The sequence below is a fragment of the Labrus bergylta genome, chromosome 19 (genome assembly GCF_963930695.1).
Source record: "Labrus bergylta chromosome 19, fLabBer1.1, whole genome shotgun sequence".
In the NCBI taxonomy this organism is placed as follows: domain Eukaryota; kingdom Metazoa; phylum Chordata; class Actinopteri; order Labriformes; family Labridae; genus Labrus; species Labrus bergylta.
Genome location: NC_089213.1, coordinates 6,842,353 through 6,986,205, shown reverse-complemented (window position 1 = coordinate 6,986,205; position 143,853 = coordinate 6,842,353). Strand labels below are relative to the sequence as shown.

At 43.2% G+C, this 143,853-nt stretch overlaps 4 protein-coding genes across 14 annotated transcripts; 2 read left to right on the top strand and 2 right to left on the bottom strand.

Annotated features, from left to right (window-relative positions):
* Positions 1-38,584: 38,584 nt before the first annotated feature.
* On the top strand, positions 38,585-42,529 carry LOC136177098 (galactose-specific lectin nattectin-like). The gene is made up of 7 exons (XM_065948190.1): positions 38,585-38,651; positions 38,763-38,828; positions 40,779-40,797; positions 41,291-41,385; positions 41,510-41,644; positions 42,046-42,157; positions 42,342-42,529. Exons 2-7 carry the CDS (start codon positions 38,763-38,765, stop codon positions 42,422-42,424), a joined length of 510 nt encoding a protein of 169 aa, XP_065804262.1. The 5' UTR covers positions 38,585-38,651; the 3' UTR covers positions 42,425-42,529.
* Positions 42,530-46,728: 4,199 nt separating this feature from the next.
* Positions 46,729-50,879, top strand: LOC109998930 (galactose-specific lectin nattectin). The gene is made up of 7 exons (XM_020653866.2): positions 46,729-46,813; positions 47,262-47,327; positions 48,207-48,225; positions 49,565-49,659; positions 49,784-49,918; positions 50,405-50,516; positions 50,691-50,879. Exons 2-7 carry the CDS (start codon positions 47,262-47,264, stop codon positions 50,771-50,773), a joined length of 510 nt encoding a protein of 169 aa, XP_020509522.1. The 5' UTR covers positions 46,729-46,813; the 3' UTR covers positions 50,774-50,879.
* Positions 50,880-54,827: 3,948 nt separating this feature from the next.
* On the bottom strand, positions 54,828-103,629 carry epb41a (erythrocyte membrane protein band 4.1a). Of its 11 annotated transcripts, none has more exons than XM_065947969.1 (21): positions 103,469-103,629; positions 93,894-94,219; positions 92,358-92,687; positions 91,189-91,293; positions 91,062-91,104; positions 90,892-90,967; positions 89,952-90,170; positions 88,878-88,965; positions 87,792-87,944; positions 87,370-87,467; positions 87,103-87,278; positions 82,914-83,161; positions 81,660-81,734; positions 81,337-81,384; positions 80,296-80,358; positions 76,932-77,102; positions 66,073-66,201; positions 64,514-64,630; positions 63,679-63,759; positions 63,326-63,443; positions 54,828-56,537 (listed from the first exon to the last, which is right to left on the bottom strand). In XM_065947969.1, exons 2-20 carry the CDS (start codon positions 94,209-94,211, stop codon positions 63,345-63,347), a joined length of 2,637 nt encoding a protein of 878 aa, XP_065804041.1. In that variant the 5' UTR covers positions 94,212-94,219; positions 103,469-103,629; the 3' UTR covers positions 54,828-56,537; positions 63,326-63,344. The 11 variants fall into 11 exon arrangements, with proteins under 11 accessions (XP_065804041.1, XP_065804042.1, XP_065804045.1 ...); XM_065947970.1 differs by having other exon boundaries at positions 64,514-64,615; XM_065947973.1 differs by lacking the exon at positions 80,296-80,358.
* Positions 103,630-117,332: 13,703 nt separating this feature from the next.
* Positions 117,333-123,329, bottom strand: ccn2b (cellular communication network factor 2b). Its single transcript, XM_065948467.1, has 5 exons — positions 123,145-123,329; positions 120,335-120,551; positions 119,953-120,204; positions 119,596-119,852; positions 117,333-119,461 (listed from the first exon to the last, which is right to left on the bottom strand). Exons 1-5 carry the CDS (start codon positions 123,190-123,192, stop codon positions 119,156-119,158), a joined length of 1,080 nt encoding a protein of 359 aa, XP_065804539.1. The 5' UTR covers positions 123,193-123,329; the 3' UTR covers positions 117,333-119,155.
* Between the last annotated feature and the right edge of the window lie 20,524 nt (positions 123,330-143,853).

Below are 143,853 nucleotides of genomic sequence, written 5' to 3'. Positions count from 1 at the left end.
CAAAATCCTGCAGTTCATCGAGTGTCCACTAGAGGCTGGCTGCAGGAACAAGGGAAGTCACACCACAGGCAGAAAAGCCGTTTTTACAGCATAAATAAACATGTTTACAGCCTGGTACAAAAAAAGCTGAGACAGCATTTCCAGCATGGCGGCTGCTGCAGATGAGCCTCCAGAGCCCCCTGCAGGAACAGATGGCTGACGTCACTCAGGCTTAATATTTACAGTCTATGGGACTAACAGACAGACACAAGGGGGGGTGGGGAAACACAAGAAAACACAGGGGTTGTGTCCAAGGCCGTAACATAATAGCCGTTTTGTAAGTTCTTCCAGACTTCAGTTTGATGAATGTAAAATATTTAGCTCAGTTATTGTCCTTTGAACTCGAAACTAAAGCCTAAATTTTTGTTATTGGTAATGTGTTTGTATTTTACCTGTAGATGTTACTAATAAGTAAAAATGCAGGCAATAAAACCATAATTTTCTGGATATCTCATTATAATTCATTATTTTTCCTTTTTCAGGACAGCTGTTTAACATAGTTTGACGTCCAAATCACTAAGTCGGTGTTTCCAGCGCCGTTTTCCAGTGAGGTGTAATAAGGATTTGAAAAATGGCACTACATGAAGGATAAACCTTTTGATATTTTCTGCTGTTATAATCTGATGAGCGCTGACTGCAGCGCTACATGAACGTTTCGGAGAATATGAAAGGTAACTGGTCCTGACTGATTGCTGCAGAGGCTCGTCTGTCAGCGCGTCTTCACTGCTCCGCTTCATTCATAATGTGAGCTTCAAGGAGCATTAGTTCATCCCTGTAGTGAGAAAGGATGAGATGTCACCCAACTGAGCGATGCAATTAATATATGAGAGGCAATAAGAGGAGGATAAATGTAGCTTTGAGCTGGAGTCATAGTTGTGACTGCGCTCTCTCCCTCTGGCTCAGAGACAGATTAGTGACAGCTCCTTAATGTGTGACAGGAGATAACATTGTCCATCATGCTGACAGGCGTGACCACTGAAAGTTATCACTCAACTGTTATTAATGAAATATTGATATCTATCAGGTTGTTAAAAGTGCTGTTTCAATTAAATAAACATCTGAAAACCTCCAAAAAATCTTTCCGTTGTTATCAAACATGAACATTCATACGAGCCTTAAACCTGCATTCTTTCTGATGTCCAGCAGGGGGCCGCTCCACAGACTGCAAAAAGAAGTCATAGGGCCTTATTCACAAAAGGAATGCGCAGCTTTTGAGTTTAAAAAACATTGTCTAATTCACAAATTCACAAATGCACATGCACGGTTACTTGCACTTCTAACTGAGCTGCAGAGCAAACAGCGTCTCTGTGCGCGGTGAATATTTAAATGAACAATAAGGGCCCGTGTCCACAGAGAGGACTTTTTGCGCCGGCATTTTTCTTCTTTACAGTCTATGCTCCCCTCCTTTTCAGAGCGCTTCTCACCAGCGCTCGTTGTTGCTGCTAGGTTAAGAAAGTTGACTTCTGCTTCCCTCGGGTGTCTGCTAGGTGTGTTTTAGATCAGTGTGCAAAATATTTGCCCCTTCTGGATTTTGATTTGTTGTGAGAGAGAAGTGACATCAACGATTGTGGCACTGTTCTAAAAGTTCAACTGAGAGCGCTGTGAGAGCGGCGACAAAAAAACGGCGAGGGCGTTTTAGCCATCAGGCTAAAAAGGCTGAACTACTTGGTTTAACAGGTGCTGCCAGTGCAAAAAACGCTGGCCTCTCTTCAAATTCAGACACAAAACAAGAGCAAACTGCACAAAGCAGGAAAATGTTATGAGCGTGTTTGCTTATGAATATCATTAACGCTGCATGCTTTGTTATTTACACCAGATCAGATATCGGCAGCAAATGATGCACATTTACTGGAGCTATTAGTGGCAGCACTTTCTGAGTAACTTGAAGGGTCACTATTTACAGACTACCGCTAGCTTCTGGCTCAGATTATTTCTGATCACACTCCTGTTGGAAATTTACAAGAAAAAAAAAAAGGAACAATGGAGCTGAAACAGGAGCAGGTTTTATCCACAGCTGCCCTTGTGTGTATGTTATTGTTAGCTGAATTAACATTACAAGCTAGCAGGCCTTTTAAAGGGCATTTCCTTTTTTCTGAGGTTACTGTTATTGTCTCACTATGAGCGTCTCACTGTTACCACATTCTGTTCTGACATGGTGACAGCAGCCTATATGTTTACTGATAACCTACAGGTTTACTGCTTAATGTTTGCTTCTGGAGCGAGTGCTCCTATTGGCTGTTGACACTTTCATCACACTGAACTTCACTTTTTACATGAGCAAAGACTTCAAACTCCCCAAAAAATATTAAACTTTTGATTTTATCCGACTCTCCAGACGAGGAAAAGACCGACTTAAAGTCAAAGTTGTATGACCATCTTGCAGCAGACCATCAAGCTCACTCCAACAGTGATTTATTTATTGGAAAGTTGCCTGTGACAGGGCCACTGATTGCTATAAATTGATGAATGACAGTGTTTTTCTTGTTGGCTTGCAGACGTCTCTCAGCGGTCTCAGGTGTTAGAGACAGAATGAGCAGTGAGAGTTTCACTCGTTGAGGTGATTTTTCTTTTTATACTTATTTGAATGTTTGACCTTCACTCTGTAGAAGGATGAATGTTCGCTAGAAAGCTGCACATGAAATAAAGTTTCTCTGTTACCGAATTTCTTCTTGGTTTCATACGTGGATGTGACATCACAACTAGTCTTTGGGCCAATCACAGTCCAGTATGCATCCTAAGAAATGGTAAATGGGCTTGAGTTTGTAGCCCAGTTTGTAGTCTGGTCTTCTGACTACTCAAAGCTCTTTCACACTGCAGGTCACACCTACACATTCACACACTGATGGTAGAGGCTGCTGAGTAAAGAGTCCATCAGGAGTAACTAATCCCTCAGATTAGTCTTGCCCAAGGACAGCTGGGGATTGAATCTCCGACCTTCCAGTTGAGAGACGACCAACTCTACCAACTGAGCCACAGTCGCCCCTAAGAAAGTGTTTAGTGGAAACTTGAAACGTATGCAGAGGATAATCTTTGTAGTAAATAATAAAAATTGCCTTTTTTTTTTTAACCTTTTTGCATGTGGCAAGAGGAGTTAATATCATGAATGCTTTTGACAAAGACTCAGTACACATTTTTGAATCGAATGGGATAAAATAATTTAGTAAACATGTACCTCAAAAATGTTGCAGTATCATAATTTCTTAGCCCCGCAGGAGAGTATTTTCAAATGTTTTATAACATCCCAAGAAAGAGGAATAAAACTTAGTTATTATGACATTCATCCAAAGACTTGACAAAATTAATCTGACATGCATTTCAAGGTTTGCGCTGTCTCTGCATCATGTGGTTAGCCTGCAGGGCTAAAAACACTGATGATATGTGATGCCTCTATGATTCATGCAAGTCACTCTTTGCAGGGAACAGAGAGCGGGTTGTGTTTTTGAAGGTGAATCTTATCTCTGCCCGACAGCTGCAGTTAAACTTCTCACATGTGTTCAATCTACTGAAGTTACTGTGTGGACGGCTGCGGGGGACGTCTTCTCTGTAATCCTCTGGATGTTTGGGTTCATCAGTCAGAGGGAGAGGGAGAGGGGTAGACATCTGGGTTCATCAAGACTACTCAGGCAGAACCACAAACAGAACCACAGACGGGCAGATGGACCGAGGATGAAAGGCTCTGTGGAAGCGTCTGTCGGCTGCAGTCAGGTTGCAGCACTGCAGACATCCAGCTTTCTCAGGCTGGTTCAGCACTCTGCAGAGTTTACAGAGCCAGGAATCCATCCTCAAAGCTAGAGTCCTAAAAGAAGAGGGTTTTGTTTCTCCTAAAGTTTTCTGAGAGATAATTTGATCTCAATTAGAGGAGTGATTCAGCCATGGCTGTGCAGCCTGCGGGTCTGAGCTGCACTCAAACACCCACCCAGCTCTGTGCTACACTTTGTTCAGTACATTTGGATCCATTTGACATCTTCAGTTTGTTTTCTGATGATTTGACAGATTTCTATGTTGATCAGGTCTCCTTTTATCTTCATTCCAAACTGTCTTTGAGCTCAAACCTGCACAAGGTCAGACTGATGAAATCTCAGTTGCAATAACACTGAGGTGTTTTTAAGGTTTAGTGAATCTCTAAACTCTTTACAGATATGACTGACTGCTCCGGTCCTCCTCCTGCAGCAATAACAGAGAACTGTTTTTTGTAATAATGGATTTCAAAGAGAACGTGTGGGCTGATTAATGTCTGACTGACAGGAGGAGTTAAATAATTATCAAAGTTCTCAAAGTTTTTGTTTTTATTTTCTGAAGCTGAGTCAGAAAACTTGGACTGTCTCATCGTCAGCTCACAGCGATTAGTCATTCTTATAAATTTAGTTATATAATCAGGGATACAACCTCTGCTCCAGTATTCAAATGTGTTGTTGTGGTGGTGAGGGGGGGAGGGGGGAGGGGGGGGGGGGGGGATCTGACAGCCTGATTTTTGTTTCTGTCAGTTGCATTCATCAATGCAGCTGTGTGATTATGTGTTCAACTTCTTCATATTTTGTACATCATGGTTTGCTCGGAGTTTGTGGAATATGACGATCTGCTGACTGTCGTGTGCTGCTGACTCCGCCCCTTTCCCATGAACTTCATAGCTTGTGTGCGACCGCTTCGTGCGATCTTATTTGTCAGGGTTAGTGAAGTCAGATCACCAAAAGATAACGTGATGTTTAACTCCCCTCAGGCCTCGAAAATCTGATCCATGTAATCCAGAAGTAAAACAGACTTCTGTATCAACAGTGCACTCATAAGTCCTGACCTTTTTCCCACAATCCCCTGTGGTTCAGCTCCTCCTCAGCACTCATGATGACCACAGGACACCATCCCTGTCACTCATCTGCTGATTCAGCAGACTGAAGCTTTACTCCGGAGAGAAACGGCAACAGTTGTTTCAGCACATAACCTTTCACTTTGTTTTTATGATGCACATACAGCGCCGCTTGGAGCTGTATTTATCTACAAGCGTGCTGCCGCCGCTGCAGCCTCTCCCCTAGCAAGCTGCTATTTCAATTTCCTAAATCCTTTAGCGCCACCTACAGGTGAGTCAATTTTATTCATTTATAGCCGTGTCTCACTGAACTGAGAAAGTTTGGTCTATCGAAGGATTTCCTTCTCGTGTCAACACCTGTCCCCGCCCTTACCCTGACGTTCCTAAGCACTACCGCTGTCGCCTAGCAACCTCAGTAGCTGCACTGGAACTACATACCGCGATAATTATGACTACTGTTTTTAATTTTCGTGAATGAGCATTTCAATGCACACTCCGATTGGTGCAGCCCCTGAATCAGAACATAGCCCTAGACTATATAAAAAGATGGTCGATGGTGGCGCAGTGGTTAGTGCACACGTCCCATGTATGGAGGCTGTGGTCCTCCAAGTGGGCGGCCCAGGATCGAATCCAACCTGTGGCTCCCTTCCTGCATGTCAATCCCCACTCTCTCTCTCTCCCTGCTTTCCATCTATATCCGCTGTCCTATCTCTCCAATAAATGCACAAAAAGCCCAAAAATAAATCTTAAAAAAGATGGACGACGTTACAGCTACCTAAAAGTGAAGGAAACACATTTAGAGCTCCCCCTACTGACTCATAGCGGTATAGGTCATATGCCCCCCACTCCATGTTAACAGATCGGACATGGGTCAAGCTTTAAAATCAAAATATACTACAAATTATTTTTCTATAGTTCTTTCCTTATAGTTACATTTTATCATGCAGATTAATGTACAAGTGTTCGTTTTCTCTGAGACATTTATTTTAAATTATGTATTTGATGCTTTAAAAAACTTGGATTGGGAACTGGAGGGTTGCCGGTTGAAATTGTTGGTCAGGAAGTTGGATGGTTGCTGGAGAGATGCCAGGTCACCCCTGAGTAATGCTGAGGTGCCCTTGAGCAAGGCACCAAACCCCCAACAACTCTGGCGCTCTAACAGTCCCACTTTCATCTCTCCTTCATTGCATGTCCTTAGATCCTGTTTGTTTATGTGTGTATTACGGGCCTATGTGTGTAAAAACCAGAATTTCTTCGGGGATGAATAAAGTTTGTACAAATTAAAACTAAATGAAAGTGATTTTGACAGCACCGTTGGCACATGAGACGCCTGCAGCGCTGTAAGCACCGGATTAGAGTAGAGGAGGAACGGTGAGAAGAAACGTCAGCAACACAAACACAAGAGTCATTGAAAGGTATAGTATGTAGAATTGTATGACAGTGTTTACTAAATTAATAAAAAAAATGTACTAAAACTTGTGTTTTATTTATTTTTTTGTTGAGTACTTACATTACCTCAAATATCTCCAAGAGTTATCAAAGCCAGAGAAATCCATCATTTTATAGTTGTAACGGTATGTAACAAAATGTTTATCGTTGCCGTGGAAACACCCAATGTAACGTCAAAGACCGCTGCATAAGGAAGCGTGAGCTGCTACTGAAAGCTGCCGTACTGTTGCTGTATGAGCTGCTGTGATAGAAAAGTCATGAATATTATACTTGGATACATCGTCGGTAAACATATTCTCTTCCTCAGGTCGGTTTCACCCGTTCGTACCGACTACGGTTAACACAGAGTGTTCACCGCGAGGGGGGAGGGAGGGAGTAGCAGAGAGAGCTCCCATGATTCCCCGCCAGCCTCAACGTCATCTTTTGTTATTGTTTCGATTGAGAGCCCCCTGGCGACGGATTTTATAAACTGTGCGTTTCCAAGTGTTTGCTCCACTGCCACGAGAATCTGTTCTACCACCCTGAGGGATGTTTAAAGATTCATCAATAATTTAAACGTATGTTTAGTTAAGAGGAAGAGGCTCCACCAGCCGATCTTTACTCCTCAGACTCTGACTCCACATGTGCAATAAAGCTTCACTTTTATACGACAGGAGGTGGAGCTGCATCGTTCATCTTTATATACCGTCATTGATTTGAATTCAAAGTGGTGTGGAGATGTTTTTGTAAAGAAAAACTTTCAGATTTGACTTTGCACTTTTGTCATTTTATCTCTTAAACTGCGTCCAAGGCTTAGCTCCCTTCCCAGCTTTGTGTTTCCAGTAAATACTTTACAATTCCTGAATTCCTCTCTATCTTATCAGCAGAGTTGTTGTGCACAGAGCAGATTTCTGCTATCGTCCCCGTGCCCTCTCTGGCTGATAGTGGAGCCTCGGGTCGGCCGAGCTCTCTCAGTCTGCAGATAACAGCGTGAAACACTGTCCTTGTTTCCACATTGTCTGGATCCACACCGCTGCCCTCTTCCTGGCGGATCTCCTGATGAAAAGCTTTTAATCTTCCCGATCAATAACGTGGAGAGCTCTCTGAGGAGCAGTTTGGTTCTGCTCGCTGAGATGACACTGTGTCCTGTATTTGAATAAGCTCTCTCCGAGGAGCGAGGCTGTCACAGATCTGTAGGAATCTCTCTGTCACAGTTTTCTCTGCATGATGATCCTGTTGCAGTGTGTGTGTGTGTGTGTGTGTGTGTGTGTGTGTGTGTGTGTGCTGAGAGAAAAGAGAGTTTAATATTCATCGGCTCAGAATGCACACCAAGAGAAAACTGTCAGATGTTGTTCACTGTAATGCTGGAATCCCCGAAACACTTATTCTGTCTGTTTGACTTCCTCCATGTCTGCTCAGCTTATCCCGAAGACCAGAGACAGACTGAGATCAAAGGCTGGCCCGTGCATTTTCAACAAACTCCACCCAACACAAACCCACATGTAAACTTTAAAAGCTATTATTGCTGCAGTCACTGACTCATGCCAACAACTATTCAGCACAATCTGAGAGCAGTTTGGTGCAACAAAAGGACTTTAGGCTAGCATTAAGGCAACCTTTAGTAATATTAAAAATGACTCCACGCAGCCACAGTTCATGGTACAATCAATAATAAACATTGCGCTTTGAACAGGCAGTCTGAAGAGGACCAGCGACACTAGAAGTGTGTAAGCCTGAGCGGTGTCTCTGTCTGCTAAAGACCCTGACACACCAAGCAGTAACTACTAATGGAGAATAATGTCTGATAAAAAGTTGAAAATGCCGCTGGCGTTGTCAGCCTTTGGTCTTTTAGTGGAAAAAGAAAAGAAGAGGCGGAGGAGACAAATAAGGAGAAACCACACTAACGGGTGAAAGCATGGAGACTACAGCGACATGCTCAAAGGGCTTTCCTGAACCTGTGTCGAGGTATAGTGGTGCTATCAAAACAACGACTGCCAGCTGTGACTGGAAAACAAAAAGAATATCTGGAGAGCTGAGGGGAACGACACGGCTGATATTCTTTGAAGATTCATCTCAAGGTGTGACACCTTTAATAAGGCATGAAGAGACAAGTTAATCCCTTATCTCATTGATTTTTTTTTTTACCTTTGGCAAAAAAGGCAGATATCTGATGTTATCAGACTTCTTCTAAGATTTATTTTTGGCCTTAATATGTCTTTACTGGAGAGACAGGAAAGTGGATAGAGGTGGAAATCAGGCAGAGAGAGAGAGAGAGAGAGAGAGAGAGTGGGGAATGACTTGCAGGAAAGGAGCCAGAGGTCGGAATCGAACCCGGGCAACCCCATCGAGGACTGCAGCTTCTGCACATGGGGCAAGCGAACGGACCACTAGGCCACTGGCACCCTCAATGATGTACGCAGGCTTCAACAGTATCATGAAAATAAATTCCTAAGAAGATTTCTCACAGGGAGTAACAGGAACACTTCTTCTGCAGAAACAACTCTCTTTGGTTTTACTTAGCTCCAGCTCCAGCAACACTTGTCGTACAAAGATCAACTTTATTAACAAATTACACGGCTTGTGGCCTTCATCAGGGATCAGGGAGCAGGGACCCTGATGAACGCCAACCACAAGTGTTGCTGGAGCATTTTGACCTCTCCTAAGCCTTTCACTCTTCATGCACCTTGGTAGTTGGTGAAGATCCTCTGCTTCTTTAGACTTTTTACTTAGTAGGAGGCAGGAATCTCAAAACCTGGTTGAATAAAATCAGAACTCCTTCTATGGTCAGATACCATTATAATTTTATGAACTGACCCTTTAACATTCTGCAACTCTCTGTTAGGAATTGGCTGTGTCCCTGTGTGTGTGTGTGTGTGTGTGTGTGTGTGTGTGTGTGTGTGTGTGTGTGTGTGTGTCTCTGGTCAGCCTGAGGAAGTCTTCCTCCTGAACTCGTCCTTCATTCATTTATTCATACAGCAGCTCCTCTATAAGAGCTCAATGAGAGCAGGTCCACGGGATGCTGCAGCGCGCACACAGACGTTTTATTAACGTGAAGATGATCTGCTCCTCGTTGTTTATGTGTGCAGCTGTGGAGCTGGATTAGATGTTTACAGCTGAGCATATCTGTCCATTTATAGGAACAGTTTGTGTTTGGTTAGTGTTGTGTGTGTGGCCGGCGGTTTGAAGGCTGGAGCTCCTCTCGCTTGTTTACCGGCCGTCTCCAGGCTGCAGTCATGAATCTGCTCCACGGCTGCCAAGGCAGGACGGAGGGGAGGCCAGTCTCTCTGTACTATTCAAACAGAATAATCAAGCTGGATTCCTCTACACTTTGCCCTACAAGCCACACTCTTCTCTCTGCACTCGCTCCTTCAGACACCTTATATAAGGCCATCAGTTTTGGATGGATAACAGAAAGAAAGTAAGAAAATTCATCGGTTTCTATTAAGACTCTTTCACAGTTCAAATTAGCCTCTGACTTAAAATAACTCAGAGTACGGCGAGCAAAGGAAACTACATACTGTGACTTACAGCAGCAGAAAATCAGCTCATTGAACGGCTGTTATCGTTTGTCTTTAGGAGATATTAGACACAACATCAGACCTTGGTCTCCTTGTTGGATGAGTCGACTGTTATCAGCTACTTGTTGCACACTTGGACGCTAAGAGGGCCTTTCAGGCGTGCATGGATTTAACCACAGGGCCCTCTCTCCTGCTTGTGTTTTGACGGTGTTTTCCTCTTCGTCATGGAGAAACTGTTGTCGACAAACTTTCATCGCCATATTTGTCGTTAAAGAGGACATATTTTAATGCCCTTCTCCACCTTTTCAAACAGTCCCCCTGTGGTCTAAATGAAACATCTGTGCTGAGCTTTGGTCAAAATATAACATGAATCAAGCACCAGAGGAGGTTTGTGACCCTGTATAAACCAGCTCTCTCAGAACGCTCTGTTTTGGTGTGTGTGTCTCTTTAAATGCAATGAGCCCCTCCCTGAGTTTTCCCGGTAAACATCAATCCTCTGCAAGAGAATAACAATGGCGGACCTGCACAAAAGTTTTGCTCTCGGCTGGGGGTGGAGTCCATAGGTGGAGATACCAGCGGAGGGGAGGGTATTTACTTTACCAGAATCCCACTGTGACATCACAAGGAGAGCATGTACGAGTGGTAGAGCTCCCTGGAACTAACTCACAAGAAATATTATATCGTTTTAATGCACCATTTATGGTCTGTGATAAAAACAAATAATTTTCCATATAAATTCCCTTGAAATATTGTATGAATAAAAGTTAAGCTATAGGAAAAACTGTGCAAACCCCAGAGGCATGCACACAACAAAGATAGAATTAAAAAGCTGAAGTGGTGGTGCATTTGATCTATTAAGAAAAGTATCACACACACACACACACACACACACACACACACACACACACACACACACACACACACACACACACACATTAATTGTGGTCTGGCTGAAATGGAAACCATCTCTTAGCAGAGCTGTCACTGCGGCCCCAGGACGACACTATCAGTAATCCCCACATGTACCACTTTGTACTTCAGGCTGTGTTCAGCTTCTCTCTGCAGCCTCAATTTAATCCCCCACAAACCGGAAACAAGTCTGCATTGTTGTTCTCAGAGAACCGCTGCACCTCACTGCATGAACTTTGAGATTTATATAAAACGTTTTGAATGTTCACAGGTTCTGTTCTCTGTCTTCCACCTGCTCGGGGCATCAGGTCCTGGAACGAGATAACGGCTTTACTCAGGAGCTGATACGAATCCAAATGTAATGTCTTTCAGGGGACGCCAGTATTTCTGCAGATCGTGACAAGTGATGGTCATCAAACGTATGAGCCTAACAAGAAAAACTTTAACACAAAAACAAACTAAAACATCATAAAAGAAAAAGAGTTGAGAATCCCTGTTGGTAGAACCGACCTGTTAGAGGGAGCTGCAGTTGTGCAGTCAGCAGAAGAAAAAAAAAATCCTTCAGTTTCTGGCAGCAATAAGACCAAAGCACAGAGCCGGGGAGAGAGGGGGAAACATGGGAAGAAAAGAAATAGCAAGCTTCTGAAGATATAGCCTAAAGGTCACAGTGGTTGTACAGTTTTCCGGTAGACTGTAAAGAACATGGACGTCGTCTCAGTGATGTCACCCACTGGTTTCTGAAGACGAGTTGTTTTGCACAATGATGGCAGTTATTGTTAGAAATGCGTTCTCTACCTAACTTACGCTTGGTCTAGAAACAGACAGAGCTGGAGCTGAGGCGGGCCTTAAGACTCAATCAGCTACAACATATCAGTCAGTCAAATATGCCACGCCCATTTCCCCCTTTTTTCGCACAGCACAAAAAGAGTTATTCTGTCCTGAAATAGCTCATCAAAAAACTAAAATATTAGGCCAGATGAGCAAAAACCTGAACAGCTGTTTAAGTTTGATGTGCTAAAGCTTGTTAGTTATAAGGTTTGGAAAAGAAGGCAGGATATTTATGAAATTATTTCAGTTTTCCCCTCTGACGTCCTCGAGCTGCGAGGTCTGAACTCTCTTACTTGGAGTTTTTTTGTCAACTTTTGTGCAGCTAACGAGAGAAGAAGTTTGTGTTTGAGTGCAGTCACACAGGATCAGAACTTAACCTGAATGCAGATTGAAGACGCTCGAATGAGAACTCTGAATTGATTTTCCTGCCAAGTAAGAACTCATAGATCCTCCTCTCGTCGTGCAATAACAGACTCAACTCTAAAGAATCTTTAAGGAGCTCCTGCAGCCGCAGCAAACTCTGCAGACGGAGCTAAAAATACACAAATAAAAGTGCTGAACAGGAGGAAATACTAACTCAACCACTTCACTTACTTTAATAAATAGCAGAGAGAAGCTTAAAGTCGAGGAGGATTTAGTGCCAAGTTACGTTAATACTCGTTCATGTTTGCACATCAGCAGGAGGAATATAAGCTTTCTTTTCAGGAGTATCAGCAGCGGTGCAATCTTCACGAGTAACCTTTAATTGACCGAGTGTGTGATGTGTTCATATATTGTCTTCTACTCACACTCAGTTTACTCAGGCCATGACAATAATCCTTACACGCCTCATTGTGTCTGAGTGAGCTTAAGGAGAAAAACGTCCATGGAGTCCACCCGCACACCGACCTGCAGTCAGCCGAGATGATGTGCACAGAGAGAGAGAGAGAGAGAGAGAGAGAGAGAGAGAGAGAGCTGCACGCTGGAGGAGTGTGTGCATCATTAGTGGGTCGTCTGTGTGCAAACTGAAGAGCGAGCTCTCAGAGGGGCCCGAGCACTCGGTGGCAGAACAATCAGCAGTTAAAATAAAGGACAACACTTAAGATACGCTCTCCCTCTGACGTTACACAGACGCCCAGGAAGTCTGACAGTATTTTTAGCTCCTATACAACACAGCATCGCTATGCTACAAAAACAAGTAATATCTCCATTAGCCTGGGCTCTGATACACATAATCTCCTCTCCTCTCCTTCTGAAGTTGTCTTTATCTCGCTGAGAGCGACCTGTTTCCCGCTCAGAGAGGGAAACAGAAGTCTGAGTGTCCTCTTTCTGAAAAAAGGCCCCCGGATGAAAGAGACGAGCTAAATCCTCCAAACCCATCCGAGGAGACGTGCAGAGAGTCAAAGCTGATTGGACTGTTATATAAGTGACAGTCTGTAAATTTACGCTCATAAATAACGAAGCAACAACTTCAAATGGAATTAGCATTTCATCATTCAGAGGATTTTTTTTTTTTTATCACTAAACACTTTCAGCTGGAGAATTTTTTCTCCACCTTTGAAAACCTGTGCACGCTGAAGCGGTTTGCAGTTGCTGCTAACTTGAAACAGAATCAGTGGGTTGCTTCTCTTTGGTTTGGAGTGAGTCGCTGTGTGAATTAAAGGAGTTCAAGTGTCTTAGGCCACCTAGCGTTTTTCCCGTGCAGTAAAGCGCTGGCTGTGCGTTCTGGAGCTCTTGCATGAAGCGTTTCTGCTCTGTGAAGAAAAGCGCTGCACGCCCGTCCTGTCGCTATGACAACAGTCTGTTGACAACGACCGCTGTATGACCGACACTGCTCCGTTACTTTTTACTGCATGTTTCAAAGACGATGTGGGTACGAGACACAATCTGTAGGCGGGAAAAACACGAGGAATATAAATACATTTGGAAAGAGAGCGACTTTCTGAAGAGCTGAAACATTTTCAACTTGAGTGCTCGTAAAAAAGACACTTGGCACTGCACTTTTTCTCCAGGCGGCCGCTTTCTGCTTGCGAACGCTCTCTACTCGTTGAAAAAAATTGAAAAAAGACGCTGACGCTCAGAAAAAAAGAACGCTACGTTGACACGGGGCCTTCAGCTGTTTTCACACCTGCACAAAACTCCTGGAAATTTCAGGGTGAGCTGCAAGTGTGAACGCAAACGGCCACATTTTTCACCCTACTTTACACAAACTTTTCCCTGCTAGCCCTTGAGTAAAATGTTCGCAAGAAGTTGAAAAGAACTGATGTTTCCAAAAACAAAAAAAGAATTCACCACGGTAAGGCAAGAGGGCGTGAAGATGTTAATATCATGCTACCAGTGGATGAACTTTGCAATCTTTCTGCACGTGCTTACTGAAAAAATAACAAAGATCAATTTTTTTTTGACACCAAGCTCCTCCTCTCAGAACTTCCAATATCTGAATAGCTGTGCCTCAAAGGGGCCAGAACAGTAACAGCTTTTGACTTGTTATTGTTGTTACAGTAGAAGACTCAAGACTCTGTTTGAAGTTTACAAAGACAGGATTGTGTTTACTGGGTGATATTGACTTCTTTTGTGTGCAGGCGAGCAGCACAGTCGCATCAATCAACAGAACTTAGTTTCACATGTAAGTGAGCGACGCAGAGCCGCCGTGAGGCTGCAGGCCCGAGACCTGATCAAAGTAATTGAATGACTTTGTGATGCTGCGAACGGAGCAACTTCCCAGCGGGGATGGATCAGAGGAAGCTCAGCCGAGGTTATTGTTCTAAAATCCCTCTGCTGCTCACAGCACGCCCTTCATACATCCCAATTTCTCCCCCCAGCATCACCGCCGTGCTGCTGACTGCAGAGAGGAGTGCAGAGGAGTGTGAGTAAGCAGCACAACCTCTGCAAATCGCAAGGTCGTATAACTACCTTCTCTTAATCCACAAACAAAGTGAAACGTAGAGGAAGGATTTTGGGCTGAGTTTCCTCGCTGACTGCACAGGCTCGTCATTAAGACCGAGCACTGCAGCCGCTCTGAGCTCTCTGACAGTAAACCTGCTGCAGCTCTCACACAGCTACTTCCCCAACACATGTTGAAGTCTCTGCTGCTGTCAGAGAGCCTCCACCAGTATAATCCCAGTGTCAGAGAAATGCTAAGCTAATGGTCGTTATCGGGGTGTGGAGCAGTGAGCGTGCAGAGCGGCTCGGCTCTCACATCCGTGCGTGTGTGACGGGGAGAGGAGCTGCTGCACAGCCGAGACGATGAGTCAGAGGAGACGACAGACTCTGTCGACTCACCCTCACTTATTCACATCAACATCAAATCCTGACTCCGGCTTCAACGGCACAGAGTTATCCTCAGAGACACAGCATGGGGCACAGGCACATCTCGGCAGCACAGTTAGCATGCACAGGAACGAAGGCACACAAATACAGAAACATGAAATATTACATTTTCATTTGGCAAAGATTTAATACGACCTGCTGGAGTTCAATCTGGATATTTGAGGGATTCTCCTTAAGAAGATATCTCCTTAAGCTGGAAGAATAAAAATGACATACTTATTGTCCATCTATGATTTGCGTGATGATGCTTCAAACATTCTGTAATGTTTATTTCAATCAGTGTAATTTCCTGCAGAGGATTATTCATGTATCTCTCTATCTCTAGGTATCAGTAAAGATACTCACACCATATCGATCTTTTTACATCTCTGCAGCATCGACTTTGCAGAGCAGTTGTGAGTCAGTGTTTCTTCTCTCTATCTCTTTATGCAGTTGCTTAGACATTTTGTGAAACATAAATCTGGTGTTCTAACAGACAGGTTGCAGAAATATGTGCAAAATACGATATAAATATCTGTGAGTAATAATCCAACCCGACTCGGCCACAACCTCTCTCCACCAATCATCCTGCCGCGGTCAGATTTTAAAATCTGTTCTCTCTCGTCCAGTCGGTTTGTCATTTCAGTGCGATCGCTGCGACCGTCCTCCGCCTCGGTCACCTCCATTCCAGCTCAGCAGAGTTCAGATCCAGCCTCAGAAACCCACTCCTCATCACACCCAGTGTTCTTCTATCACCACCACCACCAGGGTCTAGACTCTGTATCCTATCCTCCGTAATCTATCCTTGCTGTCGGCCTCATTACTCCTCTGAGTGCATGAAGTCGTCATGATGGAGTCTAAGATTTTGCACATTTATTTCCTAAATTGTTAAATAAATAATAGTTCATTCTTAATGAAGTCTAAATGTGTAGTGTAAGGGTCCAAAGGCGGCTTCTTAAGCGACATTAATCAGCGTAACTCACATGAAATGAATGCTCCATCTATAAGGTCTAATTCGGGGGGCTCCAAAACTGAATATACAGTTTACATGCTCTGCTTTATTGCTGACCATATTTGTGCTCTGCTTACTGTAGGTGACCTGCTTTTCATCAGGGTTACTGCTTTAAACCTGTTTATTGATTTTACATCTTTGGTATCCTATCAACCATGCAGCCTCCTGGGATGTTCATACTATAAAACACAGTGTCAGTGGGAAAACGCTTCATGATAAAGACTCCAGGCAAAACCACAGATCACTCACATTTATTATCATCGTTATTCATTCCTTGCTATTAAATCAAATTATTCAGCGGGTTTAAAAAACACATCAAATGTATTCTAAATGCCTTTATGGTCCTTTCTGCACTTAAAGCAACAACATGTAGGAATTTGACTTGAGGCTCTTTGGCTCCGACCGAAGGACGCTGAGTGCCACTACACTTTTGTAAAACACTCACTGCTGTATGTCTCCTCCCCTTCTCCGCCTCACAGACAACCTGCAATCATTGACAAGGAGAGGAGCGCTGTTGTGGGAAGCCAAAGTCGACTGACATGCTGCAGCAGTCTTACAGGATTTTGTGCAAATATGACTCTGCTAGCGTCAACAGCCCGTCGTGGAGCCCCATATGTCTGCAAACCTGAGACAAATCTGGGTTAGACAACTTTCTGCACCAGGAAGAAGCTGCTTAACATGAGACATCAGCGGCGACGATATCTGTTCAGTATAATATCACCAGAGATAAACACTGTACTTCTTACTCGAGCACTCTCTCTTTGTGTCATCTTAGCGTCATCTATCAACATCCACTTCTTCTCAGCCTCAGCCGTTGTATCAAACAGTACAATGACAAGCTAACTGGCTATTGCCTTAAAGTCGTACACACTTCCTGCAGGAGAGCTGTGGCCCACTACCAAACATAGTGATATAAGCAGACGACCGCGCGATCTGTAGACACGAGAGAGACGCTGATCTCACTGTTTAAAGTTCTTGTACTATTAGATTGACTTTAAAACTATTATTTTAGGGTGGGGACGTTAGATGTTGTTGCTTTAACACTGTTCAGCCTTCAATCAAGATATTCAACTGTAAACTATTACAGAGGTCAGAGAGTGTTTTGAAGGAAACATGCGGCGTATTTTTCTTCATTTGTTCTGTTTGCTGTCGTTAAAATGGCTGTTAGAAAGGTGCAGACGCTGTGTTATAATCGCTCATAAATGTTTAATTAAGATAATATCTGGTATTTAAATCAGCCCACAAACATCATGGAAAATTCTTCATGAAATTGGTCTCTGCAGGAGATGTAAGACCAGCAATGATTATGATGAGGATTTGTCTAATCCTCTGAAGGATTGTGTAATGTTAGAAACCCTCCGGAGCAGAGCGGGACCGCAGGAGTCCTTCTCCGTGGGATGTTAGCTTCTCGTCTCCCTAATCTCAGCCGTACTTTATAACGTCTTTATAACTCTGTTGCCCTGGCAGAGCTGCTCTCTGGCCGAGGAATCCTGCACGAGCCCGGAGACTGCACGAGGAAAGTGGGAGAGCAAACAGCCCGAAGGCAAGGCAACATACCAATTTATGTGTCAGAGCTGCACGGATGATCTAAGACACACTCCCAGAACAGCAAACAAACGCACACACACACACACACACACACACACACACACACACACACACACACACACACACACACAATCATTTCATAACAGAAAGGCACGTGTGCTGCTAGTAAAGAAAGGCTTTCTGATGATTTGAACAGTTCTTCATAAAAGGGTAAATATGACAACACACCAACAGACGAGATAGCAAAATGATACAATTCAGAGGCGCTGGTAGCCTATTGGATCGAGCGAGCGCCCTGTGTACAGAGGCTAAGGTTCTTGAGAGCGGGCGGCCAGGGTTGGAAACCGACCTGTGGCCGTTCAAAGGCAAGTATGTGAACATTTGCATTCACAGCGCAGCCAGTAGTGTACCTGCATGCTTGGTTCAAAAGCAAGTATTTTGGACTTTAAGGCCCTGACACACACACACAGGAGAACGCTCTGACAGTCGGCAACATGCAGTCAGACATCTTTGTGTGAGAAGACGACGGATCAGCATTCAGTCCACGTAGTGAGCCGGGACCCCAGCTGAAACCCTGCTCTCGCTCCACAGCTGCACACAGACCATCAGAGGAAACACACACACTAAGCTCCTCTCAAAAACAGCTCGATAAGACTTTCCAAAAAGTCAGAGGGGTTCTCTCTGCTCGACTGTATCCTCACCCCTGCACCTTTCTGACAGAGAGAATAAAGAAATAACAAGAGAGCGGAGGATTACGCTCCTCCTGTGGAGACTCAAACATCCCCTTTCAGACGCTCTCCATGTAAGTTATTCCTCTGTGCAGCTGTTTCCTCACAATAATGAGATTATTCTTCCATAAGTTCTGCAGCAGATGCAAAAGTTATTCAATCTTATCTTCCAAAGGGGATATTAATGCTTCGCTGGCAAGCTAAGTCTGAAACTTAGTTGTGCATTAAGTGATTTAGTTTTGCTGTCTGAACAGGTGTACTGTAACCTGACATAATGCTTAAACAACAGATTTGGATGTCAGTGTGTGTCTGACATGATTTATCCTGACACTGACAGAGCCCTGGGACTGTTACTCACACACTGCCGGAGGAAATAAAAGTGAGTAACACTCAGCCCCTGAAAGTGCTGCTTCAGACATCGCACTGTAAAACATTATTTAGAGCAACAAGAAATAAGGATTTCATTTTGCCAGGTTCAAAAGAAACGAAACGCTAACTAGATATTAAAAATAAAGCTTGACATAAATATGTAAATGTTTTCAGATAAATAAAAATAATTCTAAAAGAACGTACATTGCAATAACAAATGCCTGTAGTGATTTAAAAATGGTGTCATTACTTTGTTTGACTGTATAGTTTAGAATCCTCTCAGCACTGTCTGCAACACATGAAGAAGCGTCATAAAGTAATTTACATGCAGTTAGAAATTCGATTTATGGTTAGAATCCAACCAAGACCATTTCCTAGTGGCTAGTGCGCGCAACACATTGCACAGAAGTCCTCAAAAGCGGGTGACCTGGGTTCCAATCCAACCTTGTGGATCCTCCTAAAACACAATTAAAAATGTCTATTTTTCGCTCAGCTCATGATGTCGGAGAATGGGCTGACGTAGCTTTATTTCTTCTTCTCTAAAATCAGAACTGGTCTGGTAAAACCCCCACAGATCTACCTCTAGCAGAAAGGCTCATTTGAACAATTTCATTTGAGGGTCTCAAAGGAGTCTGTCTGTGAGGGAGGACGGCCACAGTCTTAGCTGCTCACCTCAGGGTCCTGGAGTCTCAGGGTCCAATGCTTTAAACGAACAGCACAGACAGTCTAAACAGTAACTGTATTTAAACAACACGCTGGAGATCCTCCCAGAGAAGAGCTGCACACTCATCACAGAAAGTCTCTGTTCTTAATGTGATTGTAATGACCGTCAAAGAGCCACCAGACTCCTCGTCTCTGCAGCAGAGAATCATGGATTAGCAGCCTCACATCTCCGTCCCTGCGACTCTGAGCGCTGATAAACCAGTGTTTCCCCTGACTGCCCACATCACACACGGTTAAGATCACGCCGCTTCAGTTTTTAAACATGCCGGGAGAAGAGTTTTTGCAGAAATTGGGGAACTACTTGTCCTTTAACTTGATACAGAAACGTATTAATTATGTAAAGTGACTCAACAAACCCTGACTTGCATGAATTCAGAGCAACTTTAACTATAAGATAATTAACTCGCTCCGCTTCATCCATCCATTATCTTTGCCACTTTTCCTGCTCGAAAATCAATTACAGGGCTCGCTCAGCTTCAGTAAAAAATAATTGAATATTCCTTTAAATTGTTCCCTTTTACACGCAAAAGAGAACATTTTGTCTAGGTAGGGCAGCAGCGTACAGAGCAACAACGGGTGTGTTTCATCAGCGCTGCAGACATCAAGCCGAGCAGTGTTCAAGTGATTTGAGAAGTCAGAAGAAGAGAAACAAACTATACAAGCTCAGTCCTTTTACCATTTACATGAAACAGTTGTGTGTGTGTGTGTGTCACTCTAAAAAGCATGAACAACAGATTTAAACGTTATCCCCCTCACTGTGTTTCCTCATGTTTTCAGGCAGCAGCCTGGACGCCTACTTTCTTTCCTGATACCTGAAGATATTTAAACTCAGGGTAACGTGGGAGAGGTCTTCTGCTCTGAGGTGATAATAACTGACTTGAACCTGATCTGCTTCCTGTTTGTCACAGCTGTCAGAGCAGCTCCACGCTGAGATGCTCTATGACTCATCAGCGTGGCATCAAGCTGAACTCCACATTTTAACACACACACACACTTCTAACGGCAGCATTCATAAAGATTTAAAAAGGATCAAACTTCAGATTAAACTGCTTTTTATTCTTTTCTGTTCACACTTAGCTTCCCTGTTTCATTTTTATGTAGTTTAATTCTATAATTGGACAGTAAGGCCGACATTACAAGCACATCAGGGAGATTTTTGTATGTGCAGACGGAATAGCGGCCTCTAAGCCTGTTCCTGCAGGGGGCTTTGGAGTCCCACCGATGGCGGTCTCCATGCTGGAAACGCTGTCTCACCCTAATGGCAGGCTGAGAGCTGGAGCTGAGGCGGGTGTTAAGCCTCTTGGCAAAATCGTTACATAACGCCTGCCTGTCAATCAGGTGGGGGCCTAATTGTGAACAACACTTATCCTTCATCAAATCAAAACGGATGCGTTGTAAAAACACCACCCCCACCATAAAGTTTTTGCCGGTGGAGACATGAGCTAATCAGACCTATTTGTTTATTTGTACCAGGCTGTAAAAAATGTTAACCTCAGCTGTACAAATTGGAATTTTTGAATGGGTGTGTATGTGACTTCCTGTGCTTCTGTCGCAAGCCTCTAGTGGACACTTGAGGAACTGCAGGATTTTGCACTTCTGCTTCGGCTTCATTTTTCAACACCGGAGGTTGCTGCCTCATTTGGAGAAGCAGCGTTTCCTGCACATCAACTTCCTGTTAGAGTACCCTGTTTCTATAAAGCTCGGAAACTCCAACAACCGAAATCCAGTTAAACCATCAGAGTGACTCTCTGACAGGACTAAACATGTTCTTATCTAATATTTGAACGTAGAATATCATGTCAGACGACGACTCAAAGTAGGTCAAGTTGAATGATTAAATATGGCAGTTTCTCCTTCTGAAACTTAACAGGCTGATATCCTAAAGGGAAAACATTTAAATCTTGTTTTTAATTTTTAAGTCATTAAAATTAAAATTGCATTAAGGTGAATTTGCACACAAATAAGAAAAGGAAGCAGATTTAGGATGATAGTGTTGTGTGATTGGAGGTAAATTACAGCCATGAAGACTCTCTCACTCAGCTGAATCTGTTATTAAAATGCATCTCTGTGTTTGTACATGAAAAGCCTGTAGCTGTTTCCTGATGGAGCAGTGAGACATTTCATTACTAAAGACATTAAAAGTCACCCTGCGGGATCCGTTAGATGTTCAGAAGAGCAGAGGACACGCCAGGGTGAAGATCAAAAATAGAAAAGCTGAAGGGGGCTGCATGGTTGTTGTGTTTTTGTGACTGATGATGAATGATGAATTTTAAACTCAGGCCACGGTGACGGGGCAAAGTGTTCACAGTGGCGCTCAGGCAGATGTTTTAATTTCCCTCCAGGTGTGGCTGAGATATCACGTTCATGAGAATGTGTCACACGGATAATACGTCTGTCAGAGAGGACTGCAGACATCGAACAGGTTTTTCTGATGTGGAGAACACAACAGGGGTAATCGGTCTTCATACTCTGCAGCATATGGACACACGTAAAGCATGCAGTTTGATGATAAAGCGGATTCATCAGAACCGTAAACCTGATAACTTGGGACAGTGCAGAGCGATCTCACAGTCAGCTCAACGCACAACAAAGGCTATACGCTTGTGAGTGTACAGATTTCCTTTGGCTGATTCGACATGTTGAATCTGCGTCAGCTGTCGGTGAGAGGAATCTCTCTGATTGGCTTTTGGGAAGTTTCATTTATCTCCAGTTCTCGACACAGGTTCAGGAAAGCCCCTTGAGCATGTCGCTGTAGTATCCATGCTTTCACCCATTAGTGCGGTTTCTCCTTATTTGTCTCCTCCGCCTCTTCTTTTCTTTTTACACTAAAAGACCAAGGGCTGACCTGTGTAATGACCTGAGTGCAGCCGCCACCATCATCCGCTGCACACAACCTGTGAATCTTCAGAGGCTGCTTCGCCTTGTAAAGGATCCGAGGATACATATTTAAGTGGACCAGGCTGGCGGCGCTGCTTTTAACAGCTTTACTCCCTCATGAGGTCATCATCCTGCACTTAGGGAAAATTATGGTGTACTAATAGGTTCATGAAGCTTCTGGAGACTGAAAAGAGTCCTCAATCATCAAAGACAACAAGTGACCAGAGGAGGGGGGCAGAGCGAGCTGAGGGTCTGTACTTCACAGGTCCACTGATCGCCCCAATCATTGGATGTGTCGAGAGTTGTTGGACTATTAGATCAACTCTGAAAAGACTATTTTAAGATGGAAAAGTTACATGTTGATGCTTGAATGAATCGGGTACTCCTACCACCCGACTTCCCTGACGCCCAGCCGCCTCCATCGGATTGTGTCATCCCAACAACCTCTGCCGTCCTCATTCATGCACGGTCTGCTCCGACCGCCACCTCAGCAGAGAGGAAGTGTGGACAACAGGAACGCAAGAAAACCTTCCTGCATCTTATCCCATCTACCCCCATCCCATTATTCTTTTGTAACATATCAAGGAGTAAGGTGTTTTACCTGCTCTTGAGATAAACAAATTATGAATTGGCGCTCTACAAATAAGATTGATTGATTATTATCTTTGTATTATTTTAAACTCTCTCTCTTTTTTTTAAGTAGTTTGTGAGGTACTGGATAACTTTGTTAAAAAGTTAAGTTCAGTCACTGAGTTAGCTGAGGTGACGCCTAGAAGACAGTTGGCAGCTCCTAGCTGTCACTCAAAGAGGCCACGCCCCCTAAATATACACACCTTTAAGCCTTAATATAATTTAGTTATAGTCAAAGTTCGACAGTTGTTATGAATCCAGAATTAAGGTAAAGAGAGATACAAATTGTTATTTTTGTACCAGGCTGTAAACATGTTTATTTCTTGCTTTAAATTGGACATTTTAACATGCAGCTCTATGGGGGTTGACTCACGTTTGAAGCTAGCCTCTAGTGGACACTTGATGAACTGCAGCTTGTTGTACTTAAGAAACAGATTTATTTCCCAGCCCTGCAGGTTTGCTGCAGCTGAACAAAAGACTTTCATTCTGCCTGCAATGTGAATGCACAGCGTGTGCGTTTGTGTGTGTGTCTGTGTGTGCGTGTGTGTGTGCGCGTGTGTGTGCGCGTGTGTGTGCGCGCGTGCGTGTGTGCGCGTGTGTGTGTGTGCACGCTTGTGTTTTGAATAAATCAATTTGAGCTGAAGAATAGAAGTTCACACACTGTTCTCATCTATAACGCTCTGACAGCTTGATGCTTTCATGTGTCAACACTCCGGAGAATAAATCAGCCGGTGACTCTGTGAGAGCCAGAACTCGGAGTCACTTAAGCTTCAAACTTCAAAGTGTGCGTCTGAGCCGTCTCAGTGTTTAGTTTTTAAATGGATCTCAGAGGAACAGATGGAGGACGACGAAGACACCGACACTGTGTGTGATGAAATAAGACAGGCAGGTGATCCATCTTCATACGGACTGAACTCCATCTGAAATGTGATGAGAAACCAAAACCTGAGGGGGCCATCCAGATGTTTAGCGCATCACACAGAGGAGTCCTCCAGGCCTGCTGCAGGAAACATCTGTCCCAGAATGCACCTGAAAACCTGAGCCATTCACAGGGCTCAGAAATATTACGACATGATTGTGATTCAGCAGAAAGGCCGAGTGGGTTGATTTAAGGCCGCGCAGAGTCAATAAAATACCGACAGAGAGAGCAGGAGACATTTGAATCAGCAGATTGCAAAAGAAGAAAGAGTCCCACAGCCAGCAGGACAAAGAGCACAGCGTTACACTCAGTGAAATAAAATATGTCTTTGATTCATTGCAGCAAAGTGAATTACTTGGAGTGGACTTCAGTGTGCAATGAGGCCTGATACAGTCTGTGTTTAGTCTGCAGAAACAGAGGGATAAGGAGCTCATTAAAAGTCTTTTTCATCAGCGATATAAGTTCACAAAACAGCCTGAGGATGATGAAACAAAAAGAAAGAACATATGGCTGCCAAAAGCTCCATTAATGTCGAATATATTTAGGTATATTACACAAATGTGTGTTTGCTCTGCACGTTATTGTAATGCTGAGCACAGGAGAGAGTAAATAAAAGAGCAGACTGCAGACGGAGCTGAACCTTCTGCAGTGAAGCAGTCGAATATAAAAACAGAGGAGGGTTGAAACGATGTGCACAACAAACACTCTTATCTCATATTCAGAATATTGTACATTTTCAAAGCCCGTTCTCTATCAGTACAACTGTCATGTCATCAAACATTATGTCCACACTGCATCTTGCCTCTAAGGCTCAAACTTTCCTTCTTTATTCCCTCAGAGCTTCTGTCAGGCTTTAAATACATCAGACGTAAACGCTGAAATGGACGATACTTCTCACTAACAGACTGTAATCTGGTTTGTTTCTCTTCTTGCTCCTTCTCTCTTTATTCTCTTTTATAAAGAAGTTTCTGTATTTTTGTATCTAAAGTTGCATTTTAAATTCAGCAGTTGAAGGTTCAGTCTGTGTAGTCAGCTTTGGGGGCGGCAGTAGTTCAGTCTGAAGGGAACTGGAGGGTCACCTGCTCTAGTCCCGGTGCGGGTGTGACATGTTAAAAGGGAATGCGCTTGCAGTTAAGAGTGGAGCACGGAGTTCATGATCTGTTGCAGGGTTAGGTGGTTGATTGTGGATGGGGGCATTGCATAGTCACAGGAAGTTGTGTGGAGAGTGATTAAAAAGTATGGATGGGTTGGGGTGCTTGGATGTCAGTTTTATGTTGGGGGAAGGGGTTGAAGATGCTGAAATGTTTGATAGACATGATTTGGTTCATTCTTTGTTGTTGAAGGTGGGATTTGTTGATGTGTATCTGTGATCTACTGACTTGTCCGAGTTAGATTATCTGGGAGCGATTGCTTTTGTCTCCGCCCACATATCAGGAAAAATCGCGATGATTTCCTCATTGAACTAAACGCTCTTGATAAAGAAACACAACTGTATCACTCTCGTGATTATTTCTCTCCTTATTCAGGTATGTTTATGGTCATAAACACAGCTAACATGTCCGAAATAACTTACTAACAAGTAAAGAGTTTCATGACTAAGTCATTTCGATGTTTGAGTAAGTTTAGAGTTAAGTTTCAGAACAGTAAGTTTGCTAGCATACGAGCCCGTGCTCAGAGCCACAGCACAACCTGTAGCTGCACCGCAGCGTCTTCTGTGTAGTCTTCTGTTTCACAGGAGTGAGGATGTGTTTAAGTTGTTTCATTGTCTTATGTAGTTGGACTCATGCACTTTTATTAGCTCAATACGAGTTTAAGACATATATTTGATGCTTAAAAGAAATGTGAGGAAAAGCTTTATTGCAGGAAAATACTGTTTGTTATTGTTTGTAAAAGGAAAAGGTGTATATCCTACCTCCACCTCTATTCATTCTGAAATGTGAAAGATGTTGTAAATGTGTACTTTTGTACATTGTTATATTTCTGTAAACAATTCATTACACTAAACGCTCTTGATGAGGAAACACAACTGAATCACTCTTGTGATTATTTCTCTCCTTATTCAGGGGTGTAACACGGGCCAAGACTGGAAATTGGTCTTGAGCAAGGCACCAAGGCGTAAACAGTAGGCGGGTATTTTTGAAAACTTAGCCCGGGAGAACAGAGTTTTGTTCTTGTAACGTCACGCTGTGCGCCGGTTTCTCCTCCGTTTCGACGTCATTGTGCGACGCTGTCACTTCCATGAGATTAGTGCGATGGCAGACGTAACCGAACTAGCGCTTCCGATTACACGCTCACACATACACACACAGTTACTCTCCCACTATGTCGACGAGCAGAGGCGCCTGACTAGACGACTTTGTGAATGAAACAGTCGTTGCGGAGGAATAGCGAGAACATGTTAGAATGTCAAAGACGTCGTTGTTGACTTGGCGTGCTCATGACAGCCGTGTGTTTTGCATTTCATGTGGACGTAGATGTTTTTGAGGACTCAGCCTGTGTGGGCGGGATTATGAGGAATACCATCATTTAAAAAATACCCGCCTACATGTGGACTCGGCCTCAGATGAGAAGAAAGGGTTTGAAACACTCGCTGTTTCATCAGCCTCTTCAAACACACACTCATACTCAGAGACAAACGTCTCGTGAAAACTCGCTTTTGGGGCAGTTATACTTTTGTTTAGACTCTAAAACACCCCCTGCTGCTACTCCAGCTCTGAAGTGAAACCACACAGGAGAGGACTGAACATTAACACAGAAACCTCAAACTGAATGCTGAGAAAAAACGATGACTATTAAAAAGTCCATGAAGCTAAAGAGGCGACACAATCGAGAGTAAATCCCTCTGTGGACTACGTCGTAGATACAGAGTCACACTGTTTCTCTAGAGCAGCTTTTGTCCTGACATTTAACTAATAACCTCTCCAAACTCGTACATCAGTGTTGCTGGGAGGTCATTAAACAGAAGATTTATTGCATCTTTGACTGCTCGGTTTAATTTCCCAGAGGGCTGTGCAAACGGATTGCTTTTCATTTATTCATGTCAGGAGGCGGGCTCATAATAAGACTAAATACGACGGATGTTTTTGTCAGGTACTGCATGCATTAAAAACACCAAGCAGGCCTCGTGTCGGTGCAGAAATTGAGCAAACAGCTGCAGAAATTGAAATATTCGAGATTATTCAGACTAAACAGGAGACCCTTCAAACAGACTCAAAGCCTCGCTGGCAGCCCTCCAGGCGCTCTGAAGTTCACAGAATCAAAATGTTGGACAGAAAACAAATTTGTTCTGTTGAAATCTTTACCAGTTAGGGAATAAAAATCCAAAGGATGGGCTCAGATGAATTCAAACCAGTCTTAAAACAACACAAACATGCACACTTGTCCAACCCTCAGTCTGCCCAGAGGCTGTCTCTTACCTCTGGGCTGCAGTGGTGCCATTAAGCAGGAAATAACTTTCTCTCTTTCTGTGATTGTTGGGGCCTAAAAAGGGTGATTCCACCTACTTTTGTTTGGTAACATCCACTGTGAGGAACTCAGATTCTGCAGAAGACGTTAAGGAGCTTCAAGTGCCATGTTATAGAAAACCTGAAGGCGTTGGTTGCATTCTTTTTGATTTGCTCTTTCTTAACTGTGAGAAGATTCCCTCTGAACTTCAGCCCCTTACCTTACACAATCAGAATCAGATTTGTTGCAAGGTTTGTTTTCTGAATCAAGGAATGTGTCCTGGTGTTTTCAGTGAAACAATAAAAGAACACAGAAGGATAAACGTAGAAAGCGAGTGGACAGCAGTCCTCTTGCTCTTAGTGGACTTGAATAAGATAAAAAACACAATAAAAATCAAACGTGGAGAAATAGAACACTAAATATATACATAAAGAGTAATAGTGTGAATGTGAAGACTGAGCACTTTGGATACCTGCTTTTTAATTAAAAAAGTGATGAGCTGCGACCAAATGCGGCCATGACCTCGAGTGCACTGACATGCAGCCACTGCATGCGACCTGACGTGATTGGCCGATTCTTTGTGCGTCGTAAGCAACCGCCTCACTGCACAGATGGTAAAAGCATTTCACCCTGTATAGCGCTTTTTACACAACATGTCACAACCCCCCCAAATCACACCACGCACACTGATGGCAGAGGATGTCCATCAGTGTGAACTAATTCCATACAGTTTAAATCCATTGTCTCCTCTGCAAGACCGCCAAAACAGACCGCCTCTTCTGTACTGGTGCGACTTTTATTAACCATTCTATGGTCAGTAGGTCGTGTCCCGGCAGCAGAGGTCGGCCTCTCGAGTAGATGGAGCTCCCCAAACCGTCAGCGAGTTGATCTGGTACTACCACCACCCGACGTCCCTGACGCTCAGCCTCCACCATCGGACTGTGTCATCCTCACAACCACCGCCGTCCTCATTCATGCGCGGCCTGCTCCGACCTCCACCTCAGCAGCCAGGAACACAAGGAGCACAAAGGAGTAATCCTTCCCTGCATCTTATCCTATCCCATTTTTCTTAACGAGTAAAGTCTTTTGTAAAGCGTCTCGGGATAACACTCTTTATGAATTGGCGCTTTACAAATAAAGAATGATTGATGGTAAATAACAGGAAGAAAAGCCGCCATCAGCTTTTTTTGTTCCATCCATTCCAGCTTATTTTTTCTCACCCTTTGTCAAAATACTGGATCCCTTTTGAGCTATTGTTTGTCTCAAGTCATTTAAACCCCAAAATATTACCAAGGTTTAAGAACACCTGAATTTTCCTCTCACATATCTGCATTGTGTGGATTCACACATTTGAGAAAGTCGATTTAAAGAAGCTTAACGTCTGTGAAAAGTGAGTTCTATTTCTCAAGAGTGTGAGTTGCATTACTACCACTTAGGACCTGAATACATCTTCTACCACAGGACTTCCATATGATTAAATGTTTATGACCTTGCAGTAGTGGAAGGATTCACATGGCTATTGAAGGGTTACATGTCCACACCATGAAAGGCGAATTAGAGTGGAACGACCAAAATGTTAAGCTTTAGAGAGAACCGTGACCATGAAGTCATTATTACAGCTCAGTGTGTATCCATACCTCCACCTCCTGCCAATTTTTATCTATAATTCAGAGCATGTTTTCTTTTTTCTTTTTTGTCCGAAGCGTGCATTTTTCCTTCACGGGTGTCGTGTTGGGCTCTGCTTACATCATGAGATCTGCAGAGCCACACGGTCTGTTCTGCTGCTGATAAAAATACATACTGCAAGTGCTGCATTATCCGAGCGGGATGCAAACCTGACAATCTGTTCGACTGCACTGCCAGTGGGCACGGAGGGACTGAAACACCAGGCGGTGCACACACACACACACACACACACACACACACACACACACAGGGCACTTTCTATACTGTGTTTATTCTCTGTACATTCAGTGTAATGAGGAGCGGCTCTGCAGGAGGCCAGAGGTTTGCCACAGCTCTGTGTATCTGTGAGCTGCAGCTTCTTGTTGCATTAGATGAGGGTGACTTCTTCATATCTGCTGTGGCTAAATGTAGCAGAGAAGTGGAGTTTTTTTACAGTAAATGCAGTGTGCTCTTCTTGCGGCACATAAACCCTGAGTGTCCTTAACTGTCTCTGTTGTTTCCTCCGTGTTGGTAAAAATGTGGCGTCACCCACTGAGCAGACAGGTGCAGCGAGTGACGGCGCTGCCAGGAATAGACGGAGTGTGTGTTTCAGAGTGTTTGTAGGCTCAGCGAGAGACGGAGGACGGAGGGATGGCAGCGGATCTGAGCCTACCAGCGTGTGTGCAGACATTTTAAAGCAATGATAACCACATTAAGTTCAGTCGGCGACTCGGCTGGCAGTAGTGGAGCTAGCTGGCTCCAGGCCAGCTGTGGGAGAGAGAACAGAGGTGATAATGTGATGATTTGGATTTAAGGTCTGCAATTATTTCTGAGATTCAGAGCGGCTCTGGATGCAGAATTAATCACGTTTGTTTGGTCGAGCCTCAGATGAGAAAATACAAAACTGTTTTTTAGAGGGAAGTAGGATGATTGGATATTTTGGAATGGAAGTTTGTCTAATTTAAACCTCAATTACAACCATGTTTACTCAAACGGTTATACAAGCTGACATCCCCTGTCCGCTCTGATTGGTGGAACCTCGAGCACTTTTATCAGGTTTTAGTCAGTTTTAAATGGTTTTCTTTCTCCTTAAGGTTTTGCTCCTTAAATCTATTTGTTCTCTGCCTCATGGTGGATGTCAATCAAATCTATCTACAGGTGCAAATAAATTCACCTGAGCCTGAACTGTGTTCGAACATGAACTGTGAACTGTGAACTGTGTACGTTCAAGAAAGACAAGATAACAATGCGTTAGTTGGTGTCTTCAAAGATGGACTTTAGTGATAATTCAACATCAGACGCTGTTTTTCAAACACCAGGGAAAGTCTGATTAATGTTCAGCCTGAAAGTGAAAACTGCATGAACACCTCATCATGACAGACAGGACAGTAATCCGTGACGTCGGCGCTCGCTGTGCCGGCTGGTGAAAGTCGTCGGATGAGGACAGTTGGGGTTGCTGCAGGACGGAGCAATCAGCAGGTCAAGCACACAGACAAACAGCATCACTGCAGGGAAAATGTCAATCCTTATTACAGCACAAGACAGCAGCAGCCAGCGGGGAGGAGAGATGGAGACAGAGGAGAAGGAGGAGGAGGAGGAGGAGGAGGGAGGAAGATTAGACAAGGACACAGAGTTAGGAGAAGAAGAAGAAAGAGGGCGAGCGAAGGAGATGAAGGAGGCTGTTTGGAAAGGATGGGAACAGAGAAAAGTGACAGGATGGGAAAAAAGTGAGAGAATAAAGGGATCAAAGAGTCACAGTGAAATGTGGAAAAACTCATTTAAAGAACTGTCGGCTGTTTTTGGTGTTCATGTAAATATGGCCACTAAAAGCAGCCTGTTAGTGGAAATATTATAGGAATGTTTCCTGCAGGGTGTACGGAAAAAAACACCAGGGTGGACATCTCTTCTTCACAACAAGCTCTGATTTACAGCTTGATTAATAAACTTCATTTAACTTTAATGTTGACAGCACTATGTTGAAAGTGTGTTTTGTATTTTGGTGTTGGGGAGGAGCATTGTCTGCACAAAATAAGACCAAACTGGACGAGGTTGTTAAACTAGGCAACAAGACTCACTGGGAAGCAAATGTGCAGAATTTCTTACCTGACAGATCGGTACAGCCTGAATTTAGCCAACAAGACTACAGCGGACCCTCAGCACACCGATTGGTCTGAGTATCATCTTCATCAGCATTTATAATGATATCAAAACCATCATCGTCATCATTAAGTTTGTAGGTGTTCATAAATAGCTGGGTCTTTAGCTTTTTCTTAAAGGTGCAGAGGGACTCTGCAGATCAAATGGTATTTGGAAATTTGTTTCACCTTGGGGGGGCGACAGAAGAGAAAAGTCTAGTCAGCGTCTTAGGACCCTGTTGTGAAGGTTGGATCAGACGCCTTTCATCGACAGGGCGTAGTGGGCGGGAGGGAGTGCAGACCTGGATCAGAGAGTTTAGGTAAGGAGTTTAGGTAGGTTTGTGGCTCTGTTTCGTAAGCGAGCAGCAGAGTTTTAAACCTCATGTGAGCAGTAACTGAGCCAGTGTAAGGAGATGAACAGCCGAGCGACATGTGCTGTTTTGTGTTTATTGTCCAAGAGAAAAAAGACAGAGGCAAACAAATAATCTGACACTATGTTTCTGAACTGAACCCAGGTGTCTCTCTTTAACAGCTCATTGGAGGTAGAAAATTTTCCATCCTTCAGAATGACAAATAACCAAGTATACATAGCTTCTTTTTGTGCCTATTTATATTTGCGCCTTATTTTTTATTGTTTTAATGTAAATACTTGCTGCTGTTTTATCCTGCACTACAACAAGCCTTTCTGCAACGAAATTCCGTTCTGATCCGCACTGTAAGGTACAATCTGAATGACAAAAAAGAAAAGTCTAAGTCTAACTCCAATGTGTGTTTCCATTGCACCACTGTGACCTCCCTGATTGGTCCTTGTGGGACTTTATGCTTCAGGCTGAACTGTGTGTCCAACAACATCCAGACTGGACCTGCTGCCTCTGGTTTGTCTCTAATAAACAGATGGAGGAAGGTTTGTAGAAAAACCTGCAAATACCAAGAAAATCATGCACTGTGGTTGATATTCAGCAGAAAACCTGATGTGTTTATTTCAACAAAACCCTTTATATTTGCAAGAGTAGTTCCTTTTTTTAGATGAGACCTTTTGCAGATAAACACATCCAGCATGCATCAACCCCTGAATCCCAAAGATTGCCTGTTTCTGACCTGATTTGACACAGCCAGCCAGCCAGCCAGGCTTTTTGGTGAACTAAGAGAATCACCTCCTGACCCTATCTCTGGCTCAGGGGATGCAACATCAAGGAGTCAAAAACATGATTAGCAAAAATAATCTTCTTCTTAAGGTTAAACAGAAACAGGGGGGAGAGGAAAATGGTGACTGAGGCCATGCTTCTGGTCCTGGCTGCAGATTGAGAGAGAAAGGGGAGGAGCTTGACTCAGGCTTTTGTAGTCAGCCCACAGGTGCAGCAGATCATTGGTTTAGGAATGTATGGCGGTCAGGTATTGAATCAAAGATAACAAAACAATGTAAAGTTTGCACATAACACATTACTCAACATGATATGAAAATAATTTAACCTCCTTTAAAGAAATAAAATCAGTGTATTTCTCAACATTTTGAATTTGTACAGCTCAGTTGATTGGGCAGTGCATTTCCTGGTGCAGGACTCCGAAACAGATCTCCACTGGTCTTTTTAGTGATTTATAAAATGTTGGAGAAGCAGTTTAAATCTGTTGGCCGGCTTTGCACCCTCTGCTTGTAATGCATGTTGTCTAAGAGGGGGAGGTGGAACAGCACGATGTGTGTCTTAAGCAGTTTCACTCAGAGACCTTTGACCTTGCTTTAACCTAACCAAACCTCGACGGCTAACAGAACGAAACAGTCACAGTTTAGGACACAGGTTTGCTGCCTTATCTAAAAAATGACGACACAACCCAATGCAAGCTTATAAGAAAAATTCAAATCAGTCTCACAACACTGAGACACAAGCATGGTGTATTTTGGTTCTCACCACATCTATCCACACTCATTGTCTTTTTAAAAAGTCGATCCTTGTTTCTTTTCCTCTTCTGGCTTTGAATTTCCTTTTCCTTAGAGGGGATTTCCCACAGCGACCTAACCAACATCCAATTTTAATTTGCACCATTAGGGCGGATCAAAAAGAGGCTCAGTCAGAGGAGCTGGGACGTTTTTCTGCTGCAGCTCCACTTTGTACTTCGGGCTAATGAGATGCTTTTTTTTGTTTGCAGTAAAATGTGCTCAGAGTTCAGCTTAAAACAATCAACAGTGGAATAAAGAGCCGGGATAAAGGAGAGCCGGGGGGTGCAAACATAATTTGACTCATGTGATGATCCCAAATGAGGAAATGAAACACGATCTAGACATGAAAGCGCTGCGGGCGAATCAGTTCTCGCACATCAATATTTTATGATCAATTTCATCCGTCTCTCCGCCTCTTTCTGCTTCCTTTTAGTGGCTGAAATAAGAAGGAGAACGAGTACAGAGTGCAGAACGTGAAGTCTACAGGCTCATTTAAATACCAACATACTTTACTCACTGACTCTATATGGGCTTTTTAACTCAGCATGTATGCTGGGCGTCTCCCCCAGGGAAAGCTGCTCCTCCTATGTTAAGCTTTTAAGACGACCAGAAGGAAATTCACATGAAATATTTTGAATAAACCACAGCTGTTTCCCCCATTCAGGCACTCTAAGCATGCACATTATATGACCACTGTACATTTTCTGTGGTCATGTTACAGGAATCAAGACGTTTATTGTTTCCTGATAGAGAGAGGAGTTACTGGTTTGGGTGGAGGAAGATCTAAACCTCCAGATAAATCTTAAACTGAACCCATTACAGAGAAACTACTTTAAGGAGTTATAATGGACTCGACAGCTTGGACTGCCGCCATACTTTAGGGGAGATTCAGGTCAAATTCTGGGAGCATGGACGCCAGCAAAGGCCCTTATCATCGGTAAACTGACAACTATTTATTCATCTCTGCTAACAGATATCTGCATGCAAGTGCAGTACACAATATGTTCTACATCAAACAACACAAGTCAGCATGATGCTGTGTCGTCTAAGCCAATCAGTGTTGAGATTTCCTGACTTCTTTGAATGCATCAGAAATGATGGATTGGACCAGCTCTGTTCAACAAACATTTTAAAAGTTGATTTCTTCTTCTCTGAAGGACAGATTTGAGACAGACTTTTTACTAGTCTTCATCATGAGGTTGTTATTTTTGCAAACTTAACTTAAGGAGGCTGACTCTCTCACTGCAGACTAAATCTACCTGTGCGTAAGGTAAAGTAACCTTACCTTCCCTAATGTTGAAGCTGCACAGCAGTGGCTGTATGGAGGTAGAACCCATTTAAGCACAATGGTGCAACCTTTTTTTTTTTTTTTGATTAATTTTTGGGGCTTTTTGTGTCTTTAATGGAGAGATAGGACAGTGGATAGAGCCAGAAATCAGGGAGAGAGAGTGGGGTATGACATGCGGGAAAGAAGCCACAGGTGGGCTGCCCACTTGGAAGACCATGGCCTCCATACATGCACACTAACCACTGCACCACCAGCGCCCCAACGTTAGTGAAACCTTAACGCAGGTAGTGAACATGAGCGTGTCTGAGAAGAGCGTCTGAAGAGGCGTCATATGTTTACTGCGGGGGGGAGGGGCTAACGGGTGTCAGGTGAGCAGACTGTAAGAGGTGTGATGAGACGATCGCCTGCAGCTGTGGTGTTTGAAGCAGCCAAGACGGGTGCCAGGACATATAGACCACACCCACCCCAACACGCATTTGAGGACAGATGAGACAGATGGAATAAGAACATGTCAGCATAATAACATGCAAAGTAAACAAACCACAAAGTTACCAGTAGACTTATGTCACTCAAGTGTAGAACAGTTGCACCTCAGCGTTACATGAATCATTTAACATCATCTTCATGTCCAGTTAACATACCAGTATCCCCCCATCACAGTTACCCCATCTCTTCACTCTGTCTATGCACGGCTTACAGAGCTGAAAAAGATCGAATGCTTGGGCAGGATCTTACTAAACACTTTGATCTCCAGGCCTCTCTTTGCACATCCCACAAAAATTTTTTTTGAACCTCCTTTGATTTTTGGGTTCTGAGATGTGGGTGTTGGGCCTTTATGTGATGCAGCTCCTTCAAGTCGCCTCCTTTTTCTGTGTGAAACTGCAACCCTTCAAATCAAGAGTAATAAAATATATCCTGGGAGTAGGAAAAAATATCTATGCTAGAAATATATCGTCACCCAGACTCGTTTAATACAATTATTGATATGCTGGCACAAAGTTTAGCATCTATATTTTACATTTTAAAAATGGCTGTGCTAAATATATTTACCTACCAATATTACTCGCCAGGTCCCTGCTACACAACTCCTCAAAGGGGCGCTTCTGACATGAATGAGAGCGACATGAAGAGATGGTAATTTGCTGACAAAGAAGTTGACAGCGGGATAAATGAAGAAGAAAAAGAAGAAGGAGACAATAGGATATCAGATGTCAGATGGTTATGAAAAAGAGTTAAGAAATTAAGTGTTGTAAGATGTGAAACTGACACCAAATCAAGGTGAATAAATACAACCCTAAATTCTACAACGTTGGGACGTTGTGTAAAATGTAAAAAAAAAAGTTTGGTCAGGGTCATGATTATCGATCTGATGCATTACTTTTCTTTAAATGATGCTTTGTAAACGATTTTCAAACTGAGGAGTCTTTTATTTTGAAAGTTTCTTATATTTTACCATGTTTTGTTCCCTCAACCCTATGTTCCCTCAGTTCTTTGCTCCCTCAGCCCTATGTTCCCTCAGTTCTTTGCTCCCTCAGCCCTATGTTCCCTCAGTTCTTTGCTCCCTCAGCCCTATGTTCCCTCAGTTCTTTGTTCCCTCAGCCCTATGTTCCCTCAGTTCTTTGTTCCCTCAGCCCTATGTTCCCTCAGTTCTTTGCTCCCTCAGCCCTATGTTCCCTCAGTTCTTTGTTCCCTCAACCCTGTTCCCTCAGTTCTTTGCTCCCTCAGCCCTATGTTCCCTCAGTTCTTTGTTCCCTCAGCCCTATGTTCCCTCAGTTCTTTGCTCCCTCAGCCCTATATTCCCTCAACCCTATGTTCCCTCAGCCCTATCTTCCCTCAACTCTTTGTTCCCTCAACCCTATTCCCCCAGTTCTTTGTTCCCTCAGCCCTATGTTCCCTCAGTTCTTTGTTCCCTCAGCCCTATGTTCCCCCAGGTCTTTGTTCCCTCAACCCTATGTTCCCTCAGTTCTTTGTTCCCTCAGCCCTATGTTCCCTCAGTTCTTTGTTCCCTCAACCCTGTTCCCCCAGTTCTTTGTTCCCTCAGCCCTATGTTCCCTCAGCCCTATGTTCCCTCAACCCTGCTCCCTCAGTTCTTTGTTCCCTCAGCCCTATGTTCCCCCAGTTCTTTGTTCCCTCAGCCCTATGTTCCCTCAGTTCTTTATTCCCTCAGCTCTGCTCCCTCAGTTGTTTCTTCCCTCAACCCTGTGTTTGCTTACCAGGCAGTAAAAAGTGAGGAAGACGTAAAGTTGGGGATTCTTTATTACTTACATAAACACAAAGAAAAGCTGCAAACAGACTCAAAGCTTTGTTTGACGACTTTTCATCGACTCGTAATATGATGCATCTATTAATAGGTTAATTTGTGATTAATTATCATCATCACCGTGTACTTTTGTTAATTGACTTGTTGACTGACAGAGTGCAGAAAGTTTATACAGTTTATCACATTTATTTTGTTGAAATGATAACAGACCTGCCACATGGCGCCGTCCATTTCCCCCCCTTTTAATCACACAGGTGGAAGCAGGGACAGGGGGGCAGCAACTCTGGGTGTTTTTAAACATGCAAAAAACAAGAAAGTGTTCACAAGCTGTATGTTTGAACGAGGAGATTGCCACATTTGTCACCCTGACTGTACACAGGCTTTCTCCTGCCAGCCACCTCGTGAAAGTGAATCGCTGTAAATTGCAAAGTTCCTGATGAAGCTCTTCATACTCCTTTCTGCCTTCCATAATATTTGCTCCTACTTTTTTGTTGATAAAGTTAATTTGTCCAAATTTTACACATCATTGAAGTGTCTGACTGTAGCTTCAGCATCTTTACATCATGTCTTGCTCCTTCACTATATGGGACACATCCCGCTGTGAGGGAAACGTGTGATTAAGAAACTCTTACAGAAAGACCACAGATAATAAAACGTCCTTACATATTCGTAAACTGTGGATACAAATTTTTTTTTTTCCTTAGCGTAGCCTAGAGGGCTTCATAACAATAATGACTATATTTAACACTTTGTGTTTGTAAAGTGTATGGAGAGCGACTATATGACCAAAACTAGCACCACCAGAGTCCTGACTCTCCAAAATCTCTCACAGTCAAACACGACTTTTGAGTCAACAATCATGGTGGACGACAGCAGGAATAATTGGCAATAGTGTTTTAATGTAATGAATGAAGCTCTAAAGAACTTCTGATGAAGTCGTTGAACATGAGATGTGCATGTTAACGCGCAAAACTGGAGGTGAATGCTCAGATCTTTTCTATCGGCTACCATTTTCGTTCCTCTGTGCGCGGCTGCCCCCCTCCCTCCACACACACAGAGCAGGATATGTGATTTTAAAGATTAATCATGATTAGCCTGCCTGCTCAGATGGGCTCACACACACCTCAAACCACAGGAAAGGAAAGTCTGGTGAAATAATCTCTAGAACCATTCCAAAAGAAACATGTCTTTGTTTGTGATGGTTAAAGGGGAGAATCAGACCCAAGTAGTGTGTACGTTCTTTGGCTGCATCCATCTGCACCCAGAGCGCAGCAGTTGCTTAAAATATGCAAATTTTGCAATAACAGTAGGAAGACTCCCTAATGGGGGCCCATCTGACAGCAGTCACTCTCATCGACCTACTGAGCATCTCATGCATTATTCCTGTGAAAACCAAAGATCTTCATTGAACGTCGCTAAATGAAATTTACGAGGAATTATCCGTCTACGAGTGAAAAAACAGGATGAGGATGAGCGTCGGGACACTGGCCGACATAATGGAGGTTGGAGGGGCCCCAGATTCATTTTGCCTAGGGCCCCAACAGAATCACCACCGTCTGCATCTGAGAGTTTCAGGGATTTTGGATGAGATAGATAGAATATCTAATAAAGCAATAAAACATGTTATATAACACCTGGGATCAGTATGATAAGTCATTTAATGCTTAAGTTTTTTCAGTGGTGTTAACAAGGTCAAATGAGTTCTTACTTTCTCCATGTGAAAAAGTTACTTGACACGTTCTTAAGGTTGATGGTAATTTCATGGCTGTGTATTGGACTCAATGCATCTTTCAGCGATGCATATGACTGAGTCACCTGATGAGGTGATGATTATAAATGAGTAGAGTAATAACGTCATCATGACAAGATGGTACTAATGGTGTTTGCAGAGCGTTCATTTAACTTAAAGACAAACTTAAACACGCCACCAGCATGATCCGGTTTGAATTGTTGACTGTGCAAATAAAAAAAATACTTTGGAAAAAATTAAGACGCTGCACACAAGTAGAGGATTAAGGAAAGATCAAAACTTTAAAAATAGCGCTGATGATGGACAGGTGGGAGTCTTCTTCTCATCTATCAGTTACTTTTGATTAAGATACTTAAGCTCACTATTGTGCAAAACTCCCAGGAAAAGTCCAACTCAACTCTGATAAGTCAAATTTAATTGCAATATCAATATTGTCCTATACGTTGTATGCAAATTTCTGAACCCGACCGAATGTGGAGAAGGTACAAAAAGAGGGGCTTGCCTCCGAGATGAAAACCTGCTGTCTGCAAATCCAACCTCGTCTGATCATCGGAACAAGGTAAAGTTTTCATTCTTGACTTTTATAAGAGCGTTTTTTAAGATAGTTTACTATAGGCTTGATTTGCTGAGCATTAATTCAGCTTTTTTACAACGTCTGATCTTCACACAGATGGGATTCACTCTTCAACTCATTGTGCTCCTTGGCCTGAGCGGCGGACTGCTGATGGGAGCAGATGTAAGTGTGATCTCATCCTGATGCCTCACTGTGAGCTATGCTGTGTGCTGAGGTTACTGCGAAATTAAACTACAAGTGTCTGACAGTGGTGGAGGTGGTAAATTCTAATCTCTATCCTCACTTTAGATTTTGCTTTAATTGGAGGAAATGACACAAAAAAAAAAAACACTTTAAATCCTATCCTTGCTTTAGCAGCAGATCCAGATCTGGAACTTGTTGCCTTAAAAAAAACGATTGGGACTTGTTTCCCCTCCACCATTGTTGTTGAAAAAGTTGTTATCTGAAGTTCTTGTTGATTAATTGGTTGTTGAGGGACTTGTCTGATGTGAAAATGTCACATGTGGTGATCATTTCAATTAAATGTTAATTGGAGCAGCTTCTGGTGTGCACACTTAGTCTTCCTTATTTCGATGAGGGAGAAGTGACATTGACGAGCACCGCAGTGTTGAATGAAAAGGAACAACTTTTACACTGAGAGCGCAGTGAGAAAAAAAACAGATGACATGGAGAGCCTGAAAGCGCTGAACTGCATTTGTTTTGTATAATGACTAGTGATGTGTAGGTCATGAACGATTCGTTCCAAACGAACGAATCATCTGGGTGAACGAACTGAACTGAATCACTTACTGAAAAGAGTCGTTCATTTCTCAACTCTCTCTCCTCTCTCCCGTCTCTCGTATCTCTCTCTAGACCGTAAGAGTCGCTCAAAGCCCGCCCTCCCTCTCCCTTTCATGTCAGTGACACGTACTGACTGAACAAACAGGACGGAGTCGGTCGGGAGCTCCGTGTCGCTAAAGCCCGCCCCTACTTCTCCCTCTCATGTCTCCAAAATTGAGGAAGTAGAAAATATATTATTTAACATTTAGGTGTCGCGAAAATGTTTGTGCTTTTTATAGCTGCTGTCAGTTTACAAACGGCTTTTATATCCAACTTAATTTCACTCACTTAATAAACCTCACTGTTTTAACATCCACTAATGATCGTGTTTCAGTCAGTACATTGTGTGTGTGTGTGTGTGTGTGTGAGACTGAGGCTGGTGACTCTCAGTCTCACTCGTTCACGTTCACTGAACGAACTGAACGAGAGCTTCGACGTGAATCACTGAACGAACTGAGAGGAAGAGCGGAGCTGTCGTTCATTGAAGGAACTGAACGAAAGCTCCGCCTCCAAGTCTCTCTCTTCCTCTCAGTCAGACAGTCAGTGAGTGATTTGCGTACTGAACGTACTGAACAGAACGGTCAGGGAAAATAAATGTGATTGTTTTAGCAGATTTCAGTTTGCAAACTGTAGCTTTATCCAACTAAATTCTCAGCTCATTGGCTTGTTATTCACCACCGGCTGTTCTCAGTACGATCGCGAGCAGAACTAAACGTTCGGCCGTGTTTCAGCTTATTCAATTTTGATTCACAGGCAGAGCTGCAGAGAAGTACTGAACGATTCGGTGAACGAATCTTTTGAACGAATCACTTTACTGAACTGATTCTACTGATTCAGTACACTGAAAAGAACTGCTTTTCACATCACTAATAAGGACAAAAAAAAGGCACGACCCAAGCAAATCAAGTGCTACTACAGCGTCCCTGTGTACTGAACATGCAGGTTTATTTTCTATTTGTGTGTGTGTGAGTGAGAGTGTGTGTATAACAGTTACGTTTTATACTTTTTTATCAAACTTTATAAGATAATTCTTGCCTGGTAAAATAAAGGTTAAATAAATATTGAATCAGTCAACAATCATAATTTATTGGAAAAGTCTTCAGGGAAACAAACACTTGACAAAAAACGTTCATTAGTCTTGAGAGTTGCTATAGCAACAGAGTCAAACTTACTCAGTGGGCCTCGGCAGGAGTCCAATTTTTATCAATATCAACTGTGAATTAAATATTATTTCTTAAAAAGCCCCAAAGCGCTGATGCATTAAGTTTAATATCGTCTTCTTTTCATTCACAGGCAAAATGCACCAAAAAAGGTTGGTGCTTCTTTCTTGTTCTATGGTGGAGGCAAATTCTTTAAATACAGTATCCATAACTTTCAGTCTGCAGCCAAACCTCAGACGAGTAAAATGTCCAGAAAAGTCTGACAAACTTCGGAGATAAACCCAAGGAGCCACGAGGAAAACATACGAGTGTTGAATGAAACTCCAAACTAAAAACACACGAAGGCAAACACAAAATGAAGACTGGCTGACTTTATACAGGGGAGCTGAGGAGGAAATGTAAGACAGGTGTTTGGGTAGGAGAGTTGAGGCTGGAGAGCATGTAAAACTAATGAGCCGGCAATTAAGCAGACGGGAAAACACGAGCGGGGGACAAGGAAAAATAAAACTATCAAACTACGAGACAGATAAGAGATTCAGCAAGCGACCTTCAGCCGTAGACCAACAGCAGATGTGTAGATGCTGTGTGTTTAAAACCAAAGGGTTATTTATTTTTAAGGTGTCTAACATGATCTTTGTGTTGTAGGAGGATGCTGTAAGGCCTGCCCTGATGGTTGGGCTAAGCATGGAGAACGCTGTTACTTGTTCTTCAACGACAAAAAGACCTGGTGTGAAGCTGAGGTACTAAGAACGGTTTACAGTAGCCCCACACTGACCTTATCAGTTCCATGTCCCCCTTTATCCATTCATTGTAATCCTACAGTATTATATTTGAATTGCTTCTTACTATGTTTGCCCATGTTAGTCTCATTGTGTTGAACAAGGAGGGAATCTGTTTTCACTCCATACCCCTGAAGAAGCCGAGCTCGTCAGAAATGTTGTGCTGAGTGCAACAGGTGCCAGAACAAAGACTTGGCTTGGAAGCCACGATAAAGTCCAGGTGAGTGATTACTGTAGCTACAATAAGGAGATATGCTTAGCTTAGCTACAAGATGGTGCGGCCCAAAGAAGCGAACATCGGTCCTTTGAAAACGGTGTCCAATCGGTTTGTTGGAGGGGAGAATGCGACCCAAGCAAGGGAAGTGACGCCGCATGAATGAGCGTTGTAAGATTTTTTATTTTCAAAGATCTATTTTTAGCTTGTCAACGTCAAGGTGGAAGAACGGTCGCTGACGGTCATTCTTTGACTAACACTGCCGTCACACCTGCAGCTCTCACACAGACCCGAGCAGAATGTACTCTTTTGACATTTGTCATGTCGATGTGGTGTCTCATTTGGATGCACTTCTTGCATCAGTTTATTTCTGTCTCTTTCTTTCTATCTTTCTTTCTTTCTTTCAGAACGGTTGTTGGTTGAACAGCGATGGCTCAAAGTTTGACTTTGATGGCTGGGGCCCCGGTGAGCCAAACAACTACGGGGGAAAGGAAGGCTGCATGCAAATGCACAACATGGGTACAATCTCCCTTTATGAGTCTGTTTGTGATTTTTGAGAAATCCTTTTTTGAATTTAACAAACTCTCCAAACCCTAATTAAGAAAAGAAAATAGCATTGCATATTTCTTTGGTTAACCCTTGGATCAAACATGGACGTGGCACAGAGTGTAGCTTTAAGTCTTTGTGTTGTGTTTTATTACAGAGGGCCAACCTATCAACGACGCCCCCTGCCATATCAAGAGTGCTTACATGTGTGCCAGGAGCCTTGAAGTGAAGGATGACTGAAGCAACATCTCCAGTGATCCTGATGCAGTGTCACTTCATCGCCATTCTATGACGTTTCTGATTCATTCAAACATAATTCAATAAAGCATTATATTGAGCATTCAATTGGACCTCTTTTTTTAACAGAATTTTTAACAAATCCAACAGACTGTCTTTGAGATATTTTGCGTTGACTGAAGTTCATCAGAGACTTGTGAGCGTGACTGAAAACACAGATGGAGCTCAGTACTTAATGTTGACTGCACATTTTACTGTACATGCACCAGTTAGTATTCGCTAGTATAGCTCACATCCCTGTATGCTATACAATGGGTTTCTCCCCAGTTCTACTCCTTTTTGGGAGAGGTTGCCCTTCCTGGTCCACCTCAACCCACACAAACTTTTCTGAGCCCGTTTTCGACGCTCCAGTGGTTTGTTTACTTTGATCCTCCTTGAATAAACATCACAGGACATGCCAGTGTTACTTAATAAGTATCACCACCTACAATACAAACACTGATGTTACATTTAAAATGTGCAGTCAACATTAAGTACTGAGCTCCGACTACTGTCAAAAGCCTGCTTTGAATACTGCATAATCCTGCATAATGACTATTACTGAAACGTGGCTAACATCAGATGTACCAGAGCCTTTGGTCGAAATTGAAGGTTTCAGCCATATCCGCGCTGACAGAACTGAGGACTCCGGGAAGAGCAAAGGAGGCGGGCTCTGTGTGTATGTCAATGACAAGTGGTGCAGGCAGTACACAGTTCGGGGAACTGTCTGCAACAAGGACGTTGAACTACTGTGTGTTAGCCTAAGACCTTTCTATCTGCCCCGGGAGTTTGGAAATATTCTGATATGTTCAGTTTATATTCCCCCTGATGGTAACGCATCCAGGGCAGCTTCTCAAGTGGCAGACTGTGTACAAGAGCAGCTTCAACGCACACCAAACGCCCCCATCTTTATTATGGGAGATTTTAACCACTGTAATCTGAACACTGCGCTCCCAGGTTTTGAACAATATATAAAATGCGACACCAGGAAGAGAAAAACATTGGACAAATGTTATGGATATATCAAGGGTGCATATTCAGCTTCCGCAAAACCCCCTCTGGCAAATTCTGACCACAACACTATCCATCTGATCCCCATTTACAAAACAGCTCTTAAGAGCAGCAAGCCTCTTGTTAAATCTGTCAATGTATGGACTGAAGAGAGTATTGACACACTGAAAGGCTGCTTCTTATGCACAGAATGGGACACTTTTTCTGAGGAGAATGATGTAGACTGTGTTACAGAAGTCACCACAGACTACATTCATTTCTGCATTGATTCTGTGATCCCTAAAAAGACAATAAAAGTTTACCCTAACAGTAAACCTTACATCACAAAGGAGGTAAGAGACTGTATCAACAGGAAAAAACTTGCATTCAAGAATAAGGACCATCTACAACTAAGAGCAGTACAATCAGACTTAAACCCTGAAACTTAAAGACTGAGAGAGGCAAAACAACAACACAGGGCAACACTGGAGGATAATCTACAAAACATGAACAACAGGAAATTATGGGACTCTGTGAAAACTATGACCAACATGAAATCCACTAAAAAATATTTATATTTTGGGGATGAATTATCCACAGCAAATGAACTGAACATTTTCTTCAAGAGGTTTGATAAACAAGATTTCTCAGCAGAGTGTAGTAGTGTTTTGGAGAACATTCCCACTGTTGGGGCAGATAGGATTTTAATTGACCCCAAGGATGTGGAAAATGTTTTTAAAAGTGTCACTGTCAACAAGACGGCATTTCTGCGTTCTTATTAAAGATGTGTGCAGAGGAACTAACACCTGCTTGGTGTCCCATCTTTCACAGGTCAGTAGATACAAACACTGTACCAGCAATGTGGAAAAAGGCAGTCATCACACCTATCCCACAAATTCCATGTCCTAAAGACTGTAATGATTTTAGACCAGTGGCTTTAACTCCTGTTGTAATGAAATGTATGGAAAAACTTATGGTGAGCAGGCTGAAGTCGGAGGTAGGCCCACAGCTAGACCCATACCAATTTGCATACAGACAGCATAGAGGTACTGATGATGCTATCAATAGCTTAGTGCACATGGTCACCAAACATCTGGAGAATCCCAAGGCCTACGCTAGATTACTGTTTGTTGATTTTAGTTCAGCGTTTAACACCTTGCAGCCTCACATTCTACTTAACACACTAAATCAGCTTAGGGTCAATCCATTCATCATTAAATGGTATCATTCATTTCTCACAAACCGCACCCAGCAATTCAGAGTGAACAGAACTGTGTCAGAGCTCACAACCATCAGCACCGGAGCGCCCCAGGGGTGTATTAGCTCACCAGTGCTGTTCACTCTCTACACAAATCAGTGTACCAGCAACAGTGGAAACGTACATGTTGTTAAATTTTCCGATGACATGGCCATCCTGGGCCTTATGCAAACAGACTCGGACATTCACATATATACATCAACAATCAGCAACTTTGTGCAGTGGTGTGACGAACACCATCTCCTCCTCAACACAAAAAAAACAAATGAGATGGTGTTCGACCCTCGGTCTCTTGGCGACCACTCACCAGTGGTCATCCATGATCACACCATAACACAAGTAGAGTCCTACAAATATCTCGGCATCCACACAGACATTAAACTAGTGTGGAAGTCCCAGGTGGAAGCTGTCTGCTCCAGAGTGCAACAGAGGCTTCACTTTCTGAGAAGACTCAGGACCTTTGGTGTGTCCCGGGAAGTGCAGCTTCTCTTCTACCATGCAGTAGTAGAGAGCCTCCTACGATATGGTATCTCTGCATGGTTTGGAAATTTGACCGTTCAGTCAAAGGCCCAAATCAACAGACTCACAAAGACAGCCATGGGAGTTCATCAACACCCCAGCCTCCAAGACATCTTTCAACAAACCATAATCAGACAGGCACAAAAAATTATCTCAGACCCATCTCATATTCTTCACCCTGAGTACCAGCTCCTCCCCTCAGGCCGACGATACAGGGTTCCCCTGAGGGAGAAACAACCATTTCAGAAATACCTTTGTTCCCTTGTCCATCAAAGCCCTCAACAGTACCTAAGCTGTAATGTGTGTATACTGTACATGTGCATGTATGAGGTGGTGAGTGTGTGTGTGAAGATGTGTAGATGTACCTGCACTGTTATCACTTTTCATAACTATTACATATTTATGGTTTTAGTAATTCACTTGTATGGAATTTAATGATTATTAAACTGACATGTTTTACCGACGAATGAATGTATTTTGTTATTTTTTGTAACTGCATCAGAGCTCTGTGAAGTCCAAGTAAAAATTTCCCACTGGGACAATTAAGTTAATCTTAATTCTACGTCGTCTTCAAGCGTATCCATTGTGCTTCACGGCGTTCAGATGGGATCACTCTAAACACAACTCAAAACACAGGAAACTCTGAGAAAATTATCTTTAGAACCATCCCAAAAAAATTAGACTTTGTAAAAGGACTTGACCTTGTAAAGTTCTTTTCTAGTCTTCTGACTACTCAAAGTGCTTTTTACAATTTAGACCACACCCACACAATCACAATCCTGGTTGTCCATCAGCGGTCTGGCTGACTCCTGTTTCCCCCTTGGCGGTCCAGCTGACTCCTGGTTCCCCCTTTTGGCCTTTTCTTTAAGAAATATAGTTTTTAGTTCTGCACTTGGGTCCTTAACTTTGTTTTTTCCAGTACCGTTACAAAAACATATTGTAACACCTGTGATCAGGATGTCATTTATTGTTGAAGTTAATTCAGTGGCATTAATGAGGTCATACAATTTTACTGCAGCAAACACCAGGGATTCGGGCCACAATGACAAAGCAAAAAAGTTAATTGAAACGTTCTTAAGGTTGAAGGTCATTTCATTGCTGTGTATTGGACTGAATGCATCTTTTAGCAATGCATATGACTGAGTCACCTGATGAGGTCATAATTATAAGTGTCACTCAGCCATTTAGAGTAATAACGCCATCATGACAAGATCTTACTAATGGTGTTTGCAGAGCATTCATTTAACTTTAAGACAAACATAAATATGCTCCCAACATGATCCGGTTTGAATTGTTGACTGTGCAAATTAAAAAAGATATTTGGACAGGTGAGAGTATTGTGCTTCTCATCGATCAGTTTACATCTATCAGTTACTTTTGATTAAGATAATTGAGCTCATTATTGTGCAAAACTCCCAGGAAAAGTCCAACTCAACAAAGTTAATTGCAATATCAATATTGTCCTATACGTGGTATGCAAATTTCTGAACCTGACCGAATGTGGAGAAGGTACAAAAAGAAGAGCTTCCCTCCAAGATGAAAACCTGCTGTCTGCAAATCCAACCTCGTCTGATCATCGGAACAAGGTAAAGTTTTCATTCTTGACTTTTAAGATAGTTTACTGTAGGTTTCATTTGCTCTTCACTGTAATTAGTAAGGCAGACGACATCAACAACAAGACTGTAATCAACCACGGCTCACAAATATTCTCCAGCTCTACGTTTGCAGGGAAACTGTCTAAGGTACACGGATACACTTTTAGCTCCTCTGCTCTCTGTCTGTAGGAGACATTGACCTACCTTTTACATCTCTATGAGTCGCCTTAAGGGTTTGAGAAATGTTACTGTTTGCTGACCTGTGAACTTGAATGAACAACTGCTGCACTCTCCTTCGTCCACCCCACATTTAAAAGTCGTTTTCTAAAAGAACAACTAGAAAAAAAGTCATTTGTAACACAGAAGTACATGAAGAAGAAGTGAAGTACAATTTATGAGCGTTAATTCAGCTTTTTTACAACGTCTGATCTTCACACAGATGGGATTCACTCTTCAACTCATTGTGCTCCTTGGCCTGAGCGGTGGACTGCTGATGGGAGCAGATGTAAGTGTGATCTTATCCTGATGCCTCACTGTGAGCTATGCTGTGTGCTGAGGTTACTGCGAAATGAAACTACACGTGTCCGACATTGGTGGAGGTGGTAAATTCTAATCTCTATCCTCACTTTAGATTTGATCTCTGACTATATAAAAATGTCAACACTAAGATGGATCTTCTAACAACTGACCGGGTGTGGTTGTAACGCTTTCTGCTTCGACACCTGTAACTCAAAAGGCTCAATTTCTCAAACTTTTATACAAAGTACCCACATTTGTTTACTATAAATTGATCCTACTTTTGACCTCTACAAGAATACAAGAGACCTTGCGGGTAGATGTCAAATAAATGTGTTGCACAACTTCCGGGGGTAGGTTGCAACACAGGGTCGGTGTCCAGTAACATCTTTTTTGTGAAGGCAGAATACGGTAGCCCTCCGGCAAGCTGCTATCAGCTGATCTGAGAACTGCCCCAAAGCAACCAATCACTATTACGCTCTGACAACAAGGCGGTCTATTTAAACCATTCTGCCTCTCACTTTCCTGCATCACATCCACTCTGCTGCTATACACTGCTGTGAAATTCTCTCTCCACCACCCTGACCTCCACCAGTTTCAGTCAGCACATTTTATACTCTAGGATGAATTGTTTGCTTGTTATTTCAGTGTCATTACATGCACATTCAGGTTCTGGTGAGAGCGGAACCAATACCGCCAAATACAACTGTACAAACCATAAGTGCAATAAATGGTTAAATCTATGACGAGAGTATTCATGACTGACATTATTCATATCTACTGGCGATTAAATATTGTTTCTTAAAAGCCCCAAAGTGCTGATGCATGAGCATTAATAAATTTAATATCGTCTTCTTTTCATTCACAGGCTAGATGTGCCAAAAAAGGTTGGTGCTTCTTTCTTGTTTGATGGTGGAGGCAAATGCTTTAAATACAGTAACTTTCAGTCTGCAGTCAAACCTCGATGAGTTAAATGTCCAGAAAAGTCTGTCAAACATCGGAGATAAACCCAAGGAGCCACGAGGAAAACAGACAAGAGTTTAGTCACAACAACAGAATTTTAAACTTATATAGCAATGGAGAACAAACCAAATGTAGCATCGCCATGAGGTCTATCGAGAATTCGCCTATGGGATTTTTGTATTGGATTTTGGATCATTGCAGAAAATAAGCTCTTTGGCAAATGTTTCTGATGCGTCGGCGTTTTGTTCAGCAGGATAATCTTCTTTATGATGTTTGAAGCATTAATGCAGACAGAAGTAAAAAACTAAAAAACGCGGTCCAATGATTTTGATCACTACCGTTACGTTCAGATGATTTCCGATATCAGCTGAGGGTCAGCCTTCGAGGAACTTTAGTTGCCACAACTAGATCCACAGCGTGCACTAAACTCTGCACCCATGAACTCAATACATCAACTCAACACAAATGAACAGAACACTCTTTGATTGATTTAGCTCTTGTTATTGGCAGTGTAGAGAGAAGGGGAACTTAAGAAAGATGAGGACAAATAAAACTATCAAACTACGAGACAGATAAAAGCCCCGACACACCAAGGAGATCATCGGCCGTCAATTCTAGTTGGACCGTCGGTGAGCGGTCGTAGCCGTAGTCTTTGCGGTGTGTCCAGCTCCGTCGGCCATGTTGAATAAACGTTGGCAGTCGGTGAGAGGAATCTCTCTGATTGGCTGTTCGGAGGTTTCATTTCTCTCCAGCTCTCGACACAGTTTCAGGAAAGCCCCTTGAGCATGTCGCTGTAGTATTCATGCACCCATTAGTGCGGTTTCTCCTTATTTGTCTCCTCCGCCTCTTCTTTTCTTTTTCCACTTAAAGACCAAGGGCTGACAACACCAGCGCTATTTTCATCTTTTTTATCAGCCATTATTCTCCATTAGTAGGCTACCTATAATATGAGTGGTGCGCGACAGCGGTGTGAAAATGGTCTTCTCGTATCATAGCTACCGCTGCCCCTCACGCATGCACAGAATGTACATGGTGATTGGCGGTCGGCTGTAGTCTTTGCGGTGTGTTCAAGTGCAACTTTTTGGTGCCACAGGCGGCCTTCGTCACAACTAGTTCTTTACCATCTGCTTGGTGTGTCAGGGCCTTTAGAGATTCAGCAAGCAACCTACAGCCGTAGACCAACAGCAGATGTGTAGATGCTATGTGTTTAAAACCAAAGGGTTATTTATTTTTAAGGTGTCTAACATGATCTTTGTGTTGTAGGAGGATGCTGTAAGGCCTGCCCTGATGGTTGGGCTAAGCACGGAGAACGCTGTTACATGTTCTTCAACGACAAAAAGACCTGGTGTGAAGCTGAGGTACTAAGAACGGTTTACAGTAGCCCCACACTGACCTTATCAGTTCCATGTCCCCCTTTATCCATTCATTGTAATCCTACAGTATTATATTTGAATTGCTTCTTACTATGTTTGCCCATGTTAGTCTCATTGTGTTGAGCAAGGAGGGAATCTGTTTTCACTCCATACCCCTGAAGATGCCGATTTTGTCAGAAATGTTGTGCTGAGTGCAACAGGTGCCAGAACAGCGACTTGGCTTGGAAGCCACGATTCAGTCCAGGTGAGTGATTACTGTAGCTACAATAAAGAGATATGCTTAGCTACAAGATGTCCAAGAATTGAACATTTTTCAATCCTGTACCCTGTGTGTGACTGCAGAGTGTTGAATTTGGTCTTAGGGAGCATTCACACCTTAAGGCCCTGTCAAATAGGTTTGCTGAGCGTAGCTAACGTTAGCATTGCTAACAACACCAGCCTTCAGTCCTCCTTCAAAGTTAACGTTACACATCGCTCGGGTCGCCTCATGAATGAAAACAAAATGTACGAGTCGTAAGAGTTTTTTATTTTCAAATATCTATTTTCATATAGATCGTCAAGGTGGAAGAACGGTCGCTGACGGTCATTCTTCGACTAACACTGCCGTCACACCTGCAGCTCTCACACAGACCTGAGCAGAATGTCCTCTTTTGACATTTGTCAAGACGATGTGGTGTCTCATTTGGATGCACTTCTTACATCCGTTTCTTTCTTTCTTTCTTTCTTTCAGAACAATTGTTGGTTGAACAGCGATGGCTCAAAGTTTGACTTCCAAGCCTGGGGCCCCGGTGAGCCAAACAACTACGGGGGAAAGGAAGGCTGCATGGAATTGCGCCACACAGGTACAATCTGCCTTTTTGAGTCCGATTGTGATTTTGACAAAAGATAACAAACAATTAGAACACTTATTAAGAAGAGAAAATAACATTGCATATTTTTTTGATTAGCCCTTGGATCAAACATGTACGTGGCACAGAGTGTAGCTTTAAAAGTCTTTGTGTTGTGTTTTATTACAGTGGGCCAACCTATCAACGACATCAGCTGCAGTATCAAGGCTGCTTTCATCTGTGCCAGGAGCCTTGAAGTGATGGATGACTGAAGCAACATCTCCAGTGATCCTGACGAAGTGTCACTTTCTTTGTAATTTTATGACATTTCTGATTAATTCAAACATAATTCAATAAAGCATTATACTGAGCATTCAATAGGACCTCTTTTTTAACAGCTGTCCAACCGTTTTTTTTATATTCTGAGAATTAAAACTTTGGGCAAAAGAAAAGGACAAATCAAAGACTCTTCAGGTAGCAAAATGGTCCCACGGTTTCCTGTGGCACTAAAAGGAAGGTCAGAGGGACAGTAGTCGACAGGTTTCATCATCCAGTGAGAATGGTGCTCTGTGAGAATAAAAACCTTAAACACACCCACCAAATTAAAAATGAAAATGTGCAATGCACCGTGTTCTGGTGGCTATAAGAGAAACTGTACCTGGAGTTAAAAAACAAGCCGAGCTTTGAAAGCAACAGTGTGGAGGATGCAGCCTGAGAAGGCTAATTTATAAATGATCATCCTGGGCCAATTATTTCATGGCTGGACGGACTCGCATATGGAGCACCAGCTGCTTTAATAAATAATAATAATTTTCTTCACTGACTATGAATTTGAAGCCGTGTGTGCAGACTGATGAACAGGAGCTCGGCTTCGCACGGAGCCAAGACATAACAGGACACGGTGGGGCTGATCTGCAAGTTCGAGAGTAGCGACTTCTTTGCATATCTCAAAACTAAACCACACAAATCAGATCTGCAGAAATGATCAATAAAAATGTCTTATTCCTCAAATAATCATCGGTTCATCTGCAGCTCAGCCTGAAGGGAATCAACACACCGAGGTGAAATAAAAGTTCATAACTCACCGTTACATTCTCCTGCGCTCGATACGTTCATTTCATAAAGCTCATTGGCTGTCACAGAGAGTCAACAGTTCTGAGTTATGAAAGAGCTTTACTTTCTGAGGCGCTCCATGAATCCACAGTGCTAGACGAAGCTTAATTTAAAGGCCTTATTGTTGATGAGTTAATGCTGAAAGTATCATAACAGAATCTTTTTTCTCAACAAGTCTCCTAGATAAAAAATCAAACAGGATTATTCTAATACCATATTACTGAAATATTTCGATCTTCACGTCCTCTCGTCATAACAGGAACATTTTTGTGGTTGCTCTAGAAAGAACAACAAGCCGTTCACTGTGATTGGACAGACCAAGACATGCAATGCTGCAATTGGCCGCCACACTAATGAGGTAAGTTTAAGAATGTGACTTTTTGCGATGCCTCCATCATACTGAAGCCTCCGCTCTCCTCGAGTGACCACTTCCAACCCCCCTAAATCTGCTACTTTAATATTTGATATATATATGAGTAAAATGTTGCACATTCTTCCGTTAAGCGCTTTCATAACTCTGGAGGTCAGGAGGATTATAAACAATAAATATTTGTTTCACGTGGAAATTGAGAAAATAAACTGTTTGGATGCACATACTTTTAGGGCTTCCATATTTATCTCTGATTTTATATCTGTGATGGCGGCTGTGTTGATTTAAGCTTCTCAACGTTATACCTCACGTCTTTTGAATTGTTTGTTCAGTTTCCTTAGCTGTTGTCGTCTTTCATAAAACACTCTGTGAGGAGCTTTGCAGATTAAGTTCTTCCAAAATGATGATGGTTTTGATGCTGTTTAGAACTCTCAAGAGCAGCTGTAGATGTTATTGTTGATGACAACATATTCATTTAAAAAAGTGCTCTCCCTCTGGTCACTTCCTGTCAGCACCTGTGTCTGTTTGTTTGCACTTCCTGACGTTGTTTCCACCTCTCCAGATCCTCGCTTGTGTTGTAATTACTCTCATGTTCATCGCTTTGGATAAAACTGATAAATGAATCGTAGAATCATAAATTATCCTATAAATATAATCAATAACGTCGAATCAGCTTTTTTTCATATTTAGGATGACATTGTGTGATGTGTTTTTTGTGTTATTGTGACATTATTGGCTTTCCTTTGCGTGAGGGCGGACTGTACAAGAGGAGGAATGAGGAGGCTCAGCGGTGCTCGCTCGTCTTCCTCCTGACGAGTGTGTAATGAGACTCTAATGAAAGATGAAAAGATGATCTCTGCTATCGGTCATGCATACTTAACTGAAGGATGTCCTCGTGTTTTCTCCTCTCTCAAAGCCCCCCGCAGTTAGTCTTTCCACGTGTGTTAAATCCCAACGAGGTGGTGGGAGAAATGTGAAGTCAGTGTACTCATTATTTATGCTTGTCAAATGAATATGAATACATTTTATATACAAACAAATAGGGGTTAAACCATGAAGATAAAGAGCTGACAATGGCACTAAGCTGGGAAACAAATCACTAAAAGCAACTATATGTAACTTTTCCACCTTATAACAGTCGTTTCAAAGGTTAATTGATTATAGTTCAACAGAGGCTGGAGGCGCAGTGGTCAGTGCGAGCGCCCCATGTATGGAGGCCATGGTCTTCCAAGTGGGCGGCCCAGGTTTGAATCCGGCCTGTTGCTCATTTCCTGCATGTCATTCCCCACTCTCTCTCCCTCTCCCGGATTTCTGACTCTATCCACTGTCCTGTCCCTCAAATAAAGGCACAAAAAGCCCCCCAAAAAAAGACTTTCAACAGGGAGGATGGTATCTCTCTCATGTCCACAGCGCGGCGCGTTCACCTGTTTACTGCAGTATTTAAAAGTTTAGCCAGTTAGCTCGTCTCTGTACCGTTTGATACAACGGCTGAGGCTAAGGGGACGGATGAAGCTAAGAAGAAACAGAGACGGATAGTGACGAGCAAAAAGCTGAGTGAACATCCCTGCTGTTATTATTCAGAACAGATTTACACGTATCGTAGTGCTGGGCGATATGGCCTAAATTTGATATCACAATATTTTTTTGCCTAATGTCGATATTCGATATGACTCGATATTTAACGGATTAAAGTTTATAAATGTAGCCTATAAAACTGAATCTTCACTGTATAAAACAAAAAGATCACTGGCCCGACCCTTGTAACCGCTGGCCCACAAACTTTTGATTCTAAGAATACCAGTCACCAATTTACTCTTGAACCATTCTGATGCAAAAGTAAATAACAATTTTTATTTAGTCAATTTAGCTCTAATTATAAAAATATTTGGTATTTTTCTCATATTAATTTGCTCATGTTTATTCACCATGCTGGTAACTGTAAGAGTCTGCTTAATCTGATATTAATATGAGGCTGTGACAGAGCTGGAATTGTTATGATCATCTTTCTCTCCTTCTTTCTTCTCTGTGAGAAACTCTTCATCCTTAGATCTTTACTTTAGGAGCTCTCTTAAGGGCTAAGATGCTTTGTGAATAACTTTTATCTTTACCATGATCTAGTCTTTAACTTTAAGAGGAAATTTAGCTGCAGCGTGTTCCAGCTCCTCCAGCTGTCTGTCATTGTGGCTGAAACTTTTCTCTGTTCTGTTTTCGTCACGCCCTGCCGTCACTCTCGACTCTTCCGCTGATTTTTTTCCTTTGAATGCTGATTCAAGCTCGACTTTTGTTGGGATCTGATGGTTTTAAAACCGTTTTACCAAACGTGTTTTTTAGTAGAGAAAACCTGCGCTAAAATCTGTGTACAATTCAAGTGTAGCGAGCGCAGTGACAGCAGTGAAGTCGCCAGCTGAATGTGCAATCAGCACTCTGTCAATCATTCATCTGGGCCAGCGGGACAGTTATAATGTCGAGCCCTGCGTTATGTGCCCTTTTTTTGGAAGTAATTCGCCCTCGCTCGCATCTTTCTCTTTCTCCTCCATGTTGGTCGCTTATAAGAGCTAGGCTACTCAGTGGCAGGAGTGGAGTCTCCTCCGCCCATTCGTCTCTTTTTAGTCATCCAGGTCATGGTAAATTCAAAGCTTGATCCAAAGGAAACTGGAGTGGTTGAAGATCCTGAAGACATTTTACCTCTCGTCCAAAAGGCTTCTTCAGTTCTAAACTTTGGACTCTTAATATCATTTCAATCCCTCCAACCCATTTACTCCTGCGCCATCAACTCCACCATTGAGGTACTGAGACCAAGATGAGAGCAGTCAGTCGAAAAAGACAACAGACACGGAGAAAGATAGAATACAATTTCTACATTCGAGTTTATTCTGTGCATGGTGTTCTTTTATTACATGTCTCTCTGTGGTGGAAAAGTGAGGGTTCACAATAAAGAAAGAACTTTGCTTGTTTCCAACGAGAAAAGGGGGACGACAGCACAGTGAAGGAATTACAACATGTTGGAGGACTGTACAGAAGAGTGTGTTCTAAAAAAGCTTCCTGTTTGAAAATAGACAAATATAAACTACATGAGCTGTTCTAACCATGAGTCTGATGGTAATGGGCAGTGTGTACAACTGGAGGAGGATGACTGTGGCCTCCTAAACTTCTCTTTATACTGACCAAGTTAAAGTAATAGTTGGAAGATAATCAGGGTGTACCTGCCTCGTATATTAATACACTTTGCTGTCAGGGCCCTGGAGGACATTGTGCACTTGTTTTTGATGTATTGAAAGCCTCTTACACAACCTATTACCTTTGAATTTGAGACTTACAGTCCCTGAAAATATGTCTTTATTAACCTCTCAGGCGCTTGAACGGTTTTTAGACTGTCCACATTAAGTCTGGGGGAGGGGTTACTGCCCTTTGTGATGTCATGAAGGGAAAATCTCCAAACGGCCTGTTTGAGCACACATTTTCTGAAAAGTGGAGCAGGCTACAGACGGAGAGGATGGACTTTACTCATCATTGGGGGGTTTGTAGACAGACTAGGGACACATTAGTCATATAATATGTGACCTTTAAGCTCCGTCATGCTTGAGTTTCCTCTCTCTGCACGAGTACACACTGCCCATTGTGTAGAAAAGTAGAAATGTGAAACACATGAAGAAATGCTGACGATGTCATGCTTAGTGCCCTCGATATAAAATCCTGATGTTACAAAGAACTGCGCTGATCTAAAACACACAAAAAGAACACAAAGGAGGGAATAAATAAAGAATGGCTTCAGTAAACGGTTGTCTCCCCGGTCCTCAGAAAACCCCGGTCTATTGGCACGAGCACTACGACAACAACGAGAACAACTAAAACAACCAAAAGATGGAAAGATTGCACAACAAAAACCTCAACTCTGAGGAAGGTGAAGGGCTCCATAAAATCAATCTTTTTTTTATACATAAATTGAAAAAATATTTTTTCACATTGAGAGGGAAAATAAAATATTTACTGTACAAGAAATGACACCAAACTCACGCTAGAATTTGAGAGGGATCCTTGAGTTCCGACGCCACAAAAAAAATCACCCACAATCCCTTTGTCGATGCTGTTTGAAACACTCGCTTAAAAAGTTATCGGTCACCAATTCAGATGGTAAGAAAAGCTGTAGAAAAATAAAGTACCAGTAATCTCAAGATTAAAAGACCAAATGCCCTTGAAAATTTCTTTAAAATCTCCAGACAAATTGGAGAGGATTAAATCCACAAATGCTGTACTTTATTTCATTTTTTTTTCTCATTTATAAAAGATTTTTTTCTTCTTCTGTCAGTCCAGCGTTGATCTTTTGGCAGTAACTGGAACACGAGGGGATTGTGGGGAGTACTGGTAGGGTCCGTCTCCTTCTCCTGAGGGGTTACGTTCATAGTTTATGGTAGAAGCTGGTTCCCTCTGATGCGGTCTGGTGGGTTCAGGTAGAGGCAGTGCAGTCAGGTGTGATACGGGGAGGTGAGGGGGCTGCTGGAAAAATGGCATGATGGAGATACAAGAAAGGAGGGAGAGAGGTGAAGCTGAGACGTCTGAGGAGGAGAGCGAGAGAGGAAGGTGGGAAAAACAGAAAAGTGAGAAGTCATCGTTAGTGGGCAGCAAAGTGTCCTCACTTCAGAAAGAAACTCATTTGAACACAGAAGGAGAAACAGTTGATTAAAAAGATAAAAAGAGGTAAGAACATTATGAGGATGTAGCTGCAGCAGAAATATTACGTCTAAAGGCCCTGACACGCCAAGCAGATGGCAAAGAACTAGTTGCACTTGAACACACCACAAAGACTACAGCCGGCGGCCAACCACCACGTAGGTTCTGCAGTGAGAGGAAATAACTGTCCATGCCAGCAGGGGGCGGTACGAGAAAACCATTTTCACACCGCTGTCGGTCACCACTCGTATTATAGGTAGCTACTAATGAAGAATAATGTCTGATAAAAAGGTGAAAATGGCGCTGGCGTTGTCAGTCCTTGGTCTTTTAGTGGAAAAAAAAAAAGAAGAGGTTGAGGAGACAAATAAGGAGAAACCGCACTAATGGGTGAAAGCATGGATACTACAGCGACATGCTCAAGGGTCTTTACTGAACCTGAGAGGAGAGCTGGAGAGAAATGAAACCTCCCAACTGCCAATCAGAGAGATTCACACTCAGCAATTTTTTCCTTCTTCGACCAGTTCTTCCTGCAATCGCCCTGATGTCATGAGGTTGACAGTTTGCAAGCTTCTCCTAAAGATGGCCTGTCTTCTTGTACAAACTCTTTGACTGATGACGGTCCTGCACTGAGAGCTTGCAGCTGTTTTGATGGACATGTTACTCTCCTGCTCGCCTCTCTAATAAGAACGATGGGAGAAGTGTTGAATTACGAAATGCATTGATTTGAAATACGAACATCCTCCTGGCTTTGAGCTGAACTGTAGTCGTGAACTTACGATACGAGGCTAAAACACTCAAATAAAAGCGACAGTGGTAAAAATAGATCCGTCGCTGCAACTTCAAAGCCATCAATAAATCTGTAAGAGTCTGCGGCTGTTTATAGAGCGAGAGCAGTAAAATGTTTTAACGACACCGCGTCGAACTGGAGGAGTCTCAGACATTTAGATTGTATCCTGACGATTGTGAGAAAGACTTCAAACTTTACTGAACATTACAGATGTAGCGGTCAGGAGTCTCAGGCTTCACTCTGATGTAAACACATTGAAGTTGATTGAACGTGCCGGCTAAACGGAGCGGTTCATGGGACCTTTAGAGCCCTCAGCTTTGTCTCACAGGCTGGAATGGTTTGCTGACGCGCCTCTCCCAGAAGAAGAACAGAGATGTTTGCGATACAGCTGGATGTAGAAAGATATTTTTTCCCAACTGTAAACTTGTTATTACAGATTTTTCATAATTCAAAAGTTTCTCACCACACAAAGGAAGTTTTCCCGATGATTTAATGTGCAGGGACAGTTTTTCTGCGGGCGTAGGCGGCTCATTAAACCATCCGTGTGCTAATTTGTTCAGCTACAAAGTCGTTTTAATGAATTCCACCAACCTCTGCCTAATTTAACCCTGACTCACTCACCTCCCAGGCTTACTAGTAACATTAATGAGTGTGCTAACAGGCTAAAGTATAACACTTTATAATACAGTGAATGCAGCTCAACATGCTGTTTCTGGGGCAATTTGAACTTCTGATGAACTCACATGTTTGTGAATTTAAGACGGGGAAACACCAGGGTTTCTTTTGCTCATGACCTTCTGTCATCACTGCAGGTTAATAACAAGTGTTTTCACACGTGCATACAAGCTGCATGTGTGAACGCAAACTGACACATTTTTTACTCCGACGTTACCCAGAACTTCTCCTGCCTCCCCAAATATTCAGCACGAAGTCAGGGTGGGCTGATGTGAGAACGCAGCAGGAAATATTCAGGAGAATTCAAAGCGAACAGCGAGCATGTGAGGGAGTGTGAGGTGACTTTATATGCTGCAAACGGTGCACGACCAAATACTGTAGGCACACGACCGGTGTGATCTCTTTCTGCATCACTGTGTTTTCTGTTCAGCAGTTTGTTCTTCTCCACTCTTTTGGTGATGTTGTGAACAAGTTGAACTACACGTAGCATTGGTATGAAAGCAAATATTCTCATTATAGGGTCGTATAGAAGTGGTTTTAATTCCTTTTAAGTCACGTCAGGGAGAGTAAAGACAGGTAAAGTCTCCCGGTTTGAGGTGCATGTGTGAACAAGGAACGTAGGAAGATTCAGAGGCAGTGCGCCTCAAGTTTTTGTGAACGGCTTTAGTCTCGGAACAGAACAGTGTATACAGCTGTTAATTTAGAATATGACTTCCATGCAGACTCATCATCTGTCACCAATAATATCTTAATAAGAAGAAGAGAGTAACGACAGAGCAAAGGGTCAACAACCAAAAAGTTTTAAATTCGGAAAAACTTTCCGCAAATCCTGGCACACACGCAAAAAAAGTGATGCTGAGTGCCCCCTACAGGCCAGGAGGACTTCTGTTGATGATTGGATTTGCAGCACATTTGATGTAAATACAGTTTTTACTCCTTTGGCAACATGTTTTTTTTATTTGAAGCATTTTTCCGTTGTTGTATTTGTTTTGGAGTTTTGCACGTGTTTCTGAATGTGCTGCTCATATTTTCTAAATGAAGAATGTAGTTGATTCTTCGCCCGTGTCAGTACTGAATAATAATGTTGCTGGTTAACATACGTGAAACTATGCAGCATGTAGCTGTACTTTCCTGCAGTTGAATTCTCTGGCACAGATTTAAAAATCAAGCCCTCAGGTATTGGCTGATTTCACACCTTTCCTGCCTGCCAAACAGCGCTGAGGGCTTATACACACAGTCAAACAGGCAGGCTGGGAGGTGGGGTCGCTGTGTTTACATACCACCCTGTCAGACGACTAAACAGCCCCAGACTCGGGCCCGGACCCTCTAACATCACGTAAACAGGGCACAATGAAAACCACATGGGCAGAGGTAATGAACACGACTCAAAGAGCCCACAGTTTCATGTTTAAACACACACACAGACACAGACACACACACACACACACACATTGCATGGTGAGTGATGCAGCACAATTATATTCACAGACTGATGTGGTTGTTTTTGGCCTCCATCTTTACATCTTTCTGATTGTTTTAATTGAGTGATATATCTTCTGATATCAAAGGTTCATCCAGACGATTTCCTTTTACCCCTTTAGTCACGTCTTCCTGTTATCTTTAACTTCTTCTAAATCAAAGACACATTTACAAAGACTTTGTAAATAGTAAAGAGTTTGCGACCACAGCCATGATGACTTCATCGTCCGATTCATGGCTCCACATCTGACTTTGATAAAAATCTTTTATCACACAGAAAACATCAAGAAGGTTTTTTTTTTTTCATACAAACTCTACGGTGAAATTACCAGAAATTAACCTCCAAAGATCCCTCTGAATATGTTTCAAAAAAGGGCGAGTGACAAATGCTTCTTGTGTTTCTGACTTCAGTCAGTGTAGGGTCACATGCTCAGTTAAGTTAAGTTAAGTGGAGCCTCGATTAGGTCGTTTAATCCGACAACTCTCCTTGTCCCGGTATATAAAAGCAGTGGGGGAGAAGTCAGACTCCGCTACAGTGGGCAGCGACGTCCCTCCTCTCAGCTTCTTCCTATCTGACATTCTTCCAGCTGACGTTTCACATCACATACCAACGAATGGACAAACAAGTGAACAAGCAGCAAACTGATTTCCTTCCATCTGTGTACTTCAATGTGTTTAACTCCTTCAGCCGACACAACATAAACCAAGTCTCCAAAAATGTTCAATATATCAGCGCTGGTATTCTGGCTTCAATTCTATAAACGGAGGAGCGCTGTCCTTTTTAATATACAGTCAAAGTCACGACTGAGGAGGAACTACATGGATAAATCTGGGTATGTATATAAAACCTGTACGGGGGAATTATTTGATAAAACCTTTAAAAACTTCTTGTGCCAAAAACAGTCTGTTGTTTTTATGGTTTTCTTTTATAATACAGTGTCTTGTGTATTATCCGCAAGAAATAAGCTGCCCACCACCATCGGACTGTTGTCCCCACAACCACCGCCGTCCTCATTCATGCACTGCCTGCTCCGACCTCCACCTCAGCGCGAAGGAAGTGTGGACAGCAGGAACATGAGGAATACAAAAGAGAAATCCTTCCTGCATATTATCCCATGTGCTCTTTTGGAAAGGGTCTCCAGATAACACTTGTTATGAACTGACGCTATGCAACTAATGATTGATTGATTGATTGATAAAAACTTCTTTAACAACGATAACAGAAGGAATGCTGATCTAACAATCCTGAGCCTGCAGCCCAGATGTTTGACATGAAGCTGCTTTTTTCACCATCAGCAAAGACCAGTGTTACATCACTGCACTGTCCTCTGACACACTTCTTAAGATCTGTTCTTTTCCCCCACCGCTCTCACACAGTTGTAATTTGTAATTTAGGGGGTTGTAAATTACAGCTATAAAACATCCAACAATCCAAACAGTTTCAGTCTGTAGTCGGAATGACCCGCTGTGTAAGCTGCCGCTTCAGAGCCATGAAGAAAGAAACAATTCCTGGTGAAATAAACGTGATTTGTGAGCTAATTGATATGTTTTTAAAGGCGTGCATAGATTGATGCACTAGCTCAGAGGTTCCCAAAGCGGGGGTCGAGACCCCACTGGGAGGGGGGACACGACATGCCTTCCAAAAACAAATAAAAATGATTTAAATTGCATATTTGACCCATTATTGTGAAATAGTAGTAACATGACTGTAATGTAGGTAACTGTTGTGCTATATGTTTCATTATTTGAAGGCTGCTGTATTCTTTAGTGTTGTTCTGAGGTCAGTGTTTGGATCGGCCTGTTAGTGCGTGCTGCCGTGTGCCACATTAATCCCTTTAACCTCTTCCAGGGACAGAGGGGGTCCCCAGTCTGTTGCATCGTTAGTTTGGGGGTCGCTAGGTGAAAAGTTTGGGAGCCCTGATACATTAAGCGTTTTAAGACTGTGACGGAGGCATTTGAATACTGTTGTCGGTTTAGGAACACATTTAAAGAAGTGAATGATAATGTGGGCATGCTGATAAAAATACACCTGAGATAATCTGTTCCTGAAAATATTGTCTCTGTAACATGACTCAGCGATCCTTTTTTGTAATAATTAATATAGTGGGAAGCGGAGTAGGTGATGCAACAGGCAACACAAATCCTGCTGAATAGAAAATACACCTCTGTTAACGTGTGTCCTCTTTGCGTTTGATGCAATGGGGAGAAAGCCTTATCTTGCAGGGAATGACTCACTAACTTTGACTCCATCCTGCAGCGTCTGTTTGATAAATACGTCTCGTGTGTTCGGGGCAGAACGCGTGAAAAATCTGGAGAATAGGATTAGTAAATCTGGCCCCGCAGAGCTTTGTCGCTTTCTCAGAGTAAATAGCTGCAGATCAAGTAGGGATTCTTAGTGGAAACATCAGAACCAGAGGGCAGACATGCTGCTTTAACCGTCAAAGACGACCCAGGGAGAAGTCACAGAGTGATTCACAGCACAGACTGCGGGCTGGAGAGCGAAGAATACTTGCGACGCGCTCACGTGAACATGATAGCTATCTCAAGTCCCCTGTGTCTTTTCAACACATCAGCTGTGCACATCTTCTTAAATTAACTACACAGGATGCAGTATAAACATGAACAGTAGGGGCAGTGTGGAAGGCAGAGGGGATGTGACGGAGTCAACACAACTGCAGGAATAACGATGGCAGAACGTTTTGAACACAAGCAGATAATAAAATAAATATACGATGTGCAATGAAGCAAAAAAATTGTGAAAACAAACTCAACAATAAATTAGGCAATGAAACGTGTATTTGGAATCAGCACAAACTACGCGTGCCCAAACTGCCCCGCCATCCTCAACAGACCCGGCCTCTGCCCATGTAGACACCTCCCACCTCACAACACGGCCCCCCCCCCCCCCAAACACAACTATGTGGGCAGCAAGAGAAAGGACACCACCGGGCTGCCAAGCAGGAACATCATCATGATCATTGAAAAGGCATTAAGACGAAGAGAAGGCTATCCCTGCATGAATAAACAGAAGAGCTCTGCCCTTAACTACAGCATGTGTCAGACAGAAACGCTGAGCAGAGGCCTGTTTCTCTCTCTCACTGTGTCACAATCATCCATTTAAAGTAAAACAGCAATATACTACTGAGAAAATAAACCCTGATAATGTGATCGTAAGACTTCAGATTTGTTCAGTTTTGCGATGTGAATGTTTTTTTTTAGCATGCATCTCCATGAGTTTCCTTATTTTCATATCCGTACAGCTCTGATTTCTTTTTGTGTGTTATCAGCATCTTCTGTTGATAGTTTGATAGGAGGAGTCAGACAGGATGGAAGTGTGTGACTTGGCAACACTCACCACTCTGCAAATGTTCACGTGGACGTGCATGATAAGACCGGGCGCAGCTACGAGTCTGACGTCAGGCTCTCAGTCAGGCTCGCTGCATTCAGGGTAAAATCAAGGCAAGACATCGGCAAAGTCAGATGTACGAGATAAAACCTTTTTTATTGAAGCTCAGCTGGTGCTGTCGGCTCCTGGGGGGGGTCACGGGACGGTTTAGCTGTCACAAGTTTCTTCTGTGCATTTTCGAAATAATACTATCCTTTTCCGTCCGCACTTTTGGCCTTTTCATGAGATCCTTTCATTGTAGAGGAAGTATTCTTTTCGCATTGTTGTGAATTGTCTCGTGGAGAATGAGTGGTGAAGACGATGGGTGGGGGTGGGGGGGCACTCACCTTTAAAGGATCCGTCGTCTTACTCGGGGGAGATCTCTGTTTCCTGGTGCACCACCACTTTGGTAACAGACATGTCAGGGTGCTGCTCCTTCGCCTCTTTGATAGCCTGAGCCAGAGCCTGAAGACAAAAAACACGTTTACAAGAACATGATTAATGAGTTTAATTAAAACGACTTTCAACAGATTTATTTCTGCGAGTCTCCATGGGGCAAATTAAGCATTAAGATAACTCCATCCTGTCCTATCAGGTGCGTCTGTAGTAATAGAAGAGCCGCCACAGTGTCTCTGTTCTGGCAGGCTTTCAGGAAAACAACACAGCTATAAACTCCCGCTCATCGTTTTGTGTCTCTCACCTTGTCGTGGTCGATCTCAGTGTCTCCGGTGATCACGATTCTCTTCTCGATGCGAGTCTCGGAGATTCCTCCTTTCACCGTCTGTAAGAGAGAGACATCCCACAAGCTCAAATAAAAGCTCACCATCCACACACACACACACACACACAAAAAGATAGATTTTCTATCATCCCTCTGACAGAATTTTAAAGGAGAACTGATTTCACTACAACAGGACGGCCCTGCCTGATAGAGGTTTCCTATCCTAAAGGTAATCCCTTAAACACACAGTTTGGGTGCTGATAGCCGATTATGTCACTCGACTGAGGCTATAGTCCTAATCACAGGAGCCATGGGTTCAAATCCGACCTCGGCCCTTTGCTGCATGTCATCCCTCCACTCTCTCCTCCCAACACTTCCTGTCTATCTTCAGCTGTCCTGTCCACTAAAGATAAAAAGGCCCCGAAAAACCCTTTATGAAAAACACAGTTCAGTGATGTGATTTTAAGTTTTAGTTTTAAAGACACAGAGATCAACGGGATGAAAAACACAGGTCGAACGTTATGATTCTGTTCATGTCAGGGAGACATGGATGGTGATGTGATTTGCGCTTTTGGCGCAACACTCACGTAAAAACAAATATCAAAACAGTAATAAACAAACAGCGGCTTTAATAATAAGAAGTGGGCAATGCTTTAAATCACTCTCCTGGAGGAGACTTAAAGAGTGAGTCCTGAAGGTTCAATAACACCAGCACGAGTGATTGAAAGCAGGGCGCCGTCACCGCATGGCAGTAATTTACTGTATTGATCGGTATCGACCGGCAGGGGAAGGGCTGTTAGGGCAGTGAACAGACCTTGGTGATCTGGGTGGTGGTGGTGGTGCTGATAGTCTCGGAGGTGATGGTCTGGGCACTCAGCAGCACTCCTGAGTCCCTCTCTGCCAGCGTGTCCACCGGCTGCGGGAGAGAAACCTTTTAAGTGTTAGTCGAGAACCTCAAAGAAAATCAGTTCAACAAAAATCACTGATTTATCTGATTTATTGCTTATCTGTGTGATGATACCTCAAATGTGCCTTCTAGTCTTTTCACATATGTATCTGAAAACTTTCTTTTTTTTTGCAAAGTCCTACCGCTGAAGAACGGTTAATGCTTCCTTTGAGTACGAAAATAGAAAAGAAACTAAACGATATAAGTGTCACTTCTGTTACAGCAACAATGTCCCTGGTAGGTTGTATTGCATGACTGTCAAGCTAGTAAGGGGGCGGGCCTTCCTGCCTGATCGTACGGCCAAAGGCTGGGGAGCTACCATCTTGATTAGCTGAGGTGGGCAGGTGTGCAAGGGAGGACAAATCTTTGGGACTGTGAGATGCTTTGTGGGAGTTTGGACAAGAGACTGTGTGTTTCCAGTTTTTCTTTGAAATAAAGTCTGAGTTATTGTCACATGGCCTCAGATCCTACACGGAGGAGAACGCGTTGGAACCGAGCAGAGTGAGCTGGTACAGAGAGCGACGTGTCACGGTGTAGAAATAAGGCTGCAACAGGTAAGGTCAGTCCCCCTTACCTTAATCAGCAGCCGCAAGCAGTTATGCCATGGGCGGCAGACGCCTGAAAGCCCTAGACAAGGATAATCCCAGGGTTGTCTTTGTCGTGACACCACCCGCATACTCCCAAGCATCCTTCACTTCGGGAAGGTGTTTGTAAAATGCATCCACTAGAGGGAGCTGTCTCGCACTGACCTCCTCTTCTCCTTTGCTGCCGTCCAACTGACATTCAGTTCCCGTCCGATCTCCGGCCCGGCTGTTCTGTTGTAGTTGTCTTTTCATGTTGCTGTTTATATTCATCACCAGCTCGTACAACCTTTCCTAAAAGAGTGTCCTCCATTTTTCTAAAGTGTTCTTCTTCGCTGTGTTTTGCTGGACTGGCTTGAAATGGTGACTACACTGCTACTACGGCTTTAAGAAAACAAGCATGAATACAGACGAGATGAAAGCACAGTACGGAAAGAAGGCTTCATCTGTATTCGCGAGCATGTCAGCCGGAGGGCATGACTGAGCCTTTTTTTCTCACTCACACAATCACAGCTGTTGACTACCATGCAAGATGTTGGCCTAACTGTTTGGAGACATTTTGCGTTCAGTGTCTCGCTCAAAGACACTCGAGCAAGAGACGAGACGAAGCTCCGACGACCAGCTCGACCACCTGAACTGAAATCAGCCATAAATGACCCAAACTTGCCCCTCATTTCATCTTATTAGCAGAACTCAGCACAGGTTAAAAAAACAACTTCATATTGCATGCAAGGTCGAGCTCTTCAGACCTCTTACCTGAGTTGAATCAAAGCCTGCAGGTAAAAGTGAAACACAATATGTTACATGTCATGTTTATCCACATGCAGTTCCCAGAAGTCCCCTCACCTGTGCCGACTCGTACGTGATGGTCTTGGTCTCGGTGTGAACTAAGGGGACGTCCTTGTAGATGACGCTCTCTCTCAGAGAGTTGGTGACGTCTGAGATGGTGATTTTCTGCGTCTTTAGGACAGGAGACTGCAGGGATCAGATCAAACAGTCAGCTACCGACTCTCTGAGGGACGTATCAATGCATAACATCGCTCACATGTCAGCTGTCATCAAACCACTCACACCACTCAGACGCTGAAGTTAAAGCCTGATTTACACTTCTGCGTCAAATCTACGCTGTAACTACTCCGTCTGTCTGCGTAGCTCTGCAGTATTTCACATACAAACACGAGGAGGTTACATCACCTGTACCGCAACATTCTCTGCCTGTTTGTGAACAGGATCGTTCAGATCGTAAATATCGAGCAGTTCGTTGACTTTGCCGCAGTTATTGTACAGAAGAAAAGAGAGGAGACGTCAGAGGAGGAATGTACGGCTGAATCAGCTCAAGAAGAAGACGGGGGAATTCTTTGCGTTACTTACAGTAGGCCACACATAGGCGGGTCTTTTTGAAAATAGGTTTTTCATACCCACTTAAACGGCGTTTTAGGTCACTGAAAACGCACCATTTGTAAAACTCCTTCCAGGGTGAAGATGTTCAGAAACTCTGTTTAAGGTTTTTCTGTAGAGACGGGGGAAAAATTGTTTTGTTCTTGTAACGCCACGCTGAGCGCCGGTTTCTCCTCCGTTTCACATCATTGTGCGACGCTGTCACTTTTGTTTTCATAAGATTAGTGCGATGTCACCTGAATGGACAACTTTGTAAATGAAATGATCGTTGTAGAGGAATAGCGAGAAAATGTTAGCATGTCAAGGACATCGTTGTTGACTTGGCGTTCTCATGATAGCCGTTTTGCGTTTTCATGTAGACGAAGATGTTTTTGAGAACTCAGCGTGTGTGGACAGGATTCATTTTTGAGACGGAGGAAAACCTCTGTTTGAAAAAATACACGCTTAATGTACGTGTGGACTAGACCTTGAAGTCATGGACGAGGTAATGCACGTCTGATCATTTCGGATGGCGGTATGTAGAATTGACGGATTGGTTTGCCGTCTGCAACCACTGATGTAACCACACCAGAGGACACACAACACCAACCAGAGGACTAATCACAGGGCTTCTGGTCTTCATTGTTTTGATGCATAAATTGCTTTTGGAGGAGGTGCACATCAGGTCTCTGTTGATACAGGGCTACGAGAACCTGCAGTGTGTGCTGCGATGTAGATACGACACAGAAGTATAAATCAGACTCAAGGCTTCACATGTTTGTGTATCAGAGTTTTTCAGGTGAATTTGGTTTGGCTGTTCAAAAACATAAATATATAAAACATTTCTCCGCTCAGCACTACTTCACTCTACACAATGAGGTTTACGATTTATCTACTGGGAAAAATAGAACTGCTTCAATTTGAGTTTTTGCAGTGCATAGAAAACAGAGAATCAATGTAACCTCCAGTCAGACTTAAGCACAATAACGTTTAGATGATGTCGTTGGAGCTCACAGGTCTGCAGCAGTCTGCATGCACAGAACTAACACACTGACCAACAGATGTCCATCCCTTCTCAAGGCTTGGCTAACCATATCCCACATAGAAGAGAGCTACATCAGCGTTGCAGGTTAGAATAGACAATGACCCGAGCAATAAGAAACACAACCTCATGAAAAAGCCAACATGTTACAACCACTGAGGTCTTCATCAGGTCACGCACAGAGCTTGTATTTTTTGAAGACCTCAATGACATCATTAACATGTTGGCTTTTGAATGTTTTAGTAAAGATCTTTCAGTATTTCCTTCATCATTGTTACATGGTTCATGCTTGGAGTGCCTGGTTCCCCACTTTGTGTGCAACATACCCAGTCGAGGCCTGTGAAGGCTGTTTCGTCCTGAGCCGGGGATCCGGCCTGAAGATTTCTGCCTTTTAATAAGGCAGTTTTTTCTTACCAATGTAACTTTTGCTGCTTTGCTAAAGTGCTCATGATGGACAGGCCGGATCTTTGTAATATAGCAATAAGTAAGGTCTTTTACCTGCTTTTTGTAACATAACAATGAGTAAGGTCTTTTACCTGCTTTTTGTAAAGTGTCTTGAGATAACACTTGTTTTGAGTTGATGCTATACAAATAAAAATTGATTAATTGATTGATTGACTTTAAACATCAAACACGTTGCATCTTCTTTTCCTGACGGTGGACCAAAGCATCTACCATCAAATTCATGCAAACAGAACTCCACCTTTCATTTTGACAAGAATATTTATATATATAGTCAAATGAACACATGTGATTCGATGCATTTATTATTTTATACGACCTATAACACACCTTACTGCAGCTTTCAATGAACACTGTAAAAGTTTAAACATACAGAGAGAGAAATCCGACGGCTGGAAGACAGAAAGTCCATCAGTTGATGTTTTAACAACGTAAAGGTTGCTCTAAGATCACAGTGAAAAGTTCAGGCCTACAGAAAGAGAATTACACAAGGATCCATGACATTAAACCAGCAGGACACAAAGATTCAGCATGCACAAGTTGTTGTTGTTTTTTTATAGATATATATGGTGTTCAATAGCAGTGTTGTAAAAGTAATGCTCCAGTTCAGTCCCAGCCAAATATCAAGGGGTAAACATTATACTCTCCCAGAGTTCATCAACACCCAGATGGTCATCATCTCCTGTCATTGGTGTAAAGGCTCTGAGCTGTGTCTACACCGCGGTGACAACATTCATAGAATCGTCCAAGAGCCTTCAAATGGTGAGTCACATAGTAACTGTTTAAAGCCGCTGTTATAGCGTTAGCATTTAGCATAAGAGAGGAAAAAAACCTTTGTTCCATAATGTCCACATTTATTTCCATCTCTAAGGACGCACTCACACTAGGCCACCCGTACCATGCCCAAGCACACTTCACCCTTAAAGTCCAGTTTGTTTGACGAGTGTGAGTGCTCCATACCGTGCTGAAGCTTGGTACACTTCCTCGGCCCTGGCAAGCTTGAAAGGTGTGCTTCAGCACGGTACAGATCATGCACAAGCACGGGTACACAACGTGGACAGCCTTCTATGATCTAGAAATTTTCTGGAGTCTTCTGTCCGTATCTGACTAACATGACTCAAAATAAGCCACAAAGTCGATAAGTAGCTCTCATGTTCTCTGTGTTGTTCTCCAATGTGCAGATGCGGACCCGACAGCCCGTTCCTTTTTTTTTTTGCCTCAAGTCTTTCTGTCTTGTAAACTGAGCACGCTTCATGATCATATAAAGCCATGTATAAGTTGAATGAGGACATTATGTAGAAGAGGACACTGTGCTCAAGCCCTGTAAGTCCTGGAGCAGTGTGAGTGCAGGCAAGCGGGGGAATGGGGGGGGGGGGGGGGGGGTAATCGCACTTAAGTACGGTACGGGACGAGACAACTTTGCCTGGTGTGAGTGCGCCTTAAAGCCAGCACCAGGACAAGTTCATCTTTATCTTTTGTGTCTTGCTGCTTTTTCTCCTTATATTTGATCTGCAAACTTTTTTAACACTAAATGCATCACGGCCTCTAACTGAGACCTTTATCTGTCAAAACGTGCCCGGCTAGTAAAAGGGGCGGGGCCTTCAATTGGGATGGGCCTTTTTTTTAAAAGTTTTACAGGAAGTAGGTTTTGGGAACACATTTGGTCTTATTTGGTGAATAATGCAAAGAATGCAGCGTTCACAGCTGTGTGTACTGCTTAGACAGAGCGTCTTTCATGAAGCTGTTTATATTAAAGGTTAATGAAAAGTGGATGTGTTGACTGCTTATAAAGTGGGCTCTCTCTTTTTGGACTCTTTGTTCTCTTCAAAAGGTCAGCACTGCCAGTTTGACAGCACAAACGAGCACGCCAAGGATCACCAGGTTGGCGTCTGTTCAGATCTCCTGTCTCTGAAACAGGATATGGGATAATTTCATTAAAAGAACTGAACAGTCCGATCCTTCGCTGCAGCGGCTCCAACATGAGTCACAGACCTTTGGGCAGCATTTTAAAAAAAGCTCAGTCGGAGAAAAGTTGCATAATGTAACTGACAGACCACTAAAGCCGTCAACAATCATGCAACAAACCAGCAGTGAAGTCATGTAAACAAGTACACGGTGCCTTAAGAAGTGCAACAGTTTCATTTAAGGCCTTTGAAGGACAGTATTGGGCTGATTGGTTCTAAAAGGTATCACATATTTATATCAGATATAATTTTATTCATCCAACTGCACACTGGATCTTGTTGTCCGATGAATCCACAGCTCAGCTGATTCACTTCACAGTTCAGTAGTGAGTTGATTTGATTTTTTTTTATGGGTTTAAACAATGTTATTTCTGTTCTGGCCCATGGAAACCTTTCCAGACTGAGTTAAATCCAAATCACATTTTTTATGTAACTGTTGTCCTGCATATCGAAAATCGTCTTTCTCATCAACCCAGGCAGCAACAGCTCACTATGAACTTTACCTTTAATTACTGTCTGTAAAGCAAATGCTGCTCATGTCAACTTTATCCTCTGGAAGACTCCAAGACATCGTCACATTGCACAAAAACTCCTGAAAATCCTGATATTTCCAGGAGGAGCCGTATGTGTGAATGCAAACAGCCACATTTTTCACTATGACTTTATCCGTATTTCTCCGGCCAGACAGCTAGTATTTATTCCGCAGCAAGTCCGAGTGAGCTGCGGTATATTATCTGGAGACTTCACCTTGAGCCAATCGGAGGGGAGAGTGACATTTATATCCTGTGACTAGTGCAAGATGTTCATTAATCTGTTTTCTGTTCGTCAGTATGTTCTTCTCCGCTTGTTGTGATTCCGCTGAACTACACATAGCATTGATATAAAGGCAAATGTTCTAATTATAGACTCGTATGGCCGACTCAGTAATTACATCCGCCTCTTCTGCATCGCTTTTTTACATCATGTCTTGCCTGAGGAGACCCCCGCCCCCCCTCCTGTCTGACAGGCATATTCTCCGCTGTGAGGAGCATATGTGAACACTCGGGTTAGGAGAATCTCTAGAGCAGTCCTCCTGAAATGATCTGGATATTTTCAGGAATGAGAATGCGGCTTTACTCTGACATTGTTGGTTTATGGTCCGAACATCACGTGAATCCTGTATCAACTTTTTTTTGTTGGCCCAACCACGGACCAGTTCTTAAACTGTAAATGAAGTCAGAATCAACATTAGTTCACTAACATTAGCGGAATTTTTTTTATAAAATTGCAGAGATGCTTTCCTGAGTAATTTCTCGTCTCCATGGATGGATTCCTAATGTACGCTCGGCCTGATTGTCTGCTGATATTGGTCCAACATTAACCTGCGCTGGGGCTGAATAACAGACAGGTCCTAAATCAGTTTATAATAAACCTGTTTTTTAAATTAAACATGCAATTCAGGGCGTTCCTTCAGAACTGGTACTGGAAATGTAGTCAACAGCGCTAAGAAACCACTTAGAAAATACTTAATGTACCCATGGATTTTTTTTCACTATCTATCCTCTTTCAACTGCTGATCAATCCAAAAGCACTCAAATGTTAGTCAAAAGTCAGATCCTTGTGTTTATAGCATTTTCAAACCTGGAACACAGTTATACATAACGACAGCGTTTGAGCTTCCCACCCTGAGCCTGGTGTCAGAGAAAAATGGCTGCTGTGTGATTACGGTGGATTATTGTCGTTAAAACCTTGACAGACGTAGCAACAGTTACCAGGCTGAGGTAAATGTCTTTGAGTCATTTTAGGCTGGACTGAGGTGCCTCGAAGAGAGGAGCGGCAGCAACAATGACTTCAAAGGAAAAGGTACAAACAGCACTGGATAAGGAAGTCTGTGGATGGTTGTGGTCACCTTTCAAGATTTAATGTTCAGGAACCTTCCTGTTTATTTGTCCTCTAAATGAAAGCCAGCCACAGCATGGTGAGAGCCATCACCAGCAGCCCCGTCAGGAAGAAGGACATCCGGGACGCCTTGATCCGGGCTGGATTCAGCTCACATGGGTTAACCAAACTCATCCCCTGGTCGGGCACGTTTATAGCCACCTTCAGACTGTGACCGTGAGCTTGTTCTTCCTCTTCTTCCTCTTCCTCCTCACCCTCATCAACCCATTCAACATCACTGTCCTCCTCATCCTCATCCTCTTCTTCCTCCAGCAGGCAGTCCTGTCTGTAGAGCCGCGGCCCCCCGTGTGCTGGGGACAAACTACAAGCTCTTACCTTGTGTCCAAACAGTGACTGCCTCCCTCGCTGTGCTCAGCAGCAGCAGCAGACCAAGAGAGACAGATAACAATGAACACACAGGTGGGATAACTGACAGGAGGTTGGGGGGAGGGACAAGGGGTTAGGACATGGAGGATGGGGGAGTTGGAGGCAAGGTGCAGCAGGGGATTTAGCATGAGCGGGTGTGCAAGAACATTTTAAATACACTTATTTGAGTTGTACATGTAGGCTATAGGCAATTCTCCTAACTCATAACTTGAGCAAGCCACTGGAGAAAAACTACAAAATCCAGGAGTCCCCAAAGAGACTTGAGGCTTTGATAGCCTAGATGCTTCATTTTAGCACTGACTTACTGGGTTTAGCTTGAATTAATTGGACCAGTTGAACCAGAAGGCTCCAATAAAGAAAATCAGATGTGCCTGCAGCTAGCGAAAGCAGCTTAGCAGAGATACTACTTTACTTTAAAGTTTTTAACCCTTAATTATTTTTTTTATTGCTGACAGGTAACACATAATGTAAATAATGTAGTGGTAAGATCTATGTGTGTGCATGAAACATCTGCAGCGTACAGGTAGTGCAGACAGGTAAAGCTGCGGTGGACACAGATACTGTAGTTATTGTGACCATGATTGGTTCCTGCTACGAGTAGAGAACAACAGAACCATGACAGATGTATTATTGGCTACAAATTTAAATGATATAAAATGTGCATTAAATATTGAAATGAAGGTTTTATAAAGGTGTGACTGTAGCGGAGTTATGCTGACTCTGTTGTTCCTACAAAGATGGCAGGTCGGGACAGTGAAGTGGTCTAAAGAAAGGAAGGAGGGAGGGAGGGAGGGAAGAGGAGTGCTCTGAGGATTAATAAATCTTTGCTCCATGGGGGAATAGGAAAGGCAATCTCTGGCAGCTAAAACGCTAGCTAGTGCAAACTATTTGGCAGTGCAAAGTCCTCAAAATGCCAACAGGAAGGAAGACACAGCAGAAGATTTGGCAGAACCTGCCTGTGTAATCTGCACTGCTTTATAATGGTAGTATTACAGTGTAGTACTGGCATCTCTGATGACAGACACTTTGTAGAGGAGCTTGCCATGAAACCGTATTTGTGATAATTCTGCGCTAAATAAAGGTGATGGGGATGTTTTATTGCACACTAGGCAGGATATGTGTTCAGCCTGTAAGACTCTGCTCAGGGACCTGCAGGAAGGTGATGCAACACACACTATTTCTATTTTTTTTCATACTATGTGTCATCATAATTTTATAGCATTCAGCAATAATATGAAATTGCTAGAATTGTGCCTCAGGCTCTCAGCAAAAAAGTGACACTACGACTGGATTATTGAGTATAAAAAAAGGGAAAATATGATTCCAGTGCAGGATTTCACGTCTGATTGAGAAACTGTGTCTTTAAAGTTTAGGGTGGGGGGGAGCCGAGAGCCACAGGGAAACAGGGGCAGGTCGGAGTACTGACATCCTCTGTGACCTTCAGCGTCATTTTCTGAACATGTGGGACTGGAGGGTGGAGGGTGAGGGTGGGAGAGGGGAGGGAGGAGGGAGCTGCTCGGGAAACAAGCCCAGAGTTTGAAGGGGAATGGAAAGGAGACAAAGACTGAAGGGGCAGAGATTTAAGACAAAGAAAGGCACATAAAGACATCCAGAGGGGGACGGATACAAGGGGGGAGGAGGGTGAGACAGATGAAGAAGGGGAAGGAGGGGGGAGGTCAGTCCTCTGGCTACGAATCATTAGTCTTTAGCTTGTTTTCCTTTTTCAGTCTTTCACTCATCACACCAGGCAAAAGAGTCATGCATCATCAGGATTAACCCAGCCATGCGATTGATTGGCAGATCAAGCAGGATGTCAAAGCTGCGGCAGCCAATCGTAGAGTGAAGGCAGGGGTAAGAGGGGGCGGGGTTAAAGGGGGTGGGATCCAGCCTATAAAGGTGCCAGTATGCTTCAAAGTACCGGTAAGTGATTGTAAGATCACGAAACAGTGCTGAAACCCCTCCCCCTATATGATCAGCAACGCCCACCTCTAAAAGTGATTGGACAACTGATAAGAGATGAGAGAGTATGCAGAATCTAAATCGCCATATACCACACTGAACTCCTGAACGTTAACAGTAAATGTAAAAAAGAAAAAAAATGCAGTTCCTTGAGTGTCCACTTGAGGCTGTCTCCAAACGTGAGTCAATCCCCATAGAGCCCCATGTTAAAATGTCCAAATTTACAGCAAAAAATAAACATATACGTACAGCCTGTTTTATATGCAAATCACTTATTTTAATTCTATCAATGTGTAGATTTATGCATAATTAGGGGTGTGGCCTCTTTGAGTGACAAGTAGGAGCTGCTAGCTGTCTGTTAGGTGTCCCTTCAGCTAATTCAGTCACTGAACTTAATGGTACAAACAGACCATCCAACAAGTCTGAGCTCCCATTTTTACACTTAATTAAAAAAAAAAAGATTTACATGTTTGCACAGCTATCTGTGTGTGGTCACCATAGCTGGCTTGTTATCTTCTTCAGTGATGTCATACATTCATTTATTTGTGGTGGCCCAAGTGTGGGAGACAGGATTTTCGCCTCACAGAAAAACAGCCGGCAGTAAAGTGAGAAAACAGCTTCTTTAGTTACCCAGTACACGTCAATCACCTGCCTCTCGCTATCCCTAAGGACATGTTGGCAGTTGAGCAGACGTCTTCTGTGTTTCTCTAGCTCACTAAGCGACTCTTCTCACTTTTCACGGCAAAACAGAATCTCCTTCTGCAGGAAAGACGATGCTTAATGAACCTTTTCTTTGCTTTCCTCTTTTTTTTCTTTCCACCCTCTCGTCCTAATATGGTCACATCTGGCTTCAGAAAACTAAATGCTGCTGGCAAAAAAAGCAAAAGTCCGGGCTCCAAAAAGGCAGCTGACAGGCACATCTTTTCCCCTCGCTAGGGTGACAACCTCGACACATCAAAGTCTGCAGGTGTCTCATGAGGATGCACGTACACCTGAGCCTTTATAGACATGTTTAAGCAACGTTTTTTTGTTAATGAATTAGCTGGTTTGAAGCATACTGAACCCTTGAGCTTGCAGCCGAGCACAGTCTGGTGAGAGCTGCTTGTTATTGATCGAACACGGCCACAGCCTCCAGGTGCCATTCTCTTTCTTTATAAAGAAACTGGTCAGTGTTAAACCTGCTGCAGCCTGTGTCAAAGAGCTCCAGACGAGAAAATACCTTTACCTCAGAAACGCCACCAACTAGTTTATATGCAGGTACAACAGTGGACCTCCTCCCCTGCACGTGCGCGCACACACACACACACACACACACACACACACACACACACACACACACACACACACACACACACACACACACACACACACACACATTCCTCCTCACATCAGCAAACATGAAAAAACATCCTGAAGCGTCAAGCCCCTCTGTGACTGCAGCTACAGTCATGCTGAAGCAGTGAAATGAAATGGAGAAAGCCAACAGCACCACCCAGTGGACGATCAGCGTACTGCTCAATATCATAAGCTATACTGGACAAATTCTTTTTAGATAAAAGCGTTACAAATATGTGTCTTTACCCAAAGTATTTCTCCAAATTTGAGATATGAACATTACAGGTGAAAGGGTAAAACCTGATCACTAACCATACAAGACAGGGTCAACTAAAATGACCTGGTAGATGCATAATATTATTAACAGTTTAAGTCTATAAAGTATTATGAATAATATCTTTCTTTTTTTTATTGGTTACTTTTTTACAGCAGACTAAAGAAGAAGATAGTCCCGCACACTTTGCTCAAATTACCTCACAACGTTTCGACCACAAAAAATGATCACCTGACCTCTGGTCGAAGCTTTTTGTGACATTTAAGCAAAGTGCGGCCCTATCTTCTTCCTCAGTTTGATGATATTGCACGGCCCTGCACCTACGTGATGTGCACATAAGTACCTAATTTTTCTACTTTTTTATAGAAACCCTAAACGGACAAAAATCCCTACATTTTATTTTGCTCCATTTAATCGTAATATCAGGAGAAGTTTGTTTGATCTCAACTTAACACTTCCTGTAAAATCAAGAGATACCAAAATTTGCTTTGTCCCAGCAGCTATCATTGAGATGAACAAGTCATAAAAATACCGCTTAAAATGCTTCAGGTCACTTTTTGGGAACAGTCTCCAAGCGTTAATCTGCTACATCCACTGATATGTAAAGAAAGCTACACACAGCCTGAATAGTTGATTCTGACACCTGTGAAAATAGCCATTTATAGTTCAGGATTTTGTGGTGACCAATTAGATTTCAAGGGGGGCCAATGCCACCGTTTTGGACACGCCCCTGTTTAAAGGAACAGTCTGTTTTACTGAGAGTCACGTGAGCAAAATGACATCTCTTCTGTTTCCACGTTTCCAGTTTAAAGAAAGAGGAGGGATGTGATTAGCTGAGCTGAGCACAAGCCTGGGAGCAGGGGAAAGCTGTTGGCATAGCTACATAGCAAAACAAATACAACACACTTCGTTTCTATGTGGATGATGTGACTCTGTGAATGAGACTATCTCTTCTAAAGAATATCTGCTTCAGCGTGTTGGAACTCACCGCTGGCTGCAGCTGGCCGTTGATGCTCGCTGTGCGGAAAGGTGAGTTAGTGGAGAGACGTTTGTCCCACTCGCTGGGCCGAGGCTCGGGTACCGACTCCATGAAGCTCCTCTTCAGCTCGCTGATGCTCGTGTGGTGACGCATGATCTCAGTCTGGGTCTTATCCAGGTCCTTCAACAGGAAGGTAACAGTCAGACCAGGTGGACAGAAGGGACAGAGGGACAAGACAAGAAACTAAAAGGGAAAAGAATATAGAATATACTAAAATGAATGTTTATAAAGTGTGCACTTGTATTGAGCCTGCGTGTTTTCTCTGTTATTCTGAGGTCATTAATATCATTCCAACACATTGGAAATCAGCCTGAACTCACTTGTTATTTGTTCTTTATGTTTCATTGAGATTTTAAGTTAACAGCCATTTTTTAATCTCCCGTCTCGTGCACGCTGATAACAGAAAATAAAGCTGCTGATGTACTGATGATGACTCCTGATAGGTGGCACTAAGGCACAAGCTCACTGCTTTGTGTTTCTGACTGATCCAGACCAATGAAAGTGAGTCAAGTCTGAAACCTCATGGGGGTTTCCGTGCAGCACAAAGACAGTGTAGGCAGGAAAAAAAGATGTGAGCTCCAAATGTATTCATCAATAAACTTTGTGAGGCACATTTATTCCTCTGCTGTGTTCAGGACCTTAAAGCTACAAACTCTTTTAGGAAACTATGTTTAATTTGTATAATATTTTTTTTGAATTGCCCCCCCGGGGACAAATAAAGTCTTTTGAATTGAATTGATATAGGTGGAGCCGTAAATGTTCAGACAGCCTGTTCTTCATTCACATTGATGTTTCCCTAATTAGACACTTTTTGCAGTGAAGCTGATTTGCATAAAAAGGGGACATTTCCCCCACCAAATTACTACAAAATGGCTGGTTTAACCCTTTGGGTGTGTTTTGTGATTTTGTCTCTTTGACTCATTTGCGCAGGTTTAGCGAGCCCAAAAGCTGTGCAGTCTTTTAGTGAATCATGCCCTCAGAGTAGACTTGAATTTTTCCTCATTGAATTATAACCACCTTTTACGCCTTCCTTTGAAATCAAACAGCTGAAAAGTAATTATTTTAGTATGGAGTCCTTATGTTAGACGCAGATGAAAGCTAAGCTATGGGCCAAACATTTCCAGAAGAAGCTCATTTTTCCACGCTAGACAAACCAATGAAAACTTGACTTAATGGTTTTACCAACCCATCTCTCCTAATGGAGTTAATGGTTAATATTGCTAAATGTTTAAACTCCAGAAGGGAAAAACTGCACATGGGGGGGAAATTAAATCATGGCCGACAAGTACTGCATGTATTAATGTCTATATTAAAGGTGATCTGCAGGCTGAATACAAGGCAGGGGGCTGAATCAGAGACGCAAACACAGGAAGTAGAGGATGACATGTCACATTGTTAGCAGACTGAGATTTAACCAAGAGGATGTTTGGCTGTTAAAAAACACGAGACTAAACTGTAAAGTTGGACAGATTGCCAAAAATCCTCGGTGTGTTTATCACCATGAGGGGTCATGAAGAGTAAAATATTATCGCAGCCTTAAAGGGGAAATTCAGCAGCATGAGTTTAGTAATGTAACATGCCTCCCTCTCTTCACTGGAATCACATAATGGGGTTAATGTGAGTGTTAAACAGAAGGTCAGAGTCAAAGAAAACACTACCAATCACAGGGGGTTACATCCATGTGTTGGAATTATTCAAATGAAAATAAACAGGAAGTCCTCAGTAACCATGGAGACCAGAGAGAAACAACAGTACTGTGCACAATGTGTGAGAGACGTGATTGAGACAGACATGACTGGGAAAGAACAAAGATGTTATTTTACTGCTTCATTTTCTCCCTGTTGACATATTTCTCGCTGCAGATGACTTAAGAATGGTGGACATATGTGGATTAAAGATGGCTGCTCCAGCTATGAAGACACTGAAACTGTGCTAAATGCAACAGCTGGTTACTTTAAAGTAGTTCGCTGTGAGTGCTGTTAAAGTCTGACAACACTTTGACTTTTAACTGTATGCATCACGTCGCCATGTTTATGGTTTGATTCACAACAGTTTATTTCCAGTACAGTCTTTTATTATATTTTAACTAACACCTGCTTTTTATTCCCAAATGTTGTTGTGTTCTTTTGGTGTTGTACCGGTCAACATAATTTATGTTGTTTCATTTTATTTTATTAAAGGTCACATATTATGTAAAACACACTTCACCATGTTCCTCTAACACTAATAAGTGTCTCTAGTCTGTCTACAAACCCTCCAGTGATGAGAAAAGTCCATCCTCTCCCCTCTTTTAACCTGCTCCACTTTTCTGAAAATGTGTGCTCAAACAGGCCGTTTGGAGATTTTCCCTTCATGACATCACAAAGGGCAGTAACCCCTCCTCCAGGTGGGTGACACTCCTACGGCTAGGTGTTTGTTCTGCCCTCTGAGTCTGCCTTCTCACTGTAAACAATATGACATGGAGCGAGAAAGCCCAAGTACACCCAAGCCCTTCCAGAGAGGGGGCGTGGTCAGACACAGCTCGTTTACAATTAAAGGTACAGACACAGAAACAGCCTGTTCTGAGCAGGGCTGAAACAGAGGGGTTTATAGACATGATCAAATACAGGATCAGAGTGGATTTCAAGAAACTTCACACGCATGTTTTGGGGAGCTCTGAGATTTATTTAAACTTTTAATATGTGACCTTTAAATAAAAAATCCTCTTTTCTTTTACAGTAAAATGTATCCCTCATTGGGAATCTTTAGGCTTTTTCAGCTGCTGTCAATCCTCTCAGCTCTGCCACTGGGTGTCAGCTGAGAAATAACATACAGTGGTGGAAATAGTCCATCTAGTCACAAAGGGGCATCACTATTATTTTAGATCTGATTCTTAACCACTTAAAAACTCCTCACAGGAGCTTTTAGACATAGAGAACATTTTCAATATACTGTAGGATAAAAATATGTTGTAGTTTATGAGTTGACCTCGGCACTGAAGAAAAAAAACAGTTATATAAGTCCACTCAAAGACACCAGAGCTCATTTCTCAGACTTGTGTTCAAATAAAGCTTTCCCAGTCATATCTCAATGAAGTCAATGAAGTTATGAAAAGATAAGAGACAATGAAAAGTTAGTGAAGCTACTTGCATGAGTGTCAGAGAGGAAAATAGTGCATGCCAAGCCGTTAGGGTTCAGCTGGAAACAATGCGAGAGATGAAGAGAAACAGAGACGTCAAAGCAAAAAGCAAAAAGAAAGAAACATTCATGCAGAGAGAGAAGAACGAGACGACCAACAGCCAGAGCAGAAAACTGAAGACGAGCATATACAAACCTCCAACATTAAATTGCTATGTCTGATATAAATCGTTTCCCCCTCAAGTTTCTTTGCTCTTTTCTGTAGAAAAAAGGGAACACCTGGTTGGAAATAATTCACTCAAACATTTTTAATATTTGATTTGTAATGAAGTCCGCAAGCAGCGCTGACCGAGGCGGTGGCATGGATCAGAAGAAAATAAAAAGCTGTGGAGCTGTGGGTTACAGGTCTCAGTGTGTGCCTCAGCAGGTGACAGGTGCACACACACACACATTACAGTGCTGCGTGTGTGTGTGTGTGTGTGAGTGAGAGGAGAGGCAGACACACACTCAGTGCTGTGAGCTGAGTTTCATGCTGTTCATGCAGAAGCTGCAGCGGTGCAGAGGCGTGTGCAGGAGGAGAAACCGTATTCTGCTGTCACTACAGAAGTTTAAACTTTTTCAATCATGGTTTCAATTTGACCGTCGCGACTGTAAAGAAAGATTATCTGATGAATAATTACTACATCCTGTTGAGAAATCTGCAGACAGATTATTAATTTGAATTATTATTTTCATTATTCATTCATTCATATTTTCATTATTTTGCATTTTAAAAAAACATCTTAAGCTTAGTCAATTTACTTCCTGTTTGGATAAAAACCTGCTTCTATTTTAAAAGAAAATGAGGGAGTTCATTTCAGTCGAAAGTTACGACTTAAACTTAACCACAGAAGAAGGAGCTTTCTCGGGATCCAAAAGTTAAAGACGGTAAAGGACATGGTTTGTAAGGTCAGTGATTGAGGTCATAAGGTGGATTTGACTTTGTGACTCGTCAGCTGAGATCAGAACCGATCGATGTCTTAATGCTCGAGTAACAAGTTGATGTGCAGCTGACATGATGCGTTCAAGCCCATCACAGAATAACAGACAGCCAGAAATCATAAAAGAATCCAGAGGTTATAGCGCCCCCTTGTGTCTCTGTGATGGAGAATGTGAGACAACAGAGATAAAAATCAGGCGTCTTCATGTGTGACCGATGCAGGGATGAGGATGTGAGACGAGCTCAGAGCATGCTAACCTTCCTCACTCGTATCACCTCCATCTTTGTTTTGTCCTGAGGAGAGTGCTGCGCCCCCCCCCCGGACCCCAGCAGAGGAGAGACACAGTTACTGCATGTTACAGCTCAGTGTGCAACAAGCCGTTTAGAACACAGTGAAATAAAAACACATGCGTTACTCTTCCCCTGATATCTGTTTGAATATACAACTTCAACATCTCAATCAAACCTGCAAAAACACATGATTATTTACTTCTATTAAACCTCCACATCCAGTTCAATATTTCCCTTAAAAGAAACATGCGGCTGTCTGTTTCCAGTCTGAACATGCATCACAAACAAACCTGGCTCTTTCTCTCTCTCTCCCCGTTGGCCGTGGTCACAGAGGGCGAGTGCCTTCGCTCTCTCCTCGCCACGGTCTGATGGCACACACAGACTTACACGTCACCAAAGTTTTAACCAGGAACAACCACACACACACACACACAGAAATTCACACACTCTTAGACACCAAGATATAAATCAGGGGCAGTATTCACAAAGCTTCCTAAGTACAATTCTGAGAATCGTCACGTTTTATAAATTTCCCTCAAAGGTTAAGACTTCATCGAGGTAAAGATGAACATTATGAAAGGCAGATAGCGCCTTTCAGAGAGCTCCTCAGGTTCCTAACTGGTCAGAGTAGTGAGGAGGGCTTTGAGTTTCTCAAGCTGAGGAGAAAATGGTGGAAAGATGCAAAGATAGGCGATCACACGAACAGTTCTAGCTCTTTCACAGCCTCACATTAGTATCAAAATGACTAACTAGTAAGGAAGGAATGGCACACAACAAAAGGAGCACAGACGGCGTAAACTCCGCCTCCTTGCTGAGATTAAAGTTTCTGTCCCGTCCTCGTTCAGAGCGGCTTTGAACGTGTTCCTACATCACAACCAAGCAAGGCCTTAATGCTAGGATATTCTAGCATTGGGTTATAATGCTAGGAAGTTAGGTGCTCTCTGAAAATATTCTCAGAATGTATGTGGATACGGGCCCAGGAACAACCACACACACACACAACCACACACACCCACACACTCTCAAACTCACACACAGACATCAAGATATAAACCAGGAACACACACACACACGCGTCATTGAACCAGAACTGAACCTCAAATGAAACGATTCTGTTTTCATTAGCTGAACAAGTATGAATGTCCCTTTGGTCCACTGTTTGCCCTGATGACACTTCTCATGAACAAAAGTCTTTTAAAAACTAAACAATCTTTCAACATTTTGAAACTGAAGGAACAAAGCAGATTGAACAACATGTTGATTGATTAGTAGCTTTTCCCTGCAGAAAAGGAGGATAATTAGTCTTGACAAAGATCATGAAATAATCAGACTTTTCATGATGTCACTTGTTGCATGTGAAACATTTCATCAGACTTTATATCTTTAAACTTCTGATCCATTAGTCCTGACACTCCAATGAGGTCATGTCCTTCAACTACAATCAGTTCTTTGATATCTGATAAAAGGAGCGTCATCGACTTTTCATGTTCAACACCGACCCGATAAAAGAGCGCGTGCACCGACGTAAAGATGGAGATGTGTACCTTGATGTCTGGAGTGTTCTCTGGTCGCGGACTCTGGCTCTTGCTGTGCTCAGTCGGCTGACTCTCCGCCTTCTTGGCCGACTTCCTGATTGCACAGCGGGGTCCTCTGAGGGCGGAGCCGTCACGGTGGTCGGAGCGGCGCAGGGCGCTGAGCAGCGGGGATGGGGTCGCCTCCCCGGGAGACACTGGTGACATCACAGGAGCGCTGACCGGACGAGTGGACTTATTGTCGGGGGTGGACGCCATGGCTGAGGAGACAATGGAGTCATTTATCAAACACAAGAAGAGAAGACACACAGAACAGAAGCACACAGAAAAACTCTGCATGTGTCTGAAGATTGAGTGGAAACTTCTCATACAAACTTTAATGTTATTTAAAGATTAAAACCAATAAATTCAGATTTTACATGTTCAACTCCTTTTAAAGCATCTTCTGCCTGATCGTTTCTGTCTGATGCTCTCATTAGATTTAGTTTCATAATAAAGTTTATTCATGCTGGGTCCTGGGGGTGGGGGGGGGATCCTATTAAGTTGGAAATAACTGAATACTTCATAAAGTACTTTAAAAATATATAAAAGTTTATAAGTTTCAATCAGACACTGCAAAGTTTCTGTTTCCTCACTCTCACTTTAACTTAATGCTGCTCTAGAACAGTTTTAATATAATACCTATTAATAATAATAATATAATTATAATACTACAGTATAGCCCTGAGCAATTCAAGTTTCAATTTAAATTGTGATTTTTTTCTTCCAAAGATCATGAATAAACAAGATCAAGATTAAACGATAAACGTGCTGCATGCCGTGTTGCTCGTTTTGTCCAAAGGTTTTGTCGTGTGGTAAATGTTTCAAAGTGTTTGTTGGTCCATCACCACTCAAAAACAGTTTGTTTATTTGCATGTATTTACAATTCTACGTTTTTGGATAAACGCTTTTATCCAAAGTGACGTACATCAGAGACTAAGAACAACACAAGCAAGGATCAAGAAGAGGAAACAACGTCAGGAAGTGCAAACGATCAGCTTCAAGTCTGATCAGACACACAGGTGCTGACAGGAAGTGACCAGAGGCAGAGCACAAGATTGACAGCTGTTCTTGAGAGCTCTAATCAGTATAGGAACCATCTTAACAATCGTCGTTGTCAAACAAAACCATCGTCATCATAAAGGTCGTAGATATTCATGAAAGAGCTGGGTCTTTAGCTTTTTCTTAAAGCTTTATTTATTTATTATTGGTATATTTTTATTTAATTTATTCTCACATATTGATTGTGTTTCAAAGTGTTCAGAGTGTTTAAGTTTGATGAATGCATGTGACGCAGTTGTTATAAAACCAGTGAAGAAATCGTCTTTAATAATACCTTAACTCAATAGCAATCAAAAGAATTAGGATTGGCGATGCCGGGAGCCTAGTGGTTTGTGCGTTCCTCCCATATACGGAGGCTGTGGTCCTCTAAGCAGATGGCCCCGGGTTAGAATCCGACCTGTGGCTCCTTTCCCGCATGCCAATCCCCACTTTCCCCCCCAGATTTCTGACTCTATCCACTTTACTATCTCTCCAATAAAGGCATAAAAAGCCCAACAAAACATCTTTAAAAAGAAATGATGACCATAATCAAGCAGCCCTACTACACTTGTGGTCACACAGGTTTGGTGTTGTAAAGGTAGCGTTAGTGGACTGGCTTTAATCTTGCTGAAGCCGCCACGTATATCTTGTGCCATGTGTATCTTGTACTTAATGTAACTTGATTTACACAATAAAACATGCAGAGTTATGATTACAGAGCATTATTATGTTCTAGTGATGGATTGAATGTGAATGTTGAATAAAGTTTTGGTTTAAAGAAAAACATTCCACCAAAGTGTTTGGGGTTCCAGAACCGGGCATTGTGACAACAGAGCGTTCTGACACACAGTTAGTAAGCCTCGATCTCCCATCTGAAGATCATTACCCCTGAGAATACCTTTGAGAGCACTTGAGAGAAATATAGTTAGCATCGATCATTTGACAATACCCAGATAATTCAACTCAAGAGAGCTGCATTAAAACATCTGTCGGTCCTGAAGCCAACATGGTTCTACTGTTGGACAACATTTTGAAGCGAAGCCTTCAAAAGGCAGCCGAACTGACAGCTGCACCAATGAAGTATTTCCAACTCATGTACTTCCTACCTGAGGAGGGGCCACTGCCAGAGACCCCTGAACCTCAGCTGGATCTCAGCCCTTCAGAGGTTGTCTGGCCATCAAATCTGCCATCTCCAACGACTGAGGAGCAGGGCGCACAGATGTCTGCCGGGGCTCAGCCTGTGGGGGAAGAAGTTGGCGATGCAAGAGACACTTTTTTGAGCATGCACTCAGCTGTGCCTTGCATTTTTCCAGCTCTACAAGAAGACAGTCCTGGTCTGATGCTTCTCAGTGTGCTAGCAGAGATCCCTCTGCCCAGTGAAGACGAGAAGGAAATTGCTTATGCCAGGGAGAACATGTTCCCTGATGTAACATGTCTTGAGTTCCCCTCTCTGAATGACCAACTTGAGGATTTTATGTCCGAGTATCTTTACAGGAGGGCTCAGGGGATTCCTCTTCCTCCAAGTCCTCTTCCTGATGAGCTGGATATCGAAACCACAAAGAAGAACATGACTGGGTTTCTGGCCTTGGATGACATAGTGAAGGATTTGTTGTCCCTGACTCTTAGGGACAGGCCTCCAAGTCCTTCATCTTCTGCTCCAGATCTCTATGAAACAGATGAACTTCTGATTGAGGACTTTAATCTGCCGTGCCTGTTTCCGGCGTTAGAAAATGAAGACCATGAACTGATGCCACTAGGGGATCTGGCGGACATTCCTCTGCCTCAGAGTCCTCCACCTACAGCTGACGTGCTGGATGAGAGAGAACACCCAGATGTAAAAAACATTGGGTTTTTGGTGGACCTCCATGAGACATCTCTAAAGAGAAGAGGGTTTCCTTTTGCAGATTATGAAATCCCTCGAAAAGTCTGCAAGCTAATGCTACAGGAGGATCCACAAGCTTCACTTGCTGCCATCGTACTGGACATGGGGTCCGATGAGAAGAAGTACCCAAATATGAAGAATATTGGGTTTCCTTCTCTTGATGACCCCACTGAAACAGATCATCCATGCCTCCAAACTGTAAACATTCATGAGGCAAAGTCCTCATGTTTGAAAAGAAGAGGTCTGTTATCAGATCAGGAAATTCTTCCCAAGCTTCTAAAGCCAATGTCTCAGGAGGATCTGCTCCCAAATCCTCCGCCTACTGAGAAGACATACCCAGACATGGCAAACATTGGCTTTCCTTGTCTGGATTAGCCCAGCATCATCCACAGCAGGAGGCAAAAAAACCGAGACCTTCAAGCTTCACTCTGCATTTGCATATTTCTCGGTCAAACATAAATAAAGCATCACCTGAAAATGAATATATACTTGTTTGTTTTTTACTCTCAATTTTGTGCATGATAAAATAAATATGACCAATGAATAAAAATCAATAAAACAAGAATGAAATGTATGTCATAATACTCAGTGTGTTTAGAATAAAGACCAAATGTATGTGTTTAAATAAATCTGTTTTGGACGCCCCTCGGTTTGCCAGATATGAGACCAGTTATCAACACATTATGTGTACTCTCTCACAGCTGGGTAAATCTCCCCTCCTTCTCTATGATGAACTCTCCTGATGCTTCTAGCTACGTGAGGCTGACCAGGTCCAAGTGTGACGACCTTTCAGCTCGGATCAGCAGCTGGATTTCTCTCATTGACACCAACTACCTGCGTTCAGTTTCAGCTGTGGAGCTCCTGTCCATCTGTCTCCACTGAGCAACAGTTTCACTGTAACTAACAAGACGAACCTCCGCCGAAATCTGTCTAACCACAGCGCTGTGAACCCAAAACACACAGATATGTACTGTGATTTAATGATGATAAACAGTATAAAGTTTAAATATAGGATTTGTCAGATCTCTCTGCATGACTATGAGAAAACATGCCAGTTTTGGAATGGAGTTTGGTTTGACCTAAGCTGAAGCATCCTCAGGACATGAGGAGAATCTGCATGCTGATAGGCTGTTTTAAAGTGTACTCGCATGAATATGTAAATTCCAGACTAGTGACACAAACACTCAGGTGGAGGCGTGTGAAAACAAAAACCTAAACACGCAAAGAGGAATAGTGTACCTCCATCCAGGCTGCGGGAGTTCCTCTTGCTGGAGGTGCGCTGGAACAGAGGAGCCGGTCTGTCGATCAGAGAGCTCGCCTGTCTGGTCTGAGCCTGAGTCCGACCGCTGTAACGAAACTTGGAGCCCAACGCCAGGAACTTCCTGGGAGTGGTGGCCATCTCTGTGGACGTCAGTCTGCACACACACACAGACACAAATACTGACCTTCTAATCTGACTGACAGAAAACAAACTCTGCCGCACAGACCTGACAAACATCACGGTACCTGAAGAAGGTGTGATGCTCCACACACACTTTCCACAGCTTCTTGGCGGCCTTGTAGTTCGGCAGTTTGAAGCCGATGGCGCTCTCATACTGTTCCACCTGTTCGAACGACAAACACAAACCTGCTGAAAAACAAGTTTTTTCCAGGCAGAAACGCGCTAGCTGTGCTTTCGCTTGCATGCAGCGTTTGTGCACCGAGAATAAAAGGGCTGCATGTCCGTCCTGTCTCTATGACAACAGTCATTTGACAACGCCCACTGTATGATCGACACTGCTCCGTTTTTTACTGCATGTTTTTTTATGTTAGATCGTTTATTTCCCGATCAGACAGGAAGCGAGGAGGATGTGAGTACAAGGCAGGATAAAACTACGGGGATTATCAAAAATTGTGAATGAATATTTGTCGATTTAAAAATGTCGTACCTCAGACGGTCGGATCTTGATGAAGAAGCTGCTGCGTTTGTAGGACACCTTGAGGACTTTGGGCCAGGGGAAACGATTGATCCTCAGCTTGTCTTTGTAGACCATCAGACCGCTGGAGCAGACGCCCAGCATGATGTCCACGCCGTCCAGATCCTGAGACGCAGAGGACGGTTCACAGCATGTGAGGACCACATGTACAGAATAACAGTACCAGTTTACCATAGAGAAGTTTGATCGCATTTCCTCTTTGGATTGGCACATCCAGGCTCCTGTACCTTAAAAAACTCCCTCTGTCTGTAAGTATTAAGTGTTTTAAGAGTCTAGCTAGAGACATAGGGCCATGTTGTGAAGGTTGGATCAGAGTATAGTGGGCGGTAGGAGTGTAGTAATGCTACTACAACCTCTTTCCTCCTGTACATGTAAGTAATACAGTACATATCTATCTATCCATCCATCCATAGATGAAGACTGTGCAGAGATAGCTGAGGAGGAAGATCAGGGAGGGGAAATGCAGCTACAGGAGGAAGATGGAGGAACAGTCGAGAAGGAGTCTGGAAGTGCCAGAAGGTCATAGGTCACATCTTCAAGATCTTCCTCAAGCCTTGATCTTGAAGATGGAAACGTTGCCCTGTCTACATACACTTGCCTTTGGTATCTGATAAGTGTGCAGGCTGTTCTCTTTTTTTCTGCAGTAAGTACATTTCTTGTCCTGCTCCTGTATGCATTGTGCCTGGATGTGCGCACTCTAGTTTACTCTCCTTGTAATGCTCACCAACCTCCACAGGGGGGCAGTGTAGGCACATAAAGGTCCCTCTCTATATGAGATTAAATCCAGCTCTGATGCAAACAGATTGACCTGATTTCTGCTGTAAAAGCTGACGGTCACATGTCGTGCTGTTGTTCTGATCTGCACGCTGCCGGGATGTTTCAAGAAAACAAACAGCTGCAAACACACACAGTGTGTGTTTTGTATTCTGTTTTACGCCAGTTATGGTTGGACTGAAGGCTGCATCACACTTCTACCCACAGTCAGAGTGTTCTAATGTCTTCATGAAAAAGAGGATGATTTTTGACCGCTGTTCTCACCTTGGCCTGGTGCAGGTCGACTCCGTACATGGACAGCTTCTTGGCATTCTCCAGAAACATCATGTCCGCCTGAGCCGGACTCATTGCCCTGACACAAAAACCCAAACTTTATCAATACGTGCACTACAAGTAAATCAGAACTAAAGCTATATGTCCAAAAGGTATGTGGAAACCCAAGAAAGATAACATGCTGAGAAATTAGTTGTGATGTGATTCAAATATAAATGCCACAAATGTTTAAATAAAGCTTCAGCAGGAACATTTTTAAAATAAATAGTATAAGGTCATTTTAAAGAATCAATCAGTAAGATGTGTAGTGACTGAAATGATAAAGTGACCTTACTATATGATCAGACATTAAGGAAACATGTTATGTTGAAGTGCTGGCTTCTTTAACAACAATGCAGCAGCCAGTATGTCCTCCTTCTAACTTTAGATTCTGATCCTGAATGCTCTGGATTTGTTTGGACCAGAGAAGGTCGGCGCTTTTAAGACACCCCAACACGGCCGTTTTGGACACCCCTCGGTTTGCCAGATATGAGACCAGTTATCAGGTCAAACCAACAGGTGTTGCAGTGGTGGAAGAGGGCAAGGGAACTGGTTGTCCAGTTGTGAAGTGATTGTCTCCGACCTAAAAAGCCTCTGCATGTTTCTAATAAGCTCCACGAGCAGAAACGTGCTCAAACTAGGATCAACATTGGAGATGCTTTTGAAAAATGGAGCGAGGTTAGAACGCAGAAAGGTTTTCCAGGCTCCTGCGTGAGAATCGACTCTTGAGAGGAGGGGGCGGGGGGAGACAGCTCTCTCCAAAGTTTAGAATTTGGATGCAGTTCCCATTTTAAACACTAGGGGTCAGAGTTACATATTTCTCCTTTAACAGACAGTTGTACAGTTGATTTATTATAGAGTGCTGCACAGTCCGGTTAAGATTTAGTGTTGGAACAGATAATAAATAAAAAGGAGAGGGTGTTCAGTTGTGCTCGTCTGTCCTTTCTTCCAGACATAAACCCACCCACCCTAATCCTAAACTCTTATCACATGATTATTTAACACTCCTGCAGATGCTGCTCTCACCTGTACGTCTGGTGCAGCTCCATCATCTTGTCCTCCAGCTCCTTCGTCTGACCCTGGGCCATCTTCAGCTCTTTAGCGTACTCGCTGCCATGCACCTCGGGATCGTGTTCCCCAAGCTCTGACTGCAAGGCGTAGGATCCCAGCAGGGCCAGAGTGACGAAGGAGCAGGGGAGACGGCCCTGCAGGATGTCCTTTCTCAGCTGGAGACACAGGTAATACCTGTAGATACAACATACAGTACACACCGATCACATGAGGGATGGTGGGATATCACGTTTAGTGATGTCATATTTTAGTATTTAGGGCTCAGACGAGGTGAAATATTGAGCAGCAGATGATTATGTCAGCTTGTGGCGTTCTTCCTCCTGCTACATTTTGAAAACGGCAGCGATACTGGAAATGTTTTACATGTAGGAAATGCGGTCCAATCACAGGGCTTTGAATCACATCGTGGTGACGTGTGGTTACAAGGCTACTCAAACCTACAGCGTACATCTGAAGTAGAAGTATGATTCAGGTTTTTATCTTCTTTGTTTAGTTGATGTCAGGTTCTGGCCAAGTCTCTGGGAAGAAACCACGTCCAGGTATTAACCCAACAACTGTGTATGTTGTGTTTAGTCTGGACATCAACATCCTAACATTATTTGTCTGTGTTTAAATATGGATCTGCAGTTTAGATCTCCTTTAAGGGTTCTTTAGTCTGCATGTGGGTCCAATCTCAGCTGCTCAACACACAGCAACCCTGACAGGCGAAGTCATCAGAAGTAGAAGGAGAGTGTATTAACTTCTGTTTTATAATGAAGAGCACATTTTTTATTCTGTTATGTGTACTCCTCATACATGCATGATAGAGTTATGTCATATGAGCGTCACTCAAACTGCTTAGAGCGACTTTTAGACAAAATAAATTAAGATAAAAAGATCAAATATTGTTTATTACCTTGTGATGTCCTCAGAGAGCTGGGCCGGGTCGGGAGGATAAAACTTCACATTGAAGGTGAAATTATAGTTGGCACCTGGAGAAAGACAAAACAGGGTTTCATTAGATAACTAATAAACATATTTTGCAAAAAACCGGACGGAAGCATTTAAAGATAACGCTCGGCTCACCTTGTACCTGCCTGCGGATCTCTTTGGCCAGGTCCATCCAGATCTGAGAGAATAAAGAATTATTATTTGAATGTGTAAAAAATAACGATATGTTACTGATCTGACTCTTAGTTTAGAGCCAGCTGACCTTCATGGTGGGCGTCTCCCAGATGGCCAGACCGTAGTAATCCTTCTCCAGCAGGTTGAGGTGGTCACACACCTTCATGAACAGCTCCTGACCTTTGGCGTGTTTCTGGCACACACACACACACACACACACACAGAGGGAGCGTTAAACCTTTGACCTGCTGATGTAACAGAACGGTGTGCTGTGTTTTATTAACGTGCTGATCAGAGGAGCAGATGGTGAGAGAGTCTCGGAGGAGGATCCCACCGGACGCTTTAACATCTGTCAGCTTCACACTGAAACACGCACTCAGCACAGCAGACTGTGATCACACTCTCCCTCTGACAAAACACGACCCATAAACCACATTTATCACCTCAGACAACACAAGTATTCTGTCTTTTGAGCTCTAACGGATAACCTTCAGATTTGGTGATCAGGAACCAGATCAGGTCGTCATAGAGATCGGCACTGTGGGAAATGATTCAGTGAAGTTCGAAACATTTGGGATGGACAGATGCTGCTTGATGTTTTGCATGCTTTGTTTTTTTTATGTACCGGTATTTGATATGTGTTACTGTCTGTAACACCATGACCTTTCTCCTCAGCGTAGTTTTGTTTCTGTGACTTATTGCCCTTGAATTCATTTCTATTTCAGGACCTTTTTATTTACATTAGTAGCAGTTTACTACTCATTTATCAGACGCTTTTAACCAAAGTGACAAACATCAGAGATTAAGTGCAACCCAAGCGAGGATCTAGAGAGGAAGAATCAACACCATTTAATGCTAACGGACAGCTTGTCTGATCAGACACACAGGTGGTGACAGGAAGTGACCAGAGTTCAGAGCACAGGTGCTGAGAGGAAGTGAACAGAGGTTTCACACATCGAGAGAAGAGAGTCGACTTAAACATGGTGAACATAAATAAATAGGATAATGCAGACAATGTGTCTGGTCGTCTGTCAACGCCTTTCAGCGTTCGTTAAAAATGGATGTCAAATCATGCTGGTTCATCGACTTCCTGGTTGAGCGACACTGGCCAAATACAGTAGATGTGTTAATCACTGTAACTGCCACCCACTGCTGCGTCAAATTAAAAAAAGCAACACTGGAAACTAAATAAATAAACTCTATGTAACATCGGTCACTATATAACCTGTTAATGACAGAAATATTTGAAATACTCACGTCCAGCTCACACTCAAACTGAGCGTCATCCAGCAGCGTCACTTTGATCTGCATCGTCTTCGGCCGGCGTGGAGCTCGGGGAGCTTTGGCCTCCTCCTCCATCACCTTCTCCTCCTTCTCTCCTTTACTGCCTCCTTCAGGACCCCCCTCCTCCTCCCCCCCCTCCTCCTTCTTCTTCTCCTCCTCCTCCTCCTTCTCCTTGTCCTCCTTCTCCTTCTCCAGGGTGGCCTCCTCTTCTTTCTCCTTGTCCTTCTCTGTGTCTTTTCCCTCCTCCACCTCCACCTCCGCCGCCTCCTCCTCCCCCGCCTCCTTCTTCTCTACCTGAACAGCCTGACACACAGACACTTTGGTTACATGACAGCGTTAAACTGGATTCATCTGTTCTGATCTGTTATATATTTATAAAGATGTCAGTCAATTTTCAAGCAAAGTGTAGCAAGTATACAAGTGTAAAGGTCAAATAAGGAACATGTTGTATCTTTGAGAACATTCATGATGCAACAGGTGCTGCAGCTGAGACTAAGGGAGCACCCGCACCAGGCAATCAGTACCATGCTCAAGAAATGTTTGACGCTTAAAGTCCAGTGTGTTTGACTAGTGTGAGTGCTCAGATCTGTTCTCAAGCGTGGTACACTTCCTTGGCCCTGGCACACTTGGAAGAGGTGTGCTTCAGCACGGTACAGTTCATGCAAGAGCACAAGCACAGGAGCACAACGTGGACATGGCGTATAATCGAGAAATCCAGGATGTAACTCAGTGCAAGAGTTTAAGTTGTTCATCAATAAAGCCACCTTATATGTCAAAATGATGACTGAGGATTGTGTTTGTTCTTATAGTCTCTCTTGCAGCCTGACACCTTAGTGATGAGGTAACTGTCAGGCCCGGTTTGGCCTGGAGCAGTGTGAGTACAGACCAGCAGGGGGACAGGGGAACTGGGCCTAGTGTGAGTGCGCCCTGACTCAGGATGTATCCGAAGTCTACCTGAGCTGTCGGTCAAATGAGTAGAAAACAAATTTATGCCATAAAATTTTGGTCCACGGAATTTACACGGATGCAACAATCTATCAATGTAACATTTTTTTGTCCTTCTCTCCCTTCTTCCCCTTATAACTCTCCGGCACCTCTCCTCTGTACCTCTCAGATCAGATCAGTCTATTCACTAATATTGTTCACCTCGCCATGGGACCAGGGGAGAAGAGGCTAAAAAAAAACACTTGTTTTATCCCTCCCGATTTTAATTTAATTTGCACGAGACATAGAAATTAAAGTAGAGTCCCAAATCATCCCGCAGTCATTTAGAGCTCGTCCTCTGATGAGGTGACCTGATGAAATTGGATTGAAAGCCTCCCTCCTGTCTGAGACGATCACTAAAGCGGCCATGATGAAAGACAGGTTCAACATACTGCTCTGCTCTTTCTCTCTACACTATCATAACAGATCTATGTTAAATATATCTACGTTACGTGTCGATGTAATATATGATCTATTCTTATTATCTGCACGTTAAAAACATCTTAAGGCCGCCAGCAGACTGACCTGAGCCTCAGCGCTGCTCACTGAGTGCTGATCCGGGGCCACCTCTCCCTCTGTCCTGAGCTCTGGTTCAGGGTCGGCGATGGGGGCTTTAGCTTCTTCCTCCCCCTCCTTGCTCTCCCTCTCTCCCCCCTCGCTGTCGCACTGCGAGCGCCTCTTCAGGAAGGACGAGAAGAGGCGGGAGAGGCCGCGGCCGGCAGAGTTGCGGTTTCGAGGCCGGAGCTGCTCGCCCTCCTCCGGCGAGGGCGGCCGGGCTTCCTGACCGGCTTCCTCCTGCTGCCTCGGCTTCTTCTGGTGACTCTCTGCCTCGTCTGTCGTCATGGCAACAGCTGGGGAGAGACAGGACAGTGGATAGAGTCAGAAAAGAAGGGGGAAGAGAGAGAGTGGGGAATGACATTTAAAAAAAGGAGCCACAGGTTGGATTAGAACCCGGAGGGGCCAGCTTGATAAACTATAGGCTCTGTATATGGGGTAAGCCCACTAACCACTAGTCTTTTGGTCCCCAGAGAATCTAGGTTTTGATTGGCTCTTGCCTGCCCCTCATTTTCATTTGTTTGCTTCTGTATTTCTGTATTACTTGAGAGCCGACCTGGACGGTTTAATAAACTCTGCCCTTTTCTTGTTGGGTCCTTTTTCTGTCTGCTTCTATATGAATAACCCAGTTTCTCTGTGTGCTGCATGTTAACAACATGAATGTGATCACAACCAGGATACTCAAGTCCATGTAAACGCACTCACTGGTGCCTTTTTGAAACTCCTTCCAGGGTGAAGAAACTCTGTTTAAGTTGTTTCTGTGTACACAGGTAGAGTTTTGTTCTTGTAACGTCACGCTGTCATGCCGGTTTCTCCTCCCAGTGTGACGTCGACGGCAGACGTAACCAAACTAGCGCTGGTTCTAACGTTGCTTACTGGACTTTTTACATGCTCACACAGTTACTCTCCCACCATGTTGACGAGCAGAGACGCCTGAATGAACAACTTTGTAAAATGAAATGGTCGTTTAGACATCAAGGAAATCGTTTTGGACTTGGCGTGCTCATGACAGGCTTAACAGTGCGTTTTCATGTGGTCGAAGATTTGCTTGAGAACTGAGTGGACGGGATTCTTTTCTGAAACGGAGGAGGAAAACCTCTATTTAAAAAATACCCGCCTACGTGTGGACTAGACCTTAGGAACAACAATCTCAACTTGTCTGTGAAATAAAAAAACTTTAATTATGAGAATAAATCATCTGTGTGTTATAACTTTGATTATTATTCCCCGTAGCAGCTTGAGGGCCTCTTTCAGAAAACCTTGGAGCTGATTATGATCATGCATGTTCAAAATAACAACATCCGTCCATCATTAAAGAAGCACAAAAAGAGAGGCTCCTCCATCACATGACATCCCAGTATGATGTCACTGTATCTCTGAGCTGCAGAATTACTTCCTGTCTCTGTATCTCACTTTCACTCTGCGCCAACAGCAACGCTGACCTCCTGCTGTGATCCTCAGCCTCCTAATGTAACAACTAGCTGCAGCTCGTCTGCCCGGTGTTTCAGACTCCAGACTCCGTTTCCCATCATCCCTCACACCAGCAGCTCTTATTTGCTGCAGGCTGTTCTATCCGTATGAGAGCTGACTACTCACATTTACATTCCAACGCCTTCACACACACACATGCACACGCACACGCACACGCACACGCACACGCACACGCACACCTCACAAACACACACGCACACGCACACCTCACAAACACACACGCACACACGCACGCACGCACACACGCACGCACGCACACACGCACACACACGCACACGCACACGCACACCTCACAAACACACACGCACACGCACACGCACACGCACACGTACACACACACACACGCACACACACACACACACACTTTGTCACAGCAGAGAAGGTGGGCGGCTGCATGAGCTGCAACACAACAACATTCAGATTGTTGTTACCACAGCAACAACAACCGAGTCAAACTAAGGAGGAATTTAAAGGAACCATTTCCATCAACATGTGATAAAAAACAAAGAGAAGGATCTCCAGTTTCTGTCGTACCAACACAAAAAACACGAACAAATACAGTAAGGTACTGTGATACATTAACTCAGGAAATACAAAATATTCACAAAATCGTGTTGACGTGACCTTGAGAATCGGACTGGTTCTTCCCCTTCTGAATATCCTCACCAAAGTCCAGATGTTTTGATGGTTCTGAAGATCTTGTCAGCGGGCGAGTGGAAGGGGAGGATGAGTTTACATCCTGAATGTAATGAAGCTGCTCCAACCTCTTTCCTGCTCATCAGTATATTTCCTTTTCCAATCTGTCATTCATAAATACGTTCAGTTACACAAAGCTTTGATATAAAGGCGGAAATTGCCATCATAGCGTCAGACTCTGTAGCTTCGTCCAACATCATGAGATACCTGCAGCTTTTTTCAGCTCTTTTTTCACGTCCTGTCTTGCCTCTTAAGACCCCCTACCCCTCCTTCATGATTATGGAAAATTCAGCGACTGTATTGTTAGTTGTCGTAACGTTTCCTCTTCCCTTTCCTCCTCCACTCCGCTAATCCTGCAGAGAACGCTGCAAAGAGCATCATGTGTCAGAGCAGAGCTGTCAATCAAGACCTTTTTTTTTAACAAATCATTAACTTAAATAAATTAAACTCTGTGGAAACTCCCTGAGACTTTGACAGAGGAGTAATAAAGGAGTAATTTTCTCTCCACAGGCAGTTTTTCAAAGCTCACTTCTCTCCTGCTGTTTGTATTGAAAGAACTTATCAACCTGTAAGAAGTGGCTGATGAAGTCATGTCACTAAGTTTAATCAGAAGCCGATGTGTAAAAACTCTGTTGAAAGTGAAAGTACAGAAACCATAACCTCCTTATTCTGAGGGAATCAAAAGCAGGGCCGCGTTTCAACGTCGGACTGTTGATTGATGCGTTTGTTGTGTAAAAATGTTATTTACATGGTAAATAAATGATGTCTTCAGCACAGATGTTCCCTCCCTGGCCTTTTAGTTTAAGAGTCAGCACTCACTCAGATATCACTTCTCACACTCAGATCCACTTCACACTGGATTGTCCTCTCAAGTGGTCCTTCAATTTAAAAAATGAACCCTGGGCTTGTTCTTTCTTCAGGTTTGGCACAGTCCGAGAGAAACACATTATTAACTGGGTCACCTGGATGTCTTATAAACCTGCAGACTTGTCCTTCGACCATTACGGTTTCACACTTCTATTGCATCTGTTGTCTTAATGCTGATCTGTCCCTGTGACATTTATTACAAGCTGGGCAATGCGCTTTCTAAACTGACATCACAGCTTTGCGTCTGCATCGTTATTTAAAATCTGCAACAATATAAGTATTGGCAAGATACGAAGGCCAAAATTTTGCCATATAAATTTTTTGTGTGCGTCGCACTCCATCCGCAATGTGCACTCCGGAGCCGATTGCCCCCTCTCTAGTCAGTGCTCATGAATGCGTCCGTCTCCAGCACGTACCAGCAGCGTTCAATCCGCTCTGCTCTGCTCACTACAAATATGCATCGAGTCCATTTTCGGCGGAGCTCGCTGCCTGCAAGTACGTGTCAAGCTGAACAGAAGAGATGGACAAGGGAACACACAGAGCATCCGCTCCATTACAAAATAAAACACAGTACAGGTGTATACAGACTCAGGGTCCTATTTCCCAACACTTCATCAACATCACGTCTAAACAGGCACCAAACGAAAAGCAAATCAAGCTCAGAAAGGAGAAGTCACTTGTTGTTTGCACGCTTCTGGAGAAGCCAAAGATGTCGGACATGTGACATAAGGGAGTAGAGGTCCAGTTTGACGTATAACGTACGGGTCATTGTTTCATAGACATAAGAAAGAGAGTTTCCAGATGGCTTCCATGTTGGTGTTTAGGATCTTTTCTTGTGATTGTTAAAGTTAAAACATGATTAAGACAAAGACACGTCAGTTAATAAAAACATTCTGCACATTGTTTCTTTGGGTGTAGTTTTCCTCATTTTTGTTGACTGTGTGTGTCAGCTGATCTTAAACCAGAGCTGAAGGTTTCAGTTTGTATCAAGAGGTAAATCCATCTGTTTGATTCAACGAAGACTCACAAACACAGAGATGTTCAGCAGATCAGGCAGACAGTGGGAGTAAGACAAGCTTTGACTTTGACTGTTCACAGCAGCTATGATTACTTTTAGACATGCTCTGACATAGTATGACCTCCTCTTTGAAACACACAGCAACCTTTAGGTCTAAATGGAGGTTTAGTTACACTAAAAGGATTCAGTTACATTATTCTGAGGCATCAGGGAGGTTATGCTGACTTTCTCTTCCTCAATTTAAGAGGACGGTCCATAAGAAAATCCATGCTCCTGCAAAGACCCAAATAAGACTCAGAAAAACATGTCACACAGTCCTCTAGAGTAGGGGTCTCCAACAGGTAGCTCGCGGGCAGGTTTTAAGTAGCTCGCCTGTGTTAAAAAAAGGCTGTGTTAAAGAAAAACGACAGTTAATGCACCTCTTCCCACTATTCATATATTTGGCCCATAAAAACAAGTGTATAGTAGTAATATTTTCTTGGACATTGATGTGATTTTTCAGTAACACAGCTTACTATGTGGCACAATAAGAAGTGTAAAATATTCATGTTGTTTTCTTGGACCTTGATGTGAATTTAAGATTATTGATAAGCATTGGCTTATTGCAATTTCACACATGAACAAACAGTATCTTAATTCATCTGATGCGTGCTGTGTAAATAAATGCAAGCGCTTTGATGCAAGTAGCTCTTGGCCACTTTCATTTTTTCAAAGTAGCTCTCAGATGAAGAAAAGTTGGAGACCCCTGCTCTAGAGTTTGTAAAAAGATCGATAATCACTGGGTATGTATTTGACATCCTCAAGGTTTGATCTGCTCGAGGCTCCTGGTACGACACATCGCTGTCGGCCTGCAGTGATAGCGCGCTGGCACAAACACACAAACGCTGACGGAGCAGAGAACAGAGGGTGTGTGATCACAGCTCCAGGTGTACAGAGGAGGGCGTGACGTGAACCACACACACACACACACACACACACACACACACACACACACACACACACACACACACACACACACACACACACACACACACACACACACACACACACACACACACACACACACACACACACACGCAGGAGACTAGTTCTTTATCTGATGTGTGTTTGTTCAGTCAGCGTGAGGTCGAAGGCAGCAGGTGTCACAGGAAACACACGAGGCTGCAGATTTTCAGACCAGAAAAGCACAAACACAACACCTCCTCCTCCTTTAAAAAATATAAAGTATGTTCATGTGTTTACAAGAATAAACTTGCTGGTTTCACCTCGATCAAAAACTCCTCTCTCCTCAGAAATCAACGACACTGTCACAGCTCAAATGTCACTTTGTGTACATGATGGCCAGCAGCACGTTTGCTTGCAGCTCCACAGTTAGAGGTTCAGAGCTGAGCAGGCAGACAGAGCAGGTGTATGCAGGTGAGACTCTTGAACAAGTACTGAAGTGCTACTTCAAAGCGTGTGTGTTATTTCGGGCTGATATCACACCTCTCCTCTTAGAACAGTAATCTGCACGAGAACACAGGCTGAGGAGTGAGAGCTGCATGTTAGCAGGATACGATAGGACAGGATATAAAATAGGATATGAAACAGGGTACACAGCCCACAATAACATCATGATAATCAATATAACACAATTATATGATGAGTCTCATTACGGGAGCATTTTTCGACAAAGCAGCAGAACTGGACACAACACCGAATCTTCTTCAGACAGCTTTCATTTATAGTTTTCGTTTATAGTTTGTAGCATTAAAGCATTTCCCACTCGTCTATAAAATGTGCAGCTACTGTCACGGCATATCATCACTCTCAATAAAAGAACAATTCAGTGTTATATGTTTCATCAGACAGTTTCCCTCTAGATGCAGGGCTGCTATTTACATCATATTAATGTGTGTCACAGAAACAACATCATATTTAAATATATGTATGGCTCAGAGTTGAAGGGCTGAAATGTCCATTTGTTCCAACAGGAAAAACAAGTCAATAACATGAAAGCACTCTCGCTCCAAAGAGAAACATCATGGTAAACCCAAGTCCAGGTATGTGGACGAAATGTTGTGACACTCTGAGGTCAGAGGTCAGAGATCCTACCAAGCAGCTTTTACACCAAACATATGGCATCAAACCATGAAAGAATCAAACCAAAGTACACAGACTCTCTCTCTCTCTCTCTCTCTCTCTCTCTCTCTCTCTCTCTCTCTCTCGCTCGTCCTCCACGGCTGATTTCAAAGTAAACAATGACACACTTACAGTCTCTGATATTAAATGATTAGTCTTAGTTTTAGACTCAAATAAGTTTCAGATTAATAAGTGTTTATTAAAAATAAAAAACGTAAAGCGTGTGTTTGTGTGCCTGTATGTGTGTGTGCGTGTGTATGTGTGTGTCGTAGCGCTGAAAGTGAGCTTAAGGTCTGAAAGCCGCTTTAAAATTAATCGTTCCCTGTGTGGGATTAAAGCTGCTGCTGGACAGGAAGCTGGATGTCTATCCGACCGCTGGACGCCTCGACAACCAGCCCCGCCCACAAACCCCTCACACACACACACACAAACACACACATACAGTCAAATACACACTGGGCCGCTCTGCTGGCACGAGCTCTGGAAACATCCCAGAAACAGCGAGTCGCTCTGACCCAGATGAGGCGGAGGCTGCAGATATTTAAAGAAATGAAGGGGGGAACAAACACAGAAACAACTGCAGCCTGCCGGAGCAGCTGTGAGGGGAGAGGGCAACACGGGGTCACAAAGACATCTACACCTGGTCCATTATGAACAACGTCACTAATCAATAAAAGGAACGACTCTCTGCTGCAGTTAAGACCCGTCTAATTAAAGAGAGAACAGAAGTAGAGGTCAGAACGAGGCTGTATGAAGTCAGAATAAAGGCCAGCATGATGTCATGTCGTTAACGACACTGAGAGGCTGCACGGTCCGTGAAACAGGTTCAATTTAAAATTAAGAAGTACGTTCTAAAGACATAAATTATATAATTTTAGATAATCGGAATTTAGGGGCTGCACGGTGGTTCAGTGGTTAGTGCTGTCAAAGGGAAGAGGTTCCTGGTTTGAATCCCCGTCTGACAGAAACCTCTCTGTGTGGAGTTTACATGTTCTCCCAGTGCATGTGTGGGTTCTCTCCGGGTACTCTGGCTTCCTCCCGACGTGCTCGTTAGGTTAACTGGTGACTCTTAATTTCCCGTAGGTGTGAATGTGAGTGTGGCTGGTTGTCTCTAAATGTCAGTCCTGTGTGACTGTGTGAAGAACAGTCCAGGGTGTAACATCGCCTCTTCCCAAATGGCAGCTGGGATCGGTTCCAGCCCCCACCCCCCCCATACCTCTATACCGCTTTTCAAAGCTAATGGATCGGTGCCCTCCGAGCGGGCAGCCCAGGTTCAAATCCGACCTGTGGCTGAAAAATATTTATTAACATGCTGACGTCACTTTCTCGAACTGGCTGCAACATTTACAAAATATTTATTAAATCATTATTCATCGTTTCAATTTTACTTCATGGTAAGTCAGTTGTTAGGATCAGTTTCTATGAAGCAGAAACGCCATTAGCGTTCGCTGGGTTTCATCGCTGCGCTCCCAGTTGAAAGTAGTTCAACTTTTGGAACAGCGCCGCGCTCGTCAATGTCACTGTCACAGGTCTTTGTCAGTAAAGTCCATATTGTTTTATTTCATTAGGAAGTTTGAACACGAGGAAACCCAGGATTTTACAAATTATGAGGACAGGATTATGGATTAGCTAAATGTAGATCATGTCAAAACAAGAATATCTCAAGAAACTTCTGAATGTAGGTGAAAGGAACTTAAAGAGAATAGAGCCCCTCTTCTGCCTGTAAATGGGGCGGGGGCGTTTACGATATAGATCATAAAGGCAGCTGCAGATGGCAGTATAGGCTGTCAGTATTTTACCAAATCATCACCTTTGACTTAAACTTACATGATAAAGAAAGTGGGTACCTGCTCAAATCAATCATTTGTACATTAGAATTGGTTGTTTCCTGTTTAAACTTTGATTAACTTTTCTTTTTGTCATTATAAGTTATGAATAAGCTTACACATGTTTAATTGGAACAGTTAAATCTGTTTTTCGGGGTGTGGCACAGGAGGAAGCTTTACCCAGGACCCTGAACACTTTGGTTACGGCCCTGCTGTCGTGCTTTTAGCTCATCAGCTGGTCAAACTTTCATATCCTGTCTGCTCGAAATCTACCAAGAGGTTCAAATTGTACAGAAAGCGGAGAGACGAACGCAAGACCTGATCATTTGAGGTGTCGGAAGTCAGCCCGGGGAACAGTAACCCTCTGACCGCCTGACACGCCCCCTCGCCTGGATGTCAAACCTGACCGGTGCTGCTGGGTGACAGAGCAGGCAGGTGTCTGTTCACCGAGAGGGAGCTCCGTTATTAAATCACATAAAGCCATGAGTCCTAACACCCCCCCTAGTCCTAACTACATTTATGATAATTTTTTGCAAACTGAAAAAAAAAAACCAACAAGAGGCTTTTGAAGAGGAAACAATTAAAAGGTAAAACTGTAATATGAAACTGCTACGTTTTTGGCGTCTGGAAGTCCTCTGACACAATGTGCTTTGTGCAGCATTGAAAACAGTGTGCATTGTTTTTAAGCCTTGCAGCCCACCCCCTGTCATGTCTCTGCCCCCCCCCCCAGTCTCATATGTATGGCCATGATGTTAATTTACTTTAACTTTATTCCATACAGTCTACCACAACTTCAGTACTTTAATGAAGAGAAATAAATTGCTGAGAGTTGTGTTTGTTTTTATGAGTTTCTTATATATTCAGGGAGGACTCTGATATTTACAGTTTTCACAGTGAGTGTAAAACATAAAGCCGAAACACTGTGATGTAATCATTAATTATGACAGTATTCAGACATCATCTCGACCTGAGCCACACACTGCACACACTGACTCTGGATGTGTTCAAGCTCCCCTCCACAGTCTCCATGATGAATCTATAGGCTGCTGGGGGAAACAGCCGCTGCCTCCTCTATCACTGCTGGAGAACATGCAGGCTCAATGCAGCCGCTGCAGGCTGCGCGATGTGAAGAAGATGAGGAGGATGAAGATAAAGATGAGGATGAATCTCAACAACATCAGCAACACGAAAAAATCCTAATTGACCGTTTCACCTCGATCATTGTGAATGAGAGATACGAGGAGCGTCGCTGTTTACATGAATCTGAGCCGCACATCTGATCCCGTTCATCACCACAGCATCTCTTTATTATCACACATGATCCTCCGTTACACAACACTCATTGAAGCACTTTCCCTATGTCGTCCTGCTTTAACGTGCCCGGTTCTTTTATTCCCATAAACGCATCGCCGTTAGACGGTGGGAACAACAAAAGGGGCGGTAGGTGTACCTGTCTGCAAATGGCGCTGAATGTGAAATAATGTCAACAAATCGTCGGAGATGTTCTGATTTAAAGATTCACTCACCGCTGACTTCAGATCATCCAGCAGAAACAAAAAAAAAATCAGAGATCCTATTAAACAATCCTCACTGACTATTCCCAGAGATCATCAGACTAACAAAGTGAAAACCATCAGCGTTATCAGCCGCTATAACAATGTGTTTAGGTACCAGGAGAAAACGCCACACGGAGCTGTGTGCCCTCAGTGCAGTCTGACAGGCAGCCAGAGGAGGCGCAGCGTGCAGCTACTCTCTGTCCTCAGCTACACCCGGCTGATGGAGCTGCACAGTGTGAGAACAGAGATCCTTCAGAAGAAAGAATTCCAGGAGGGGAGAGGAAGAGAGAAAGTGAACCTTAAATGTCCAGATTTATGTGTCGTTATTTGTTGTTTTTTTATTTATTTCAGGCTCAGGTTTTTGGTGTTTCATTGCAGTAAATATGCTCTATTGTTGACTGTCCATTACAATACTCAATGCTCATCAACCAGTGCGTTAACATGGACTTGAGTATCCCTGTTATGAGCCTCAGCCTTGTTTTGATCATATTCAGGATCGTGGTGTTTACATGCACACAAAGAAAACCTGGTTATTCATATCCATACAAGATAAATAATAACATCCAGGTTTCTGATTACTTCATCTTATTAGCACAGGCACTTGTGATGGTTTTTTTGAACAACACATACCACAGATATTTCGAAAATCACTGAAAAATAAAAACGCTTTAAGACGCTCTTGTTGCTGACGCCATGTGCTGATGCGTCACTTGGCTGAGGCCTCACCTGCACAGTCGGCAGCTGTGAGAAACTAGGGTAAGGTGTACACATGCCGCAGTATCCCTTTAGTTAAACTCAAGATACTCCAGTTCATGTTAATGTACTCAATGATACCACAATTCCTAATTAAATAGAATTCATTTCAATGTTTAAGAATTTTCACACGAGAGGGAGGGAGCAACTTGGTACAGATTATTAGCACTGCTGTGATTCGTTCACAGGCACAAGGCCGCAGTTCAACAGTTCAATAGTTCAACAGTTCAACAGTTCAAAAGTGCAACCACCAGTAAATAGAAGAAAACAATACAAAACCAAACATATTGCATCGTATGAACTCTTATCATTTATCTATACAGCTATATAAAGATTGATTGATTCCCACTTCATTGCTTTGCATAAGTGTCTCTGATTCCACCTTACTTTCCAAAATGAAATTTCTTTTACATGCCTTTTATCTCAAATAAATCTTAAAAAATATATTTTTTGGGGTACAAAGGGAAAGTTCAGCTCCCAAACTGCAAGGCACACACATTGAGCCTGTAAGACCTCGCACAGGGCTCTCACACCCTTTAGCTCTCCCTGTTTTGTACAGAAGGGAGGAGCTCTGTATTTAATAAGGAGAGTGTATTTGTAGAGTCTGCCAATGGGAGCAGGGAGGCTGCAGCCTGAGCCAATCAGAGCTCAGAGAGCTGCTCCTCAGAGCAGAGCTCCACCATCAGTAACCAAGCTCCCTGCTCCATACAGATCAATACATCCATTTATATACAGTGATCAGAGTTCAACACCAGGGGGTCAGAACAGAGTGTCCACTAAAATTATATGACTTAACACGGACAGATGCGATTTTATTTAAAGACTGCCGTGTTGAGGATTATAATCCCACATGTGTTAGGTTACATAACCCTGTAGTAGGCCTCATTCTGTGTGCATGTCAAACACGCTCGGTGATTATTCAGGAGCTCTGAACAATAAACAACAATAAAGTCACATCACTACAGAGATAAAGGGTTTTTTTTTGCTTACAGTTACTAAAATCAACAAACTGCAGAATGATCCTGAGCGGTCTAAGTCAACACTTCCTGTTCACTTTCTTTCTAAGAGTGAGATCAAAACCAATGCAAGCGAGGGAGCTGCACAGTGAGCAACCCAGCAGTCTGACGTTTATGTTGCTTTAACTCTAACTGATTTTGGTCAGTTCCTAAAGCCACCTGTGAGGGTGATGTATCTACTTACACGTACATAACATTATACTTTTGTACTTGGCGTTGTTGCATTGGCACTTGCGTTGTTTTATAAGATCTCATTTGGCGACCTGCTCGTCTGCTAATAGTAAAACAATCTTCAACAGGCAGAACATCGTCTCTCAGATTGCAATGTCACCTGCTGATAGCTCTGTATGCAAGTTGGGCAGCAGGCGGAAATTTTCTCGCTACAGCTTTACAGCACAAGCCAGTTAGCTCGTCTCCTGTTTGACACAACGGCTGAGGCTAAGAGACGTTAAGTGGACGGTGACAGATGAAGCTAAGAAGAGAAATGGAGAGTGAGCCAGCAAGAAGCAGTGTGTACCTGCTGTTATTATTCAGAACCTATCGTGACGTAGCGTTAGGCTGTATTGGTGTCATCGTAGTCTCATGTTCAGCAGCATTACGGGGTGCAGAAAGTCATCTAAAACAGGCTCGCAAACAAATAAATAAACACATCTTGTGCCAAAAGTTGTCTCAACGAGCTGTACACGTTTGCATGGTCTACTGCACATGGTCAGTCGACATGGGTCTCTGGCTTCTGTCATCTTTGTTTGTGGCAGATGGTTTAAGCAGTTTTGATTCAAACTTAGTTTAAATACAAAATAAAACAATCCTTCAGGATTAGCATCAAAGAGCAGAGTCAGCACAAAGAAGCACACAGCCGAGCATCATGAGTACACAAGCAGAGATACGGAGACAGTCACCATGGTAACAGCAGCGTTGTTCTAATTGGCATATCTAAGCCTATTTAGTGTTTTTGTCTGAGGAGCTTTCTGTTCATCACATCACAGCCTGCATCAGTCTGTACAGTCTCATCTCCTCTCTCAAACACACACTCCTTCCCTTATCACACACACAAAGGGTCCTCACCCTCTGCCCTCACAGTCCCCTCCCCCCCCCCCCCCTCCATTGAGACTCCCCCTCCCCCAGTGAGAGGAGCAGGTGCTGAGCCAGACCGTCTGCTGAGGTGAAGAGACGGAGCATAGCGGCTCCCCAGAGAGAGAGAGAGAGAGGAGGACCACAATCCAACACCAACACCCCCAAACATGTAAACCCCCCCCTCCACCCCCGCAGAGAGAAAAAAAAAAACCTTCAGTAACGAATGAAGTCTGGTTCAGAGCGGAGAGGGGCAAAGATAACAGAAAGACAATGACAGGCTATGCTGACAAAGCTCAAAACCACAAGTTTAATCTGAAATTCTTATGTGGATCCTAAAAATGTGGAAAAATAATAAAAATCGAGGTTCTGCCTTGAAAAAACTTTTTAGAATCCTGCAGGATTCAGTTCTGGACAGTTTTGAAGTGAATTTATTCTTAAAGTAGAGACTCTTGGTCTTTTAAACCATCTCTGTCCGAGTAAATAAACTGACAGGTAATAGCTAAGACCATGGCAGGCTCCACTCACATGAGCCCAGGGCCAAAGTCAGCTGTGGGCCCCCTCTGGCCACGTGGCATGTGTTACAGGTTCCTCTGGAGTGGCTACAGATGTTTGGCAGCTTCACTTGATGCCCACATGAACAAAACTCCTGAAACGTTTGCAGACTTTTCAAGGTGAGCTGTGTGATAATCTAATTGAGGACGCTGCAAGGAGCCTCATTTGTCAACAGAGCTGTCAATCATGATGTGTCATCCGCTCTTTTTTCGTAGCAGATAAAGCATAATACTCCATGATGATAACTACCAGGACAGACTCTGGGTATGACACAAAATTATTCAATGTGTATTTTTAACTTTATAGTTGGACCCATGTCCCATCTGTTAACATGGAGGAGGCGGTTTTATTACATATACTGCAGCCAGTGAGCAGGGGGAGCTCTAAATGTTTTGGGCCTCACTTCTAGGTGACTATTACTCCGTCCATCTAAATATACAATGAAAATAGTCTGGAACATTCACAGTTGTCTGTATTAAATGTTGTGTTTGTATTGTGGAAAGGCCCTTATATTGTTGCAGTGATGTTTACAGTCACCATTACTGAAAACTCCTCCTTCTATTTGCGAACCAGGCTCCGCCCCTTTTCCTTAACCAAACAGAGTACTTCCACCATTGTGTCACATGATGCCTGAGTTTTCTCCTAAGCTCGCCGTGATTATTCAGTGTTTCATGGAACATTTAGCACAAAAAAAAAAAATAGATGTATAATTTCACCTCCTACACAAAGAGAAGTGTTTTTACATGTTTAAGGCTTTCTAAAAAATCTGCATCAGGTCAGGAGCTAAAGAAAGGACATCAGTGGGAGGTTCAAAACGACTCCTGCAGCCCCTCCAAACATCATGTACAGCTTGTTAGATTCATTTCCAGTTTCCTGCAGGTAGATTTCTCACCCTGACCGCGCTGGGAATCACTTTCCCTCTGTTTGTTCCAGAAGCTTCCGCTCTCCCTCTCGTCTGTTGACATCTGTGCTCTGAGGCCTCCAGCTGAGCGTGTGCTTTAATTACCTCCCTTCACTTCCACTCAATTAACTTAGAGCAGCTCAACAATAGCCCACAGCCCGACACAGCAGTGAGCGACGCTAACAGGCCGACTGGTGTTCCTGTGGAGGGAGTCGGAGCGTTTAAAGCCTTAAAGGTCAGTGTTGGCTTGCTGGTGCTATAATTCATTCAGTGACATTTTAAATTACTCCACTGAATTTCTGAGATTACCCGACAGAGATACGCAATGAGTCTCCGAAATGCTAAATGCTTTCTACCTCACACAGCACAGGTCAAATCTCTTCTGTTTGTTGTTACATCAGAGAGCATCTGGTCTCAAAAAGAACAGGTCCATCTGCTGCGTTACAACATCAGCAGATAGAAAAGTCAGCATGTCCACTCTCTGGATGAAAGCTTTCACCTGTTTCTCACAGCTTGATCATGTGTCATCATCGTGGAGCTACACATCACAGTATGTTTTGTCCTAGTGGACATATTTTCTGTTTTCTGAACACACAAGGAAAGGGGGGGGGGGCATTAAATGAAAAGTTTGATCTTTTCCTGTTTATAAAACCTCTAACTCTTCATCAGCTCTTGAATATCAAAGACTTCCCAACTAAATATTGTCTAAAAATTTGAGCCTGTAACATATTAAGCAGCCTATATAAGCTGCATGATGATATACTGCGGTGACTGGGGCATTATTATACAGGGGGCAATTGTGTATTTAATATTCACCCTTCCAGACACGCTGTGAAACTTAGAAAACATCATGTCTGTGTTCACGTCATCACCCGTCTCACCCTCCTCCTCCATGACATGTGTCTGGATGAACTTTCCTGCTGCCTCCAGCTACTTGAGGCTGACGTGCGTCGCCGTCCAGTTTGATGAACTGTTCAGATCAGCACCAGGAGTCCTCTGATGGACACCAACTACCTGCGTTCTGTTTAAGCTGTGGAGCTCCTGTCTATCTGTCTCCACTGAGTGACAGTTTCACTGTATCTAACAAGTCACACCGCCACTGAAATCTGTCTAACAGCATGTGCTGTGAACCCAAAACAGATTTTTACTGTGATTTAATGACAACAAACAGGCTAAAAGGATGCTGAAATAAGTACATCATGATGAGGATTCGTACAAAGTCTGAGTTCATGACCTGTCATGTCTGCAAGACGACAAGCAAACAACTTTTTAAAAGCTTCTTTTTTTAATGAAGTTAGGTTTGACCACGACTGATAGAAAAGCAATCTTAACGCTGATAGGCTTTCTCGACACAGCGTCACAGTTACGAGAGATAAAAGGTCAAATCAAGTGGATGACACATATTGCTTCATCATGATGTGCAGTCTTCATCGCGTGTGTGTGTGTGTGTGTGTGTGTGTGTGTGTGTGTGTGTGTGTGTGTGTGTGTGTGTGTGTGTGTGTGTGTTGCAGTGAGTGAACACTTTCTATCTCCTCTCTGAAATACTGGATCAGTGTGCTGACATTTGATAATAACAATGATGATGACGATGATGATGATGATAATCCAGCCTGAGTCAGAGACCACCTGTTCATCATTTTTCCTGCTCTGATCTCTCCTGCCCTCTGCTGGACACTCACACTGACACAGGCTGGATGATTTCAATGCAAAACCAGGAGAAGCTTTTATCTATAACTACAGACTTCATTTCATACAGACCATTTTTAAACACCAATGGTTTAGAAGGTTTTAGAGAGATTTTGTAAGTCTTTTCACAAAGGCGTTCTACGTTTGAATCTAAGAGGTTTGTAATCACTCCACTGAAGTTTGACAAAATCGGGGCCCCCCAAAACACCGCCTTGCATCGGGCCCCCAAAAAGTGAAACGGCCCTGCATGGGTTAGGGAAAAGGTTTCCAAACTACCACATTTCAGTTCATCAAAAGAAACAATTCCACCGCAAATATCTCACATACAACACTTTCTATCCTGAGTCAAACATACAAACACAAATAAAATGTGCGCATTCCCATAAAACCATCTGAAACTGAAACGACTGTACAGAGATTAGCTCGGCCTACCTTTCAGAGGGCGAGCTTTAAATGCCTCCTGTGGATCCTTTACTTCACTTTTCTGTGTCCGTTCATGTTCCATAGAGATTTTTTGTCAGGCCCCATAGTCTCTTGTTTTATTCTAGTTTCACCAATGTAGCTTTTTTAGCTTTGAAAAACTGATATGAGCTCCTGCGTTTCAGTTTTACTTGTGACCCTGTTAACCGGCGAAGGCTACTATTGTTGCCATGGTTACAGCAGCTGTTGTCATGGTTGTCAACAGCTGATGAAAATGCAAAAGTCTCTACGAATGTTTTTTTTGTTTTTCATTACAGACACATACGATTAGTTTGTTTGACCTTTATAACAATAAAATAAACAAAAAGAGACGTATTTTAAACTTTTTAAACAGCCGTTGTCACGACGTCATCGTCGGGCGCGGAATTCACCAGTTCACAGAGTCATGTTCGCTAACAACACTCGGGATCTTAAAAAAACGATTCTCTTTGTGTTTTCTCAGTCCAACAGTCTCCTGTTTGACTCACATTTAGATGCAGTTGGAAGTTTAAACATACAGCGGTGTTAACGTATCCTCACATGGCATTTGTTGTTTACGCTGCGAGACACACTAACGTGATGTCAGGAAACATGGGTTGCCATTGGCTCGTGAGAGCAGGGGGCGGGAGGAAGGGGGGGGGGGGTTAGGATGTTCCTGCGGGTGTAGATTGATTGACAGAGCGGGAAGATCTGCGATTGGTTAGTGCGATTGGATAGAAGACGGTAATAAAATAATGTATAAAGAAAATAATTAAAATATATAATGTTGAAAAAACAAGGAACCTTAATGTGTGATACAGCTTTACATGAGCTGTGTAAAAAAAAAAATCTATTTTTCATAATGCTATTTGCAAGTAGGTCTAATTTTGGCTAAGAGAGAGCCTCTGTTTTGTATGTTATCTAATATAGTTAAGTATTTCGGGATGTTCCTTTAGGTGACTCATTTCTATAAAGGGTACTGAACAACAAGTCAAATAAATTTAAAAAACACCACAGACAGTAAAATGTCAACAGTGATGAAACAGTTTGATCACCATGACAACAAAACAGTGCTTTCACAACGTCTGAGTTTGTAGCCAGTATTTTGTTGCACTGCAGGAATTTTGCACAGCAGTGTCAGTGCTGCCATTCATCGCCATAAATAATAATAATAATGATAAATTATATTCCAGATGTGATGTTACTCACCGTTTTAGGGGCAGACGTTCAGAGGACGGCAGCAGCAGCAGCCACGGATCCAGGAGAGAAAGAAATTTAGAGGAAGAACACAACATGACAAAAAGTTAGAAGCTCATCAGCAACCAGCATAGATCATTTTTATAGTTTTTTTTTGTGCTATCAATCTGTCAATTGATTAATCACAATTAATCCTAAATACATATAGCCCTAATATGAGAAGGATTGCTTTACAGGCAATGAACAACTCTGTTTCTTGTTGGTAATTTTATTCTCTTCCTCACATTGTAAACAAAGAGTTCACATTGTACTTGAACCTGATCAAGGTGCTTCCCCCCCGCAGCCCCCTGAACCCTACATTTACGACCTTTGTCTCTAATCATCAAATTAATTTGACTTCAGTGATACAACGTTGATGCTTTAATCAAGCATAACGCTGTTTTATCTCTCTGTATCTACAGTGTCCTATATTGAAGCTGTAACAAGTCGTTCTCATTAAGCTGACTCACTTCTACAGCTGCTCTTTGATTTCACTACTGCAGCATCAAAGATATTTTATTCAGTCACAGGATTAATCTGTACTTCTGTGAAACTTGCTCTTGTAGTTTTTCTCTGTTTATTGTGTATTTTTGAATTTCATATCAGCCAGCGGAGATGTTGGTCAGCTTCACCCCTTTATTGAGAAAACAAACTTGGAAGCTGTAGGCTATAAATAATAGCAGAGGGGTACGACTATATTTTCTATTTTAAGATAAAAACAAGCGAAGAAACAGCATCAATTAACGCCATGCTGTTTTTATCCGCTAGCAAAACTATTACACGAGCAGTTCTCTTTCACCAGCAGAGGGCGCTATATGGATCACAAAAAGCATCATCACTCTCCAGAATGTCAAGTGTGATGCACGTACATGCTCAGTTTCTTTCCTTCGTTATATATCTTTTCCACAAGTGTTTGATAACTGCATTTGTGAGATAAACGTAATAAATGTGTGTATCTATATTTATATCTTTCTGTCTCTAAAGATGGAAGAAAGATATCGGCCAATATCAGATTTTTCTCTTCTTTATATCTATATCGGTATTGGCCCCAAACATTCCTTATCAGTCGGCCCTACTCCTGAAGTTCCAAAACATTTCACATTTTCAAATGCATCGCCCCAAATCTGTAGCATGTACATGACAGCTGATGTAAGTATGCTGGTGCAGCTGGTCACAGTTGAGCAAAAAAGACATCGACTTCAGTTTAAACTTGGAAAGAGGAAGACGTATTTAGGATATTTATTTATCCAACAGAAGAAAAACTATAGGCCTACAATCTTAACTGTATATACAAAGATTAGTAGATCAGTTTGTCAGTGTGTGGAAAAGCCGAGTTAGTCCGATGCTGCTGTTGTTCTGGAAGGTTTAAATAATTAATGGGGGTATCCTCGCTGTGCTGCCAGCTGTGTTTAAAGCATGGAGCATTCTGCAGAGGAGCGGACAAGTTCTCTGTCATGGAGATGAAACACAAAAGAACTCAATCCACAGGAGCGTGTTTCTCCCTCTGCAGTCAGCACTATCAGTGTATTTATAGTTGTTTTTATCATTTATTTATAACCTGCTGCTGCCCAGCACACTCGCTCAGCTCTGTGTCTATATTTAGCTGCATGGTTTATTTATCTGTGGTAAATATGACGGACCATTTTGTAGAGTTGCTGATTTGATACAACAGTTTGAATCAGCTGGGAGTTTTCTTGGAATAGAGAAGGCTTTATTTTTTCATCAGTAAGCGTCTCTTCTTTTAAAGCCGCGGCTGAAAATAGCGCACAGATCATAACTGCAGGTTGCAAAATGGAAAAGCTTACTTTAAAAATCCTCTATGAGAAGTCTTAAAAATAAGAATCAAATCTCAGAGGATGCAGAGTTTGGACTTAAGCTCGTGATCAAAACTTCCTGACAGATCAGAGGCAGCTCAGGAGTCATGGTGAGGACGTGGGGGTGGGGAAGCAGAGAGAACTACCACGATTCCTCGCTGGGAATCTTTTGTTTATCTTTTGTTATTGTAGTTATTGATTGAGAGCCCCCTGGTGGCTGATTCTACATACTGTACCTTTAAGTCTAACATCACGACAGCATGATGATAACTCGACAAATATTTAATTTGTTGCAGAACACAGAATAAATTCCTGAAGGTATTTCTGATGAATCTGCAGAACACTTCAATGATTAATCCATTATATCTACGTCTATAAAATGACACAGAAATGTGAAAATGGGGGCGCCGGCCTGGAGGCCTAGTGGTTGGTTTGTGCTTACTTGTACAGAGGCTGTTGTATTTGAAGCGTGTGGCTCGGGTACGATACGATGGGATGAAACGATTCAATATGAAACTATACCATACGACAATACCACATATACGATATAATCAATCGGATACGACATGATACTGTGCAAAACAGCGATGCGATCGACTATATGACACGTTTGGAAATGATAGGATACTACACGATATGATACAATATGATTCAAAAACACAGTCTTTCTCAAACTGTGGGGCTCACCCTCTGGGGTGGAGGGGTGTGGGGGGGCGGAATTGCTGGCCTTATGGTGCGTTCATGTGGTGTCGGACACATCGGTAAAACAAGTTTCTGAGTTGTACAAACCGGAAACTCAGGAAAGAATGAGGTGCATGACCTGCCGACTGAATTCACGCATCGCACGTCAACATTTTTGCTCAAATATAACTCATAACAGAGACATTCACACGTCTTCTCCTAGCATCCACGCGTTAAGTCGGAAGAATGACTTCCCAATCCAGAACTTGGGACCATCCGAGGAACACAGGAATACAGCATTAGGCCTATCTTGAAATCTGATTGGTCGACCCGGGGTGCCAAGCCAAAATCCTCAGATATGATTGGTTATTTACCCTGTCAGAGGCGGGATTTATGTAAATAGTTTGAAAAGTGTGAAAGATATGATAAATATGATATCATATAACTTGATACAATATGTTACAGCAGGTTCAGTCTGGCCTACATGTCTTTGAAGGACCAGTGTTCAGGCAGGGGAGGACGCCTTATAAGTGGGACACAGTTAATCCAGATTACTGAAAAAGTGTTGACTCCCTATGATTGCATTCACTCGACTTCTGCCTCAGATCTGGATCCCCATCAGGAACCTCACAGGACTCAGGCTGTTTGAGGTCTGCAGTGCTAGCGTTAGAAGACGCCTCGCTCTGTCTCTATGCAGACTTTTGTCAGGGAGGTGTGATGGATCATGGACACACAGAGAGGAGAGAGAGGGAGACACTGAACAACCCCCCCCCCCCCCCCCAAAAAAAAAAAAAAAAAAAACATTCTGTTGTGGGTCTGTCACCTGCTGTTCAGCTCCACACACACCTCACAGAAACACAGAGCCTCACTTCAGTACAACAATATCACTTCTAGCATCTATATAATGTTAAAAAGAACAGAACATCTCGTTATACTGCAGCCTTTGAGTTATCTTGTTATGATGTAATTGACTTAGTGTGCCGCTCTGTGAGAGAGGACCAGAGCCGCCTGGTGTTTCAGTGGCAGCATGCAGCAGATTAATGAAATATGCATCACTGCATGAGTTTGCTTTTACTGTACTGCGTCTGTCAGAGAGCAAGAGACCCACTGAGACAGAACCCTGAAACAGGCCAAACAGATTAACCACTACACAACACATCTAGAGCATCCTCCCTGCCTCCTTTAAAACATCCTGTCTGCCTTTGAAACTCCTGCAGCAGTAACATATTTACAGAGTAGAAGAAAGAAAGATCAGCACGTTACGGCACCTGAGAGCTCCCGGTCTCCGCTGACAGATGTGCGGTCTCTTCCATTCGTCTGCAGCTGATCTCACAGCAGCATCGGCGGCTGCAGCAGCGGAGCCGCGGAGGAGTGTCCGCCCCAGGCTCACTGCTGCTGCGTCAGGCTGCCTCAGTCAGAGCGGAGACGCGGAGGCACGGCTCGAAATCCTGACTATGATAATGATTTTTTTTTTTTAAAAGGACGGTACACAGTATGCAGACAGCCTGCTGTCGAAACGCGTAGCTGTGTGGGTGAGGAAGTGCGAGAGGGAGAGAGGGAGAGAGAGAGCGAGAGAGAGAGGCTAACTCACATTTGTGCAGAGTTGCAGAAAATGATCATAGTTATAGACGTCTGTGTGTTTGATTAGCAAGCAGATCAACCGTATTCCTGATCAAAAATAATAATAATTAAGAAAATTACAAGCTGAACATCCATAAGTAATCCAGCTAATTATCTAACATCCTGATTTTAATTGTAATATATTTGCATTAATATTTATGGCAGGAGGTGTGACTGCATTACTTTATATTCACAGTTTATCATTTCATGATATTACTCTACAGGGCTCCATACTGTAACCCCATCTGTCTATTACACTTTAGCCTAATGGGGAAACACCAATGACCATCTGCTGTGTGTTATGGCTGGACACACTCATTAGGATCAGACACACACACACACACAAACACACACACACAAACACACAGTTATTATGGAGACAATGTGGCTGCCGGCCAGTCTGAACACCAAGTGCAGCTGAGGGCAGCAGAACTGCAGCAGAGCAGCATCCACCCGACTCAACACACACACACACACACACACACACAATTACATACACAAAACACACAAACGCCTACACAAAACACACGTCCTCCCTACTGTCTCTACTGTCTGATCTGTGACACAACGGCCCCCTCAGCTCCAACAACAGACGGAGAAACAAACCGTTCACAGAGCTGGATTTAAAGCTCTGTGTGTAGATTGATGCACAGTTAAAGTTCCCCCTCACCATCCTTTAAACTTCACCAGAGCCAGTGTGGAGTTTAAAGGATGGTGTGTGTTATTATGTGTGTGTGGCTCAGTCCTCCTATGTTTGTGATTCTGAGTCTAGATAAGTGAAGAACCATTTTACCATTCTGACATTTTACTAAGGAGGAGCTGATAGTATAAGATTCAGGATAAACAAAACCAAGTTGACTGGTTATAAAGTGTTAATACTGTAACCAGCTTCTTCACGTTTTTTCAGGCCTGCTAGCTACGCTAACAAGTCGACCACCGGTGTCCCGCCTCTGACTCCCGATGGTGTGGTGTGGTAGACTTAAGATAAGTTCAGTTTATTTCAGCCATTGTCGAACTTATAAACTCAGATCCCCTGGTAGACGATACATAAACATAAAGTCAATGATTTATAGCATTAAAAATAACAAACTCTCTCCAATGTTTAGAATCTGAACCGCAGTACCCATTTTAAACACTGGGTGTCAGAGTTACATATTGCTCTTTTAAATCAGAGTCAGAAATCATAGCGTCTTTAATGACATGTCATGTGGTAAGGGAGCTTTCTCTTAATTTTCCTTCACTTTTATTGACAACCTTTGGTTTTCACATGAATAATGTATCTGACATGTAGCAGCACAGCCAGCATGAGTTCTGTCAGATGGGCCCCCTTAGGGAGGTTTCCTACTGTCATTGCACACTTTGCACATTTTGAGGCACTGCTGTGGTTTAAAGTTTGTCACTTAGGGGAGGCCCCTTACTGACCTGCGGCCCCAAGCAGTTGCCTGCCTTGCCTGTTGACGAGCTGCATGTCTGCCTTCTGCTCTCTGGCTGGTTTTCTTTTCTTTATCTGAACCTCTGCAGCTGGTCTTAAGATGCAGACCAGCTCACATAATGACAAGTGTTATTTAAGCCTCTGTGACATGTAATCAATCTTAACTGGCTTAACAATGAATGCATAATAAGTCTTTTTGCAGACTGGATGATGTCATCATGCAGCCTAAGTGGATTTAAATTCCCAAACAAACATTTACAATTATTCAAACTATCAAAATGAGCTGTAGAGTACTGAGAGTACTTCTTTTGTCTTTGAAAACTGAGCAGAAATCTGTCTCTTTAATCCCTCTGCACAGACTGATCTCCCTCTCCTCCTTGTGTGTGTGTGTGCGCGCTTGTGTGTGTGTGTGTGTGTGTGTGTGTGTGTGCAGCCTAATGGTCTCACAGCCTGCAGCTCAAACACACGTCTCTCTTACATAACACACCAGCTCTCTGCTGCTGCTGCTGCTGCTGCTGCGGCTGCTTCAACCATCATCATCATGCACTCACAGCTGCTTTTTTTTCTCAGAGACATCCAGTCGACTTCGTGTTTTTCTATTTTCAGCTGCAGGACCGACACACAGTCAGGGTTTCTATAAAAAAATATATACTTTATTTATTGGAACAAAAAGGAAAAAGTGCAACAGACCATGTCTCTCAGTCAGGTGGATAGAACATGATACAGCAACAGAAGGACACACTGCGTTACATAAATTAGAGTACAAAACTGTACACAGTCTTACAGTATTTACACGAGCTACATTTCACAAAAGGCCCAACTCGTCTCTCATCCTTAAATATACAGTAAGTTAGAGAAGCTACAGCACTTCTTCAGTCATCTTTTATGCTTTTTTTTTTTTTTTTCTTCCTGCACTGATCTTAAGACCAAACTGTCAAAACGAAGAGCTACGTTAAAAGTCTTAATATGATGACAAACGCTGAAGTATCATCAGACGTCCGGCTCCGGCCTCTGAGGAGGGACGTCCAGGTCAGAATAAAAGACTAACAGCTTGATGTTACACAAACGTCAAAGTCAATAAACTCAGAGACGAGATTCGTTCTGTAAATCAGTTGTCCTGTTTTCTCCCCTTACAAACGTAAAAACCAAACGAAACATTTATTTATAGACACAACGGGGGACCCTATTTTAACAGTCATGGGACAGATTTCTTTGGCTTCTTTACGTAGCTGGTGATCCAAACATGCCACCAAAACCTTCTGAAAAGTCATGTCATAATCTTCACCTCGCAAACAAAAGGTTGAATCCATAAGTTAGAGAGAAAGAATAAGACAATTTTCACACATGAGTTTCTTCTTTCTTGAGAATTTCAGGCTGCTCCTGAAATCTTCCTGGGGTTGTTTGTTCACACGTGCACCTCACAGCGGGAGGTTGGCGGTTTCAGGAATCAGGAAAAAATGCGGACATGGCGGAGAAAGAAAAAGAGTCTGATGCTCTGACTATTTTTGACTTAATATCAATGCTACGTGTTGAATTTCGACATATACACAATATGAACAAAGGAGCGGAACAAACAACATAATGAAGAAGCTTCATCACGAGCACGGAGATCGCAGCAGTGGCGTGCATACAGTGCAACAGTGCCGGGGGTTTTTCATCCTTTAGAGACAGTATGGTTTCTGACAGAGAAGTCAATGTCTCTACATTACAAGTTCGTTACTTCTTCAGAGCTGTTCAGGTCAAATTTATGTCACCTGTGTCATTTGTCACATGTTTAAACATTCCACTTTTAAAGTCTAAGATGTCCGGCAACATCAACAAAATCAGGCAATTTGCTTTCGTTTCATTTTTGAATATTTGTAACTTCAGCCTCCTCTCCTGACTTAAAAATGGCTGCTTTGTGCGTGCAGCTTTTCCCGGACATTAAAACTTGTCATGAGTGCTTCATGATGGCGTTTTGCTCTAGATAACGGTAAAAACTTGATATTTCTTTGCCAGTGCGTCTTTCAACCAAATTATACGTCAACCTTCAAAACTAGTCGAGTAAAGAGCTGTGGGGATTTTATAACTGCATTTTAACATCTACTGAAAACAGGTTCAACTTAAGGAGAGGAGGTTTTTGTGACCCGCCTTCGTCTCTAAGCATGAATAACAAAGCTGTGAACAGCTGCCGAAGCAACTTTTATGTTTTTCTAGTTTTGTAGCTCGGACTTTAAGTGTTTGTGTTTTTAAAGTTTGATCTTCCTGTTGGATGATTTCCAGACCAACATCTCAGAGCAACCTCGTCCTTTCACCTCCTCTAAACAAAGAATAATCAACAGTCTCTTCATGAAGAAGTAATTAAGTGCCGACCCATTACCTTTAGGCTGAGTTAGAGAAAAGAGAAGTGTGTGATTGTACGCAGAGTTGTGCTTAAGTGCAGTCCCGTTATGTTTGCGTGAACGCACGTCTGCGTCACATCTCGTTGTCGTAGTCCCCGATCATCCTCCGAGTGTTTGACGCCAGGAAGATGTCGTTGTCTTGGGGGCAGTCGTGGTGGCAGGAGCAGGTTTTGATGAACATCATCTTCTTGATGAAGACGTCCCCCTCTGGACACCGGAACTCCACCTGTGCTGTGACGGTGCGATGCGGCGTGCAGCAGCGGTTGTCGGTGCAGACGCCGCAGAACTTTGGTCTGTACAGTCTGGTGCTGGAGCAGCCCGACAGCTCGAAGCGCATGAACCGCTGGGCCTTTGGGGTCCGGACACACTTCTTCCCCCTCTGCAGGACAGAGACATCAGTGATTAAAAGTCAGCATCATCATGGAGTCGTTATACTTTTGTCACCTTTAACGAGGGCACAGTTGGGACACTTTGGGACGTGGGGGGAGGATAACACAAAACACAAGCTTTCACCTTGATCTCTCTGTCCTGCTGGCTGTTGCAGGGTCGGATCATGCAGATCCTGGTCTGTCTCTCCAGCTGACAGCGCTGGTTGTCGTTGGTAATGCGAGAGGAGACAGCCATGCCGCAGGAGGCCGAGCACTCGCTCCACTCTGTGGTCTGCACGATGCAGTTATCTCTGGGACTCTCTGCAGGCGGTCCATAAGGCGACCCATGTCTGAAGACCGAGATCGGGTTTGAGGAGGGCAGCGGGTGAATCTGAGACGCCCCTGAGAGGAGAGGAAGGAGGGTGGAGGGTTTTGGAAAGTTTAGCTGGCTGGTTTAAGAGAGCTGGAGAATCTTTGAAGTTGAGTTAAGGGCGATACTGACCGGCCATCACTGACTCGTAGTGTTGGTCCTGGGGGGTCTCCTCACACACCCACTCCTCGCAGCACTTCCCGGGGATGGTGATGCGTCGGGGGTACGGGCAGTCGGGCGAGGGCAGCCGGACGTCGCTGGCACACGTGGGCACACACCCGATCTCTCCGTTCATACACACACAGTGGTGTTTACAGCTGGGCTGGAAAGACTCCCCGCTGCGGTAAATCACCCCCCCTAGGTCACACGTCTGACCCTCCTGAGCTGCAGACAAACACAGACACCAGTTATTTATTTTAAAGAAAAAAACTGCTCTTTAGTGGAGTAACACAGAAGACAAATGTCAGATATGAGATTTCCTCTGCACAGTTGTTATTAGGTGAGAGTGTGTTACCCATGCAGACTCCGGTCTCAGTGTCGCTCAGCAGGTTGTAGTCACAGTACAGCTCTTTGTGGTGGTCGCAGGGCTCCAGCAGAGAGCACGGCTCCCCCACCTGTCTGGCACACACCTTACAGCAGCCGCAGCCGTCCAGCACCAGGCTGGTCCCCACGGGGCAGGGAGGGGGGGCAGAGGGGCAGGAGCAGGGCTTGGAGCAGTCCTGGGCCGCTGTCTGAAACACAACAAACAGAGGTAAGGGTCACATGAAACAGGAGAGAACGGGAGGAGAGCACAAGTAAACTGATTTAGTGTCAATTTGACGCCACAGAATGAATAAGTCACCAAGGACCTTTAAAGGGATAGCTCTGTATTTTTGAAGTGGGGTTGTATCAGGTACTTGTCAATAGTACGTTTTTTACCAATAGGAGACGCCTGTCAGCTTTATCGATCGGATTGCCAGCACAGAGGCTAGGACCCTTGCAGACAGTTAGACCCATGCACACACTACATCGTCTTTTAAAACATGAGATTCAAAGCAACACAGGCTACAGTTAGTGAGGATGATGATGATGATGCAGATTAGTTTGGAAGGACGGATAAATAAGGGCTTTTCTCCTGCAACCTTCCATGTGGTTAAGTTATGGTCCTACAGTCTCTGAACCAAACGGCTCAAATCTGCAGTGAATTTGTTTCCTCGGTTGGTGGCTGATTGCATTACGGCTGATGTGTTCTGTCTCTTTTTCTCTTTAATCACTGTTTTCATAAAAATAACCTAAACCACATGCTATCCGATGAGAATGTCAATTTATGGCTTGTTTTGCACTGGCAACGTTTGCAGCATCAGTTTCAGAGCGTTTCTTTTGGCGCCTACTGTTGCTAGGTGGCACTTCTGTTTCCCTCAGTAGTGATCCTTAAGTCTGTTTTTAATTGCTCAGAATGCTTAATCTTTATTTCTATTCGATGAAATTGTACAAAGAAAATGTGAAAACGATGACAAGGAATCGGGAGCAGCAGCTCCAGACCAGGAACTTGTGCCCTTGAAAAGATGAGTCAGATTAGTTTCTCCTCCGCCAGAAGTGACATTAACAAGCGCAACGGTGTTCCAAAAGTTGAAAAATGCACAACAGACAGCGCTGTGAGCGTATGTAGACCGATGGATGTCACCCATTGACTTCTGCAGCACAGTTTTGAAGCCCATCAGTGGCAGTCACCATGTTAGAAATGTTGTCTCAAACTAACTTTTAGTCAACCTCCTGACAAGGACGTGGAGCTGATACAGGAGCACATTTTTATTGAAATGTAGAATGGACACAGACCCTGATTCAACTTGGACTACAAAAAAAGTAAGAATACTTTTGACAACCTCGTGATCATGATGTCCCTCGTTCTAATCCACGGTCATCCAGCCTCTTTGTGTGGCGTTTTCATGTTCTCCCTATGCATGTGTGGAGTTTGTTCCAGGGACTCCGGCTTCCTCCCACAGTCCAAAGACACGCTCATTAGGTTAACTGGTGACCCTAAAATGCCTTTGGGTGTGAGTATGAAATGTTTGTTTGTCTCTCTTTGTGATTGGTGACTTCTCCAGGTGTACCCCGCCTCCTGCCAACGATAACTGGGATCTGCTCAGGCCCCCCACCCCCTGTGATCCCCAGAAAGAGAAGCAGTAAACTGCGGTAAATAAAACTCCATCCTAAAATGTATGAAACCTTTAGCTGCGGTAGTTCTTACAAACTAACTGCAGCAGGTTTAGAAGAGATAACAGATACAAGGCTGGAAGGACAAACTGTTTTTGACTATTATGCTGTGAAGTCTTGCCACCAAAAGTTTGGAATTAGTTTGCTTCTGCCTTGACTATAGACAGACCGTTGCACGATAAGGGAGCTGTTTTAAAAAGCTGAGATTTGGTTGCAGAACATTAATTGAATGCAAAATGTAGAGGGCGTCGTCAGCCAGGTAGCGCGACACCTTGGTAGAGCAGTTTAGACTGTTCTCCTGCAACACGTACATAAAAGGAGAAGTGAGTCCGAGTCATCTGGGCTGAAGTTGTTTTGATCTGGTTTAAAGCCACAAGAGGGCGACACCACACAGAGGAGGCAGCCAGCGAATAGTTTCCATGTTTAGTTTCCCTCCAGAGTTCAGCATCAAAGAGAGAGAGAGAGAGAGAGAGAGAGAGAGAGAGAGAGAGGGAGCACGTTCAGAGGAAAACATGACAGCAGAGGACGGAAGGTGTTGCAGAAGAAAAATGTTTTGGAAGAAAAATCCCAGACATCCAAAACCAGCAGGAGCTCAGGGCCAATCAGACCAAATGCAACGATGCCCCACTTCAGGAGGACTTTCAGTTCTTTTTAAAGTCTGACGACATGTCGATGCAGTGACTCACATGCTGACTCAAACAAACATTTCCATGCAGGACCATAACACCAGCTTAACAAAACACAACTCTGCAAAACCTCAACTTATAGCACATCTATCAAGAACATATCAAAGAGCCACATTCACCTGACAAGTCCAGATTAACTTCTTATTTCAAGACATTTAAAGAAAAATAATGAAGCCTTGATGGTTTTTAATGACTAAAAATATCAGCCAATGCTGCAAAATATACAGGTTGAGTGTCCTGAAAGAAGATGTCTGTATCTAAATGTTTTAGTATAAAAAGCATCTTATTTCAACACACTTTTGCTTTCTGCATTTGCTAATATTTTTACCTAGAAGTAATTCAGGTCTAATTTGATCCTCTCAGGTGAATGTTTGAGTTTGAGAACGTTTTAAGGTTTGAGTTTTTGCAGTGTAATAACATTTGTGTTTGTTTGAAGCCAACTTACCAATGAGAAGAGAAGCAGGAGGAGATAAAATGTTGTTTCCACCGACATGTTAGTGTGCAGGCTGCAGTCCTCTCTGTAGTCCTCTGTGTGATCTGTAGTCCTGATTCTCCCTGCAGCTGCAGACTGATGAAGCCCCGGGATGAGAAACGGGCTTAAATAGCAGCTTGGTGGGTGTAGCCGGAGAAACCAGAGCCATGCCTGCATGCTCTGAGGTGAAAATATTCCAAATCAAACTCTGAGACACAAAGAGCGAGAGAGGGAGAGAGAGACAGAGAGAGAGAGAACGAGAGAGAGAGGGAGAGAGAGAGAGAGAGAGAGAGAGAGAGAGAGAGAGAGGGAGAGAGAGAGAGAGAGAGAGGGAGAGAGAGACAGCCTCCGCAGACACAGCATCAGTTTACAGGAGGGGAATAAACAGTCACTGTAACATCTAAGTGTTTTAAAGCTGTGAAAGGTTTTAAGGAATGTTAGTTGGTGGAATATTGTGGAAAATAAGAGCAACATGTGGCAAAACTGACTTAAAAGCTGCAGAAGTGAAACAGCCACGAGGACAGACGGACAGAAAAAAGAGAGACAGCAATAAAATCCTTAAGATCCACAACAACACTTTTTTAGTACAGACTGTTACAGAACGATGCTTCACTGCATGGACAACTTGTCTCCTGAATCAACAGTTTAAGATGCAGAAAACATCCAATCATCTGCTTTCTGTCACTTTTGACTTATTCAGTCACACTGCCACACCTTCCTCTGTCTATGCTCTTCACCACACTTTACTGTAAAGTTTAAGGTTAGGCTTGTTGGTCAGAATATCACCCTCACCTCCTTTCATGTACGGATGCATGGTTGTGAAGTTTTGCATATATCCAATTAATTGATATTTATAAGCCTCTTTGTCTGATTTTCCACCAAATTAAGGAGCAAAGGAAGTCTCTCCTGCAGTGGAATGAACTTGTTCTCAAACCTACTCTTCAGGTGCTTGAGCAAATCTGAAAATGGACCTCATGTTTGTGCTGGAACCATTTAAAATTGCACCTTTAAGAGCCCTCAAATGGATTGCAGCTGCTAATTGCTCCAAATATTGCACATCATTTGCTCCTACCTTTCTCTGACTCGAGGTCTAATTCACAAAGCAAACAGCAGTAATGATATTCAAGCACAAACACACCCATAGTGTCGTCCTACTCCGTGCAGTTTGCTCTTGTTTTGTGCTCAAAGTTGAGCTAGGAGGCGAGGGGAAGCTTTTTCAAGTGCATTGTGAGACCAGACTAACAGTTTGTCAGGAGGATTAAAACCCACCTCAGCTCCAGCTCTCAGCCTGTCGTTAGGTTGGCTGGAATTTCGGCTGAGACAGCATTTCCAGCATGGCGGCTGCTGCCGATGAGCCTCCAGAGCCCTCTGCAGGAACAGACGAGTGACGTCACTCAGGCTTTGTCCATTAATATTTACAGTCTAAAATTAGAAGTGTCTTTTTGACTCATTTGCAGAGTTTAGGTGGGCACAAAAGCCATGCAATCTTTTTGTGAATCGTGCCTCGAGAGCAAAGCTATAGTAAGGGTTTTAGTCATGGAAATGTAAAGCGTTTGCTCTGATTCTACGTCCTTCCTCCATGGTAAAATCTGCCCTGTAGTATTTCTGTAATCCAGCCGACATACAGACAAACTTGGCGGAGGTTATAAAACAATGTGACTTTGTCTTCCACTGAAAAGGTTCAGATATTTTTTTCATAGAAATCAGGAGGAAATAGTTGGACGTGGAGCGGTATGAAAACAGTGAGTCCTTGTTGTGTTTATTGGCAGACTGCAGTAACCACATAATGAAATGTTTGATGTGTTCGTCCCATAAACATTGCATAACACCTCTTTACTGACTACAAGCTAATAGTTACCATGCCCAGACAGGTGACACGATGCCTGCTCGGTGACATCATCGAGCTGCCACAGCCTGGCTCACATGTGCTCCTCATAATGTCCGACCTGGGGAGTAAATGACCTTTATTTGTTGTTTCTCACACTCGGCCTTCAGCCCCCGCGCTGTCTTCTTTTTTCACCCGACGTTGACAGATGCAGCAGAGCCTGTTTCCATTATAAAGAGTTTGACTCTCACATACTGGCCTCCGTTTTCTGAAAGTATTTTCAGGTTCAAGAAGGCACATTAAGTCACTGAAACAGGGCAGGTTATACAACCACCAGTTAGGTGCAGGGCAATCAGAAATCAACCAGTTTGCTGCTTGCTAATTTGATTGTGGATTGTTTGATACGTGATATAATAGGTCAACCAGAAGGAGGTAGTATCTAGCTGAAAGTGGTCATATTGCCAGCCACTGTACAGACATACTTCCATCAATAAATTCATTCTGCCCCCAAGAATATTTTGCACCAATTAAATGGCCTAGTCGAGCTAAAACCGCAGATCCATTTACTGTAACTGTGCCTGGACACATACTTAAACTCAACTGTCACCCCAGCCCATCTTTTCCTCCCCATTGCTCCATTTAGGATGAATCCTTCATAGTATGCCATCTTGTTCACGCCTTGTTTTACGCAGACGACACACTAGTTTACCTTAACAAATGAGGCTTACTTACTAAAACCACTGAAACCATGGACCAGTGGAACCACATGCCAACCGACAGAAGAAAATCTCAGTGTCATAATGGTAGGGGGATCATTCTTCCCCAATTTGAACAGGACCGAACTGTTTTCAAGCTCCGTGTCCCAAGTCCCAACAAATACCAATAAAACACTGATATGTACCCGGTTTTGAACAGTCTCTGTCCTGGTTTTGAACAGTCCCTGTCCTGGTTTTAACCAACCAAAACAATAAACCATGCTTACATCATTGTCTGTCTGTATATACAGTATGTCAATCAATGTCGGTACCAAGGTTGTTGCTGTTTTAACCAATAGAAAAACATCCATAATGCACCACAAGTCAAAGATCAACACTGATTTGTCTGGTCATGTGTCAATCAATCTCAGGGTTGCGGCTGTTGCTTAGCTAGCCTAGCTTATCATATTTACAGGATCAGCTGCTTAACAACAGGTAGGCCAGCTGTCGTACTGAAAAGGAAGTCAGAGTTACAGCTATACAAAAGCCATATTAAAACCGGTGAACACAAACGTTGGGTACAGACTGGAAGAAGCACAAGTGACCTTATTTGAACGTTTAAAAATATGATCACCCTACATAATGGACACTGTACTTTCAAAATTGATATTCGTGATCAAATCAAGCTTTTCAACCCGATTGTAAGATTTAATTGTTTGCATCCAAAAAAAAAAACCTAAATGGGCTAGCTCCAACCTGTGTGTCCTTTTAAGATTCAAGAAAAAGAATAGAAAGGAAACAGGGCAAAAATATCCAGCCCTCTTCAAAGAGACGTACATTTTGAATCCCCAGTGTTTACTTCACGGGGCCACCAGAGGCCTCCCAGTGAGGGCCCGAATGTGGGTGTAGTGTCAGGTAAAGTAATCAGAATTTCCTAATCACATGGATTACCCACAACCCATCTGTCTCCATATATGCTCCCTAAATAAAGGACCTGACTGTCTTCTTGTTGTTCTGTGTATAACTTCACCACAGCTTCCTCTGAAAGGGTAAATCCTTATCTATCAGGAGCTGCATCCAACCAGGCAAACCCTCCCCTTCCATGGTGAAGACATTGAGTATGTTGTTGTATAACTCCTGACCTGTGTACCTCTTACTCAGAGTGAAAACAAGCCACCTGACTCCGCAGCTTGTTATTCACAGCAGGATATGTGCAGTTAATTGCATCCTGTGTTACGCTACAACAGCTGAGGTGAATGGAGGTGTTTGACTGGAATTAGAGCTCAGTTTGGTGCTTTTGGCCGCCGATGGAAGCAGCTGATGAGTCAGTGCAGCTGGAGCGGTGAGAGTGCGCTCACAGACTGAACTCACACTGTTGTTGATTTTATTAAAGTCCTCGTTTACGGAAACTCGTCTGCAGGTGAGAGTGAGTCAGACAGGATTTATTTTCTAGATTTACTGAGAGATTTCTGAGGCCTGAGAGGAGTGTAGTGCGTTGCAAAATGAAAGTTTTTGTAAGCTACCTTTATGCACCATTCTTAATAACAGTTTGTATATAAGAAGTGGACTCATAGTGCGCCTCATGTATTGAGGCTTACAGTAAGTCCTCGTCGCAGCAGCCATGGGTTCAAATCCAGTCTCAGCCCTTCATTTCATCCCTCGCTCTCTCCCCCAAACGTATCCGGTCTCTCTTCAGCTGTCCTATCAAATAGAGACAAAAGAGTAGTGCGCAGCGCTGACTGAATGCGGCGCGCATGGAGTATGTGGAAATTGGAGGTTAATGTGGTCGTGACTTGAACTTAGATCCTCCGCTGCTTAATGGTTTGGATGACTCTAAACGGGACCATCATTTACAAAACGAATATCATGCTGTTTTGAAGAAGACTTGAAACTGCAGATTATGAAAATATTGCAGAGGGAGTCAATAAACGGAGAAGAAAGACGATTTTCTCATAAACTAATCAGATTTCTTAAATCAATATCAATGAATGTAAACATTATAAAACACTGTTTGCTCTGTTTGTCTTCTAAAGCATTTGGCTTGATTCTTTCAAGTGAAATATTACTTGTGTTTATTTTGTCATGTTTAAGGGATCATGGAACAACTTTATTATGAAAACCAAATTTCTTCATATATGAGGATCAGCTGGAAAAATCATTGTACTGTCAATAATCGACTTGTTTCTCTGTCATCACTTCCATAGTTTAGAATCGACTTTCACACTTATTAACATCTTCATCTTTAAACTCTGGCTCGTTTCATGAATAAGAGAAGCTCTTAGCTGCAGAGTTCAAACGCACAAATACTCTTTTAGTTTTTCTGACGGTCCTCATCGTACTCTGATATTCCCACAGACTGCAGGCTCCCTCCCCGCTCCTCCGTCCAGACGATGTGTGAGGGCCGACGAGCTTATCATCCACTTCCTAAACCTCCTGCTGAGCAGAGACAGAGTCCAGGTCGCGACCTGACATCACGCTTTTATCTCAGCTGACTCTGATTTCCTGCGCCATGACCTCACCTGTTAATGCGCTGACGAGTGTTATTGGAGCTAGATTAGCCCCCGACCCAGCAGGGTGGAGCCGGGCTGACGTGTGATTAAACCAGATGAACTGATTACTTTGGGAAACTTTCCTGCTGAAAAATCAGAAAATGAAGGTCGGTCCTTGACTGTTCGTTTCCTGAACACCCGTCGCCTTGAGACCAAATCCCCAAATATTTAGAACGTGCACTGAACCAACTATCAAGTTCAGAACTAACTGGTCCTCAGACTTTTTCTCAGTCAAAACAAAATTATTAACAGCTGAACGATTTCTTTGTGTTTCATTTCACAGTACAGACATTATGTCGCATCACGTCCTTCCTACCTGTCAGTTTAGAGAAAGAAGTCCAAAAAGAAGAGAAAAAACTGCTAAAGATTAGCTGAGTGATGTAGCCAGCGGGTGGCTGTGGCTCAATTGGTAGAGTCGGTCGTCGGTTCGATCCCCAGATCCTGCAGCCACATACCCAATGTGTCCTTGGGCAAGACACTTAACCCCAAGTTGCTCTAGCTGCATCGTCGGCAGCATATAAAAGTGTATGAAAGGATGAGTTAATACTCATTAACTCTTTACACAGAAGCCTCTATACCATCAGTGTGTGAATGTGTAGGTGTGACCTGCTGTGTAAAAGCACTTTGAGTAGTCAGAAGACGAGAAAATAACTCTACAAGCTCAAGTTCATTTACCATTTACCAAAATGCAGAAAAACCGCAGTTCCTCTTTTGTCCACTAGAGGCAGTCCCAAAAGCGAGTCAATCCCCCTAGAGCCCCATGTTAAAATGTCCAACTTTACAGCAGACGTAAACATCTTTACAACCTGGTACAAAAACAGTTTGGGTCTCTGGAGTTAATTTCTCTCTTCATGACGACTGTACAGGCTGAATATTAAAGGTGCGCATGATTAGGGGCGTGGCCTCTTTGAGTGACTGGTTAGAGCTGCTAGCTTTCTGCTAGGTGTCACCTCACCTAATGCAGTCCCTGCACTTTAACCTCTGGGCCGTGTTTGTGGTGTCATATCCTTATAACCTCATTTTCCTGTAAATTGTCTGTCCTGCGGGGAGGAACTCGTTAGCACTAATTAGCAGCTATCTATGTCGTGCTCACCATGCAGTGTAAGCTTGTTTAGCATTTGTCATATTATTACTGGTGTCCTGCTGATGGAGTCAGGATACATTTAAAAACTTCTGCCAGATATCACCTCAAATAGAATTCAATTTTGTGGAAAACATGAAGGTTAATTAGCATATTTCACATCTTGAGAATTAGCTACAAGCGTTGGACACTAAAGTTTTGATCGCCTGGAGAAAGACAACTTCTTGCTTCTCCATCCTCACCATGGCTCCAGGAGACCAACTTGGTGACTGCCCTTCTCATGCCAAACTTTCGGCATCAGAAGGGCAGCTGACAAAATGTTGGATGAATAATGTCCATTATTCATACAGTGTGAAATAGATAGCGTTAGCACACAGGGATTAATGTTGTGCTGAGGTGATGTAACCTCCTCCCACTGCAGGACATTATATCCTGATGTTCACAGCAGTCCTCCGTTCTCAAGACTTTTCAGTTCTGTTTTCATCTCGAGCCGACATACATCAAAGTCGGGCTCCTGGCTTGAGGCTTTGCTGCTGTTTTTGTAGAACGTAAAGAAATAATGAACAGAGGAGTTTCCTGACGGAGCTGATCCTTCTGCTGGGAATGTTTCTGTGATGGTGCTGATGCAGCACCTGTTCCCAGATCGCACTCACACCTGGGACTGGAACACTCTGCACATCTTGTCTTGTTTTTCACACGTCATCTTAGCCACCATTTCATTGTCAGATGTTTTAGGTAGGTGATAGGTACAGTGGTCGACAAGTGCAAAGGCTCAGTTTCCATGCTCCAAAACAAAACAACCACTGAGAAGCACTGAATAGGGCGGCCCCGACAGAAGCCCCACTCAGCTGTCTCATCCCTGAGGTACATTTTTCTGTTTATATTCTATCTTTCAGGGAAAAGCTACTGACTCTATCTCATGCTTTGACAGCCTGTAGCATATTTTGTCTAGAGGATATCAGTGTGACACAATGAGATCCTTTCAACATTCAGTAGTTTTCTCTCATCCCAGCTCAGTTTCAGTAAATATTGCACAGCATTGAACTTAAAGAGAGGTGCACGGCTGCAGAAGCTGAGTTATTTAAAGCTTTGAAGGAGGGGATCTGTTTCTGGAGAAGTGGTTTTTAGCAATTGAGTTGAGGCCCCGATGTGTTATCCTTTCATGAGGCTCCTGCTGTGTTGTAAAGACTTTTCCACTTGTCCAAAAAAACACCTTCAGCTCTGAGTTTGGTGCTGAACGTGAGAGGAGAGGAAGTGTGTTCACGGTGATATCTGAGGTCAGTTACATGAACCCGGGTCCCTCCTTGCTTTAATGAGTGCTCTCATAAAGTTCAGGCTGAAATGTACAGTTTGGGAACGACGGGGCGGATCAAAGGAGACACGATCCAAAGTGAAAGTTTCTGTTTCTGTGTTTGGGTGAGAAGGCTGGGAGTGTCGGTCGGGTCTGATGGAAAAATAGTTTTTCTTAAGGCCTTTTCATTATCTGGACTACAGAAACCAGATCACTTTAAAAGTGAAAATTGCAGGAGTCCATTGTAGTCCAGCTTTTCCCGAGGGATAGTTTGAGTTCGTGCCAGTCCCATGTTGCATAATTTCTGTCTGCAGAGATTAAAGCTTTGCAGAAAGGGGGGGGTGACGTTTCAGCCCTGTTAGTCTGCTACACTCAGGTTATTTTCCCCAAAAGCCCGGCCCTCTGGGACACCTACTGGGGTTACACAAACACCTCGTCTCTAAAGAGCCGGGCTAAAAATAGTCCTGACTCCAGGAGGGAACCACATCTCTACCTTCCTCATGTGTTCAGTCAGGATGTTGTTTATGTCTGGAACATTCCTCACACGCTCAGCCAACCTGCATACTTGCCTCTTCCCCTTCTCTCCCTTTTTTTATTCCACCTTCTCACGGCCCAGAGAACAGTCTGTTCCACATCTGAAGCGCCGAGTGTTTGCACATCTGTCACGATGTATGTAACTTAGTCACTGTAACATAAAGCTGAGACTTAAACTCGCACAGTTAATCCAGAGATCCTGCAATAAATCCTTCATGAACTTTTCTGAAGTCCACGTTGTGTTTTCTTGTAGACAGATGTTAAAAAACGTAATGGGTCTTTCAGCTGCTGGACTTTGTGATTGTGTTGAAGATTTTAAACTTTAATAATACTTTCTGACGAGATATCTTTCTTCTGCTGATTCCTCTCTGAATATCATCGAGGTCACAAGTTCAGTGTTTTTTGTTTGTTGAAGACTTTTTTTAAGATAAATTCTTGGGCTTTTTATGCCATCATCTTTTTTTTTAGATAGGACCGTGGACAGAAACAGGGGAGAGAGAGAGTGAGGAACGACATGCGGGAAAGGAACCAAAGTCAGATTTGAACTGGGGTCTCCCGCTCTCGAAGACTTAACAGTCCCTCCAGGATTTTGCAGACTTTTTGGGGGTTTTGACTTTTTTTTCCCAAGAAAATTGCAATGCATGTTGCAATGTTTTTAGATGTGTTTTTCTTTTTGCAATTAAATTGTGGCAGTCAGTGAAAATAATGTTATGTAAAAAAAAAAAAAAACAAGACTTTTTATTCTTAGACTATTTTCTTACACACAATTCTATGTGATTGAAGCAGGGGACTTTCTATGATTGGTGAAACTTGCGGGGGATTGGTCAAATTTGCAGAAAAGTTGCGGGGATTGGTCAAAATTGCAAGGTTACCCAGAATTCACGGGGATTGGTTGAATTTGCATTAATTGTTGCAAATGTGACGTTGCAACTTCCTGGAGGGACTGACTTAAATCTCTCTATATGCACCCTGCAAACTAACCGCGAGGTAACCGGTTGAATCAAGTTCAATGTTTTAAATCCTTATTTTATCTGTCTTACACTGAGGTGTTCTTTGAATATGAATAAAGGTGTCTTAAGTCAAAAATAAAAGCAGTTACTTAAAGTATCAATGCAAATTCAATTTTGTACCAGCCACCAGGGGAACCAAATAGTGCAATGTCTTGGAGATAATGACCACTCAGAGATGATAAATTTGTGGACAATGTGAGATCACTTAAAGTGTCCGTCAGTCTGTTGTGAGTGAACAGCGGGTGCAGAGGTCATCGTGCTCCTGTAAGCCAGTAGAGGACCACATACTGGCCTATGTGCACTCAGGATGTTACACTCTGATACACACAAAAAAAGTTTGAGCACTTTAAAGACACACCTGAGGCCGGGGTCCTCTACTACTGCACGTGCATGCATGGCCTTGAAAATGCATCAGCTTCGGTCTTGTCTTCAACCCTCTGTGCTTTTAAAAAAAAACAGCGGGGATAAGTTGTTGGACACCTGGTTACTTTAGACCTAGCTCCAGTGATCGGCACCTCTGGGTGATCTGGGCCATCTCATGTACACGTACATACATAGGTCTACATTTGTTGTTTAATAGCGGTTTGCAAACAGTTTCGAGCATTACTGCTACCTGGATTGGAGAGTGGATACTGCCATGTGTGACCGCATACACTGCATCGTCATTGTTCAAGTCAAATACAAACATCATTACACCACTCTAGTGTCCATCAGATAAATCCTGGAAGCAGAGCGGGATTTTTTTGGCACAACTTCACCAACTAACAAGATGCATGAAGAGTGGAAGGCTTGAGGTCATGAGGGGATGACCCTGATGAATACGAAAGGCGTCGGTCTAATTTGTTAATAAAGTTGACCTTCATAAGTGTTGCTGGAGCTTTTTGACCTCAACACTGATCCTAACAGGTCATCAAACCATAAATCCGCGTCGCCCACTCTTAAGCCTTTTGCACATGGAACGTGCAAACTAACCACTAAGCTACTGGCGCCCCAAGGTCAATGTCTTTCTTCTCTAAGAACACTTCCCTCTACAGTCGACTTGTGGGTTGTACTTCAGTCATTTTCTGCAGCTTTGTGTTCTTTTTTCTCTCTTGGGAAAGTTGTAACACTGCCCTGGACTGGTTTCCTAGATTTATAAATAAAGAAGAAATGACTGTATAAGACTGTGAAACAGAAAGCTTGTCAGATTTAAGGTTGGCAGGGAACAACCCGGCCCTCGAGCTGAGTCTGTTTTCTTCTTGTCTGGAAAGCTCAAACTGAGCTCACACGGCACAGAGAGGGAGGAGAACTTTTCCTGCTAAACTGGAACAAGCTGGCACGAACTCCAACACTGAGGGGACTGCTATGACTTCTTCTTCTGCCAGGTGACTTAGGATGGGTGGACGGTTGGATGGAGGGATTTCTCAAAGCAAGCAGACGTGGTGTGGTCTGACAGGCTGCAGGAGAGGTACCAGAGCCTGAGGTTGTTTTGGGCCCTGAAAGGCGTTTCTGGAGGTCAACCTGGTGCAAAAATGTGCTTGAGGAGCAGCTGCTGCACTGTGGCTTGAGTTTTCCACTGAAGGCAGAGCAGTGAAGCTTCATCCTCTTCTTACCCTGAAGGACTCTGAAGTCTGAGCGGTCTCCTTCTCTGGTTTTGATAGCAGCCAAAATTAGCGTGCACTTAGTGTAGCCAGCAGTTAGGTTTGAATGACCTCCAGCCAAAGACTTCCTTTTCTGCGCTGTGTTTCACCTCTGCAAGATAAACTCTGTCATTTCTTGGTCCATTACATCCCAGAGTATCGTGTCCATTCATCAGGTTCTCGTGAATCTCAGTTCAGCAGAAGATAATAAGTAGCTTACACATCGGTTTTTCCGTTTCACCTGAAAAGAACTTACTGACATTAAACACACAGTATGTGAATTGGGTATCATGGGAGTTCTCTCTGCTGCTACTCACTCTCATATTTTTCATCACTTTATCAACATTTCGTCAAAACAGGCACCAAACAAACAACAAAAGTGAACAGCTGCTCATGGCTATGCTCCTCTGCGCTCACGTTCAAGAAACTGATCCAGTTGGGCAAGGCGCCCACCGTCCAAGGGAGCAATACCATGGCACTGACGGCCCATGGCGTGCATGAATTATATGGTAATTGAGTAAGATACTGTATGTAATACTGTTGTAATTTTCCGTACTTTTGACTTTTCTGCCTTTAAATGTGTTGAATCTCTTTTGCGATTTCGATAATTTGCAGTACACGAGTACATTGATTTTGTGCTTATGTCTTCATTCTTTCCGATCGTTTGTTCGTTTGTCTTGTTCTGCCTGACGGTCGTATTCAGAGGACTCAGATCTCTGTGTGAGTAAGTTTGGTGTAATGTTTGTGAAACGCAGTCTGAGATGTCATCGACCAAATTCATCACAACCAGTAGCTGTGGGCATCAGAGCCGAGAGGAATTAAAGAAACACTTCTGAAGTCAGCTGGATTCAATTTGCTGCTGCTGGTTTATGATCTTTGAGGTGTTTTTTTTTTTTATGGACAGACGACAAAGAGCTGCTAAATTTAGAGGCTGTTAACAATGTCTGAAAAACGCACAGCTGCTGGGAGCTAAACAAAAAGAAGAAGATGTGTTAGGGATGATTTAAAGGTTATCATATATTATATAATATTTATATATATTTGTGGCAACAACATATAAAACCTTCTTCTGTGGGGAAGACCTTTCACGTGGAGGAGAGAGCAAAGTAAAAATAGTGGGACAGGCGTTCAGTGGGTAGTGAAGTCAGAAGGTTTACTACTTACAAGAGAGGTCAAAGAAAACGTACAACACAATGTATAAAATCAGGCCTAAAAGTTTTCAGCGCACAGTTTGTAAAATCCACCACCAGGGGGCTATCAATCAAAACATTAACAAAAGATGATGTCGGTGTTGGCGGGGAATCATGGGAGTGATTCTCTCTGCTCCACACCCGATGAAAACGAACTCTGAGTTGACCGTAGTCATGACGACCGGGTGAAACCGACCTGAGGAAGACAATATGTTTACAGATGAGCTAATGTATCAGAGTATAATTTACATGATGTTTTTATCACAGCAGCACATACAGCAACAGTACGGCAACTTTAAGTAGCAGCTCACACTTCCTTATCCTATCCTTATGCAGTGGTCTTTGACGTAACAGCCGGTGTTTCCACGGCAACGGCAAACATGTCGAGTCTGCCACCACAAGACACGCCCCATTACTACTATAAAACTAGAGATTTCTCTGTTGTAAATATTTGAGGTAAAGTAGCAAAAAAATATTCAACATTGGTTTCGTCCATTTTAAATGAATTTAGGTTTTTTGGTGTAAAGATTCTACATATTACTCCTTTCACAGTAAGCCGTGTTGACCAGTTCTCTTCTGAGACATCTAATAGGGATCTCAGCTGCGATGTAATTCTTCCCATAGTGTAAATCTTCAAGACTCCATCGATACATTAATTTATTGGTGCCGTGTCTTTTCTGGTCACAGACTTTTTACCAGCAGCAGCAGCAACACCCTTCAGAAGGATTTATCCCGCTTTGCACAGTGAAGTTTTTCATTATCGGTGAGGTACATCATTTCAAGTTAAAATTAATTTAAAAATAATAATAATAATAATTGTGAGGATGTCTCTAAGCCTCAGAGGGGCAACTCGAGAACATGTTCTCATCCGACGGTGTGGAAAAAGAGCACGATGTTAGGTGAAGATCAGTGGTGCTCGTTTGAGGATGAGTATGTTAAATCCTGTTAATGAAGTTTAAACACCACATTAACAGAAATAGAAGTCCATTAGACACCCTATGTTGGGTCATTTCTTGTTTTTAATGATCAAAGAATGCACAAATACGTTGGCAACATTTCATATTTGTGCAGTTCTGACTGTCGCTAGCTGCAGCTGTTGGTTAAAAATGTGACTCAAGTTTTTTCCAAGCTTCTGTACTTTTTGAAACTGTAAACACATGGTATCCAAAAGTACAGAAATGTTTGACGACCTAAGTCAGCATGGTGACTTAGCAGATGTGTAGCAGATCTGACACAGACAGGTATGACTGCATTCTTTTCTACAGGGCTGAAATGACGGATATGTCTTTGGTTTGATTTATACAGCAGCTGTCACTCATGAGCAAACTTCTCCACATGTCTTTGAACAAAACGTAGCTTGTTAAAAACACAGGAGGAGGAGGAGGAAGAGGAGGTAAAGCGATGTTCTTTACTGCAGCCGTGCTCCTGACAGGAAGTGCCAGTCAGACCGCAGGAATGTAAAACTCTACAGCAGACACGCTTCTCCTCAGAGAGACCAGAGGAAGGGTCTGAGTGTGAGGGAGGAGGGGGGGTCAGAGTACCCGACGGCGAGCTGTCAGACTGAGACACAGACGAGGATAATATGTAGAATTATACACACACCTGTATGTGTCCTCTCCTGTTGTTATTGTTCATGTAGGAGAAACAGAGCGAGCAGCTCAGACCACTATTCTAACAGTTCAAATATGCAAAACACTGTTTACTTCCAGGTAACCTGAAGTAGAGTTTCCTTCATTTAGCGACACGTGAACTATAAAATAAAATCTGTGAGTGCATCTTTTTGAGACAGATGTGTAACTCAGAAAGTACACAGTACACAGTAACTTAACACCAGCCTTTAAGCTCTGTTGAAACTCAGAGAGGGGTCCGAAGCATTAAAGAAGAGGGGGGGGGACAATTTAAGGGGGGGTATGGGGTGCTCCTGCAGAACACTTTTTAACAGTATAGCTCTCATTTCCTGAATTCTGAGGTATTGAGAGACACGCTTCTCACACACAAAGGCCCAAAATACACACATGCACAAACAGGACCTGCATGACCTGTGCCTTGCTCAAGGGAATCTCAGCAGTACTCGGGAAGTGCCCTGGCACCTCTCCAGCACCCAGACCAACTTCCATATTTCAGTCCACACCAGGACTTGAACTGATGACCCTCCGTTGGGTGTTCCCAACCCAAGTCCCAACAGACTGAGCCACTGCTGTCCCTACTTTGCGTTTCAAAAGTTTTTTGTTATGCTTTTATTTTGTATTTTGTACTTTCTCAAGCCAGGTTAGCTTCACTTCCTGCTTAGATCAAAACCTGCTTTTTATTTGAGATCGAAGGTTACGACGTTCATTTAACCAAGGAAGGAGAAACTCGCTACAGATGGAAAAGTGAATGAAAACAGCGAAAGGGAACGGTAAAAAAGTGAAATGTTTGATGTCACCAGGTGAATATGTTGGTATTGTCTACAGTATTACTTATCGTACGTATATGTAATCACATTAACTTTTTAATATATACGGATCCATCCCATAGTCCTGTTTACATTTGTGGTGTTGTGCACTTTAATGATTCATTTTGTATTTAAACTTTATATATTTTATTCTCTTTAGACGTCTGCAGGGTGAATAAAGATCATGATCAGATCGTACATGTATCAGTGTGTGTCTCTGCAGGTGTGTGAGCGGGGAGCTGCAGCAGAATGGACCCTTGTCCTCGGCCGCTGCAGCTTCAGGCTGTTTGGACTGAAGGAGCTGCAAGAGGACGACGAGTCCCTGAAGTCTGAACCAGAGCACGTCTGAGAGGAAATACCTCAGGAGGAGAGCGAGGGCAGCGTGCCTCACCTTTGACAGCCTGCGGGAAACACCTCCACTCGTCTGCAGTAGGAGGAGGAGGAGGAGGAGGAGGAAGAAGGTACAGTGCAGAACAAAGAGCCTGCAGGAAAGGACTGAGGGGCGAGAAGGAGGAGATGATGACGATTGGGAAGAGGAAGGAGAGGAAGAAGGACAAGGACAAGGAGAGGAGAAGGATGAGTACAAGTAACAGGATGAAGAGGAGGGGGAGAGGGGGAAGGAGTAGGAGGACAAGGATCAGGATGCAGTGGAGGAGTAGGAGGAGAAGAAGGAGGATGATGAGGTGGAGGAGGGTGATCATAAGGATAGGGACCAAGACAAGGAGGAGTTGGAGAGGAGGACATGAAGATTAGGGGGAGGTGATATGGGAGAAGGAGGCAGAGGAGAAGGAGTCATAGAAGAAGGCAGCAGGAGTAGGACAAAGTGAAGGAAAAGCCTGAGAAGGAGAAGGAGTAGGCTACGAAAGGAGAGCAAGGAGGAGGCTGCAAGAGGAGATTGGGGATGAGGAGAAGAAGGCAGGGGGTGTGTTAGGAGGAGGAAGTGAGAAAGAAGGAGTAGGAGGAGGAGGAGGAGGAAGATGAGAAATAGGACGAGGAAGAGAAGGAGGACGGGAAAATAAATAGGACAAGGACAGGAGGAGGAGAACAAAAAGGAAAAGGAGGTGAACGATTAGAAGGAAGACGAGAACGATGAGGAGTAGAAGCAGGAGGATAAGGACAAAGACTGGGATGAGGAAGAGGAAGAGAAAGAGGAGAAGAACAAGGAGGAGGAGAGAGTACAACGATAAGGTCAAGGAGGAGGTGAACGAGCGCATCTTGGAAGAGGAGGAGGAGGAGAAGAAAGAGAGCAGTTTGTTTCAGTGTGACTGGACAGGAGAGGGGATTTCTGAAAAAGTAGCCCTACAGGTCCTCTGAGGAGGTGTATCATGTTGCCCTCATGCCCACCCTGCTCTCTCTCTCTCTCTCTCTCTCTCTCTCGCTCTCTGTCACACACACACTCACACACACACACACACACATACAGTAGAGGCCCTTGAAGGCCGTCCAGATTCAACATTGGGTCGTCTGGAAATAATTAAAGAAGGAAAAAAGGTGGATGAGGTGGTGAGACCAATTTTCCCAGAGTCGGAGAGAGACCCGCCCCGACTCTAGGCTCACTTCTTTACCCACAATTCCCCTGGAACCACATTCCTGTTCTTATGGTTCTCCCCTGTGAATCACACCATCACCGCCTGGTGTCACGCTCAAACTGGGTTACCGCTCACTGAATATTTGTCCAGTCCTCAGGAACTGGAAAGATCTCACATTCCCGCATTTCATTCCCTGCGCCCTTTATTCCTGATTTCTTTCCCCTCTCTATTAAGAAACTGAAATGTGTTTAAGGGTCATCATAGACGTTTTGACGCAGTTTAATTTCCAGGCACATTCGGGACCCACTGATAACGGCTTTGTGACCCAATTTTGGGTCCCGGCCCACCAGTTGAGAACCACTAATTTAGATTTGTATCACAGAATAATCCCAGCCCTGCCTGTGGTTTGATCTCGGGAGTTTTTATTTTTATTTTTATGGCTTCAGCTACAGCGACAGCTCTTCATCAGATGAGCTGCATACGATAAAAACCTCCTTCAGGAAGGAAATCATTTAGCAGACCGAGTCCCAAGACCCCACGGTGTGTTTTATGAGCACGGACAGGGACGGGCCCGGGGAGTCGATGAAACCCATAAAGATGCATGAGTGTGGTCACAGGTCACTCAGATATTACATAAAGAGACTTTTAGTGTCCAGAGAGGAAGCAGGGCGGAGCAGAATCCGAATAAAAGCTCTCCGAGGGTTTGAATCCCTGCCTTGTGTTCTTCACGGCCCCTCTTTCTCATCGCACACGACGTCAGGACGGATACGATTTCATGGCGACTTTGAGAAACGCTTCTTCGTGGGGGAATCTCTGCATCTGGATCGTGTTAGAGAGGATTTCTGTTGATCCTGCATGGAGAACAAGACAAGACTCCAACATCCGCCTGCTGCGTGAAGCAGACTCCACTGAAGGCTCAGACTGTGTCCTACACCTGCACGCTTTAGAAAAGATCTCATAGTAACAACTTGTGAAAATGCAAACAAAAAACAATTCCGTCCTCATTGGATCTTTTTTTGACCTCCGTTGACAAAAGATCGAATCCCTGAAAGTTTCTTTTGTGACCTCACAGCTGCTGAAAACAGACATGTTTTATCGTGGAGAATAGCATCAATTCATCACCACTGGATCACAATGAAAAGAACAGAGCAAAGCCTGTCTCCTATAGAGGCTATAGTCACTTCCCCACTGATACACGCCCCCGCTCTCGCGCTGAGTGGCAGAGCAGTCTTAAACATGGCTGCCTTCGGGGGTTATGACACAAACTAGAGAAAAACAGAGACGCATCTCTGCTTGAATTTAGGAGATCTGGACCGAACTGAGAAACCTACAATTTATTAAATGTGTGCCAACATGAGGCCGGAAAAACAATTTCCTAACATGCAGGAAATGATCATGTTCTTTTGTAAATTCATATATTTATTTTACCATTTGATAAACTGTCATTGTTCCGGTTTAGTTATATTTGAAAATAACACTACTGTAAGTGCACCTTGTAAACTTTGACAATGATGCACCTTATTACAGCAGTATTGGTCGGATACTTTCACTGATGACCGGGGCCGGTTAGCATGAAAGAAGGAATCAGCAAGATCTGCAGTGAGTGAAATGATAAAGTGATCTTACTATCTGATCAGACATTAAGGAAACATGCTATGTTGAAGTGCTGGCTTCTCTGACAACAATGCAGCAGCCAGTATGTCCTCCTTCTAACTTTAGATTCTGCTCCTGAATGCTCTGGATTTGTTTGGACCAGAGAAGGTAGGCGGTTTTAAGACACCCCCACACGCGGCCGTTTTAATCACTAGGTGTCAGAGCTACATACTGCTCCTTTAAGTTGGGCAGGAAGAAATATAATGTGGGCAACTTTAAGGACTTTTGGACCAAACAAAACTTGATCTGATGTGTTTGGAAGCTGTGCCCTCATCATTCATTTATGATGATCGGCTGGAAAATCAGAAAACAAAGCACACACACACACACACACACACACACACACACACACACACACACACACACACACACACACACACACATCCTGCATGACACACATGCTCCCTGCATTAAACACACATCACACACACGCTCGCTGCATCACGAAGCATGACCGCCATCTGTAACCCATTGCACTTGTTCATTATAGGGGTGAACCTTGTGGAAAATACTTCACAACACACAGGAATGTAAACAGCAGACAGAGGAACTCCCCTCTGAGCACAGAGAGCATGTTGTGTTGGTTCTTATCAGTCAGGAGGCTTCATTACATCTCATCCGGGAAACAGCTCTCCCATTAAACCCAGTCCCATGACACCAGCAGTTATAGAAACAGGCCGAGCATGGAGTTCACACAGGATCATTTAAACACGTGTTTTAAATATATTGTAAGTGAGGTTTCTCTTCTTTCACTGCGATATGTAAAAGTGATATAAAATATTGAATTGACTGAACTAAGAGTTCAGCATGCAGTTAAAAGAATCATGCGTATTTTCTGTCTGCAGCTTTGCCAAACTCAGCGTTTCATGTTGGTTTGTTTTTCAAAGTGGCTGGTAAGAGCAACTGACCAACAACGGCAGAAACGACTTACATTAAGAAAAAACATTCAGCAAACTGAGAATCAATATTAATTCAAAGCAACAAAAAAAAGTCAGGGGAATAAAGGCGACAACTGAAATGTGCATCTGTGTAATAAGATTACCCATGTACGCTCGAGCCCAGAGTCTGGTTCATGTGATCAATGTGAACACGTACTCGGGCCTGAAGTGGGGGTATCGGGCACGATTCACGCGTACTCGAGTACGGTCTGCGGGAGATGTGAACGCAATCGGGCTCAAACAAAGAAGTGGACCGCTATGTGACGTAATTCTTAACGGCTCCTGATGCTTAAAAACCATCATGTACGCCTATAACAGGCCCATTTCATCCTCTGAGCTGCACGGTAGATGTGGAAGTAGGAAGAGGGTTGTTGGCTTCTCAGAAATAACAAAAACATCCACAGTTAGAAGGAACTAAGAAGGACGGTTAGAAGGAAGTTAGAAGGAACTAGAAGGACGGACTCAGCGAGTGGTTGCCGTGGTTACTGCTACTTCTTTCTGCAGTCCAAAAACACCTATTTAGTTCTGAGGACTTTAATTTTGTCGCCATGGTATAAAAGCACAAAATGATATTGTTTGAGTTTTACTTAAAATGTAAAACAGTTTAAGATTCTGGTCACCTGCCTACCCTAGCTCCCATTGATATTCAGTCTTTATTTGAAGGGATGATGACCCAAAGATCCTCTATGCTGCATATTTTCTGTGCTTTGCAACGGCTGCAGGGAGTAAAAATAACTGAACCTAAGCACATGAATACGTTTGTTGTTTTTAGGATGTCTATGGCCATTCTTAAAATGTTGTAAAATCCATTAAATATCTGTTTTCCGGAGTTCTTTGAGCATAGGTTTAATATCCTGTATGCCCACTTGTTCGTCATTTATCATCTCGGCATGCTCCTGCAGCTCAATATGTCCTCACGCTGAAAGTGAGCAGGTGGGAAAACTATGTGGAGTGCCAGCAAATGAAGTCTAATGCACGGAAAGAAATACATTAAGAGCCTGTGGTGGGTTTTAATGTTCTATCCTCTCTGGGCTGTTATGCAACACTAGAACTGACCCTGCTGTGTTTGATGTTGTATATTTTTTAAAGTGGAATATAAGTTCCATGTGCTGCAATAAAAATGTTGCGAGAAACATTTTTGAATAACGGGCTGGAGTATCCTGCAGACGGATCAGAACACTGAACTCCTTGTTGCAGAAAGCTGAAATGACGACTGCTGTTTGAAGCTTTGTATTTTTATGTTGCAGTTGTGTTTCACTTTGGGCTCTATGCAGCTGGATTTAATTCAGGTCTGTGCATTAATAGAGGCTACGTTGGGAGAAAAGCCCTCCATCCCTCTGCTCTGAGTCAAACATTCATATTTGTAACTCAAGCAGACAGCGAGCAGGGAAACAAAACAGAACTCCCAGGTTGTTGAACTCTTTCTGCAGCAGCGTTCCTCCTTCTCACGCACCTTTGTGCTCCTGAAACACAGACGGAGGATTGAATCTGGCAGCAAAGATTAGCTGTCTGTCATGGCAGTCAGAATGATTAAAGACTGACTAATGTCATAAAATAAGAACAAATCCAGCATGTATTTAAAGGTCTGGTCTTACATAACTACAGATAATAGCGCTGTAGGGAAGCTGCTTCAGGCTTCAGAGGTGTTGAGCTTTGATCCTGTTTTTAATTAATTGCTTTTATTTTAGGAAGTCCCACTGTTCTTACATCTAATAAAATGCAAACGCTTCAAATCTTATTTTGGGCCTACCAGGGATAAAGGCACAAAGCTTGATTATCATTGATAGCCTGTTCCATGGACTGACAGACGGCTAAATCATCATCATCAACTTTTATTATTAGACTCAAGGTCCATTTTAAAAGACATACAATACAAAAAATAGACAACACACATATAAAAGCCTCTTATAAAAGGCACTTATATCAATGTCTCCAAAGGTATGACTGGTAGCGTACTGCACTATAACTTGGGTTCGACAGCAGCATTATAATTACATTCTTTGAGTCATTCAAGCGACCGATAAATCTGTACATAAAGGTTCCTCAATAAAGCTTGTAAGGTGTTAACTCCTGCATTCACAAATAGCTCACTTGCACTACTCCACCTTTGCTTTTTAAGTAAGATCCTAAAACAATCATTGAACCTGAAGTCTGTGCATACTTGAAAAGATTTCTACACACAGAAAATATGTGAGACAAAGGTAAAATGCAAATCATGGCATTCATCTTCTTACAAACAGACACCAAGAGACAAATAATAATAATGATAATAATAAATTAGATTTATATAGCACTTTTCTAAATACTCAAAGACGCTTTGACAGGAAACAACAA

Bases quoted from the DNA above. Each gene is read 5' to 3' on its own strand.
- LOC136177098 (XM_065948190.1), top strand. From the start codon at position 38,763: ATGGGATTCACTCTTCAACTCATTGTGCTCCTTGGCCTGAGCGGCGGA. The intron at 41,645-42,045 runs GTGAGTGATTAC...TCTTTCTTTCAG, and splicing joins GAAGCCACGATAAAGTCCAG to AACGGTTGTTGGTTGAACAG. The intron at 42,158-42,341 runs GTACAATCTCCC...GTTTTATTACAG, and splicing joins CATGCAAATGCACAACATGG to AGGGCCAACCTATCAACGAC.
- LOC109998930 (XM_020653866.2), top strand. From the start codon at position 47,262: ATGGGATTCACTCTTCAACTCATTGTGCTCCTTGGCCTGAGCGGTGGA. The intron at 49,919-50,404 runs GTGAGTGATTAC...TCTTTCTTTCAG, and splicing joins GAAGCCACGATTCAGTCCAG to AACAATTGTTGGTTGAACAG. The intron at 50,517-50,690 runs GTACAATCTGCC...GTTTTATTACAG, and splicing joins CATGGAATTGCGCCACACAG to TGGGCCAACCTATCAACGAC.
- epb41a (XM_065947969.1), bottom strand. From the start codon at position 94,211: ATGACGACAGACGAGGCAGAGAGTCACCAGAAGAAGCCGAGGCAGCAG. The intron at 64,631-66,072 runs GTGAGGGGACTT...AACACTTAAAAG, and splicing joins TCACGTACGAGTCGGCACAG to GTTTCTCTCCCGCAGCCGGT. The intron at 63,760-64,513 runs GTCTGTTCACTG...TCTCTCTTACAG, and splicing joins CCACCACCCAGATCACCAAG to ACGGTGAAAGGAGGAATCTC.
- ccn2b (XM_065948467.1), bottom strand. From the start codon at position 123,192: ATGTCGGTGGAAACAACATTTTATCTCCTCCTGCTTCTCTTCTCATTG. The intron at 120,552-123,144 runs GTAAGTTGGCTT...GTTGTGTTTCAG, and splicing joins TCCTGCTTCTCTTCTCATTG to ACAGCGGCCCAGGACTGCTC. The intron at 119,462-119,595 runs GTGAAAGCTTGT...TCTGTCCTGCAG, and splicing joins AGCAGGACAGAGAGATCAAG to AGGGGGAAGAAGTGTGTCCG.